This window comes from Henckelia pumila, chromosome 4 (assembly GCF_033568475.1).
Source record: "Henckelia pumila isolate YLH828 chromosome 4, ASM3356847v2, whole genome shotgun sequence".
NCBI lineage: Eukaryota > Viridiplantae > Streptophyta > Magnoliopsida > Lamiales > Gesneriaceae > Henckelia > Henckelia pumila.
In genome coordinates, this window is record NC_133123.1 from 272251 (window position 1) to 413232 (window position 140982).

At 34.8% G+C, this 140982-nt stretch overlaps 21 protein-coding genes and 1 non-coding gene across 36 annotated transcripts; 8 read left to right on the forward strand and 14 right to left on the reverse strand.

Moving 5' to 3' along the window:
- Nucleotides 1-3221: 3221 nt before the first annotated feature.
- Nucleotides 3222-4700, reverse strand: LOC140867498 (protein FAR1-RELATED SEQUENCE 5-like). The gene has a single exon (XM_073272568.1). The coding sequence runs from the start codon at nt 4698-4700 to the stop codon at nt 3222-3224; it is 1479 nt and encodes a 492-aa protein (XP_073128669.1).
- A 129-nt stretch (nt 4701-4829) lies between these two features.
- Nucleotides 4830-5294, reverse strand: LOC140867506 (protein FAR1-RELATED SEQUENCE 5-like). Its single transcript, XM_073272584.1, has one exon. It carries the CDS (start codon nt 5292-5294, stop codon nt 4830-4832), a length of 465 nt encoding a protein of 154 aa, XP_073128685.1.
- Nucleotides 5295-24741: 19447 nt separating this feature from the next.
- Nucleotides 24742-25296, reverse strand: LOC140867566 (uncharacterized). The gene has a single exon (XM_073272638.1). The coding sequence runs from the start codon at nt 25215-25217 to the stop codon at nt 24981-24983; it is 237 nt and encodes a 78-aa protein (XP_073128739.1). The 5' UTR covers nt 25218-25296; the 3' UTR covers nt 24742-24980.
- A 3740-nt stretch (nt 25297-29036) lies between these two features.
- Nucleotides 29037-34366, forward strand: LOC140864670 (tobamovirus multiplication protein 1-like). 2 transcript variants are annotated; one of them, XR_012144313.1, is made up of 13 exons: nt 29037-29486; nt 30624-30674; nt 31087-31120; nt 31552-31638; nt 31743-31794; nt 32118-32286; nt 32385-32480; nt 32602-32662; nt 33144-33208; nt 33406-33480; nt 33556-33612; nt 33827-33999; nt 34124-34366. XR_012144313.1 is itself a non-coding variant. In XM_073268964.1 (13 exons), the coding sequence occupies exons 1-13, from the start codon at nt 29382-29384 to the stop codon at nt 34145-34147; spliced, it is 1068 nt and encodes a 355-aa protein (XP_073125065.1). In that variant the 5' UTR covers nt 29042-29381; the 3' UTR covers nt 34148-34366. The 2 variants fall into 2 exon arrangements, 1 of the variants encoding a protein (XP_073125065.1); XM_073268964.1 differs by having other exon boundaries at nt 29042-29486; nt 33556-33631.
- A 1593-nt stretch (nt 34367-35959) lies between these two features.
- On the forward strand, nt 35960-39215 carry LOC140865711 (probable beta-D-xylosidase 5). Its single transcript, XM_073270437.1, has 6 exons — nt 35960-36457; nt 36667-36972; nt 37081-37250; nt 37342-37442; nt 37589-37930; nt 38032-39215. Exons 1-6 carry the CDS (start codon nt 35996-35998, stop codon nt 39072-39074), a joined length of 2424 nt encoding a protein of 807 aa, XP_073126538.1. The 5' UTR covers nt 35960-35995; the 3' UTR covers nt 39075-39215.
- A 654-nt stretch (nt 39216-39869) lies between these two features.
- TRNAL-UAG (transfer RNA leucine (anticodon UAG)) lies at nt 39870-39949 on the forward strand. Its single transcript has one exon. It is a non-coding gene; the product is annotated as a tRNA-Leu (tRNA).
- An 864-nt stretch (nt 39950-40813) lies between these two features.
- On the forward strand, nt 40814-52061 carry LOC140864981 (uncharacterized). Its single transcript, XM_073269445.1, is given in 5 exon segments — nt 40814-41219; nt 41222-43987; nt 44101-44533; nt 50899-50993; nt 51924-52061. Coding segments are annotated over 3 exon segments (3495 nt in total). The 5' UTR covers nt 40814-40831; the 3' UTR covers nt 44442-44533; nt 50899-50993; nt 51924-52061.
- On the forward strand, nt 50899-55219 carry LOC140864985 (UDP-N-acetylglucosamine transferase subunit ALG14-like). 4 transcript variants are annotated; one of them, XM_073269455.1, is made up of 7 exons: nt 50899-50993; nt 51529-51739; nt 51924-52063; nt 52345-52491; nt 52574-52633; nt 52717-52920; nt 54881-55219. In XM_073269455.1, exons 2-6 carry the CDS (start codon nt 51565-51567, stop codon nt 52891-52893), a joined length of 699 nt encoding a protein of 232 aa, XP_073125556.1. In that variant the 5' UTR covers nt 50899-50993; nt 51529-51564; the 3' UTR covers nt 52894-52920; nt 54881-55219. The 4 variants fall into 4 exon arrangements, with proteins under 4 accessions (XP_073125556.1, XP_073125558.1, XP_073125559.1 ...); XM_073269457.1 differs by lacking the exon at nt 54881-55219 and adding an exon at nt 53147-53272; XM_073269458.1 differs by lacking the exon at nt 54881-55219 and adding an exon at nt 53103-53240.
- Nucleotides 53535-55260, reverse strand: LOC140864983 (purine permease 21-like). Of its 7 annotated transcripts, none has more exons than XM_073269452.1 (4): nt 55176-55260; nt 54232-54646; nt 54003-54106; nt 53535-53920 (listed from the first exon to the last, which is right to left on the reverse strand). In XM_073269452.1, the coding sequence occupies exons 1-4, from the start codon at nt 55210-55212 to the stop codon at nt 53550-53552; spliced, it is 927 nt and encodes a 308-aa protein (XP_073125553.1). In that variant the 5' UTR covers nt 55213-55260; the 3' UTR covers nt 53535-53549. The 7 variants fall into 7 exon arrangements, with proteins under 7 accessions (XP_073125553.1, XP_073125552.1, XP_073125551.1 ...); XM_073269451.1 differs by having other exon boundaries at nt 53535-53923; XM_073269450.1 differs by having other exon boundaries at nt 53535-54283; nt 54470-54646.
- A 685-nt stretch (nt 55261-55945) lies between these two features.
- LOC140864982 (purine permease 21-like) lies at nt 55946-57602 on the reverse strand. Its single transcript, XM_073269446.1, has 2 exons — nt 57458-57602; nt 55946-57255 (listed from the first exon to the last, which is right to left on the reverse strand). Exons 1-2 carry the CDS (start codon nt 57498-57500, stop codon nt 56132-56134), a joined length of 1167 nt encoding a protein of 388 aa, XP_073125547.1. The 5' UTR covers nt 57501-57602; the 3' UTR covers nt 55946-56131.
- A 3165-nt stretch (nt 57603-60767) lies between these two features.
- On the reverse strand, nt 60768-62345 carry LOC140864984 (WRKY transcription factor 28-like). Its single transcript, XM_073269454.1, has 3 exons — nt 61793-62345; nt 61525-61671; nt 60768-61410 (listed from the first exon to the last, which is right to left on the reverse strand). Exons 1-3 carry the CDS (start codon nt 62329-62331, stop codon nt 61026-61028), a joined length of 1071 nt encoding a protein of 356 aa, XP_073125555.1. The 5' UTR covers nt 62332-62345; the 3' UTR covers nt 60768-61025.
- Nucleotides 62346-68023: 5678 nt separating this feature from the next.
- Nucleotides 68024-74047, reverse strand: LOC140864184 (uncharacterized). The gene is made up of 8 exons (XM_073268164.1): nt 73891-74047; nt 73669-73804; nt 72186-73447; nt 70526-71844; nt 70054-70184; nt 69165-69958; nt 68877-68989; nt 68024-68782 (listed from the first exon to the last, which is right to left on the reverse strand). The coding sequence occupies exons 1-8, from the start codon at nt 73924-73926 to the stop codon at nt 68479-68481; spliced, it is 4095 nt and encodes a 1364-aa protein (XP_073124265.1). The 5' UTR covers nt 73927-74047; the 3' UTR covers nt 68024-68478.
- Nucleotides 74048-75302: 1255 nt separating this feature from the next.
- On the reverse strand, nt 75303-78374 carry LOC140865348 (pterin-4-alpha-carbinolamine dehydratase 2, mitochondrial). Of its 2 annotated transcripts, XM_073269955.1 has the most exons (7): nt 78214-78374; nt 78064-78110; nt 77546-77643; nt 76990-77075; nt 76789-76912; nt 75802-75870; nt 75303-75683 (listed from the first exon to the last, which is right to left on the reverse strand). In XM_073269955.1, the coding sequence occupies exons 1-7, from the start codon at nt 78259-78261 to the stop codon at nt 75592-75594; spliced, it is 564 nt and encodes a 187-aa protein (XP_073126056.1). In that variant the 5' UTR covers nt 78262-78374; the 3' UTR covers nt 75303-75591. The 2 variants fall into 2 exon arrangements, with proteins under 2 accessions (XP_073126056.1, XP_073126057.1); XM_073269956.1 differs by lacking the exon at nt 77546-77643 and having other exon boundaries at nt 78214-78311.
- A 1651-nt stretch (nt 78375-80025) lies between these two features.
- Nucleotides 80026-86201, reverse strand: LOC140865540 (uncharacterized). Of its 3 annotated transcripts, none has more exons than XM_073270209.1 (8): nt 85983-86201; nt 84427-85278; nt 84045-84233; nt 83302-83393; nt 82005-82064; nt 81832-81901; nt 81202-81405; nt 80026-80484 (listed from the first exon to the last, which is right to left on the reverse strand). In XM_073270209.1, exons 2-8 carry the CDS (start codon nt 85111-85113, stop codon nt 80098-80100), a joined length of 1689 nt encoding a protein of 562 aa, XP_073126310.1. In that variant the 5' UTR covers nt 85114-85278; nt 85983-86201; the 3' UTR covers nt 80026-80097. The 3 variants fall into 3 exon arrangements, with proteins under 3 accessions (XP_073126310.1, XP_073126311.1, XP_073126312.1); XM_073270210.1 differs by having other exon boundaries at nt 85951-86201; XM_073270211.1 differs by having other exon boundaries at nt 84427-85306; nt 85951-86201.
- Nucleotides 86202-87187: 986 nt separating this feature from the next.
- LOC140866414 (carboxyl-terminal-processing peptidase 1, chloroplastic) lies at nt 87188-93789 on the forward strand. 2 transcript variants are annotated; one of them, XM_073271402.1, is made up of 13 exons: nt 87188-87659; nt 87735-87854; nt 88588-88725; nt 89355-89459; nt 89531-89699; nt 89997-90073; nt 90593-90637; nt 91898-91981; nt 92608-92646; nt 92732-92794; nt 93020-93149; nt 93237-93412; nt 93498-93789. In XM_073271402.1, exons 1-12 carry the CDS (start codon nt 87291-87293, stop codon nt 93290-93292), a joined length of 1395 nt encoding a protein of 464 aa, XP_073127503.1. In that variant the 5' UTR covers nt 87188-87290; the 3' UTR covers nt 93293-93412; nt 93498-93789. The 2 variants fall into 2 exon arrangements, with proteins under 2 accessions (XP_073127503.1, XP_073127504.1); XM_073271403.1 differs by lacking the exon at nt 87188-87659 and having other exon boundaries at nt 88544-88725.
- A 129-nt stretch (nt 93790-93918) lies between these two features.
- Nucleotides 93919-96047, forward strand: LOC140866415 (uncharacterized). Its single transcript, XM_073271404.1, has 4 exons — nt 93919-94559; nt 94959-95435; nt 95679-95781; nt 95858-96047. Exons 1-4 carry the CDS (start codon nt 94499-94501, stop codon nt 96045-96047), a joined length of 831 nt encoding a protein of 276 aa, XP_073127505.1. The 5' UTR covers nt 93919-94498.
- A 453-nt stretch (nt 96048-96500) lies between these two features.
- On the reverse strand, nt 96501-98366 carry LOC140866416 (cold-regulated 413 inner membrane protein 2, chloroplastic-like). Its single transcript, XM_073271405.1, has 6 exons — nt 98012-98366; nt 97793-97894; nt 97461-97556; nt 97258-97322; nt 96931-97003; nt 96501-96847 (listed from the first exon to the last, which is right to left on the reverse strand). The coding sequence occupies exons 1-6, from the start codon at nt 98170-98172 to the stop codon at nt 96682-96684; spliced, it is 663 nt and encodes a 220-aa protein (XP_073127506.1). The 5' UTR covers nt 98173-98366; the 3' UTR covers nt 96501-96681.
- Nucleotides 98367-99367: 1001 nt separating this feature from the next.
- Nucleotides 99368-101337, reverse strand: LOC140866214 (uncharacterized). Its single transcript, XM_073271140.1, has 3 exons — nt 101080-101337; nt 99830-100581; nt 99368-99705 (listed from the first exon to the last, which is right to left on the reverse strand). The coding sequence occupies exons 1-3, from the start codon at nt 101180-101182 to the stop codon at nt 99610-99612; spliced, it is 951 nt and encodes a 316-aa protein (XP_073127241.1). The 5' UTR covers nt 101183-101337; the 3' UTR covers nt 99368-99609.
- A 1416-nt stretch (nt 101338-102753) lies between these two features.
- LOC140864058 (SH3 domain-containing protein 3) lies at nt 102754-106279 on the forward strand. The gene is made up of 10 exons (XM_073267956.1): nt 102754-102962; nt 103078-103200; nt 103681-103750; nt 103863-104008; nt 104590-104691; nt 104808-105005; nt 105094-105156; nt 105230-105319; nt 105411-105485; nt 105988-106279. The coding sequence occupies exons 1-10, from the start codon at nt 102903-102905 to the stop codon at nt 106105-106107; spliced, it is 1047 nt and encodes a 348-aa protein (XP_073124057.1). The 5' UTR covers nt 102754-102902; the 3' UTR covers nt 106108-106279.
- An 835-nt stretch (nt 106280-107114) lies between these two features.
- On the reverse strand, nt 107115-112599 carry LOC140866175 (bidirectional sugar transporter SWEET2a-like). Its single transcript, XM_073271084.1, has 6 exons — nt 112378-112599; nt 108346-108382; nt 108055-108271; nt 107819-107977; nt 107594-107713; nt 107115-107408 (listed from the first exon to the last, which is right to left on the reverse strand). The coding sequence occupies exons 1-6, from the start codon at nt 112436-112438 to the stop codon at nt 107295-107297; spliced, it is 708 nt and encodes a 235-aa protein (XP_073127185.1). The 5' UTR covers nt 112439-112599; the 3' UTR covers nt 107115-107294.
- Nucleotides 112600-132126: 19527 nt separating this feature from the next.
- LOC140865811 (bidirectional sugar transporter SWEET2a-like) lies at nt 132127-134516 on the reverse strand. Its single transcript, XM_073270584.1, has 6 exons — nt 134130-134516; nt 133354-133390; nt 133063-133279; nt 132835-132993; nt 132617-132736; nt 132127-132431 (listed from the first exon to the last, which is right to left on the reverse strand). The coding sequence occupies exons 1-6, from the start codon at nt 134188-134190 to the stop codon at nt 132318-132320; spliced, it is 708 nt and encodes a 235-aa protein (XP_073126685.1). The 5' UTR covers nt 134191-134516; the 3' UTR covers nt 132127-132317.
- Nucleotides 134517-137986: 3470 nt separating this feature from the next.
- Nucleotides 137987-138373, reverse strand: LOC140867519 (protein S40-1-like). The gene has a single exon (XM_073272596.1). The coding sequence runs from the start codon at nt 138371-138373 to the stop codon at nt 137987-137989; it is 387 nt and encodes a 128-aa protein (XP_073128697.1).
- Nucleotides 138374-140982: the final 2609 nt, after the last annotated feature.

Below are 140982 nucleotides of genomic sequence, written 5' to 3' on the forward strand. Positions count from 1 at the left end.
TAATCGTTTGATCTGAGCAATCTGGCTTTGATACCACTGTTGGAAAAAACTGGCGTTCAGATCAATCACGATTGATACCCGGTGCAGCGGAAGTTTAAAATTTTATTATGGAACGATTCCATAGTGTGGGTATCAACCGTTCAATGATTAAATTATAAGTGTGTGTAAAATCAAATAACAATTATTAAATTTTACCTTCAATCTCGAAGCGAGATTATTGGACACCACACAGATTTCTCTGCGCTTCTTGTATCTCCCAGGAACTGATGAACTCCTTCAATCAGGTCCACGAATGAGGTTTTAATCCCTCTGATAGATTGCACTAGATAATCTATCAGAAGTTTTTCTGCGAAGAGATTAAACGAATCTGATTCGTTATTCCTGACTGCAATTAAAAATCACAGACCGGAAATTCTCTGACAGAGCAAGGAGGGGTCGGCCGAAATATAAGAGAGAGAGGCTAGGGTTTTTCGATTTCTGCTCTCAAAATTATGACCTGTTGTGTTTTATTTCTGTACTGCAATAACTTATTTATAATGCAGGCCACTAACAGCTTAGGGCCCATTAGTCATAAGTTGAGGCCCGACAAGCAAAGCCCGCACGTTCAGAAATTAATATAAAATTCATCGTGACTCCGATTGATGAACCGATTTTACCAATGTGCACAGAAACCATTTCTGCACATTTTAAAGTCAAAATAAATTTTCCTGAATCCGAATTCAGTGGTTTCCAAAAATGTCCATCCCTATGTCATTTTAGGAAATCCTACTCCCTTACTCTTATTTAAGAAGTCCAACTCCTTAGTTCATTAAATTTAACTCTTTAAATTTAACTATCTCAACGGGGATTAAAACTTCATTACACTGTGTGACCCTCAATGGTTCAGGGATACAGCTAGCCGTGGGCTCACAACTCCTTGTGACTCGGAACAACACTTTCCGACTTGCCCAACGAATCATGGTAAAGCGCCTAGCAACATCGCCCCATGATTTCCTAGGTATCACTGATAGTGCCTACAAGAACCAGTAGATTTTGGTTAGCGTACAGTACGGTCCCTTCATCCATATATCCCGATCGAATCAACAACCATTGGTATATCGAGAGTCGCTCAAGATTCGATAACTATGCAATACATCTTGAAGATCAAATTAGTGACATCGCATGTGCTACTAAGAAACCATTTCTTAAATCACATCAAGTACTCTGGCCAGAGATTCGTCACACTAATATCTCCTCAGATCGCATAGGATATCCACACTCGCAAGTATGTGGTGAATCCTTGACAACAATGCATCGACTCCTATATGTGTTGTAACTGTACCCAATCCCGACACCTGATGACCCCCATAGAGTCGGTAAACGAGTCAAAGCACAGTACTAGCATATAGAGTCTCCATGATGTTTCAAGTAGTAAGGACTAATGGTGTACAACCAAAACCGCGGACTTTATCCACTCGATAAGTGATAACCACTTGGAAAGTCCGGATAGGGTAGTTCGATTATTCATCCTATGAATATCCATTTGCATGCTTCGAACATCTCCATGTTCCCTACCAATGAAACGTGGTACTCCGCATCGCAAATGCTAGTCTCAAGCTCGAGCGATCCTTATCCTTATTATCGGACGGCTCAATCGACTAGGAACAGTTTAGAATATACAGTGACTATAAGATGTATTTCATGATAGACATCTCCATGTTCTACCACATCTTACATACACTATGGTATATTCAAGGTCTTTATCAAAACAACAATAGTATATCACAATATAACAATATGAAGTAATATAAAGTCATTGCCATTAATAAAAGTGTAAATTACATTAAACAAAAGATCGTTTATACAAAGAGTCATCAAAGCCCATAGCCACAAGTTGGCTCACTGGGCACCCACTCTTTCAGTATCGATCCCTCAGGGAGTAAAATTAAAATAATAGTACTTGTAATTAGAATAGTCCAAACTTTATCTAGAAAATCAATAATCAAGAGTTTTGCAATTAAAATAAATAATCAGATGATTTTAGATAGCACGCACACAACTTTCAGGAAAAATCAATCAGAGAAAATGGTCTAGAGGTATAGATTTCACCTGGTTTCAACAACAATAAATCCTAATTAATTAATCTTCATGAATTTCAAAGAATTAATAGCCAAGAACACTTACGTGTATTATTCCCTCTCCCGAGTGCCGAATAAAATATATCAACTACAACTCAATTCCAATATCCCTATTAAGAATCTACTTGCAATGATCAATTCAAAACTATGTTCTCTTTAAAAGCTCTGTTAAAATTATACACTCTCCCGAGCGATATAAACAATTAACAGTGTATTTTCCAATGGTCCTATTCAAAATCTCCTCTCCCGAGTGTCAGATTTCAAATAAATATTACAAATCAATTATTGATCAGATAATTGAAAAGACAATCAATTCTAAAAAAAACAATTAATCTAGAAGAAATTCAATCCAATAAAATCAAGAATTCAAGAAAGTGTCTACACCAGGTTCCATCCGACCTCTAGACTATAAAAAATTAGTTCATACTAAAATTCTGAAAACAATAATAATCCATAAATTCAAACATGTTCAGAATAAAATAAAATATAAAATAAACAAATCCGTCGTCGACGCCGTGTCCGGTCGATCAAACTCCGTCTTCGTTATTCACGATGAAGCTTCAGAAAATCCCAGAAAAATTGTCACGATCAACTCTCTGATTTTTCTTCTAATTGTTGCGGCCGCCCTTCCTCTAGTCTGATGAAAAATTGCCTTTTATATCGTCTCCCCAAAAGCCCACTCAAAAGCCCACAAAATATAAAAGTTTCCTTCCGATAAAATATTTCCAAACTCAAAATTCCCGACAAGCGCCCGCTTAAAAACCCAGGAGGGCGCGCATGAGGCTCTGGCTTCCAATCTTCTCGCTTTCCTTGACAAGCGCGATAGCGCTTCTCCTTCAAATCTTTAGCGCTAAGTTAGCGCTATCCTTAAGCCCAATAGAGGAAAGCCCATCACTATTCATTCTCTCTTGTCTGATCGTTTCTTTCTTTCTTTCTTCTTCTTTTTTTTCTCAATTCTTTTAATTCTTTTCTCTCAAATCTCATTTTTCTCATTTTTCCTCCTTTTCCACATAAATTCCATACTTTTCTACAAACACAAAAACAACAACATACCCACATAAATCTGCTCGAAACAAGCAATTAACAATTAAAAGCATATATAAATTAAGTGTATAAAATACACTTATCACCACACCCCTTTGTTCTTATTACACAAGGATCAATGATAGCAATGGCCCCATCCATGGATCTCCTGTTTTCACTTGCATTGCTTGATGGTATGCAAATATTCAACTCCTTCATTTTGCAATCAATATGATCAAATTGTTCGTGCAAGAATTTTGTTCCCTCTTCAGTCATAGATGCTGCATCTACTAAAACAGAAGATCTAAAAGATAAATTCCAATGCCTTGACATCAAACACCTCTCTGGATCGTCTATCACATTTTTCTCAGGCAGAGAAAATAATGCTCCTACTTTTGCGCCTTGGGTCCACCGTTTGAGAATATACTTATCAGGCAAGTGGAAAACTTGGTTGATACGAAAAAATGCTAGCATATGCCTGCATGGAATGCCGTCAAACTGAAATTTCATACAACTACAATATACATCATTTCTCTGCACGTCATGTGTAAGAACCCTTGGTTTCGATGAAGAAGAACCTTGAAAATTCATTACATGATAAACCCAAAACTCGATTCCAGTAGATAATTGTTCCACATAATAGTGATGACTCAAAACTACTTCCTTTTGAAACTCCAACCATTTTGTTTTTGTATAAACTTTCACCATTTGAGTTTCCATTGGCCAATTTGACATTACTTTTGGGCGCTCATTCATATCAATATGATCTGCGACTAACTCATTGTGTCTTTGGTTCCGGAGCGCCTTATTAAAACGAACAATAAAATCCATCAATGCATTCTTGTTAGAGATGTACCGTTTGAAAAAAGCATGGGAACTTTCTGATCTTTGACTGCTTGAAATCCCTGCAGAGAATACATTTAGGAAATAAGCTGGCACCCACCTATGTCGCAAATCATACATCAAATTCAGCCAATCATTTTGGACCAAGGCAGCAGACTCCATAACCCCTTTCCATGACTCCTCAAATTCATCACTTGTTGTTGAATGTACAATGACACTCCTAATGCTTTGGTAATGGTCACGGAAAATCACAGGACTCAATTTGTCTGAAAATTTGTTTAAAATGTGCCACAGACAATATCGATGCACTGTTTGGGGAAAAACTTGGGCTATAGCTTTGGTCATGGAAGGATCCTGGTCAGTGATGATCAATTTTGGTGCACCACTAGGCATTGCTTCTAGGAACTTATCTAGCAACCAAACAAAAGATTCTGTTCCTTCGTCACTCAGAAATCCACAACCAAAGAGGATGGTCTGACTGTGATGATTAACACCAACAAAAGGTGCAAAAATCAGCCCATATTTGTTGGTGTTATATGTTGTATCAAACACCACTACATCGCCAAAGACAATGTTTGCCCTCCTTGACACAGAATCTGCCCAAAAACACCTGCTAAATCTGTTCTCTGAGTCAATCTCATAATCAAAGAAAAAAGTAGAACACTTATCTTTCTCAGATTGCAAGAAATCAACAAATGTTTTAGCATCCATCCCCATGTGCTCCTCCCTTAAATTTCTCTGGTATTTTCTCAAATCTCTTTCTGTACAACCTACATTCTCTGGCCCTCCATGCTCTATCTCAAATAATCGTATTTGTTGACAAGTTGGGATATTGGCTTCTGCAAATTATTGACTTAGTGCTTTCTTTGATACAGAAACACTGCGATGTGAACGTAACAAATGGACTTTTGAAGGAGTAGCAAGTGGATGGTTATGGTTTTCTACTAAAGTACTAATCACCCATCCCGGACCAGTTTGTTCCTTCACAACTGAAATCATTGCCTTACATCCAGATCGAATGTCTCGACGAGCTCTAGTTTGTCTTGGTTTATCACTATTTGCCTCTTTACTCCATCGAACTTCATCTGTCTGCCCTTCTTTAAAGCATACAAATTTTTTCCAAATAATTTCATTCGTCTTCTTACTTCTCTGGCTATTGCTAATTCTCGCACTAAATCCAAATTCTCGTGCGTATTGGTTATAGTACGAATATGCATCCTCCATTGATTCGAATCTCATTCCAATATTTGGCTTTCGATCTTCTCCAACTTGAGGGATGTATGACTGATCATCCCCACTGTTTTCTTCCATCTCTGTAAATTATGACGATCATACATTTTAGTATAATAATTTTTAATAAATTCAGAAAACAAATAATTAACAATATTACTAATAATTGATAAATACCTGACATCCTTTGATGTAAGATGCCACAATTTCTGCAACGCAAACGACCCACTGCTTTTAATTATAGACTAATAGCTTTAATATAGACTAACGGATTTATAGACCGTACAAATAAAAAAAAATTATAGTTAGTCCATTGCCATCTTTAGTTGAGTACACGTGACTTATATATATATATATAACATGTCTCTCAAATTAAAAACAGATTAACAGACTTGTACACTGATATTTGATATGGATTTTATAACTCATTCTATATTAGGCACCCACTGACCGTAAATCTTCAAGACTTAAATTCAATTAGCAATAATATTTCAAGATAAATTCCAAGAAAGAAACACATTCTATATTATGCACCCGCTGATCGTAAATCTTCAAGACTTAAATTCAATTAGCAATAATATTTCAAGAAAAAGGACTGTAAATGCTTTTTGGTAATAATAACAACAAATTTCCAATATTCAACCGCAACAAATCCTTACAAAGCCGAGGCTGTCTTGGAGAGCAGCTTGTTACAATTATACAGGAAAATCAGGAAGAAGTGCTCAAGAAAAGAGAATCGAACCCGTTTTTCCACTTGTCCGGCACTATTACCTTCGAAAGCTTCTTCTCACCTGCACAAATATGGGCAAACACAATAAACTATCACAAATCCCCAACTTAAAATAAACAAAATTTATTAATCCACAAATCTTGAATATTTGTTCAAGAAAGATAATAAACAATCACATGCTTCGGGGCAGCTGAGTGAGAGGCGCGGCCGGAAGAAGAAGAAACGAAAGAAAAGAGCTAGAGGAGAATATTTCAGATGAACGGGGAAATATGAACTAATCTTAAAACCAAATACCCGATTTTTGTGAGATTCAATCGTCGGATCTGCGTTTGTTCCATTTGCAGACGTGAAGGAGGGGTAATAGGGTTTGCGTTGTATTTGGGGCTTTTGTCAGAAGATGAAGCCTGTGAAAGAGGAGAAATAAGACAGCCACGTGACAAATAAAAAAAAATTAATATGTACTTGGGCGCCACGTAGGCTGGCGCCCAAGTTTGCCTGCACCCTCTTCTTTGAGTGTGAGCGAACTGAGAAGATAAGAAGTTGAGAAAAAGCAAATGAGGAAAGATAAACAGATAAACATATAAAAATAGTAATTGCTTGTTCTTAGTACCAGGTGGTAAAAACTGTATCTATTTTGAGGGGAAAAAAATAAATATTGCAAACACTAATTCCTACTCTACTCAACCAAAACGGAAGTTCTTACAGAGTTACAGTTAAGTTGGCTTTTATAATAGCGATCATTTCATGATCATAAAAAAATAATCAAGGATCATGTTATAATTACAATCGGTAAGCCGTGAGTGTCAAATGAATAATATATATATATATATATATATATGGTTAAAAGGTCATACAACAATTAAAATTGGTAAGGAATATCAAGTGATAAATATCAAAACAAACTGGGGTAATTCTATGATTAAAAGAATAATATCAACATATATAACATTTTTGTTTTTATTCTTAATATATATTATAGATCTATCGACTATCACTTGAGTTTGTTTGATGTTAAAGATAAGATAACTTTCTAAAAAAAAAAGAAGATAAGATAACAATGTGGAGATAAGTAATCTAATATGATAAACAAATAAATAAAAAATAATAGTTTGTATAATATTTGGTTTGATTGATAAATAATAGTTTGTTTGGTTTGATTGATTAATTTTTAGATAAAATGATATATTATCATTTTGTTCTTTTAAAAATTAATAAAATTTGAATAATACTATTTATTAAGAGTAATACAGTAATTTAAAATGATTTGATTGATGTAAATAACAAAAATTAATGATTTGATTGATGTAAAATAAATATTTAGTAGATAGATAAATAATATGAAAAAAAAAATATGAGATTGAATTAGATTAGTTATACATAGATTAACAGTACGTCACTTCAAACAGACCCTTATATGTGATTTGAACCGAAAATCATACATATAAGACCTACTTGTTATGAGAAAATATGAAACGACCCTAACTCTCTAAATAATAAATAAATATGCGGAAATTTTTTTTTTTTTCTAAATAAAAAATATGTACATATATGCCCATACATACATGCACAAAATAAAAAAGATTTAAAATAAATAAATAAATAACTAAATACTTAAATAAAAATGCATTCTTTAAATAAAATAAATATCTGAGTCAAACATTTAATCAAAAATATTGCATAAATAAAATGATTAAAGTTTGCATGCACTGACAATATTCAATAAAATATTCAAAACTCACAACCACTGAAAAAATAATATAAAATGTGTAACGTGCTGACATAAACAAAAACATGCAATGTGACTCAGACATCTATCACGGTCACGGGATCACTGCATGTCCGCTCATATATCCTCGCCGCCGGTAGGAGCTACATCCTCCTCTACGAACTCACTTGCACCATACCAGTGTAGTGAGCCTAGAGGCCCAACATGCTAACATAACAAGGGTTTAAAATAATTTAAAACAATTAAATACTAATACATACATATACATGAATGAGCATGCTTGAAAATTTCATAACATAACATAACTTAACTTAACTTAAATAACATAATACATAAACATTGTTGAGCAATTAATTTTCTAACATCGCATGGTTGTATCCGTAGTGTAACCTTAAATCATACATTAAATACTGATCAGCGTGGAAACCAACGTACGTGGCGGTGACGAATCACCTCTTAAATTGGCAGTAAACTGCCCTTCAATAGTTCACATATGGGGACGAATCCCCCTTAAATTGTCGCACTACTTCAACTTCCAACATAAAATATTTTATTATTGCTCAACCTTAAACATTTAATTATGCATAAAATTATTTCATGAATGCATGTACTTAATTAAAATGTGTGTCCTTCATATATATTTAATTTAAATTTCTTACCAACATATAAATATTAAAATAACTTCAATGCATAAAAATAATTAAATATATAATCAGGACACATGCAATTTTCTCATGGATGGTCCTGGACTGCTGGCCCTAATACTCAAGCCCAATTACTTAAATTTGGCCCATTAACATACTTAAGCCCAATAAAATTGTTCTAAGCCCAATAAAATTGTTCTAAGCCCAATAAAATAATTTAAAGCCCATAAAACATTCTAGGCCCAATAACAACTTAAACTGGCCCAATGGGCCCAAAAGCCCAAAGACTGGCCCAATAACTTTTATGGGCTCAAAAGCCCATAAAATTAATGGACTAACTTAATTAAAATTTTAAAAACCCAAATAAAATTATTTGGAAGTCCAAATAATTTTATTTCTAATTAATTGACCCAAAAACCCATTAATTCATAAAATATTTTAAAAATAAAAAGACTCGAGCCCGGCCCACCGAACCCGGACCCGGACCAACTTAACCCGACCCACTACCCTACTGACCCGACCCGGACCACACCTAAAACCCTAAACCCGATCCCCCTTGCCTCTTCTCGGCTGCGGCCGTGAGCAGCAGCCACTCCGTGGCTGCTGCCGGCCTGCTCCGGCCGCCCCTGGCCGGAGCGCCGCCGCCCAGACATAGCCCACGTCTGGGCGGTCCTGACCTGACCCAGCCCCAGCCCCCATGCAGCCCCACGCACCGAGCCGTGGCCCTCTTCGTCGAAACCCTAGCTGCGTCTCCCCCTTGGCCGTGCTGCAGTAATGGCTTCCCTGGGCTCGTTTGGCTCGAGCCATTCGAGCCACTCGAGTCCAGTCACACCTAGGATACCCTAGGGACCCTAGCCAGCAGATAGAACGCACCCATGGCCTAAAAACGTGAACATGAATCATGAAAACAAGTAACCTTGGGAAAAATCCGAACACTCGAACCATTTTCTGAAAAAAATTGAAAGTTTTGATGCATACACAATCCACACAATATAATATTTGATAGGTACAAAAAAATTGGAAGAAGAAAATCATGTCTTTCACCGATGTTTGAGTTTAGAAGCGCGTAGAACGATTTCCGGGACGACGAACGACGAACAACCCTTCGAAACTTACAGAAAAATCGAGCTATGGAGTCACCTTGGCTTTGGTTCGAGGAAGAAGATGAAGATGGAGGAGAGGGAGGCGGCTAAGAGCTTTTGGTCGATGGGTTTGGGGTAGATTAGGTTAGAGTTTTTATTTTAATTAAAATAGGGTTTAGGATAATTAAAAGGTTTAAATATAAAACATAAAATTTTAAAACTCTAACTAAAAGTTAAAATCTGATAATTTAAGTTAAACATATGAAAATCTCGAAATTATAAATTTAGGGAATTTTAAAAATATTAAAAAGTCAATATTTTGGCTTATTTTGAATAAAAATGGACTCCTAAAATTATATAACATTAAATACTAAAAATTTTGAGATAATAAAACTTAAAATAATATTTTAGGGCTCTAAAAAGGCTCATGAAATTAATTGGCTAAAAAGTTATCATCTCGTTCGTCCACGGTCCCGTCTACGCGATAAAATAATTAAAATACTAAAAATCATAAAAATCACTAATTATGGGTTAAATGCTTAAAAATAAATTAAATCATGCACAAATAATTCACATAATTATTTAACCCATAAATCTAAAATTTAGATAATTAAATATCCTAATTATGTATGCGGATTTACGTATTTAAAATACCGGGTGTTACAATTCTCCCCCCTTAAATTGAATTTCGTCCTCGAAATTAAAGTACTTACCCGAACAACTCCGGGTAGCGAGTCCTCATGTCTGTCTCGGTCTCCCAAGTAGCTTCCTCCTCTGAGTGATTCAGCCACTGGACTCTGACCATCGGTATGACCCGCGTCCTAAGCCTCCGCTCCTCCCTTGCCAAGATCCGCACTAGCCTCTCCTCATACACTAGATCTGGTGGTAACTGTAAGGGCTCGAAATCCAACACATGCGACGGGTTGGAGACATATCTCCAAAGCATGGATACATGGAAAACGTTGTGCACTGGCGCTAGCCCCGGCGGTAGAGCTAAACGGTAGGCCAACGTGCCAACTCTCTCCAAGATCTCGAATGGCCCTATATACCTCGGATTAAGCTTGCCTCTCCGGCCAAAACGCACTACTCCCTTCATATGTGACACCTTCAGGAATACGTGATCACCTACAGCGAACTCCAAATCTCGTCGTCTGGCATCTGCATAACTCTTCTGCCGACTCTGAGCAGTCCTCATCCGATCTCGAATCTGAGTCACAATGTCAGCTGTCTGCTGCACAATCTCAGGACCCAGCAAAATCCGCTCACCAACCTCATCCCAATGCACAGGATATCTACATCTCCTCCCATACAATGCTGCATAAGGAGCCATACCTATAGACGACTGGAAACTGTTGTTATAGGTAAACTCCACTAATGGCAGCCTAGTCTCCCAAGAGCCCCGAAAATCAATGACACAAGCTCTCAGAAGATCCTCGAGAACCTGGATCACCCTCTCAGACTGACCATCTGTCTGGGGATGAAATGCTGTACTGAACAAAAGCCTCGTCCCCAAAGCCGTGTGCAGACTCTTCCAAAACGCAGATGTGAATCTTGGATCTCTGTCTGACACAATAGACACTGGTATGCCATGCAGTCTAACAATCTCTCTGATGTAAAGCTCTGCATACTGTGTCAAAGAATAAGTAGTCCTCACCGGCAAGAAATGAGCTGACTTGCTGAGTCTATCCATAATCACCCAAATCGCTGTGCAACCTCTGGCACTCCTCGGTAAGCCAACCACAAAGTCCATCGTAATATTCTCTCATTTCCATTCCGGAATAGGAAGAGGTCTAAAAAGTCCTGCTGGACGCTGATGCTCTGCCTTGACTTGCTGACAAGTCAAGCACTCTGACACCACTCTCCCGATGTCACTCTTCATCCCGGGCCACCAATACAATAGCTGCAAATCTTTGTACATCTTCGTACTTCCGGGGTGAATGGAGTACGGATATGTGTGAACCTCTGCTAAAATCTCAGCTCTCAACTGATCGACGTTCGGTACCCACATCCTACCACGGTACTGAACGATACCATCCTCCACTGTATACAAGAGGTTACCTCTAGCCTCATCTCTCTATCTCCATCGCTGCAACTCCTCATCAGTAGACTGTCCCTCCCTAATCCGATCTCGCAGAACTGGTTGCACCGTCAACACTGACAAGCTCGGTGCATGGCCACTCGGATAACACTCCAAGCCAAATCTCTGAATCTCGCTCTGTAGTGGTAACTGTACGGTCAAACATGATACCACTGACGACTTCCGACTCAAAGCATGGGCCACTACATTAGCTTTACCCGGATGGTAGCTAATGTCACAGTCATAGTCCTTCACCAACTCCAACCATCTGCGCTGTCTCATGTTCAACTCCTTCTGTGTGAAGAAGTACTTGAGACTCTTGTGGTCTGTAAAAATCTTGCACTTCTCGCCATACAGATAGTGCCTCCAGATTTTCAAAGCGAAAACCACTGCTGCCAACTCCAAGTCATGCGTCGGATAATTCTGCTCATGAATCTTCAGCTGCCTCGACGCATACGCAATAACCTTGCCACACTGCATAAGTACTGCGCCTAAACCCAGTTTAGACGCATCGGTGTACACCACTAACTCCTCGTGTGGTACTGTCATCGCTAACACTGGTGCAGTAGTGAGTGCTTCCTTCAGCTGATCGAAGCTCCTCTGACAGTCTGAACTCCAGATAAACTTCGCATTCTTCTTGGTCAAGGAAGTCAAGGGTACTGCAATAGAGGAAAAACCCTTGATGAACTTCCTATAATATCCTGCCAAACCCAAGAAACTGCGAATCTCTGAAGCATTCCTCGGAATACCCCAATTCTGCACTGCCTCAACCTTAGACTGATCAACTGCAATCCCATCTCTCAAAATAATGTAGCCAAGAAATGCCACCTGCTCAAGCCAAAACTCGTACTTGCTGAACTTGGCATACAACCGATGCTCCCTCAAAGTCTGCAAGGCTGTCTGAAGATGCTGTCTATGCTTCTCGATGCTCCTAGAATAGATCAAAATATCATCAATAAAGACTATGATGAACTGATCTAAATACGACTGAAAGACTCGGTTCATGAGATCCATGAAAACCGCTGGAGCATTGGTCATCCCAAATGGCATCACTAAGAACTCGTAATGCCCATATCGTGTCCTGAAAGCAGTCTTGGACACATCTGTATCTCTAACACGCAACTGATGATAACCAGATCGCAGATCGATCTTGGAGAACACTGAAGCTCCCTGCAACTGGTCAAATAAATCCTCTATCCTCGGCAGTAGATACTTGTTCTTCACTGTGACCCTGTTGAGCTCTCAGTAATCGATACACAGTCTCATACTGCCATCCTTCTTCTTCACAAATAACACCGGAGCTCCCCACGGAGAAAAGCTAGGACGAACAAAGCCTTTCTCTAACAACTCCTGAATCTGCTCCTTCAACTCTTTCATCTCGGTAGAAGCAAGTCTGTACGGTGCCTTAGATATAGGCACGGTGTCTGGCACTAAGTCGATGCTGAACTCCACCTCTCTCACTGGTGGAATTCCGGCAACATCCTCCGGAAAGACATCCGAAAAGTCATGAACCACCTCTATCTCTGATAATGATCTGCTAGATGGCTCTGAAGTCGTGACAATACTCGCTAGAAACCCCTGGCAACCCCGTCTCAACAACTTCCTCGCTTGAATAAGAGATATCACCTGAGGAATATCACTGCTCTGAGATACATGAAAAGTGAACGGGTCGCCTACTGTAGGTCTCACTGACACTGATCTCCAACGAAAATCAATCGAAGCTCCATTGACTGTCAACCAGTCCATACCCAAAATCAAATCGAATCCACTCAATGGCAAAACCACCACATCTGCTCGAATGGAGTGTCCCTGCAGCTCTAACTCCAATCCTCGAATAACCTTCGAGGTAGAAATAATCTGCCCTGACGGCATAGTAACATCATACCCACTGTCACTACTCTCAGGTGTGATGCCTACCCGCCTGATAAACTCCAGGGAGATAAACGAATGCGTAGCCCCTGAATCTAGCAACGCAAACGTGGAGTTGCCTCCAACTAGAATTCTCCCTGCACGCAGAAAATTCCCAACAGTTTCATACCACTACTAAATTTTCCCCAATGAGTCACTACAAATTCTTAATTCTAATCACAAGTAAAACATGCTTCATATTCTAACATGCAGTTAAATAACCCAAATAACAACAAATTCCAAATTAAAAACGAAATTTTAACCAAAGAAAAATTATTAAAATGTTAGGGGTAAGATATACCGGTGATCAAGGAGGTGTCTGGATCTACCTCCTCGACCTGCATCACAAACACCCTACCAGCAGTGTTCTTCTTCCTCGGGCAGTTAGCTATCTGATGCCCTGGCTCCCTACAGTGGTAGCAAACTCCTGCTCCCAATAGACAATGTCCCGAATGCATCTTCTGGCACTTCGGGCAAGTAGGATAAGCTATGGCATTAGGGGCCCCGCCACTCTACTGCTGTGGCCTCTGCTGTGGATTCGGGCCCTTAGCCGGCCCTGTAAACTGCTTCTTCGCAGGAGGCTGCGAAGATGGTCGCTGATACCCAGCCTGAAACTGCCTCTTCCCCTGCTGCTCTTTCTGAATCTCTCTCCGACCCTCCTCGGAATGCAAGGCTCTACTGACTGCAGACTCATAAGTAAGGACGTCTGCCATGCAAACATCATGCTTGATATCCGCCTTCAAACCCTCCACAAACTGCCTCAACTTCTCTGGTGGACTATCTGAAATCAGAGGCACAAAGTGACAGCCCCTCTCGAACTGTCTCACATACTCAACCACTGTCTTGTCCCCCTGACGGAGACTCATAAACTCACGGATCATGCGACTGCGCACATCCTCAGTGAATTACTTGGCGTAGAAGATACGCCTAAACTCTGCCCATGTCAGTGTAGGAAGGTGAACTCCTCTGGCTGCACCCTCCCACCAGAGTGCTGCATCACCCCTCAGCATGTACGTCGCACAGTTCACCCTGTCGGTGTCTGTGATCCCCATATAAGCAAAGATGGACTCCAGAGAGCGAATCCATCCCTCCGCCACCAAAGGATCGGTGGTACCAACAAACTCCTTGGGTCCCTTCTTCTGGAACCTCTCAGCAACGTCCTCCTCATGGGACAACCTGGGACGAGTAGCCTGCTGCTCTAACAGAGCAGTAATCCCTGCCATCATATTCGCATTGGCCTGCTCCAATGCTGCTAGAGGGTTCTGCGGAGGTGGAGGTGGAGGTGGAGGTGTAGGTGGAGATCCCCCACGTCTGTTCATCGGTCTGGGAAGCATTCTGCACCACCACATATTTCTTTACGTAAATCGCCATGCATAACTAAGTTGTTTAAAATTTAATGCTAATTTAATTCTAAAAATTAAATCATGCTATAAACACTTAAAACTTACAGACCGATAGCGTGGATTTCTGAGCTCGCATAGCAGTAATGACCCCTCCAAGAACCGTGCTTTGATACCAACTGAAACGACCCTAACTCTCTAAATAATAAATAAATATGCGGAAATTTTTTTTTTTCTAAATAAAAAATATGTAAATATAAGCCCATACATATATGCACAAAATAAAAAGATTTAAAATAAATAAATAAATAACTAAATACTTAAATAAAAATGCATTCTTTAAATAAAATAAATATCTGAGTCAAACATTTAATCAAAAATACTGCATAAATAAAATGATTAAAGTTTGCTTGCACTGACAATATTCAATAAATATTCAAAACTCACAACCACTGAAAAAATAATATAAAATGTGTAACGTGCTGACATAAACAAAAACATGCAATGTGACTCAGACATCTATCACGGTCACGGGGTCACTGCATGTCCGCTCATATATCCTCGCCGCCGGTAGGAGCTACATCCTCCTCTACGAACTCACCTGCACCATACTAGTGTAGTGAGCCTAGAGGCCCAACATGCTAACATAACAAGGGTTTAAAATAATTTAAAACAATTAAATACTAATACATACATATACATGAATGAGCATGCTTGAAAATTTCATAACATAACATAACTTAACTTAACTTAAATAACATAATACATAAACATTGTTGAGCAATTAATTTTCTAACATCGCATGGTTGTATCCGTAGTGTAACCTTAAATCATACATTAAATACTGATCAGCGTGGAAACCAACGTACGTGGCGGTGACGAATCACCTCTTAAATTGGCAGTAAACTGTCCTTCAATAGTTCACATATGGGGACGAATCCCCCTTAAATTGTCACACTACTTTAACTTCCAACATAAAATATTTTATTATTGCTCAACCTTAAACATTTAATTATGCATAAAATTATTTCATGAATGCATGTACTTAATTAAAATGTGTGTCCTTCATATATATTTAATTTAAATTTCTTACTAACATATAAATATTAAAATAACTTCAATGCATAAAAATAATTAAATATATAATCAGGACACATGCAATTTTCTCATGGATGGTCCTGGACTGCTGGCCCTAACACTCAAGCCCAATTACTTAAATCTGGCCCATTAACATACTTAAGCCCAATAAAATTGTTCTAAGCCCAATAAAATTGTTCTAAGCCCAATAAAATAATTTAAAGCCCATAAAACATTCTAGGCCCAATAACAACTTAAACTGGCCCAATGGGCCCAAAAGCCCAAAGACTGGCCCAATAACTTTTATGGGCTCAAAAGCCCATAAAATTAATGGACTAACTTAATTAAAATTTTAAAAACCCAAATAAAATTATTTGAAAGTCCAAATAATTTTATTTCTAATTAATTGACCCAAAAACCCATTAATTCATAAAATATTTTAAAAATAAAAAGACTCGAGCCCGGCCCACCGAACCCGAACCCGGACCAACTTAACCCGACCCACTACCCTACTGACCCGACCCGAACCACACCTAAAACCCTAAACCCGATCCCCCTTGCCTCTTCTCGGCTGCGGCCGTGAGCAGCAGCCACTCCGTGGCTGCTGCCGGCCTGCTCCGGCCGCCCCTGGCCGGAGCGCCGCCGCCCACACGTAGCCCACGTCTGGGCGGTCCTGACCTGACCCAGCCCCAGCCCCCATGCAGCCCCACGCACCGAGCCGTGGCCCTCTTCCTCGAAACCCTAGTTGCGTCTCCCCCTCGGCCGTGCTGCAGTAATGGCTTCCCTGGGCTCGTTTGGCTCGAGCCATTCGAGCCACTCGAGTCCAGTCACACCTAGGACACCCTAGGGACCCTAGCCAGCAGATAGAACGCACCCATGGCCTAAAAACGTGAACATGAATCATGAAAACAAGTAACCTTGGGAAAAATCCGAACACTCGAACCATTTTCTGAAAAAAATTGAAAGTTTTGATGCATACACAATCCACACAATATAATATCTGATAGGTACAAAAAAATTGGAAGAAGAAAATCATGCCTTTCACCGATGTTTGAGTTTAGAAGCGCGTAGAACAATTCCCGGGACGACGAACGACGAACAACCCTTCGAAACTTACAGAAAAATCGAGCTATGGAGTCACCTTGGCTTTGGTTCGAGGAAGAAGATGAAGATGGAGGAGAGGGAGGCGGCTAAGAGCTTTTGGTCGATGGGTTTGGGGTAGATTAGGTTAGAGTTTTTATTTTAATTAAAATAGGGTTTAGGATAATTAAAAGGTTTAAATATAAAACATAAAATTTTAAAACTCTAACTAAAATTAAAATCTGATAATTTAAGTTATATATGAAAATCTCGAAATTATAAATTTAGGAAATTTTAAAAATACTAAAAAGTCAATATTTTGGCTTATTTTGAATAAAAATGGACTCCTAAAATTATATAACATTAAATACTAAAAATTTTGAGATAATAAAACTCAAAATAATATTTTAGGGCTCTAAAAAGGCTCATGAAATTAATTGGCTAAAAAGTTATCATCTCGTCCGTCCACGGTCCCGTCTACGCGATAAAATAATTAAAATACTAAAAATCATAAAAATCACTAATTATGGGTTAAATACTTAAAAATAAATTAAATCATGCACAAATAATTCACATAATTATTTAACCCATAAATCTAAAATTTAGATAATTAAATATCCTAATTATGCATGCGGATTTACGTATTTAAAATACCGGGTGTTACAAAATATCTATGGTGGCATGACTGTTATTTTTCGATCAATGAGATGCTAACATAAAGATACTAACGTTACACTATTTTAAATTGTCAATTTTAATTCGGTTATGTTGATTGTCCCATTGTTTCATCTTAGATTAGGTTGATTGTCGGTTTGAAAAGTCATTGAGGTAGGTGGCAAAAAATTATGGCAGGAAGTAAGGATAGAATGCATTACACATGTACGTAAATTAAAGATAGAAAATTCTATTGAGAATTTTCATTCTCATGATTTGCTGCTATAAATACGTGCCTCTGATTCCCAATTCATTCATCCCATCTCGAGTTCAATCATCTAAGCTTGAGTTTCTTCATCTCCCTTATTTATTTCTATATATATTTGTGAGATAGGTTTTCTCCTCTATTAAGAGAGTGAGTGTCTCTTTGAAAACACAGAGAGAGGTTGTAATTCTCCAAATATTATAGTGGAATCTTTTGGTCTTGCCCGTGATTTTTACCCTAATAATTTTTGGGGGTTTTCCACGTAAATCTTGATGTCTATTTATTCTTCAATTTTCATAGTTTCTATCTCATAATGCTGCACTTGGACCAACAAGTGGTATCAAAGCCTTGGCATAAAATTTCTTAAAATTCTGAGTATGCTCTGTGGTTGCAGCTGTGACTGATCTTCCACATCAGAAAAGATTTTTGAAGATTTTATAAGTCAGGATTCTTGTAGTCAAGATGACGGCAAAATACGAGATAGAAAAGTTCAATGGGAGCAATTTTTTGCTGTGGAAATTGAAGGTGCAAGCAATTCTAACAAAGGGCGTTGCTTGGCAGCTATTGGAGATAGACCGGCGGATGTCACGGACGATCAAAAGTGGAACAAGATGAATCACAATGTTGTTGCCAATTTGCACTTGGCTACAACGGATGAAGTTTTGTCAAGTATCTCTGAAATAAAAAGCGCAAAAGTTATTTGGGATACTCTGACAAAATTGTAGGAGGTCAAATCACTGCACAACAAAATTTTTCTAAAGAGAAAGCTTTATACTCTTCGGATGGTGGAATCCTCATCGATGACCAAACATATCAACACACTGAATACTCTATTTTCCCGGCTCACGTCTATGGGGCATAAAATAGAGGAAAAAGAACGTGCGAAGCTTCTACTTCAGAGTCTACCAGATTCATACGATCAGCTCATCATCAATGTTACCAACAATGTTCTTTCGGATAATTTAAATTTTGAAGATGTCTTAACTGCGGTTCTTGGAGAAGAGAGTCGTCAAAGGAACAAGAAAGATAGGTTGGCAACGTCGAAGCAAGCAGAGGCTTTACCGATGACGAGAGGAAGATTAACGGAGCATGACTCCAGTGGGAGCCACAGATATGGTAGATCCAAGTCAAGAAGTAAGAAGAAGAATATTTACTGCTTTAAATGTGGCGGTAAAGGGCACTTTAAGAGAGAGTGTACGAAGAGCATCGATAAGGGATCTCAAGGAAATGTGACCAGTACTTCAGGCGGTGGTGAAATATTATTCAGCGAAGCAGCAACGGTTGCGGAAGGCAGACACAAATTTTGTGATGCATGGATTATGGATTCAGGAGCGACGTGGCATATGACGTCAAGGAGAGAATGGTTCGATCAGTATGAACCAGTCTCAGGAGGATCTGTATTCATGAGAAATGATCATGCCTTGGAAATCATTGGGATCGGTACCATCAAAATCAAAATGTTTGATGGCACTATTCGCACCATACAGGAGGTACGACATGTGAAGGGTCTGACAAAAAATCTTTTGTCTTTGGGGCAATTGGATGATATTGGGTGCAAAACCCGTATCGAGAAAGGGATCATGAAGATTGTGAAAGGCGCGCTTGCCGTTATGAAGGTGGAAAAGGTTGCTGCAAATCTGTATGTATTGTTGGGGGAAACACACAAAGAGGCGGAACTAGCTGTTGCATCAATTGGTTCGGGAGAAGAATCAACAGTGTTATGGCATAGAAAGCTTGGACATATTTCAGAACGAGGAATGAAGATTCTCTCTGAACGGAAGCTGTTGCTAGGGCTTACAAAAGTGACTCTACCCTTTTGTGAGCATTGTGTTACCAGTAAAAAACACAGATTGAAGTTTGGCACATCTACTGCCAAAAGCAAAGGCATATTAGAGCTGATTCATTCTGATGTTTGGCAAGCACCGGTGGTGTCCCTAGGAGGAGCGAGATAATTTGTCTCGTTTATTGATGATTTTTATAGGAGATGTTGGGTGTATCTAATCAAGAAGAAGTCAGATGTTTTCGAAGTCTTCAAAGTTTTCAAAGCGCGGGTTGAACTTGATTCTGATAAGAAAATCAAGTGTTTGAGGACTGACAATGGAGGAGAATATATCAGTGATGAATTTGATGCATTCTGTCAGCATGAGGGCATCAAAAGACAGTTCACGACGGCTTACACGCCTCAACAGAATGGAGTGGCAGAGCGGATGAACAGAACTTTGTTGGACAGAACAAGGGCCATGTTGAGTACTGCGGGTCTACCAAAGTTATTTTGGGCAGAAGCAGTCAAAACCGCTTCTTATATAATCAATCGTTCTCCTTCAGTGGCGATTGATTTGAAGACTCCAATGGAGGTGTGGACTGGCAAGCCAGCTGAATATTCTCGGTTACATACATTTGGAAGTTCGGTGTACGTTTTGTACAATGAACAAGAAAGATCGAAGTTGGATTCCAAATTCAGAAAGTGTATCTTCTTGGGCTATGCTGATGGAGTAAAGGGGTTTCGCTTGTGGGATCCTACTGTCCACAAGCTTATCATCAGCAGAGATGTTATCTTCAAGGAAGATAAAGTGAAGGGAGACAAATGCACACTGAATTCAGAAACTACTATCATTCAGGTGGAAAATAATACAGACAAAGATCAAGTTTCTTGTGAAGCAGTATCGAAGCACAAAGAACAAGAACCAGTTGAGTCAGAGGTTTCCAAAGTAAGGCAGTCAACTCGAGAGAGAAGACCACCAGGTTGGCTTTCAGATTATGTCACTGAAAGCAACATTGCATATTGTCTATTAACAGAGGATGGTGATCCATCGAGTTTCCATGAGGCTACTCAAAGCTCGGATGTATTCCTGTGGATGACAGCGATGCAGGAAGAATTGGAAGCATTGGACAGAAACAAAACTTGGGATCTTGTTACACTACCACGAGGAAGGAAAGCTATCGTTAACAGATGGGTCTTTAAGATCAAGCGTGATGGCAATAACCAAGTGGAGCGGTATCGTGCAAGACTGGTTGTCAAAGGGTACGCTCAGAAAGAAGGTATTGACTTCAATGAGATATTTTCTCCTGTGGTTTGACTTTCAACAGTCAAGGTAGTATTGGCATTGTGTGCGGTGTTTGACCTACATTTAGAACAGCTAGATGTGAAAACTGCATTTCTTCATGGTGATCTTGAAGAAGAAATTTATATGCTCTAGCCAGAAGGTTTTGCAGAAAAAGGCAAAGAGAACTTGATTTGCAGGTTGAACAAATCTCTGTACGGTCTCAAACAAGCGCCGAGGTATTGGTACAAGAGATTTGATTCCTATATCATGAGCCTTGGGTACAACAGACTCAGTGCAGACCCTTGTGCATATTTCAAGAGGTCTGGTGATGATGATTATATCATTTTGTTGTTGTACGTGGACGACATGTTGGTAGCAGGCCCCAACAAAGATCGAGTCCAAGAATTGAAGGCACAGTTGGCTAGGAAATTTGATATGAAGGACTTGGGACCAGCAAACAAGTCTAGGGATGCAAGTTCACCGAGACAGAAGCAACAGGAAGAGTTGGCTTTCCCAGAAAAATTATTTGAAGAAAGTCTTGCAGCGCTTCAACATGCAAGATAGTAAGCCAGTTTCAACCCCTCTTCCTATTAACTTCAAGTTATCTTCTAAGATGTGTCCTAGCAGTAAAGCAGAGAAGATGAAGATGTCTCGAGTACCGTATGCATCAGCAGTGGGAAGTTTAATGTTCGCCATGATTTGTATAAGACCAGATTTTGCACAAGCAGTGGGAGTAGTCAGTCGGTATATGGTGAATCTTGGACAAGAGCATTAGAGCACGGTTAAGAGGATCCTTAGATACATTAAGGGTACCTCTGATGCTGCATTATGTTTTGGAGGATCAGATTTTACACTCAGGGGCTATGTGGATTCAGACTATGCGGGTGATCCAGATAAAAGAAAATCTACTACTGGTTATGTATTTACAGTTGCAGGAGGTGCAGTCAGCTGAGTTTCAAAACTGCAAATAGTTGTGGCGTTATCTACAACGGAAGCAGAATACATGACATCTACTCAAGCTTGCAAGGAAGCAATATGGATTAAAAGGTTATTGGAGGAGCTTGGGCACAAACAAAAAAAGATTTCTTTGTTTTGTGACAGTCAGAGTGCCTTGCACATTGCAAGGAATCCAGCCTTTCATTCCAGGACTAAATACATTGGAGTTCAATTTCACTTTGTACGAGAGGTAGTAGAGGAAGAAAGTGTGGATATGCAGAAGATTCATACGAAGGATAACATAGCTGATGTTCTGATCAAGCCAGTGAACACGGAGAAGTTCGAGTGGTGTAGATCCTCATGTGGCCTAGCAGAAACGTAAGCAGCGGGAATGACAAGATTGAAAGGATGTGTGGAGACATGTTTGATCCTCAATCAAATCTTCAAGTGAGAGAAATGTCGGAAAATTCTATTGAGAATTTTCATTCTTATGATTTGCTGCTATAAATACGTGCCTCTGATTCCCAATTCATTCATTCCATCTCGAGTTCAATCATCTAAGCTTGAGTTTCTTCATCTCCCTTATTTATTTATATATATATTTGTGAGATAGGTTTTCTCCTGTATTAAGAGAGTGAGTGTCTCTTTGAAAACACAGAGAGATGTTGTAATTCTCCAAATATTATAGTGAAATCTTTTGGTCTTGCCCGTGGTTTTTACCCTAATAATTTTTGGGGGTTTTTCACGTAAATTTTGGTATTTATTTATTCTTTAATTTTCATAGTTTCTATCTCGTAATGTCGCACTTGGAACCAACATTGATGTCCATCTTTCTCCACCCATGTGAGCTCTTCTGTACCTTCAGAGCCATGTGATAATCTCTACGTTTGGCAAAAATCATATATCGAAACAAGTAATGCACGGAGATGAAAATCCGCGTGCATGAGTAATTTATGTCACATTTAAAATTAAATTAATATTTTTTTATACTTTTAGATCAATTGAAAAAATAAAGTTGAAATAAATACTTATAAATAAATAAAATAAATTTATTGAAATATAAAAGAATATGCATTTGTGTAACATTCAATATATAAAATGATCAAATTGATTAATTTAGGATGTTCATGCATTATTATATCGGTTTGAAAATCTCAAATACCAATATTATTGGCAATTTGATTATGAAGTTTCCATTGATAAGAATAAATCCAGTTAAGATTGCCACCACACATCACAAATTTTTTTGCAAGTTTTGCAAAAGCTTTATTCAGGATTTCGTAAACTCTAAATAGCTCCAAACAGCTAATCGTGATTTCAAAATCATGTTACTCCATTTCCAAATATTGAGTGTAATTTATATATTTAGCATTATCTATCTCATATATTTAGATTTATGTGTGTTTTTTCACGTGGATTAAAAAAAATTATTGAAAAAATAAATTTTACAAATAAACTCTCTTTGAACGAATGTTTGAATAAGATAATATTTTCATTAATTTTAGATTATATTGTTTTTAAAAATTGAGAAATTCGTGTTTTGAAAGTTGTTAATGTATTTAATGATGAGGGTATGCTGATAAAATAATGGAGAACAAATTTTTTTTATCTTATTAAAACATTCATTAGATAAGGATTTGTTTGTTAAAATTTATTTTAAAAAAAATGTATGCTTTGACATAGTAGAATTTCACAGTAATTTCCGATCGGAATTCTCCTTTGTTTGACTTGATTAATTCCTTAAGTTAGCATCGATATTATAAAATTTTGTACATATATATATACATATATACTAAGGTACTAAGGTATCGTTTGGTTTGAGTCATGAGATAAATAATATATAGATAATTAATATAATGCAATAAAAAATAAATAAGAAATTATAGTTAATATAATATTGGATTTGATTGAAAGATTATAATTTATTTGATTTGATTGATTAAATTTTATATAAAAATGATAAATTATCATTTTGTTATTTTAACAATAAATAAAATATAAATAATATTATTTATAAATGTAATATAATAATTTAAATTCAATGATTTGATTGATATAAAATAAATTATTAATGATTTGATTGATTAAAAAGTAATAATTAATAGATGAATAAATAATATGACGAGAAGAACGCGAGATTAGATGAGATAAGTGATACATAGATTAACAACATTGCCTACCAAACGGTACCTAATCAATCAAATCAAATATTATATTAACTATCATTTTTATTTATTTTTTTATTAAATTATATTACTTATGCTATCATACCTACCCACGATTAACAAGTCAACACATTCTTTAATGTAAATAATCAATTTCTATTCACAAACATATATATTGACATTGTGATAAATGGGACGCAATTTATATATATCTATTACTATTATTTATTACTATTATTATGTAAGAGATATTTAGTTGATCTCTTAGTATGTCCACAAAAATATAGAATAAATATATAAAAAAAAATACACACCATAAACCGTTTCCCTCCACTATCTCAATTTCTTCTCTTTTTTTTATTTAACTATTTCTCTCATTTTTCTTTTCAATTTTGTATTTAATATATATAGTACAATCATTTTATTTGATAATTTTAATTGAAATATAAGATGCGAGTATATATTTAAGACTAAATGGGACGCAAATTTAGGTTCAAGTAAAATAATGGATCCCACAATTAATTAAAAACTAATATACAAAGGTCCCTAGGCAATTAACAATCAATTAACCAATCGACCGTTGGGCTATACAACGGGATCCGCGAACAAAATTGATTGCTAGCATCACATTAATTAATAATTAATTACCCAATTAAGGACAGTATTCCTCCAGCGGTTCAATTTTATTCAAAGATCCTTGTGCATCTCACAACTTTAAAGTTTAAACAAGTTGCTCAATGCAACATATATCCTCACAAATATGATTGTCTCCGAATAAGTTTTTTTGCCATATATAATATAATATTTTCATCAATTAAAATCTCGTCCAATTAAAGAACATGTTTCTTTACCATACAACTCTACAACAAATATTAAAAATTTTAAAAAAGTATGGCACCAACAAAAAAATATTAGTACTCCAGCTGAATCTGATACCTTTTTAGCACTGGGAATCGTAATTTGCATCGAAATTTTACAAAATGAAAAAAAAAAAAGATTCAGTGTCTAAATCGGATTCTACGGAGGATCAACATCGAAATCAGAGGTGGCAGCCGCAGCATAGGAAGAAGAAACAGAGACCGGAGACCAACACGATGGCTTCCAGAACCGAAACAATCCTGAAAAGGAAACCATCTACGAACCACATATGCAAGTTGAACCTCCTCTTCCATCGGAATCCGGTCGAAGTCTTCCACCGCCACAAGCCGCCGCCGGCGACCTTCTTGTTCAACCTCTTGAAGATGAACGAAAAACTCGACGACGACTTCTTGTCCATGAGTCACTCAGCTTTCTCTCACTAAGAATAAAAGTCTTTGTTGCGAATGAAAATGTTGTGTGTTTGTGAACTCGAGTCATTTTGTATGAAGGTTTCTTGGAATTTAAGTTTGGAATCCTTGTTGCGTGGCAGGGGTAGTTTAGTAATATTAATATATATGGGCCAAGTGGGTTTTAAAAATCTTCGTGGGGCCTTTGGGGATTTCCGCGTTTTCGTGGAATTGTTGGGTAAAAAAAGAAAAGTGAAACAAATCTCCGGCACCTACGGGCCAATGCTTGGCCTGCTACTACTACTAATGACTAAACACTACCTTTGATTTATTTTTTGAACAATTAAATATACTTTATAAACTTAAAGTTTTCTATTATTTTTATGGATTTCGGGTTACATAATAATACTAATTACTTACCTAAAAAAATGTAACGATACACCATTTATTTCGTGTCAAAGTCATGATCGAAAGATGAAGAGGATGGAATAATGGAATCACTTTGCCAATAAAGATGAGGCCTTTAAACGGTCTGAAAATATTCATTTCCCATTGAAAACTTTTTGAAGGACTCCTAAGAGGCAAACGGATCGGAATCATGAAATGATTCATAAAAGATATATATGGAATTTTCATTCATGCTGTTGAACAGTCCACAATTCATATTAGGTTTATTATGCATGTTTCGAAAATCAAGTTAATTGATCATTTTTATGTATAAATATTGAAGGATCATATTTATCAACAATTCTTCACCTATACACACATAAAATAATGAGCTACGGGTACAACGAAATTTATACACCACAAAAAATTCAGTATAAATTAAAATTTTCATTTATCAAAATCTCATTATATATTGGATACAAAATATTGCGACATTTGTTGTTGTATCTTTAGCATATATTATTCTAAAATTATCTGAAAAAACATGAATTTTTTTTGTAGATCAACAAATTTGGAGGTATATAATAATGAAGACAGATTGCGTAAAGCTCATTCAAAACAATTGCAACGGTCCTTGCACGTTCTTTGTGTGGTCTACAATGTGTGTTACTTGGCTACATGCACCATCATTGCCAGCTGCCTTTAACCTAATTAATTAACTTTGCATGGTTGGAAAATATTCTTTCTTCCCATGGAATTGCATTGAGGAATCCTCGTATCCCCAGTCCACTTGTTGATAGATCTGTGTCATTAGATGTTCGATATATATACTACTCTGCCTTTTTGTTTAATATTTAATGTCCCAAATAGACATGTTATAATTAATATTGCGTATCTATGCATGGCCCCCATTTATAAATCTATATCTTATTGTTAATTGATTAGGACATAACATGCTTAGAAAAGGATCGGTTCAACTTGTAACCAAATGGCGTCCTTAATTTATAGACATAACAGGAATACAATTAAATCATAGGAAGACATAAACCTTAGGCCTAGTGCTGCATGTACTTCATGCATGATCAGTGCCCTCAACTTTACATAGATATTCAGATTAATTCAGAATCCTCCAAGAAAAGCTTCCACATCATTAAAAGTAGTAATGGAATTCCCATAGTTCAACTTGCAAAACAACTCATTATCGAAATCAAGGTTGTAAGTACTCGTATTCATCGAGCCGAGATTTGAATAACCCAATTCACCATCGTCTTCTAATTTCATCTGTGCATGATGATCATCAGCAGCGTCACCAATATTGACTTCCATGAGTTTCTGCAAAGAAACAAGAGATCAAAATAAATCCTTACGACAATTATATCAGAGTTAATTAACATCGATGGATACATAGTACTTAGGTAAGAAAAAATATTAATACTCACTTGTAATTCTTGATTATGATCAATATGATCAAAAGTATTCTGAACATATTGCAATCCAGTACCAAAAGCATCACTCTCCTCCATTGATCCCTGATTCGTGACGACCGATACAGACGACGGAGAAGAATAAGTTGGCGGTAATTGTTTCTCTTTGATCTCCATGATCTCTTCAATTCTGCACAAAACTTTGTTCCTCAAATCTTCTAAACTTCCCAGATATTCCTCAAGTTCCAGCACTTCCATGATCCCCTCAATGATCTGCTGATCCCACCAGAATCCATTCTCATCAATTTCATGACCCATCAATTCCCTGATCGTTTCCATCTTCTTTTCCTGCAATGTTCTAACAGCCTTCTCGTACTCACGTCTTTTGGCTGCATCGTCTCCCAGACCGGTACAGTGATGATCATCGGCAACAAAACTAGCCCCCATCTCGTATCTGTGGAGCACACGTTCCACCGAAGGGGTGCCGAATGCGTAAACCTTGTTTGCCGGAGATCGTACGATAATGGAGACATCCGAACCGCAGAGGACGCTTAATTCACCGGCTTTTTTGAATAGCCCGGTCCGTCTTTTGGTGAACGTGACTTGCAAGCTTGTCTTCTTCTGAATTTTTTTTATTTCGATTTTGCGACGACCCATTGTAAGCTTCTTGCTTTCATGCAGTACTCTCCCCATGTCTGAATTAAGACATATAAAACGAGACCTTTTTGTTGTATATTTGCACGTATTTATACATGTCCGAAACAGATGAATATTATTTTATGTGTAATTAATGCTGCTCAAACTAACCCCGCAATTTCATTGGCCAGTGCAGCGGCTACCTGCAGATTTAGGGAATATTACCGATTATTTTTACCAAATAACAATCCCATTTAAGGAAATAAAATAATCGAGTGTTGTCCATGGTGATTTTCTCAAATTAAAAACCGCGTGTTAGGATCTTACACTGATAAGTTAATCGAGGATGAGTTAAATTAAATAATTTTACTAGAGTAAAAGGAGGTCAATATATTTCAATTATTTATTAATAATTCTAATCAAATTTTATTCTACATATACTTATAATTAATGGTTTTAGGTTGTAATAACTAATAACCGTCTAAAATCATGAAATGAAATCAAGCAATTTCATTAGTTTGTCAATATATGCAAAATTTTATTTCAACCAAATTTTATAACATGAATTATATCGGTGTATCAATAATTCAATATGCAAGGGAAATATAATTAAATGAAAATGTTTGTGTTTAATTTATTTTTTTAATCTTTTAGTTTATTGGGATGCAATCGAGCCGAGCCGAACATTTTAATTTTTGAGTATTTGTAATTGAATCGAGCTCGAGTTTTATTTAAAAAATATATCAATGACTCATGAGTTTATTCGAGTTTTTATCAAATCTAAATGAGCTTAATAATATAAATTGTAAATTCAAATATTCAATAGATTAATTAAGAACTAAATTTTATATTTATAGAAAAATATAAAATTTTTATTAAAACTTATAATTTTATTCTAAATAAATAAATTTTAACGATTGCTATATTTATATTTTTTTTTGAGACAAGCGATTGCTATATATTTGTTACAAGTAAAAATGTCAAAGTTATAAATAAATATAAAAAAATGTTATATTTATTTAATATTTGACTCATGAGCTAATCATGAGTAGAATATTGTAAAACTCGAGTTTGATTTATTTATTTCGACGAACTTCATTTAACAAATTTCTATGAAATTGAGTTTCGGATAACTTACCTAAAACAGATAATAAATTTGTTTTCGTTTTTTGTTGAATTTTTTTTCATGGCTCGATGTTTGCACCAACTATTCGGTTCATTTGTATGGCAATAGGTATCACCAACTATTAGTTACATGGTTAGACAAATCGATCATTTTATAAATATAAATTTGTGATGTCGTTTCACTCGACTATATACAAATAATAACAATATATGATATGATGGGACGGATTCCCAATCCCAGCCACCCACCTGTATGGCCAATTACCCAAAGCTGACTCTTTGTTTGAAGTCAACAAATTTCACACAAAGAGAGAGCGAGAGGGATACAAAGGGGAAGAAAGGGTGGTGGTGATGGGGGAAGCAGATCTGTAGAATAGCCAACTCTCAAAACAATAAGGTATATCCTTCTTCATTCTTGCCATACTTTTCTTCTCGACATACATTTACTACAGAGGCGCCCGCCACTCCCTTTCACGTATATTTATTTTCCAGTCTGCAAAATCAAAATCTTGTCTCGTGAAAATCTCTCGGACACACGTAGGCCACTGTGTGTTAGCTTGTCTATCGTGTCAAGGGAAAAATATATAAGGAAAATAAAAGAAAATGCTGGAATTGAGAGATTGGGGCTGCTACCCGAAGGAGGTAGTGGGGGTGGATATCGGCTTGGCTTGTGTCGACGGCGTGATTGCAATTGTTGCCTTTTATCAGGTAATTCTTGTATTTTTCTGATTCTTTTGGTTTTATGTTGCTTTGTTTGTGTTTCATTAATGGCGAGACTTGATGGGCTTTTCTTGTAGTATTGCCAACCTTTCTTGTGGAAGAGAGCGTTGCCGGGACTGAAAGTGTCTCTGATATTTTCTTTTTTTTTTTTATCAAATTATCAAATGTACTTTCTTGAAATTGGGCTTAGTTTGGGTACAATGGTGGCAAGTTATTACATAATTGGAGAATCTCCAAGCTTCTGTTGAAGCAATCTTGTCACGTCAATCATATCTAGTCAGCAGTCTCTTTGTGATAAAGAAATGCTAATGTTAGCAGCTGAGGATCAACGTTGGGGTGCAGACTATGCTGCACCTGAAGTTTGTGAATTGGAATTATAATTCCCTTAGTTTAAATATGTACAGGATTTTTCTGTCAAATCCTATTACAACTTCAGTGTCAGCATCAGATGTTTTTAGCTTTCTTGGATACTGAGGTGTATGGAATGCTTCAAAACTTTACTGAGGTTGTGAACACTAAAATATTGAGGTGAAAGATTTATCTAGGTTTGTTTAGTTAGAGATCATTATTTGCTTGTTGGAATCGGGGGTAATGATTCTCCACAAAGCAAAATTTTTTGTATGAAAACCACTGATGCAATTCCATGGGATTGCTCATTCCAGTGCTGCCAAAATATGTGGCTGTTCTTATGAATGTTAATGACACACCAAAACTGAGTAACTGACAACTTTGTTATGCAGCGGTAGGTGATGAGTATGGATTTATTGCTTGCCAATATTCTCGCCATTTTTTGGTGCTATTATTGTCACATTGTAAAATATGCTCATCGATTATTAAGTGCACTGTGGGAACATTTAAATTAATTTCTCGTGTAATACATTTTTATTATCATCAGTATTTATTTGTATGTTGTCTGTAACATTTTAACAAAAATGTTTTTGGTTTTATGGCCGCAAGCTGTTCTGAAGATTTATAAGGCGTTGAATATTTTTTTGATATGATTACCACTGTTGTGGCCTTTTAAACTTCTCTGTTAATAATAATAATGATGTTTTTCAGCATTCAAATTAAAATGATAAACTTCAGTATTGATTCCTGATTAGTTATTCCTCTCCGTTGTTGCAGATGATGAGGATTCATTCAAGGAATTCCCATCTTGGGTGGACCCGCCAAAAGGTATGCAGTTACTTCACTTTTTTAAGCCCCGTGGTTGCTAATCCTTTTCGCAATAACGTGCAACTGTATACACTACCACAATATATAGTTTCTCTAAGTTATTGGGTGCCATGTGCTAAAAGGAAATTAGTAATCTCGTTTTACTTTGTTAGTGCTAAACTCAATTACTTCATTTCGATCACTATCAGCTCAGAGATGGTCTGCTCTTAGGTAAAAAATTTATCATTGTCGAGTGAGATATAAGCTCACCGATGCACTGTTTTTTTGATGTTGAAACGTTTTTTTTTTTGTTTTTGTTTTTTTGCGTTGTGGTTGAGTTATCGGGATATGATCGAAGGTTTCATGGTGTAAAATTAGCTGCTTTCTTGTTTTGTTTGAGTCTATCTGATGATTTTTCTCTGTCCAATTTCAGATCTTTCATCTACTGATTGGAACATCAAATTTTGGTGAGAATTACTGGCTTTTCATTGCTGTCATTTCAGAGGCCTTGGCTTTATGAGATTATATATCAGCTCTTTGATTGCGGTCGCCTTTTGCTATTTCAATAGTCCTTCATTGTAAATTACTGCAAGATATCTAGGTTCCCTTTTATTTTTGATGCAGTTGTATGCCGTTGGTGCGATTTTCCTCAAAATTTTATGACAACATCAAAAAAGAATTCTGTCAAATTTGTAACAGCAATCAGATCACTGCTTGCTTGTAGAGTCCTTGACGATAAAATTATTATGTTACCTGCCTGCAATTATCATGCTTTTCGTTGGATTCTAAACATGTTTTATGATATAATTGCTTCATTTTCTTCTGCATTGTTGTTGACTGCCAGTTTTTAAGTAGCCTGTTTGGCCTTTTATAAATTGAATTGGTGATTATTTGCCAGGTTATTTGCTTTATTTTGGATTAACTCCCATTGCTGCTTGTAAGGATTGGCTTTGCTGGTCACAGTCTTGTGGTTTCATTGTCATGGGTAAGCAAGTTACAATTTACAAGGCTGTTATTTGGATTCTAAAATTCTACAAGTCCATGGTTACCCTAAGTGAGTATTTACCTAGAGCTATTATTTGTTTGCAGCTTTGCCCAAAATTTTGTTTGTTGCAGCATTTCTTCTACTCTTGTCATTCTGGTAAGTTCTTTTTTGAGGGAATGTATTTAGTAGTGTCTGCTAAATTCATAATCTGGCGTTTTGCTCTTGCACTTGTGAAATAAGGCACTGTGTATGTAAAAAGATAAGTGCCATGTTAAATATGTTTTTCATGATTTCCCAAGTGCTCTGTTTCTAATAATATAGGCTGTACATAAGTTGACTTATGTTGAACTCAAGGGGTAATTTCACATTTGCACAAGTTAGAATTTTGAACGCACTGGCAAAAACTTATTTTCGTAGTATACCAAAAGTGCATTTTACTTTACTTTAGATCAGTCTTAATTGAAACTCATGACTTGTAGGATTGACCTTTGCCATCAGACAAATGATGATGAAGAAGATGAAGGATGTAGCCCCAGAGAAGCCCTACTGGAGAAGATCAGTAAAACTGACTTTAGTGCCAGTAGTTGCAGCAATTTTTGTACCTTTCGGTTGATTGCAGTAGGAAGTAGGCAAAAAGTTGTAATTTTGGTGCGAAAACAGTTGTTCACTTGTTTTAGCCTTCATTTTTGAAGAAAAAACTCTTTGGTATAAATATTTTATCTTATCCGATAACAAATTTCCACCAGGTTACCGTTTTAGTCACTGCAATTATGGTTGCATCTTCGTTGCTGATACTGATTGGGACGGGAAAAAATCCTATTGACTCCGTAGTTGTGGCTCAGGCATGTATGCCTTTTCATCTTTGTGCTAATTATCATGTTTGAGTGGAAATTTATCATGTCTCTATCTCTGTTTCTCTGGGAATCATGGATTGACAAATGGAGATTTGTAAACATCGTGCAGGTTTATGTAGATCTCATTGCTATATCAGTTCTTTTACTGGGAATGGCCTTGGCATGCTATGGTGAGCTCCCATACCACCAACCTTTAGCTTTCGAAACCCACTTTTTACAGGTTGGAAAATCGGGCGGGGTAAATGGCATCAGATTTGTGGATCATTATTTTGTACCATGATTTATGTATTTATTTTTTGAGTGGAATAAACCTGCCAAGAGGGAGGGATGGAGAAGACATTTCAAGTATCTGGTTAATAAAACTAGTGGCCAGGGGGTGGGAACTTGACTAATTTTCAAACACCCAAGAAACAAATGAACTAGAAGTATTTTTTTTTTAAAAATGTTCTTGAAAAAAATATATTATTTGGATACAAAAGTTATTTTAAAAAAGAACTTTAAAAAGTATTTTTTTAAGAGCTAGAATTTCAGGTTTTTTGGCTTGTGCTTCTATTTCTATTTAAAAATAAATGCAGAAGCACTTTTCAACATTTATCTAAACGTTGAAACTGTATTTGTGCACTTTTTTCATCAGCCGACTTTGGTATGCAGGGTTTGTGTTGTTCCTGAAAATGAGAAAAGTTAGATCTGAACGGTCTTCATCAGAAATGTGGAAGGTAGCTACTTATTCACTAACGAGCAATATTATTCTCCATGCAAATTAATAATCTTCGATGGATGTGTTGTATATTGAGAAAGTTGTGACATGAAATGTAGTTGGAGTGAGTTTTTTAAATGCAATTTTTCTTATTGTTTTGAATGACCCAATGATTTTTTGAAGGACCAACGGCTTGATTATATATACTGCATGCAGGTTGCTGGTTTGGCAATTGTATGTGTTGTCTGTTTTACATTGAGTGCTTCTGTCGCTCTTGCTACAAATATTCCTGTAAGTTCTTGATACTTCTTACATTCGTATTTCTAACTTAATTTCTGACTAAGTTGAACATTCTATGTACTGCAGCTGTTGTATCACTGGCATGGGCAACAGATGAATGGCGTCTATACAGCTATCCTACAGGTTTTGTATTATTTCATAGGTAAAGGTTCTTAATTTCTTCATTCGAAAAGTTATAAGACCAACTGGATCTTAGTAGTGCATAGGAAAAATTGTTGGAACATATCTTGGCATCTGTTTTATGTATAGTGAGTTTCAATCTGAGAACAAGAATGAAGTTAAAGATGATAATGTCTTAATTTCATTTCATGCTTTTCTAAAACATTTTGTATTCCAGGTTCATCAGTGCCCTCGGCCTTTGTCCTATTCGAGATGAGAGAGCTACCACCTCCGCTCACTACTAAAGAACAAGAGGAACAAGAGGAATCGAGTACATTGGCTTTTATTAGTGATGCTTCAGTGACCACCCATCCACAACGCTGGATCACTTCAACAATTGTGCAGAATCAGGTTTTGATAATGACTTAATTATTATGGTTTCTTTGGTGTTCTGTACACGTTGTGTTGCTTTGGATGGACCGTTGATATTTGGGCGAATTGTGCTCAAGGCCGTCGGAACTTTTTATGAATGCAGGTCTCAAGAGCAAGTCCCATATGACTCGCTATTGACTTCTCATCGTACAGTACAACGTGGAGACAAACAGTATGACTGGTTAACTTCACAAAGAAACAGGGTTGCACTGGACAGTACTACTATATACCTATCGCCTGTAGATTTGGCTATGATACTGTAACTAACTTAGTTAGAAGGTCAAATGCTCTGCACTGTTAATACATTTCATGAAAATATTTTTTATGATAAGTACATCTGAGAACCTGTAGGAGAAATAATTTTAGTGCAAGAGGGACTTGGTTTTTCTTTTTTGTTTTTGTTTTTTTTGTTTTTCCCAAGATTTGGATTTTTGAACGGACAACGACTCACTAATTTAATTTCTTGATCGATCTTATGGACTAAGATTATTGTTTGCACTTGTTTACCCGCAATGCACAAGATATATTTGAAATAAATTTTTTATTTTATTCTTAACAAAATATAAAATGAAAAAACTTGTCATTTTCATCCTATGTACTTCAATTTTTGAATGTCGTATGCTATGAAATGATAGCCACCAAAGGTCCAAAACATTTAAGGACTTGAATCAGAATAACTCTACTTCAAATTTAACCGATCACCCTTTGTTCAGAAGGTACGGATCATCGGTAGAGATGATACATTTTTTTGTTTCAAGCGAAATATTTGTCAAACATATTAATAAAAGGAATTTTAAAATTCTTTTGTTTTTTTAACAACACCAAATATTCATTACTCGAAACGAATCACGACTTACGTAACCCTCTTGTACCCAAAGAGGAAATCCAACAAAACACCATGAATAAGAAGTAGATCTAAAGAAAGCAAATTACCAATAAATTAAAAGTTAAAACTAATGTAAATTACATCAAGCCAAAATATCTCGATGATAAATAAAATAAAACAAATGAAATATGTAGATTGGATAATTGTTATTCAGTTAAGATTAATAAAGGTGACTAAGCTTTCAGAAAAAAAATGTTAAATTAATTTGTCGAATCGTAACAAACTTTCAGAAAAATCAGATAAAGTTTACTCATAATTATCCCTTCTCTTTTAAACAGTGAGTAAATGAAAACATAGCATCTATCATTTCTGGTGCAGTGGACCTCATTTATTACCAGTAATTACCGCACACGAATTAAATTAAATTTGTTAAAAATAAAAGAAGTATAGATAGTATATACGTTAAGGCTTATTATCTTTGGATAAAATGTGAAATCATAAAATAAATATTTAAAGGATCCAAATGAATTTTATTTAATATATATCCAATGATTCTATCATAAAGTTTATATACAACAACATGCCAAAAAATTTTCTATTGATATCAACCACCGCAAGAATTAATAGCTACAATTATAAATCTTAATTACAAAATCAAATCAATAAATGAAAAATCACGTACAATATTTTATCTACAAATCAGTTGTAATCTTCTATTCATGCCAAATCATCAATTCTGTGAATCTCAACATTTCAAAATATCGAACCAAGAACAAATAAAATAGTAACCTACCATATATTCTAAATTATAATTTCAACCATTATCTTTATTTGGAAATTCAAATTAATTGACATAAATGCAACAAATTGATTTCATCTTTTATTTTTATTTTTTTAAAAAAATGAAAAACGTGAGTATCTTTGAAGATATAGAGGTCAAAAGGATCTGCTAATTTCGAAATATATTTTAGGATAAATGTTTTAGATTTCACTGATAATATTAGATATCTAAACTATCATATCTGAACGAATCGAATTCCAAAAACAAGATAACGATCTCATTTTCTTAATATCTCTCTCTATATATATATATATATATATGTTAGCAAGGCATTTCTCTCTACTGATCCTCCAAAAAAAACCAAAAAAATGGCAGCCAAACCATTCATCATCCTCTCTTTACTTGCGGCCATGTTTCTGTTCACCTTCACTTGTGCACTACCAAGGATGAAGGATTCCATGTCCACTGTCAATGGAAACTACACCCACGTTTGCGATGCTATGCGGTTTTTCGAACTCGGTTTGAACGTTAAAGACTTCGCATACTGCGACACATCACTGCCGTACGAGGTACGCGTCAAAGATTTGATAGACAGAATGACATTGTCGGAGAAGGTGAATCAAATCGGAGACACTGCCTATGGGGTTACGAGAATCGGGCTCCCCGCGTACGAGTGGTGGTCCGAGGCTTTGCATGGTGTCTCCGACGTTGGCCAGTGGGGTCACAAAGCATCATACTTCGATGAAGAGGTCCCTGGTGCAACGAGTTTCCCGACTGTTATCACGACGGCAGCTAGTTTCAACAAATCTCTGTGGAAACATATTGGCCAGGTGTTACAAAATATGGATTGTTTGAATAGTTTCTGTTTGCTTTTCGCGTGTGTATATATATACTCTAGTGTAAACTATATATATATATATATATATTTTTTTGTGACGTAGAACCCGCAGCCGTTATGTGCACTGGTTAAACCCCGGACTAACCCTCCATCAACTTGGACACTCCCTTGGGGCTAAACTATATTTTTTTTGTATTGTAGGTGGTTTCGACGGAAGCAAGAGCCATGCACAATCTAGGACATGCGGGGCTGTCGTTTTGGAGTCCTAACATTAACGTTGTTAGGGATCCTAGGTGGGGAAGAGCCCTCGAAACACCCGGGGAAGACCCTTACGTTGTTGGTGAATATGCAGTGAATTACGTACGAGGTTTGCAAGATGTTGAGGGAACTGAGAATGCGACAGATCTCAACTCTCGGCCTCTTAAAGTTGCTGCATGTTGCAAGCATTATGCAGCTTACGACGTGGACAACTGGCTAGGAATCGAGCGTTACAACTTTGATGCGAGAGTAATATAATATATATGAGAAAAGTCATAATTCTAAATTTCGATTAATTGAAATGAAAATGAGAGAGATTTTGTTTTTTTTTTTTTGTCTCTTGAATTAATAATACAGGTGACGGAGCAAGACATGCAGGAGACTTTTCTGAAGCCATTCGAAATGTGCGTGAAAGATGGAGATGTGAGCAGCGTCATGTGTTCTTACAACAAGATTAATGGTATTCCTGCATGCGCAGATCCACGTCTTTTGAGGGGTAAAATAAGAGGGGAATGGGATCTTCACGGGTACGTAATTGATCGATTTTCCTTAAACTATAAGGTAACATCTGGTACTAATTAATTCATTTTTTTTTTTGATTTAATTTGTTGTTTGCAGATACATAGTTTCAGATTGTGATTCAATTGAAGTGATGATAAATCATCAAAAATGGCTAAAAGACGAGCCTGAAGATGCTGTTGCTCAAGCTCTAAAAGCTGGTCAGTTACTTATTTGACATGCATGTAACTCAAAATAATTGACTAATTGCATTATATGTCTCAAGATGTACGTTTGACGAGATTTTTTTATATATCCAGAGCATATTATATATATTTTTTGTGTTATTTACCGTACGTACGTCTAGGTTTGGACTTGGATTGCGGGAACTACTACACTAACTATGCCAGAAACTCAGTGAGCAAGGGGAAAGTTAGCGAAAAAGACATAGATGTTGCCCTCAAGTATCTCTACATAGTTCTGATGAGGCTTGGGTTTTTCGATGGAATCCCACAACTGGAAGACCTCAATATGACCAATGTTTGCACAAGTGAACACATTGAGCTAGCCACCGAAGCAGCACGTGAAGGAATTGTTCTTCTCAAGAATACCAATCAGACATTGCCTTTGAGCACTAAAAAAATCAAGACCATCGCAGTTGTCGGGCCACACGCGAATGCCACCAGCGCCATGATCGGAAACTATGCAGGTCTGACTCGATAATTCATTTACATGATGATAGGCATAAATCTCCAACACATGCAAAAACTTCATCAACTAATACATTTTTTCAAAAAATAAAATTTGTAGGTGTTCCATGTCAGTACACATCTCCAATCCAAGGCTTTTCCAAATACGGTAAAGTGATCTATGAAATGGGATGTGCCGACGTTGCATGCAAGAACGACAGCATGGTTTTCCAAGCAGTCAAAGCCTCGAAGAAAGCTGATGCAACCGTAGTAGTCGTGGGTATTGATCTAAGCGTCGAGGCAGAAAGCTTAGACAGGGAAGATTTACTCCTTCCAGGTTACCAAAGTCGTTTAATCAAACTTGTAGCAGCCCAATCCAAAGGCCCTGTGGTGGTAGTTGTCATGTCTGCCGGTGGCATCGATATTTCCTCCGCCAGGGATTCTTCCAAGGTTCATTCCATCCTCTGGGCTGGATATCCCGGAGAAGAAGGCGGCCAGGCTATAGCCGACGTCGTATTCGGCAAATACAACCCCGGAGGGAGATTACCCTTGACATGGCACGAAAATGCATACGTAGATATGCTACCAATGACATCCATGCAGCTGAGACCCATCGATCACCTTGGTTACCCTGGGAGAACATACAAGTTCTTCAACAGCTCCATAGTTTATCCCTTCGGATACGGCCTCAGCTACACCAACTTCTCTTACTCTCTAGTCTCGTCCACAAAACATCTTGAGGTCCAGTTGAACAAGTTCCAGCACTGTCGAGAGGTGAACTACACCGAGGGCTTGTATAAACCGGCCTGCCCCGCGGTTTTGATCGACGACTTGTTGTGCGACGAACATCATAACGTGGAGCTGACTTTGGAGGTGAAGAACATCGGTGAGATGGATGGGAGTGAAACTGTGATTGTGTATTGGGTTGCGCCGAGTGGGATCGTGGATGCTCCGATCAAACAAGTCGTGGCTTTCGAAAGGGTCTTTGTTGGTGCTGGAGCTAGTGAGAAAGTCAGCTTCGTGTTGAATGCTTGCAAGAGTTTGGGGCTGGTGGATTATAAGGGTTACAATTTGATGCCTTCTGGTGGGGGTCATTTCATTCTTGGAGATGGAGATGATCTGTTGAAAATACCAATCCATATAGAATTCAAACATTCAACATAAGTGAAACTAGTTAGGAGCTAGGAGCATGCATGTGGTTATAATTTTATAGTATTTAATTTGTTTTAGATGTTTTATGATTTTTTTTTTGCCTATTTGAATGCTGAATTTATGATAAACATTTATTATAATTCTATTATGTTATTGTTGATCAATAAAATATTGAATCCTAGTTTTAATTAGTTTTGATGTTATTTCATTGCCTGCTTTTTAAGAACACTCTTATCATTGCCTGATTTTTAAGAACACTCTTACAAATTAAAACAAACTAAATTTATAGAGGATGATATACAAGTTGAATGATTATTTTACGAGTTTTATTGCGACTTGGAGTAATTTTAAGTACTTGATATCATATTTATTTTATAACGGGAAATGCTGTGGTTCCCGAGCGACGTTAGAACTTCTAGGCTATATATCTATCTACAAATTTAGTACTAGAAGAAATCAATATTTTATTCAAACGTTACAAATAATTTTATTTGATGCATGATCGATGATCTCTCACAATTTGACCGTGACGCCTCTCTAGTCAACGGGCCGGGGCGGGGTTAGATACATCGTGAGGCATCTTATGATATAATAATAACATAAAAAGTAAATCCGTTCCAAAAAAAAAAATAAATATAAATATAATCTTCTTTTTTTTTTCATGTACTTTTTTAAAATTTATACATCTATATAAATTGAGCCTCGAAATAGTTAGCTATCGACAGTGTAATATAAAAATCTTATCATGATAAATAACATGACATATTGGTTATAAATAAAATTATAGGTGGCTTTGGTAGACATTGAGACAGTTTGGCCGAGTGGTCTAAGGCGCCAGATTTAGGCTCTGGTCCGAAAGGGCGTGGGTTCAAATCCCACAGCTGTCAGTTTTTTTCCTTTCTTTTTTGGGAAGTAATATTTTTATTGTTTATTTTTCTTTTTCCTCGTTTATTTTTTGAAAATTCGGTTCTAGAAACTGATATATTATCTATTTTTATTTTATAATAGTTGAAAGACACATATTAACTGTTAATATGATGATATCAACTTTTGTTTCCGGTTTTACTCTTATCTTATTTCTATCCACTATTTCACTAAACCAGCTCTCACTTACTCCATCCACAAAATTAAAAATACATATAAAATAACTTTTATTTTACACACGCATAAACGTGTGTCTTTTTTACTAGTAGAATATTAAATTTGTTCTTAGAAGTAATTTATGAACTAATACTAAACATTTTCCATATTATAGTTAATTGACTGAGAAAGGTTAACACCCAAAGTCCATTGAGAGTTGACTCAAGTGACATTCTCCACTAGTCAACTTCCTCCACCCACTCATGTTGGCCGACTTGCATTTACCATCAATTATCGTCTTCAAACATATGAAATCAAATCGTAAGAGTACAATTTATACATCTGATATTATTTTTTTTAAAAAAAATAGAATATCTATATCAATATATTGTTCTTACTGTGGCTTAGCCATGCATATAAAAATCATCAGTGAACACCCTTTACTATTATTTATTTATTTATTTATTTTTATTTCTTGTGTTAAATAGAATGGTAAACTTTCATATACGAGGTAGATGAATCCTTACCAAATTATTGGTCCCACAATTTGATCTAAGGTTGACTCCGTTGAATGAGACGGAAGTTTACAGCCGAAATGTCGGAATTCCTGACCCATTTTGAGCAATATAAATCCCTTGATCAAGGGATCCATGCATTGAATCAAATCATCAGAAAAATTAAAGAAGCATATGCATTTAAATTTCAAATTTCCCATAATGATACTCTACGGCCTCCTCATGCTTGTGAGTGGGGTTCTTTCAGAAAAGCCAAAAGGCCTGGAAACTGAAATCCAGGCCTTGAAAGAATTCAAAAAATCTATCACGGATGATCCATTTCATGTGCTCCTGGACTGGAATCATTCAAACCATCACTGTAATTGGTTTGGAATCGAATGTAATCCGAATTCGTCGCATGTTGTCTCCATCTCTCTTCCGGACAAGCAGCTCCAGGGCGAAATTTCTCCTTTTCTTGGAAACCTTTCCTATCTCCAGGTTCTTGACTTTTCCCTCAACTCCTTCACTGGAAATATTCCATCCCAGTTAGCATCTTGCTCCCAACTTACTCAACTCATCCTTTATCCTCCCTTTCTGGTTCTATTCCGGAAGAGCTTGGAAATCTGAAAAGCTTGCAAACGATAGATTTCGGGGAAAATTTTCTGAATGGAAGCATCCCGGATAGTTTATGTAACATCACTGGATTGCTACAACTTGGCCTCGTCTACAATAATCTCACTGGTGTAATTCCAGGAGATATTGGTAATTTAATAAATCTTCAGATTTTTGTAGCATTTGCTAATGGTTTAGAGGGCTCCATACCTGCTTCTGTCGGCAGGTTAAAAAAAATGCAGTCCTTTGATCTAAGCCAAAACCAGCTAACTGGAAATATCCCTCCAGAAATAGGCAACATGTCGAATCTTGAGGTTCTTCAGTTGTATGAGAACTTTCTTTCTGGTGCAATTCCAGCAGAAGTAGCTAATTCTAGGAATCTGGTTCACCTGAACTTATATGAAAACCACTTTTCTGGTAGCATCCCCCAAGAACTTGGAAATTTGATTAATTTACAAGCTTTAAGGTTGTACAAAAACAAGTTAAACTCCACAATCCCCGACACCTTGTTTCAACTGGAATCCTTGATCTATCTTGGCCTGTCTCAGAATCAGTTAGTGGGTACAATTTCATCAAAGATAGCTTCTTTAAAATCGCTGCAAGTGTTGACTCTTCATTCGAATAATTTCAGTGGGGAGATTCCTTCAAGTATAACACAGTTGAGTAACTTAGCATACTTGTCTTTAGGCTTCAATTCCTTGACAGGGCCTCTACCAACCGACTTAGGAATGCTGTATAATCTGAAGAATCTGACAGCAAACGACAATCTCTTTGAGGGATCCATTCCTTCTGGCATAAAAAATTGCACGCGTCTTCTAGTCATAACTCTGACTAATAACAGGATTACTGGAAAAATCCCAGAAGGATTGGATCGATTATCTAATCTTACGTACCTATCTTTAGGGAGAAACAACATTTTTGGCCAAATCCCTGATGACCTATTCAACTGTTCAGAGCTTGAAGTACTTGATTTGAGCCTTAACAATTTAAGTGGTACCATTAAACCATTCATTGGTAGACTGGTGAATATCCATACTCTAAAACTTGGACATAATGCATTTTATGGATCAATCCCAAGAGAGATTGGCAATTTAAGTGCATTACTGAATCTGGAGGTTCACGGAAATCGATTTTCAGGCAGGATTCCACAAGAACTTTCCAAACTGACACTTCTGCAAGGCCTTTCCCTGTCCGACAATAAGCTTGAAGGAGAGATTCCTCAAGGAATATCTAAGCTGAAACAACTGACTTATCTTCGTTTGCAGAATAATAAACTCGTGGGTTCAATACCTGATGCCGTATCCGAACTTGAATTCCTTTCTTATTTAAATCTCAGTGGTAACAAGTTTAATGGGACACTTCCAAAAAGCTTAGAACGCCTTCTCCACTTGGCAACTTTAGATCTTTCGCACAACCATTTTACTGGAGCTGTTCCAGCATCTATGATTGCTGGCATGAAGAATCTTCAGGTCTACCTTAATCTTTCACACAATACCTTGGATGGGACAATCCCAGAAGAGATCGGCATGTTAGCAATGGTTCAAGAGATTGACCTTTCGAACAATGATATGTCGGGAAGCATTCCTCCTGAACTTAAAAACTGCATGAATTTGATCTCTCTTGATCTCTCCGGCAACAAACTCTCTGGCGAACTTTCGGTTGATATCTTTCCTCGCCTGCATGAACTGGTAAGATTAAATCTTTCGAGGAATCAGATATATGGTCCGCTTCCTGGAACTTTGGCCAGTTTGAGACATCTCTCTGTAGTTGATTTATCCGAGAACAAGTTCAGCGGTGAGATTCCAGAGAACTTTTCCAAATTTTCAAGCTTGAAATTTTTAAACCTTTCTTTCAATCAGCTAGAAGGCTGTATTCCCCAGGGTGGTGTGTTCAGAAATACGCACTTAATTAGTTTACAGGGCAACCCATCTCTTAGTGGAGCAATCTGCTTGAAGCGGCCTAGCAATGAAAGAAATTCAACAAACTCCCACCGGCTCTCAAAGAAGGCAGTTCTTATTCTTTTTGCACTTGGATTTGCTATTGTACTAATAATTTCACTGTCAACCTTTTACGTGATTTGCCAAAAGAAGACCAAGGAGTGCAGCATTGAAGAACCTGAGAATTCACTACCCAATTACACCGCAAAATCCACCCTCAGAAGATTCGATGCAAAGGATTTAGAGATTGCCACCAGTTACTTCAGTCCGTATAACATCATTGGCAGGAGTAGTTTAAGCACTGTTTACAAGGGTACCTTGGAAGATGGACATCGAATTGCTGTGAAGAAACTGAATTTGCGCCAATTCTCAGCTGAGTCGGATAAATGCTTCAACAGGGAAGTCAAGACTTTAGGACAAGTGAAGCACAAGAATCTGGTCAAGGTTCTAGGTTACGCCTGGGAGAGTGGAAACCTGAAAGCATTAGTGTTAGAATTGATGGAGAAGGGAAATTTGGACAAGATTATACATGAATCAGAGGCACTTCTTTCCAGTTGGGCATTAACGAGGAGGATCGATGCTTTAGTTTCCATAGCTAACGGGTTGACATATTTGCACACAGGCTACGATTTCCCCATTGTGCACTGCGACTTGAAGCCATCTAACATTCTTTTAGATGGAAACTGGGAAGCTCGTGTGAGTGATTTTGGTACAGCACGGATTCTTGGAATTCAGCCAGAGGATGAAACTTGCATCTCCTCAGCATCAGCATTTGAAGGGACTATAGGCTACTTGGCTCCAGGTCAAATTTGCTTTGCTTCCATAAAATATTGTCCACGTTGATGCATATTCTGTGATTCTAATTTCCATCATCACACCTTTAAAAAAACAAGATTTTTTTTTTTTGGGTATCAGAATTTGCATACTTGAGGAAGGTAACTACTAAAGTAGACATCTTTAGCTTTGGAATCATAATTATGGAGTTGATCACAAAAAGGCGGCCAACAGAAGTCACAGGGGAAGATGGATCGCCCATCACTTTGCCGCAATTAGTCCAGCAAACACTTGATCTTGGAATCAACCACCTCCCTCAAGTATTGGATCCTCTTCTAGTACCATGTACGTCCCAAAACCATAAAGTTTTCGAAGTGCTTCTCCTTCTAGCGTTGTCCTGCACCAGCCCAGACCCTGAAAATAGGCCTGACATGGAACAAGTGTCCTCTTCTCTTTCAAAAATACGCAAAATGGCGTATTAAAGTTCGGTGGAGTGAGCCGGCCCGGTTCAGCCTCTCAATTGCCAGTCAATTTAACAAATACTCTCTTCTGTTTATATTTCATATAAAAATTTATTAGTGTTGTGAAAAAGTAAAAATTTACGGTAAAAAGTAAAAACTCAAAAACTCAAAATTTATCAAATTCTACACTTTATAAAATTTTTCTCTCTTCACAATTGTGTTTTTCTACACAAATGGAGAGACCTATTTATAGATCTCAATTGGAGATTAGTCAAAAATTAATACATCATTAATTACATCATCACACACTAATTTTCAATATTTTACAACTCAATTTTCAACTTTCAACCTTCAACATTCAACAATAAATAATAATATATATTTATATATATTTTCAACACTCCCCCTTGTGATGATGATCATGATAGAATGACTATCTCCATTACGTGTTGTATACTGCCTCGTTAAAAACCTTACTAGGAAAAACCCATTGGGACAAAAACCATAGTAAGGAAAAAAGAGTGCAGCCACGTAAACTCCCCCTGATGTCAACATGAATGATTCTTCACATATTTCGTAGATTGCGCATCCCAATATTATAAATGTGTTTTCTGAATATCGCCGTGGGAAGTGCCTTTGTGAAGAGATCGGATGAGTTCTCACTTGATTGAATGTAACAGATATCAATATCTTTATTCTTCTCCAGCTCTTGAGTGTATGCAAATAATTTAGGAGGAATATGTTTAGTTCTGTCACTTTTGATGTATCCTTCTTTCATTTGGGCAACACATGCGGCATTATCTTCATACAGTGTGATTGGATTCTTGTCCACTGATAATCCACAAGAAGTTTGGATATGCCGAGTCATTGATTTAAGCCAGACACATTCACGGCTTGCTTCATGTAGTGCAATAATCTCGGCATGATTTGATGAAGTTGTAACAAGTGTTTGTTTCTGTGATCGCCAAGAGATTGCAGTGCCTCCACGAGTAAATACATATCCGGTTTGGGAACGTGCCTTATGTGGATCAGATAAGTATCCAGCATCAGCATAACCAATTATTCTCTGATTTGTATCTTTTGGATACAAAAGTCCCAAATCCGTCGTTCCTCGTAAATAACGGAATATATGTTTAATTCCGTTCCAGTGCCTCTTCGTTGGACATGAACTGAATCTTGCCAATAAATTTACTGCAAAAGATATGTCTGGTCTAGTGCAATTTGCAAGATACATAAGGGCACCAATGGCACTTAGATATGGTACTTCAGGACCAAGAACAACTTCATCATCTTCACATGGACGAAATGGATCATTTTCTATATTCAATGATCTGACAACCATTGGAGTACTTAAAGGATTTGATTGATCCATATTGAAACGTTTAAGGACCTTCTCTGTATAATTAGACTGGTGAACAAAAATTCCACATTCTTTTTGTTCAATTTGTAAACCAAGACAATACTTGGTTTTTCCAAGGTCTTTCATTTCAAATTCTTCCTTCAAGTATAACATCACTTCTTGAATTTCTTTATTCGTTCCAATGATGTTTAAATCATCAACATATACAGCAATAATCACGCATCCCGATGTTGTTTTCTTGATGAAAACACAAGGGCATATTGGATCATTTACATATCCCTTTTTCATCAAGTGTTCACTTAGCCGATTATACCACATTCGGCCGGATTGCTTTAATCCATACAATGATCTTTGTAATTTCACAGAATAAAATTCTATGGGTTCTGAACTTTGTGCTTCTAGCATCTTAAATCCTTCAGGGATTTTCATGTATATATCACTATCAAGTGATCCGTATAAATAAGCTGTAACAACATCCATTAGACGCATGTCCAAGTTTTCAGACACTGCTAAACTGATCAAATACCGAAACGTAATTGCATCCATAACAGGAGAATATGTTTCTTCATAATCAATTCCAGGTCTTTGAGAAAAACCTTGTGCAACAAGTCGAGCTTTATATCTCACTATTTCATTTTTCTCATTTCTCTTTCGAATAAAAACCCATTTGTACCCAACAGGTTTAATACCTTTAGGTGTAAGGACTATAGGTCCAAAAACACTACGTTTATTTAGCGAATTTAATTCAACCTGGATGGCATCTTTCCATTTTGACCAATCCTTTCGAGTTTTGCATTCACCAAAAGATTTTGGTTCATTATCTTCATTTACGATGTCACATGCCACATTGTACGAAAATATCTCATCAATATCTTGTACATTCTTTCGGTTCCATATTTTTCCAGTATTAATATAATTGATAGAGATTTCATGATTCTCGTCAGTTTGTGGTTCTGACAAAATATTTTCATCATCGTGTGTTTCTTCTGGAACACCATTTTCTATTTTCTGATCATCATTTTTCTCTATGTATTTTCTTTTCCGAGGATTTTTATCCTTTGAACCGATTGGCCTTCCACGCTTCAGGCGTTTTATGACATCATGAATGTCTTCATTTTGTTTCTTTGGAATTTCAACTCGAGCAGGGGCATTTACAGCAGGTATATATGATTTTGTTACCCCTTTTGTGTCTGCAAATGCATCTGGCATTTGATTTGCTATTCTTTGCAAATGCACAATTTGCTGTACATCTTTATCACATTGTTTAGTTCTAGGATCCAAATGTAATAATGATGGTACATACCATGTGATTTCTTTTTCGATGTGTTTCTTTTCTCCCCCTAACATTGGGAAGTTATTTTCATCAAAATGACAATCAGCAAACCGTGCTGTAAACACATCGCCTGTCTGAGCCTCAAGATATCTAATGATTGATGGACTATCATAGCCGATATAAATACCATTCTTTCTTTGAGGTCCCATTTTTGTTCTTTGAGGTGGTGCAATAGGCACATACACCATACATCCAAAAATTCTCAAATGAGAAATATCTGGTTCTTTGCCAAATACAAGCTGCAATGGGGAGTGTTTATGATATGCACTTGACCTGATGCGAATCAATGCAGCAGCATGTAAAATTGCATGTCCCCATATAGAAATAGGGAGTTTCGTTCTCATAATCATTGGTCTAGCAATCAACTGCAGACGTTTAATCAATGATTCAGCTAATCCATTTTGTGTATGAACATGAGCTACAGGATGTTCAACAGTAATTCCCATCGACATACAATAGTCGTTAAAAGTCTGGGAAGTAAATTCTCCAGCATTATCAAGTCTTATTTTCTTGATCGTATATTCGGGAAATTGATTCCGCAATTTTATTATTTGAGCCATCAATTTTGCAAATGCCACATTCCGAGTGGACAATAAACATACATATGACCATCTGCTAGAGGCATCGATCAATACCATAAAGTATCGAAATGGTCCACATGGTGGATGAATTGGCCCACAAATATCACCTTGAATACGTTCAAGAAATATGGGTGATTCCTTTTGGATTTTAGCTGGTGATGGTCTTATAATAAGTTTCCCCAGAGAACATGCCTTACACTGAAACTTATTATTCTGAAAGATCTTCTGGTCTTTCAGTGGATGACCACTTGTATTTTCTATAATCCTTCGCATCATTATTGAACCAGGATGTCCCAATCGATCATGTCAATTTGTTAGTATTGAAGAATTTCCAATAACCATATTTGATTCGATTGGACTTATATGTGTATAATGCAATCCAGTAGGGAGCATTGATAATTTCTCAACTACATATTTCTTTCCTGATTTATATGTAGTAAGACACATATATTTCTCATTTCCTTCGGTTATTGTTTCCGTATCATAACCATGAGAATATATATCATTAAAACTCAACAAATTTCTTTGTGATCGTGGTGAATATAAAGCACTATTTATCAAAAATTTTGTACCATTAGGTAACAAAAATTGTGCTTTGCCACATCCTTCAATCAAGTCTACAGGACCTGATATTGTATTCACCATTGTTTTTGTTGGTTTTAATTCCAAGAAATATTTTTCATTTCTGAGGATAGTGTGCGTTGTACCACTATCTGGTATGCAAACTTCCAGTGCATTATTTCCATCTTTGATCATAGCATTTTCCATAATGATCTTCAAAAACAATATGCAATAAAATGAATTAAGAAAGATACATGCAAACAATACATGCAAAATATAATATGTTTTATAAAATAAAAATTACATTGTTACATTCTTTTCCCACCAGTACATTTAATCAATATCTTCGAAATCATTCAAAAAGTAGGCAGCATCTAAATTCATTGAACCACTTGCATGGTCAATGTTTTCAGTAAAATTGGTCTCTTTTTCTTTCCCCTTTATTGAATCTTTATAGAGCTTACACAGATGCTCAGGGGCTCGACAAGTTCTTGACCAATGTCCTGGAGTGCCACATCTATAACAAACACTCTTAGTTCTTTTTGGATGATTTTCATTTTCAGCCGTATTATCATGCTGCCTCTTTTGTGGGTGGTTCGTGACGTTCCTTTGAGATGAGTTATTGAAATAACTATCTCTTTTATTTTCAAATCCACGGCCTCGACCACGACCGCGATCATTTCTACGCCCACGTCCTCGTCCACGACCTCGACCAAAATCTTGTCTATATCTTTGATTTTGGTTTTCATTTTTACTTACGACATTTGCTTCAGGAAATGCCGTTGAACCAGTAGGTCTGGACTGATGATTTCTCATGAGCAATTCATTATTCTTTTCCGCCACGAGTAAACATGCGATGAGTTCTGAGTATCTTGAAAATCCACGCACTCTATATTGCTGTTGTAGAGTTATATTTGATGCGTGGAATGTGGAAAATGTCTTTTCAAGCATTTCCATCTCAGTAATATTATGCCCACAAAATTTCAGCTGTGAGACAATGCGATACATCGCAGAATTATAATCACTCATCTTTTTAAAATCTTGGAATCTTAAAGTATTCCATTCATCTCGTGCGGTCGGAAGTATAACTTCCCGTATATGCTCAAAACGTTCTTTTAACCCTTTCCACAAAATCATTGGGTCTTTTTCGGTCAAATATTCACATTTCAACCCCTCATCAAGATGTCTGCGTAAAAATATCATCGCTTTTGCTTTATCTTGTGAGGATGATATGTTATTTTCTTTGATAGTTTCGTTAAGACCCAATGACTCGAGATGCATTTCTACATCGAGGGTCCATGGCATATAATTCTTTCCGGTTATATCAAGTGCAATGAATTCGAGTTTCGCCAAGTTCGACATGGTGGTACTAGAAAATAACAATGCATTTTATTAGTTAATTTCCATAAATATGACAATACAAAATAATGGAAGAACGTAAATTACAAGTGCGTATACAAATAGAGAAAAAATATGTGTTGGAAAATCGCTGGTGAGTAAAAGACTCGTGAGCATGATGATCATAGTCGTTATGAAAAATATCCTTATAAATGTCATCATCTCCATCTTCGAAAAAACCGAGGATAAAATATTTTGAGAGAAAGAATGAATTTGGTGTGATTGAAAATGAGTTTGAGTGAACATATTTATAGGGCAAAAAATAGCCGTTTTGTTACCGTTTGTGACCGTTGGGGGTAAAGAAAAAATTGAGTATGTGTTGAATAAAAATTCGTGATAATCATGTAATGCATATAATGATAATCATAATTAAATAATTATGTATATCATATCACATTATTATAAGGTCAGTGTCGTAGACAGCCTTTTATATAATGTTGTGAAATTATACCAATATAGTTAGTATAAAGTCAGGTATAGTATATCATATCACATTATTATAAGATCGGTGTCGTAGACAACCTTTTATATAATAACATGAGATTATACAAATATGGTTAGTATATAAATACACAATAATATATATCATATCACGTTATTATAAGGTCAGTGTCATAGACAACCTTTTATATAATAACATGAAATTATATATTAATATAGTTAATATATATACATAATAAATATATATCACGTTATTGTTTAAAAACCTTAGAGGCTTTTATACTTGTCGTATCCCTTACCGGGAGTGTGGGATGTCGTCTTAACATCCTCCCAGGATTTATAACAAGTTTTGAAAAAAAACTTATTTTTTTTTTCATAACATGATATTATATATTAATATATACACAAAAAATATATAAACAGTAAAATAAAAATTCTTACTTGTTGAATATTTTTGACTTCTTCTTGTATTTTGGAGCGTCGGAAAATATAGAGAACCTTCGAGCGATCGTGCTGATAACGTGTTGTGAAAAAGTAAAAATTTACGGTAAAAAGTAAAAACTCAAAAACTCAAAATTTATCAAATTCTACACTTTATAAAATTTTTCTCTCTTCACAATTGTGTTTTTCTACACAAATGGAGAGACCTATTTATAGATCTCAATTGGAGATTAGTCAAAAATTAATACATCATTAATTACATCATCACACACTAATTTTCAATATTTTACAACTCAATTTTCAACTTTCAACCTTCAACATTCAACAATAAATAATAATATATATTTATATATATTTTCAACAATTAGATAAAAATAACTCCTCGTGGGTTCTTTTGGCATTCCTCCGACACCCACCATCTCCTCAACTCACCGATCTTCAGCTACCTTGCAGAAATGGTAATTGTAAAGATTGAATTTTATTTGTCGTGAAGCGTGAGTCCGAGATTTTTGGCCCTTTGTCCGGATAATTTAGTGCTGACTGATGCCAGTTTCCTTTTCCTTTTGCATTTTTAACACTATGCTTTGATGCGGCTCGTGATATTTCTTCTAATTGATAAAGTGGATTTATTTTTCTCATGTTCCCAAAGATTCCATTCCGTTTTATCTGATGTAAATGAACTTCGTTGATGATTCATCTATTTGTTGAGTATGTATATGTATTGTTACTTTGTTACTTTTTGTTACTTTTCAAGATAGAAGAATCATAGTGAAGGTCAATGCAGACGCTGCTGGGAAATCTTTCCCGCAAGTTTGTATTTTTTAATGCCATAATTATGTATGAGTGAGAGGCTAAAAGAAACTGATTGCTGGAAATATGTGAGCCAGAATTCGTACTGTCTCTAAGAAAGAAGAAAGGAAATGAGATGTTTTTTTCATTCCAGGAGTCCTTACAGAAAATCCTTTCGTCTTCTTCTTTTTTAATGTATGATAGGAAGTGGCTGGTTGCTGACAACTAGAAATATTGTGGATGGGTAGAGATAGTTGTTATTCTTCTGACATGGGATTCCTAAATTTTGCTATTTTGCTCATGGGGCTGTCTACCTTGATTGTGATCCGACTTTTGTACGTGATACACCGGAGCAACCATCCCCAGTATCGTAGACCACCAGGACCTCTCAGTGCCATGATAGTTCTGGGTTCAGGCATACAAGTTCTCCATCTTTGGGCTCTTATTTTTGTTTGATGTTATCGAATTGCAGAGCTCTCATTAAGTTCAGTCACAGTTTTCCCTAATTTTGAATTTCTATTTGAATGTGGAAACAGATGTATTCTTCAAGTTATTTTATTAATTTTTCCTGTTTCCTCTATTTTATTCTGGTGGTATAGGTGGTCACACTGCAGAGATGCTGAACCTATTAGCCCCTCTTCGTATTGACAGGTTTAAATATAGATACTATATTGCTGCTGCTACTGATAATATGAGTCTTGAAAAGGCGAAAGTGCTGGAGAATTCATTGCTGGTAAAGGTAATGCATTTGGCCACAGTATCTATCCAAGACTTCATGTGTATTGAATTACGGAGCCTTTTGTGGGTTTAATTCAGGCACATCAATTTTCCATTGAAACACAAGTCAGATTGTTGGAATTTAAATTTTAAAAAATACTCCAGGTTTTTTTTAAAAAAAATTAAAAAGTCATCTCGCGCCAAATCTGATATTTCCTTTTGCTGTGGACTTGAAAATGGATGCATTTCCATCCTTCTCTGATGTCCTGAAAGACATGCTCTCTGGAATGTTCATTGTATTAGGTGGAGGTTGAGGTGGGGGGCACTTCTCATTTTTTGCAAATTTATCGAAGTCGTGAAGTTGGCCAATCATATATAACTTCGGTTGGCACAACCTTGATTGCTTTAACTCATGCTTTGTGGCTAATGATGAAGATCAGACCTCAAGTGGTATCATGATTTTTTTTCTTCATCCAGCTATTATAGTTTCAATTCTACAATTCTATTTGTTGAGATATCGTTTATTGTGCAGATTCTATGCAATGGGCCTGGAACTTGTTTACCACTTTGTGTAATTGCATTCCTTTTCAAGGTTTGGATAACTTGACAAGGCAGTTTTTATTATTTTTCTTGGGAAATCAGGATACTCGATGGAGTTCAAACTGTAATTTTCAGGTTTTTGGGATCCGATGGTCGTCCGTTTTCTATGTTGAAAGCATAGCACGTGTTAGGAGGCTATCCTTGAGTGGATTACTTCTTTACAAACTACGGATGGCTGATCAATTATTTGTGCAATGGCCCCAATTGAAGAGCAAATACCCTCGAACAAATTATGTCGGTCGCCTTATGTAATGGCTTCATTCCCAAGACCTCCACGAGGTACGTTCATGTTGCTAGATTATTCTGTCTATTTTCATTTTTTTTGACTCTGCTTAGCCAACATCACCATTTTTAGTAGTGCTTGGGCGGAGTACCTTTTATTATCGATGGATTACAGCATTGTTTCTAATCAGCGATGAAATGGCAACTGATTGTTGAAAATGACTTGATTTCAAGTATAGAAGTCCAATCAAATTATTGGAGATATTAAACTTTGTGCATGCAGTTCTGGTGTTACTATCACTTATGAGCTCAACAAAAGTGTTTTCTGCATAAAAATTGGTCAAGGGGTGGCTAGTGGAAGGTGGCAAGAGTGGAAGAAGATAAAAGTTTTTGGACAACAACGCGTATGGGTTTATAACATAAAAGTGTCGTGTAAAACTAAAAATTGTAGATGGCACGAATGGAAATTTGAAAATATCTTGAAAACAAATAACATCAAATAATTGTCCTTTTAAGACAGAAAATGCTGATCATTATAGATGGCATGTAGTAGGTGTGTGAGAAAATAATAGCTTTTTATTGGATTTTAAGGATTTCTCTGCTTTCCCCATCTTTCTCGTTACAAATTATCTGGCCTTTTATGTTTGAAGCAAGGATAAGTATAATAAACTCTATGATATACTTCTTTAAGCTGTGAAGGTCTCATTCTCTTGGTGGGGTATTTTATTTTCTTCCTTGGACTTAGCATCATCGAGATATTGTTGATATACGTATGATATAGAACCCCAGATAGCCAAGATCATGGCCACGACTTTAATCCCTGTCATCTTCTCTTGGAAAACCACGACCGCTAATATTGGAATAGCCGGCACATTCACAGTACTGACAACATTAGCAAACAGAGATGAGACCTTCAGAATTAGAGCCACCAAACCAATTGAAAAAACCTGCCAAGCTAATGCTGTCCATACCAAAATCATCACATAGGATTTCTTGCCTAGTTGAAACTCATGCATCTCTGCCTTCAATGTCTTCCATTCTCCACTAACAAAAAGGCCTACTAAAAGAGTGCAAGTTGTCACCAGTGATTCGTAGAATATAACATTCAAGATTTCTTTGATGGTTTGCCTTTTTAGCACCTTTCCATAAGCCCTCTGGGCTAGTGATAGCTGTAACGCATATCCAGCAGCACCGCTGAGGGTGCAGATAAACCCCAACACATACTTTCCTTCTGTAGAAGGACCTGTAGAGTCAGATTGTAGCACAAGAAGTATGGAAGACGTTGTGAGAAGTAAAATTGAATTCAATATGTAGGGAGTGAGTTTCTGAGAATTGAGGAAGTAGGAAGAAAAAGCGTTGATACCCAACTGGCTTGCACAGATCAGGGAAAATGTGGAGGCAGGTAGGTTTTTAAGCCCAACTGCATATAACAAGCAAATTAGTGCAAGAAAAGTTCCGAAAATAATGTAAAGAGCTGCCAAGGATAATTTCATGGACAAGTTTGTATCTGTCATGGGATTTTTCCTTGATGTAACACAGAGTAAAGGAAGGAGGATAGGAAATCCAGCACACTGAACAAGCGCTGCCATGTACTTGCTTTTGCCACCTTTTTCATAGTACAGTCTTCCGAGAAGTGTTGCTGTTAATTGCCCACAGAGCACAAGAATTGAAAAAATGGCCAGATGGAACCACCTCTTGCGTTGTTTAAGCTTGGAGGACGTCTTGTTAGAGTTGATATTTCCATCTCCATGGAACTCTAGACTTGTTTGTTTAGTTTCTTGAACTGGTTAAACATCAACAAGAAAACAACTCTTGATACAGAAAATTTTAAAAATAAAACTGTGGCATAAAACAAAGAGGATCGCAGACAATTTCTGCGGAGAAAAGCCTTGGCACTCTCTTCTACCTTAGTAAAGGCACTTTTTCCAGTCTGTAAATTGAAGGCATTTAAACTCCAAAAAGTTTGCAAAATCCCAACTTTTTCTTGATCAGGCTACATTTTTCCAATGTTCAACAGGTCATATGGGAGTAATCAGTAAAGTTGATTTTATTCTACTCCAGGGTACTGCTTCCAAAGGCGAGCAGATCAGGTGCAGTCTCCTAATGATCAAATATCGATCAAAAAGTTATCCTTCTAAATGCATCACCCTCATCAGTCACCCATAGAAATACTTGCACCACCAAATTTGGTTTAATTCCTTACAAACAACAGAAATAGTTGGAGAAAACACCTTTTTTTCCTGATATTTGTCATTGTTTTTAGTCATGAAATATAGATAATAGAAAAGGTTTTGGGGATAAAGAGAACTCACTTTGGATGTTCAGCTGATTTTCTTGAGCTTCCTCCATGAAAAATATGCTACTGGACTGTATGGATGAAGATTTATATAAGATAAGACAGGTGTTTTACATAGAAAAAAAAGGTCTATGTTTGTAAATGGTTGTTAGAATGAAAACAGCATCACTTCTTGATTTCTCAACTGCCAGTCTTTGTCCAACCTCCGTGATTGGATGCTTGGTAATTGGTATCTTGTATATATACTCTTTCTGCCTATGTATGAAAATAAAGTCTACAGGGGGAAAAACATCATAAATTTGTGTTCGTGCTTGATTTCAAAACGAAAAAAACATGCCGTAGTTTCTGTCGCGTAACATATTGTAATGTTATTTTTTTGCATAAACTTTAATATGTTATAAGAAATATCAAATGGGGAATTTGGATGAGGAGGTGCGTCCCACCTAATTCTTCCTCGAATCAAAACATATTTGGCTTTTCCAATTCGAACCGCATTCAAGTGGGTCCTTTTATTGTACAGATGTCATTGGCTTGGAAGCTCCACATGCAGAGTGCTGGGGAACTGATTCTTCCATGCACCAAGTGTGAGTCTTGTATATGTATACTTAACGTGATATCGAACAATTTAACATTCCACACTGTCCAAAATCCAAGGACTTTAGCATATTACTCTAGTTTGTTTAGACGGGCGAATCTCGTGACAACACTAATATAATCAAATATTTCATAACTTATGTGGCTGCCAAAAAAAGGAAAGAAAAAAAGTGCCAAGAAGTTGCCAGTAGATGACCTTTTCGACAATAATTAAGTTGATTAAACAGACGGTAAATATTGGTCTTAACTCTTACAGATGGATGGCAACTATATGCAAAATATTCAAGATTTGGATAGACATATGCCCTTGTGTTTTGTTGTCTCAATTTTGAGAGACAGGTGTTGATAAAAACTTGAATCAAGTGATTCGTGAACGTACTATCCAACTCTTTGAGTAAGAGAAACTTCTTCAATATCATTAGTTTCCTTTTTCTGCTTCATCTTCATCTCCTCAAGATAATGGTGGTACATATAGGACACAAAACCCCATATTGCCAATATCATCGATATGGCCTTCAATCCAGTGAGTTTATCCTGCAGAAAAATCACGGCCAATATAGGGGCTATCGGCAGCCCAAGAATGCTGATGACATTGGAAAACAACGATGAGATCTTAAAAATCAGGCCGACACATCCTACAAGAAACATCTGCCAAGAAACGGCTGTCCAAAACAAGTTCATCACATAAGAAACCTTTCCGGATTCAAATCCGTCCATTTCTCTGCTTAGTGTATTCCACTCCCCACTCGCAAAAAGCCCGATTATGACCACGAATGTCGCGACCACGCATTGGTAGATTGACATATCAACGACTGCATCAATGGTTTCTTTCTTGATCACCTTCTGGAATGCGAGCTGCATGAGGGACAGCATTAGCCCGTATCCAGCTGACGCACCGAGGGTGCATAAAAACCCGATTATGTACTTCTTTTTCGATGTTTTATTCGAGTCTCCAGGGTCCGATTGGAACACCAGCAGCACGGAGGATATGGTTAGAATAACTAATGAGTTGACTATGTATGGGGTGAACTTTTGTTTGTTCAAGAAAAAAGAGAAGATGGCATTGAATCCTAACTGGCTTGCACAAATCAAAGTGTAAGTAGTGACAGGCAAATATTGGAGCCCAATCGTGTACAACATGGCATCTCCTGCTAAAAATATGCCAAGGCAGAGGTACACTGAGGCAAGAATCAAGGGGGAAGCTGGCTTTCTTGTTGCAGTTCCCGAGTCGTTTTTGTCGGTTTTCATGAACCACTGGAAAGGGAAGAGGATCGGGAATCCTACAACTTGTACCAATGTACCCATCCACTTGCTGTTTCCTCCTTTGGTGAAGTAGACCCGGCCCAATAGCACACCCAAATTCTGACCCGCCAAGACGAAGAACGAGTATATGGCCATTTGAACCCACCATTTGTACTGTTTAAGAAATGGGAATCTGGAAGTTTGGTTGTTGGTCTCCGCAGTTCTTGCTGAATTCGAACTTTCCCCTCCATCTTTTGAACCTAGTACCGAACACATCAGCAAATCATACATAAGAACTTTATAATCAGGAAAAAAGAGATCATCGCCACAGGAAAACATTAAATTATGATATATTCATGTCACAGAGGATGGACTGTGGAGATATTAATTCAAGAAACAGTTCAAAAGAAGGAAGCAAAATATATATATTCGTCACATAACTAAAGAAAAAGCATATCTCACCATTATTGATGTCTGATTGCAGCTCTTGAGCTGTAATTCCCATGTCCAGTCCAAGAAATATGAGGAAATGATGATTAATTGAAGGTACTAAGAGTTGACAGACAATGCATACTGGTAGGTGGCCTTTGGTTAAGCTTTTATAACGGCATTAACTTCATATTCAGTCAAATATATATATTTCTTTTTGAGTAAGAGTCAAATATATATAACTTTGGAGTTTAGGTAAAATTAGAACATAATGGCAATTGCGTTTCAGAATTGTTCTCTTTCTTGTTGAAGATTTCAAGCTAAGGTGTATGCCCTATCGATCGATCAATCAATCAAATCGACGCATTAATTAACAGTTCGGATTCTTTGTGGTGCTAAATAAATATTATATTGTTTGGGCAAATTAGATATATATATATATATATAAGTAAGCAGTCAAAAGACTCAAAACCATTGCCCCCACATGACTTGGACGTGGATTTTGTCTCCACGCGATGTGAATTTAATGTCTCGTTCGATGACTCGATATCTTAGACTTTAACAATCCCATACGATTAGTACAATTTGTTTTTCAAATTATAATTAAACCTCTTCTATTATTAATAGTTACCTAGCTAGTTGATAAAATGATCATGACTTGGTAGTGTGACTAATGAGCACAACCCATTAATCCTACTACCTTGATCGTACGATTAATCGCTAATTATTTATCACAAGTGTCAAATATGAATATGGTGGCCGCTTTTAGAGTTGAAAGAGCTCAAGCATATTAGAATAGTTAGAGGTTTCAAAATGTCAGCAATTTGGCAAACTTTTGAATGAAGACCAAAAGTGATTGCGATGGGATCCCTCATCTGAAATTAAATGTTATATCCTGACAAAGTTTTAAATCTATTGAAAACTGTGCCAATATATCCTTTTCTTGGGGCGGGTTCATGTGAAAATCTCACGTAAATACAAACAAATGTGATGTTCGTCACTGTTTTTTTTTTTAATTTTAATTTTAGATGTTTATGTGAATATTTTGTGTAAAATATCGAAAATGTTGGCCTAGATGTAAGGTAAGCAAAGCCCACGAGGATGTTAATATATAATATATTATGTGGACGAATCAATTAAGTCGTTCATTTCAGGGTCAACCTTCCAAGTTCCAACTTTCAAGGGAATTGGTTGTCTTCGACTAATGATGATGATTACAATATTATTATATTATAGTAATATAAATACAACTGCAGTGGAGAAAAATGACTACTTAGTTTTCAACCATCCTGACTTTTTTCACGATAATCAATTACCGTAATATAACCAATAAACGAAAAAAGTATATTATTATAATATATACATATACATATATATCGAATAATAAATAAATAACAACATCTCCAAGGGTTGTCCAAGTTGATGGAGTAGGTGAACTCTGGCCAATAGTTCAATTTCCTTGCCAATACTTTCTTAGACTAGCCTGTGACACTGAATTTGCTCAGTGTGGTTTACCTGACTAGCGTAGTTTGCAGGCTATTGCGTTAGTCTGGGTTTGCTCAGTGTGGTTTACGTGACTAACGTAGTTTGCAGACTATTGCGTTAATCCGAAGGTTTACCCAGAGCACATCAAAAGGTAGCGACTGCGGGTTTCCACGTCACAAAAAAATAATAATAACAACATAACACGAGGTGATATAATATTCACTAATCCTTGGTTAAGTATGTGAGTCTCATATTTAATAGATGATTAAAGTAGAAAAAACCACCTCGTGAAAAATTCACTTGATGAATCATAGTATTTCTTGTAAAACGACATCCAAGTAGCTATACCATGAATAGATCCCGGGCATGTTTCGCTCAAATGGTTAAAAAAAACACATGTTCGGTGTAAAATATTGTTTTTTTAAGTCGAGAATCATATATATGTTATAATTGATTTTTTTTAAAAATTAAATCTTACAGTTGGAATTAGATGGGAAATGATGAAGTAATTTTACAACACACCTTAAAAAAAACTTTTATTTTATTTTATTTTTTAAAAAAAATTAACAAAAATTGCTTAAATATATCTCAGATACATATGTATGATGTATCTCTTTTTCTCTGATAATATTAAAAAATTATTCGAATTATGCTAATCATATATATATGTACGCATAAAATATATGTCAATCAGCTAGTTAACGAAAAATGAGAGAAGTCATGAATCATGATCCCCAAATATACATACTTAAAATAGAATAATTGAAGAAGTATATACACACAAGTCTAGGCCAGGGCAAATCAAATGTATCCAGTTACGTTCACATTCTACAGGAAGTGAATGAATACAGATTCTTGCAATTGTTTGGGCTTCCACTGTCAATCACAAAACCATAATTGTCTCAACATTTTATTCAAGAGGCCCATAGAATATGTGTGTGTGTGTATGTGTGTGTAGGTATGTATGATAGTATGTCTCAACTATGAATTATTTATTTAATTTTTTTAAAAGATGAATTATTTAGTTAAGAATAAACAAATACATAAATATATTACACGTGCCCATATCTAAATGATTATCGTGGCATTCTTAAGAATCATTCAATAATCATTTAATTAACATCCAGTCTAGTTTCTCGGAACTTACATAAATGTAACCATTAAATTAATTAATTAGAGGAGGCAATTTTTTTTTGTTTTTTGTTTTAAAAAAACATGTATATTTTAAGTGATAGTCATGATGATATATTTATTTTTTCTATATAAGAAGGAATAAAAAAATAAAATGTAACCGAATTCAATGGTACTTTTGCCATTAATCATACAAAATATAAGTCTGACTGTTTTCCATAATTTTTTTTTACCAAACCAAACTTAACAAATATATAGTATACACTTAATTATTTTATATACATGCAAGATATGAATTGTGCATACTCAAAATATTTATTTATATATATGAAATTTGAAAATTGTAAAAATTTAGCAATTCATGTCTGTTGTGCGTATGCACCGATTAACGAAATAGATGCAGAAAGAATTAATTATTGATTATTAAACAACAAACTCCATGTATATATATATCATATACTTTGGAATTCAATTAATTACGTTGCATCTTATACATGCTTATGCATGTAAAAAATATGACCCCGCGAGATTAAAAGATCAATATTTAATTTTATTTTGAAATGATAATCAACATCAATATAGTTAATTTGTACAAAATTAATTATTATATTATACATATATTTTAAATTATTAAACAAATTAGATGATAATTCAAATATTTCCAAAAACAAATCTTGTAAAATAACCGCGGCTGTTTCAGAGACTATACTTCCTCTTTAGCATAACTTGAAAGAAGCTAAAACTCATAAATAACATGAATTCAATCAAGATACATATATGCGCTGGATGCTGTACGTGCTATATACAACAGAAGCATAGATAAGCCAAGCGCGAATCGGATCGGAGATACATATATATAGTCAGGAAACTAATTAATTAAAGAAAAACATATATAGTTAATTTATAATTATAAATAAAGCAACGTAATTAACGTCGTGGATGGCATGAAGCTGAGAGTGCAGTAGTACGTACGTAATAGTACTTGTCAGAATTCTTGTTTGGGAAAGGTGGGAGGAATTATATCTTGCAACAATCCATGCCCAGAATTAACATGCAAATCATGATGTATTTGCTGCTGCTCCTGATGCTGATCATACACAAGGACGTTTCCGCCGCCAAAATTGCTCATGTAAACTTGGTAAGGCATTTGAAGTAACACTTGTTGTTGTTCTTGCAAGAATGGCGGCGGACTTATGAGCATTGAGCCAGCTGGGGAAAACATTCCGGCGGCCACGTTCCCTCGGAGGGTGGCGGGGACGTGGTGGTTGTGTTGCCCTTCGTACGTTGTCACCACCGTTGAAGGGTCTTGGAAGGATCTCTCCACGCGTTTCTTCACCGGACATTTCGGGGTCGTGCATCTATAATAGCTTCTGATAATTCAATGGTTATTATTATTATTATTATTATTATTTTAAACTAAACGATATGACGAACAACTATATATCGTTAGCACTCATGTGAACATTTGTTGACGTGTTACTCACCTTGGATAAGGACTGTTCTTGACGGCTTTTTGTCCGTATTTTCTCCATCTGTATCCATCTTCCAATTGATCGATCTCACTCTTGGTCACGAAAGCAAATCGAGGCTCCCTCTGCTTCTTCTCTCCTTTCTTCTTTGATTTGTTATCCCTTAATTTTATGGATCAAATAATTTCACATCATTAAGCTTGTATATATGTAGTATATATATATCACAGTCAAGAAATTAATTAATTAAATGAACTAATATATATAGTTACTAGCTAATTACTCTTTCTTGGAGCTCATCATGTCTTCTCCATCTTCGGCAGTTTCTTTGATTGCTTGAGTATCAAGTTTTTGACTCTTGTTGGAATCTAGTTCCTCGCCTGGCGCCGCCGCCTCGGTGGAGGAGGCGGAAATCGACGAATTGGGTGTGACCGGGGTTTCGCCGCCTCCCAAGTACCCTTGATTATTAATATTATCCACTCCCGGCGCTCTCAGCTCTTCTTTCGCGGAAGAAGACAGCGGCGACGACATGCCAAAGAAGGCGGCGGCAGAAAGCGAGTGGTTGTGATCGGAAGATCCATGCAGAAAGCCGGTGAAACTAGTTAAATACAAAGAAGAATCGAGCATATCTGTCTGATGATGAACCGATGGATCTGCCGGAAATGAATTAGAAGCTTTGGTGGCTCCGCCGCGGTTACGGCGGAGATCATCGTGATATGTTTGGTGATAGTAAAATCCATCTCTTAATTGATCTTCAGACATGAAAAATTTTGCTGAGAGGAGGAAATGATCATGAGAGGTGGTTAATTTTGACAGCTTCATGAATTCTTGCACTGTCTTTATTTATGCTTTGACGATAATAAGATTTTTATTCAGGTCACTAGTAATAATTATTCCACTAATCCTATCTACATTAAAATATCATTAATTATAAATTTTCATTTCTTTTTTTTTATTTACATTTTTTATTTTCGTTTCGATTAACATTCAGTATATCAGTATCATTAATATCCTTACGATTGTGTTGGGGTGAAAAGATTTCATGATCGAAGTTCACTTAATAATGACATTAATTATTTCAAAAAACCATAAACTATGAACGCAACCTAGCTAAAATATTTGATCATGATCAATCTCAACTTCTTCGATAAAAACCCATGGACGCAAAATATGAGAGAAAATCTTCTGTTCTAAATGGGTGTAATATTATTGTTTGTTATAGTATCAATCAGTTCTTGACATGTGTTTTTTATCTCATTACATTAAAACTCAATTTTTTTTTCTTCATCACAAATAGAAAGAAATGATTGGTGTAACAATCTGCAAAATATAACATGTGATGTCTCATTCATATTGATTTTAACTATTTTAATTATTCTAATGTACATAAGTAAAAATTAATGAGCACTTATGTATGTTTAATTTGCAACTGTGACTGATAGATATGGTACAATAATAATTAATAGGTGGATTTAAAAATGAGGCACAAGTCAACAAAGAATAGTTTGTGCAATAACACGTGGAAGGTTTTTGTTAGATCATATTGGTGTATTACATCTCCCATGATTTCATCATGATTCTCACATATAACTTAGTTTCTACCCTTTCTGAATTTCAGATAACACAACAATAAATATATATTAATATAGTAAATAATTTTATTTATTCATCCCAATTTTAAATTATGAAAAAACATCTTTATCATAATTCATAATGGTGAAATAGTTTCGTGTTTATTCGATCGGTACTGAAATTCATCGATCATTCTTTCTTTTCTTTTCATTTTTTTAACCCAAAAAAGAACGTGAATTTTTCGACTTATTTCGTAAAAAAATAAATAAATTTTCTCGACTTACGCAATCTTTGACTATTGTAATTAATATGTATGCAGACAAACATGCAGCTAAAGTTCGGCAAGGTCTTTGGTCAAACATTAAAGCTATGGACTAAAGGGTGACCGAGACGATAAATTTTTAAATAAATATTTATGTATATATATATATATATTGTTATATAAATTAAATTAGTATTTGTAACTTCAAAATATAATTGATTATGAATGTTTTTTATTACAAATTTATAAAAAAATAATTTATAATCACTTATTTTTAGAAGTTGCAAATACTACGTAACCATAAATTTATACTTTAACTTAAATCAGTGCATTATATGGCATTGGCATTCTTTTTGTAATCGCATTTTTGCCTGCAGGTTCATTACTGTAAATGTCGTTAATTAATGTTTGCTTAGTGATTTCTTTGGAAATTTTTAAATTGAGATCATCTGTTGATAACGGGATCTATGCTTAGTCTAATTTAGAGCAGACAAGATTTTTCTGGTAAACGAAAAGTCTAAAATAAAATAAGAATATAAAATGTATATTTTTAAAGTTCTGATTAGCCATTAATAACTTTTAATTAAATTAATTCAGTCCTTTATCCTTCTAACGAGTGGACAACAATAATTAATCAGCTGTCACTTCATGATACGGTGACGGTCTGGACTTTCTTTCTTCGATCTATTAATTAAATAGTAATTAGGCATCAATCTTATCACCAACCAGCATCTGATTCTTGCAATGATTTTAATTTACCCGTAAATCCATAAAATTTAATCATGTGTCAATTGATCAAAAATAATTTCAATTAATCATAAACACGAATGCACGATATATTAAATTTATTTATAAACTAACTACGTACGTGCATACAATTAATTATAACCTTAATGCACGTTTCTTTTATTATTTATAGAGTAAAATCAATCGAATTAATCAGATGTTTGAATCTAATATATTATTGTACAATATCGACTATCGTCACCGTATTCCTGAAAATGTATTTTTGTACTAAAGTACTTACTATTTTCGAAAAGAATATTACCTCAAAATCGAAAAGAAATGAAGATTTAGTAGCCATATTATAATGTACGTGTGAAAAGATTGATGATCATATCGTCTTAATTGCAATTAATTAAGAGAGAAAATTGTGGAATGATTGGTGGTTTACGAAGATTTGGGAGATCGCTAGAGAAATAATAATATTTTGTTATGGGAAAATATATAATTAAAAAATAGCACGAAATAATTGACTTTAAGTTGGCGCCAATTATACGTGACAGTATATGCATGTACTGCTAAATGGAAGTCATTATCAACTCAGAAGAGGGCAGGTTTGTTAGGTGTGTAGACTAAAAAAATCACTTTCATTTCATATATATGTTAATTACATAGTTTTTTTTTGATTTTATATTCAAACCATAAATACTTTATGATCAGGAGGATTTATATTTATATTTTTTAAAAATAATGAGCTGCGTTAATTCCATAAATATACCTTTTGCAGCATTTCATGGGCAAAACCTGAATAAAATCTTGTCTAAAGTATGATTAATGGACAAAAGGTGCTTTATTATTAGACTTATAAGATTTAATAACTTTGGGTAAACTAAAGAAGATTAATTAGTCAGCTCAAGACTTAGTCAAATATACATCAACTTGCAGCCCATAACAATTTATTATAGTGAAACCTGTCACCATACTCCAACACGGCAACTCCACTTTTCGTGTCCATACTTCCAATTGGATCATTATGTCAAAATTATTTAATTTCTCAAATTAATTGAGAGCAGCTTGTTTTCATAACGTTTTTGGAGATTTATTATAATTGGATCTTAAATATAAAATCTAGTTTCAAATTTAACGATAATGTGGGGATATAAGTTTAGAACAATATAATCTATACTACACATGAACAAAAACTTCAATATATATGTTAGGTAATTAAGTTTTACTAATCGAGTTTAGTCTCAAGTAATATCCTTTCCCATTTCTAAAGTTCCGTGCATAACACGTTCGAATTATTAATTATTATATCAAACATCGCACCCTGATTTCAAGTTATTATGTTGAAATAAATGAATAAGAGACGCTTTATGTTATATTTGTATGTCAATATTGTGTGCAAGTGTAAAATTTCAATACAAATATAATTTTATATATAGTATTATATAATTATGTTGGAATGGTGGGACAACTTTTTCCATCATTGTCATGTAGTTCTTGCAACTTAGAACTCCTTCCAAAGTATTGGCCGCTTGCAGAGCATCTACACTAATATCTTAAATTTAATTAAGTTTTATTTTTCTTGCAATTAAAAACTCATTTCAAAGTGCCGATGATTTATAGTTTATCTGACACTAATATCTCAATTTTATTATAAAAAAAAAACTCAAATTTTAGACCTAATTATAACAACCCTCGACTAAAAAAACTCATCCCGAAGTCAATGGTCCCAATGATTTATGTGACATCCACTCCACTTCGGATACTTGGAATTAGTCAATGCTGCCATATTTATTCCATTATTATACATTAACATAGAAAAAAAAATGGACAAATGTGCATAGGATCTCTTTCAACTTTTGATTTGAAGCGCCGAAGCTAGGCTTCAAATGTGAAAGGTCTTTGTTGGATTATTGACCTTAGGTGTTCTCCGTATTGACTAAATACTCTCTACTTTATAAGGTTAAAAAAAATTCTACTTCTATTTTATATTATGATTATTGGATGTTAATCAACCAAAAATAACATTTAATATATTCATCATCTCACCCATGACATCTAAATTCTAAACAACTCCATTTTAAAACTTTCTCGATATTGCATAATCTATTTCAAGTCCCAACAAAAATTTTGCAACCTATATTACTCCTTGTTTTGATACACTCAATAATGTTCCACTCTTTGTATGATATCACTTCGCACAATGTCATATCCATTCTATTTAGTTAAAAGAAAATGTTATACGTATAATAAAATTAGTTATACACATTATCTCTAAAATTACAAAACTATCTCAAATATATTTTTAAAATATTTGTTTCAACTAAAATTCTCTTATTAAAAGTGTGTAACTTTCATTGTACATATAACATTTCTACAATTAAAATTACAATATAAATTGATCCAAAAAATGCTACGATAATTACTAAGTTTATTCAGCAAATGGCTGTCACAAATTTTAAATAATAAATAGTCTAATGTATTTTTAGAATAAATTATATTTTTTCCTTTTGAAATATAAAGATTTAACATCAATTTGATGATGACTAATCCTAGCATGAACATCAAATATCAAGAAAAAAAGTATGTAATGTTGCGTTTGTTCAGCAGTCAAGTTCATTGAAAGACCACCCATCACTTCATCAAATGGTGGGTTTAGTTGAGTTATTAACTATATTATCATAATTAATGTGCAACAAATAAAGAGAGCGAATAATAATTGTTGGGATCACGAATTACGTCTACCACTAGAGCAATTTGAAATATCATGTCTAAACTATATGGTTTTAAAATTGCGTGTTATATTATCTTATTAGATATCAACCTTTTAAAATAACTAATTTGATTATTTTAATATATAAACAAAAATATTTATATTTCAATAAATTAATTTATTATTTATATATTTTTAAATCATTTATGACCATCATTTTATCATTTATTATTTATGATTATTTATCATTTATAACCATCCTTTTTACATTTATTTTTTTCAATGAAAAATAATTAAAATATTAATTTATCTTTGAATTTAAAATAAATTATTTATGCACACGAATTTTCGCATATGTAATTTACAAGTTATCATAAAATATAACATTTTAAAACCACGAACTATTTCATCTTATTGTTACCGTTACAGTTAAAATGCCATGTTTGCTTCCTAATGATGCATTTGAGGAGATAGATTTGAAATCCATGAATTTCGATTATAGTTTTAAAACAATAGATCAATATGGTGATCGAAACATAATGTCTAAACTACTATATAATTTTTTTAAAAAAAGATTAAATTGCATCATCGTCACAAATTATAATTTTTTTTTGTGATAAAACGGCTACCTTACAATAATAATATTTATAAATAAAACATGATTGTACAAATAAGTAACATATACTCTGAAACGCTAGTTTATATACAAGGAGAATGAATCTTTCTGGTGCACAACGAGAACGGGTTCATCAGTAAAATTTACTGCAGCGCCTTCTGAAGACGAGAATCCGTTCGATTTGCATGAAAAGTAGAACACCACAAGACTCCATTCCAATTTCCAATTTTGATAATCGATTCTTGGGATCCACAAAAAATGATTTTATGACCACGTTTAATATGTATTTAATTATGTATCATACTGAAGTTCAATTTTGTTTAATTTAAATTGTTATGTAAGGATAACATATTTTACAAAATAAATGGTCAAGATTTGTTAATACATCTCCTTTAGTGAAGGATAACTGCGTATAGCATCCTTGTACTATCTTATCACAGGAGTTGACAAAGGACATCTGTCCTAAATCACATCTCATAAGCTACTCGTCCTTTTGTTTTACGCTTATTTAAGCTAAACTTGAAGAGCCATCAATTTCATTGTCAATATGCAGAGGTCCATTCAGTGTGCCTTTCATATATTTTTCGAGTCCACTAATTAGAATTGATGAATAATAAGAAAATAAAATGATGCCAGAAGATTTATATTGTTTCTTGAATTTCTCAATTTCTCCAGATTAAGGCCGACGCAACAAAATTAGCAGAGCCCCAATCTGAAAATATATTCGAATTTTCTAATGTGATTTATTTCTCAAAACAAAAGTATAGACAAATACAAAAAACTTCTCACCCACTGGATGAGTCCTGACACTTGATAATCGCTGGAGATCCGGATACGTATGGTTCTTCAAACACGGTAATAACATCAACAGTCTAGCTCAAAGGATGAACTTAACGAGTTCAAGCCCTCCCCAACTTGTATCCACCTTTCGAAAACGAAATCTTCATCGATAAAGGTACACGCCCAAAAACGAATGAACCAATTTTTTTAATACCAAGACAAGTTCCCAATCACGTACCAAAAATTTCCTCGACTCAGCGGTGTCAAATGAAACCACAATTGGGTGGAAGCTCAATTCTAGGATTTGGTCTTGCCATTAGTATGGTGGATCCTAAAAGACAATTGTTGCTCTTTACTGAGGAGGGAAAACCATTTCCTTATAAAATCAGTAGGAATGGACTCTTGACTCAAAATTGATTGAGATCCAATGGCAAATAGTTCTTCAAATGAAACAGGTACAAGGCCAAGCAAAGCAGTTACAGCAGCAAACTGAACCGGAACACTTAGATTTCTTGAAGTGCTTTGACAGAAAAATGTAAATAGGCAATCTCTTAGTTTCTTAATTCCAGCATCCTCATATCCATTAGAGTCGACTCCAAGCCTGCGTCAGAGATAATAATCAGGTTTGAAGTATTGGATTGTGTGAGAATCTGTGCGCGCGCACGTTTGTACAAGTTGCAAGTGACAAGATATACCTTCCCAGTCGATTCAGAAGGACGATAGTTGCAGCACAGAAACTCTCCATGGCACATGATTCCAAAATCTCAAGAAGACCACCTATAATGTTGTCAAATGTCCATTCCCATCTCTGCATATATAATGACATACATTAACAAGATATAGTGTGCCATTGCAAAGCAGAAAGAAAACAACGAGAAAACTAGAATAAAAGATCCACCCGAGGAAAAATGTATTTTCCTTCAAGATTGGAATAGGAGAAAACCATATTCACAACAAAACAAGTGAGAGGATGATGTCCTTACCATGAAATGAGCTACAATCTCAACCAATGAAAGAATATCGACAAAGTTGCACAAGTTTTCATTGGAGATGGCAGTCAAGGATACTGTCTGCCTCGAACCTAAAATTTCTTTAGCTACCTCCTTGTTTGATAACACCATAGGAACAAACGAATTCATTAATTCAAGTGAATCCTGTGGCAAAGAACAGGATTTACTATACTTCTGAAGATTCTCCAACAGGAGTGATGCGAGAACTTCCATGGAAACCACACCCTCTGAGAACAGGCAGTTAGCACAACATGACCAAGTTTTAGTAGGCATTTCAACCACGGATGAAAAACTGGAAGCATAATCAGAAGATGAAGCCAGCTTCTCAAGAACCATAACTAGAGATTTTACAACAGTCATTGCTAAGGAGTACGGCTGAAGGGTAATGTATTGAGAGCCGCAAAAATGAGCAAAAGAATGAAGAATAGCCAGCACCACTGCAGGGTCATATTTAGGCATTGCAAATAGATCACATGATGTCTCACAAACAAAACCAATATGGCCCACTGCCAAGCATAATGACGCTAACAGACAACCTCCAGCAACCAACTGGTAAACCAAGGCCACCTGCTCGGACAGTATCACAGTACTACCGATTACATTTACAACAAGTTTTATTTTGGAAATACCAGTAACTGGTGCCTCAGAAGATAAGTCACCACACACTAATACTTTTCTCTGCAGAAGGAAATCTTCAATGAGTGCAAGCAAATCAAACAGATCACATGACTCCATAAATATCCCTCTCACAACCAGATCAGAAAGTGCTGCACGGAAGGAAAAGAATCCTCAACTTAAAGTTAAAAGGTGAAAATTCACAACAAACTGAAGATGATAGCAGCTCAATATTTGTCATTCATACCTGAGCAAATATGCAGGGTGGCAGAATCAAGAGACTCTACTAAATCACATTTAAAGAAATTTGCCTTGTTTGTCATTTCGATCTCCGATATTCCAAGCATTATTATAGAGAATAATACAGAGACCTTCTCCCTGGAAAAAAAATCCAAAGAAAGAAAAAAATAATTAGCTTCGATCTGAGTTTCTGAATATAAAGATTAAATAAAAGAATGAAGTGTCATTTCGGTTGTGTGGCAAGCACGACATAAGGAATGACCAAAGGGTAGACAAGGCGTAGAACCCTATTGATCCATCTTCTAAGAACTTAACACATTGTTTCCTAAATACCTATGTATATGTCAAGAGACCACATAGCCAATTAGCAGATCTGATCATTAGAAAAAAAAATTAAATGCTAGCATACTATCAATTGATTCAATTCCAACCGTGCTACATGACCAAGTGGAACAGGAACCAACCAAAAATTCACTCACTTTGATGAAAGATCTTCAGCTTTTTCAAGAGAAAGCAGAATTCTTTGAAGAAAAACATCTGCCGGGTGAAGAGGTGTGCATTGAGGCTTACACCTGCTGATGGCCTGGAGGATCCTTGAGATGCTACTACTATCTTTGTTTTCTAAAGAAAAAACAAAACAATTTGGAATAGCACCTGGGATTGAAGCAATACTGCTTACACAGGATAAGTGTGTTTTCTCATTTTTAGATCCATTTACATTTGGTGTCGGCAACTTTCCTCCTAGAACCTGGTCATGGTAACAACAAGCATCACTCGCATGCTCCACACCTAGATTCTCTGAATGCATGCAATTCTTCTCCATATGAAAGGTATTAAAGACAGAAGTTGGTGCCAGGTTATCCTTAACTGGCATGCCTGCGTCATCTGGGTCAATTGCCTCATCCCCTAGAAATGTAATCTCAGGCAGAGTAGGAGATATAGGCGTAGCAACAGCTATGCAATAAGATCTTTCATCAGCTGGATTGTCCAGTTCAAGCAACTTCATGTAATCATGAATTGGTGTTTCATCAAACTCTAGATGAGAACACTTGGTGCTTTCCGAATGATAACCAATTCCATCTTTCAGACACTGATCACATTTTCTAACATTCAAGCCGGGTAAAGAAGCTTTCCTGCCAGCATTGGAGTTGTTAATATCTGAATTAAGTATGCCTTTTTTCTGATTGGAATTCTGCAAAGAATGGATGATTTTAGTTCCCCCGCAAGAGGTCTTTCTCCTCTTAGTCGGTCTAGCTAGCTCTGAGCAAAAGTTCTCGGGATGATTCTGCAGGGCAGAATCATCTTTGTGATCACTAAGTATGTCATGCAATACAGATAGCTGCTTGGACATCTGTTCATGCAGCTTCTGACCGTCAGAATACAATTTGTCCATGGACTCCACAGCACCGAGAATCTTCCTCTTGTCCCAGTGCCTAATTTTGCCGTTGTCAGCATTACCCTTAATAGGACTTCTTGTGCTTTTCTCAGCATTTGCTGCCACCTTCTCCCCGTATCTTACTGTTCCCTCACAAGACAATTTGGACAAAGACCCTTTGAGATTTGATACATCTCCTCCTGGTTTAGCTGATGTTGTGACAGAAAAAGCACCTTTTTCCTGTGAGCCCATCAATGGCAGATAAGAAAAAGATGGCGTACCGGAATTTAAGGCAGAACTCTTTGACATTTTTCGGTAGCAACCCCTATACAGAGGATTCAATCTAGAATCAATACCTGATACAAGTTGCTTGAGATACCCATCTGTGTAAAATTTCTCTTTTGTGAAGGTCTCATTGTCTGCCTGCGAGAAGTAGCAATTCAAGACAATTGTAGAATGTTATATTAGATTGACAATTCTGCTAATATGGACCAGGACACGAGTACTCAACAGGTCATCAAGTCTTACAAGCATGTATATTACTTAAACAAGAATAATATCTGTAGTTTAACACTAAATCTTATATGGTAGTCCATATCCTTAATGTACAGTTTCGACACTGAGCAGCAATGTAGGTTTCAACAATATCAGTTTGTGAAATGCAATTGAAGGACCTAAAGTTAATAGATATAGCACTGCACATAAAATAAGTTCATTTGACATATATATACCAGTTTAAATAGAAATGAGTAGAGGAAACAAACCTTTTCCAAATCATGTATAACGTCACTGCCATGCACAAAATAAAAATCAATCATATCCAATCGCTGTTGGAACTGATGAAATCTCTTCTTTACGTGAAATAGTTCTTGATGCAGCAAATTGTTACGAACATCTACCTTTGTCACCTCTTTGGCATGCTTCACAAGCATCTTTTCTAGCTTCTTTTGTTTCTTATGCAGTTTCACTGTAGCTCTGTCAGAACTGTTGTTCTCTCTTATTGCTGGATTGTCAGCATGTGTCCCCCCGGATATCTGCTGCCTTTTCTGTAATTCTTCTAATCTCTGCTTACAATACTCCAGCTCTTGAGATAGGTGCTCAACATGACATTGCTCTTCCACAGCCTTCCTTTGTTGAGCTTCTGCAACTTTCTTATGTTTCACAACTTTCTTCACCTCTGAATCAGCACGTCTTTTCTCCCTGAAACTAAATTGATCTTTCTCCTTGACCATCTCTGTCCCTTGGAACATTAGGGCTTCTTTCTTCGCTGTTCTGGTACCAACATCATTTTTCAACACTGTCACTATTCTTGCATTTGAAGGGCCAATGCGAGTCTCAGCCAATTTCCTAGAGCATAAACATTCGCGCAGCTCCTCCTCTAATTTTTCAGTCCTTCTAATTTCCTCTTTCAACTTTTGATCCAGATCATCAGCCCGAGCTTTCTCAACTATGGCTTTCTTCAAATTTGTTTCTGCGAGTTTCCGTTGCTCTTCAGCTTTGAACACAGCTGAGTCTGCCATTTTCCTTTCTTTAATGATGTTCTGTTTCTCATCCTCAACTTTCTTGCTCGCCGCTTCAGATTTAGATCGCTCCAAAGACAACTTTGACTTTACCGCATCAGTTTCCAATCTTAATCTCTCGTACAAAATCTTATTCTCCTCAGCCTTTTTCCTTTCAATGTCGACAGCCTTCTGAGCTTCATTAACCTTATTTTTCCCTGCCTCCAGCTTTTTCAGAGCCTCATTGGCTTTCTTTCTTTCCACATCAAGATTCTTTTTTTCCAAGTTTGCTCGACATCTCTCTTTCTCCAGAAGCTCTCTTAGCTTATTTATCTCCATCTCAGCCACATCCAGACGTTCTTGAAGCTGTCTACCAGATTCATTGGAGGCAGCTTTACCATTCTGCTGCAGCAATTGAATCTCCTCCTTCAGGGCAGAGACTTCACTCTCTAAGTCAACCCGCATAGAATATTCTTGTTCTTTTTCATCTTTCCATCTATCAGCTTGCGCTTTAAGATTCCCCAATTCTGAAAGCAAGATAAAAGATAAATTACCAGCATGGCAGAAAACAAAAGAAAGATTAAAATTTTTCTCCTCAGAACCAGAATGAATTTGTATACTACAAGTTTTGAAAATTCGAGTATCTCATCTTCAAAGTTCAAATGTCTCGCTCTTACCCTCTTCAATTGTCAAAAAAATCAAAATCATGGAAAGTGCTGATGCTAAGGAATAAGAAAGGCCAGCTTACCTTGTTTGAGGCTTCCATTTTCTTTCTCAATGACATCATATTGTTGACTCACTAAGGACGTGCAATTACGAAACTTGTTTTTCAGCTCTTCGAGCTTAGAATACTTCGCCAAAAGCTTTGAATGCTTCTCCTTCCACTGTCAATAACAATATCAATAAAAAGGAATCGTCAATGATCCCGAATTGCGTCACCACAAACTGAAAAGGAAATGAAACAACTTACCGACGCACAGCAGGCGTTCTTCCCATCCTCCGCCATTTTTTCCGAAAAAGCACAAAATTCTTCCTCTATTTCATCATGGAAAATTGAATTTTGATGGGCGAGGCGACGCGTGAGGTTTTTCTTCTGCTACATTTTACTTGAGAGATTTGGGCGACAGGGTTTTGATTCCTTCCACCGCTGCCAACAATACCAAGGGTTTTACGCTATGGACTTGGGTCATTGTGTGATTTGTGGGCCTAATTTATGTTTAATTGGATATTACTCTAATAAAAAATCAAATGGCCCCATTTTTCTAGCCCTTTTTAAATTTTATTTATATATAAATTTTTTGAAAATGTATGTTTATATTTATATTTCTGTACACATATAAAATCTCCATTTATTAAAATCTTTTCATACATTTTATCCAACAAAATAATAACAAAATTTCATCATATAATTTATATAAAAATAGTTATACTTTTACATTATTCAAATAATTTGTACTAATCAAAGTGAACACTAGCCAGCCATTCACGCATAGGAACATTGGTTGCATATATTCTTCAATTGGATTAATTACTTTTATTACTCATTAATCATTATTAAAATCAAGTATATCCTATTATTTTTCAGATTTAAAATAGTAAATAATGAGAAATAATATTTAATTCTTCAAAGTTTTTTTTTTACAAAAATAGTTCCTATATTTTTCTATACATTAAACCATAAATAACAATAAATAAGTATTAAGATTTTAAAACGAAAGAAATGTTTAATTTTTTTTATTAAGTTTTTAAAAACGTTGTACTGGAATTATTTTGGTAAAATCCAATTAGTGTAACAATACCATACCATCGACACTCATTGATAACATACTAGTGGTAACGGTTAAATATCGCCACGTGATTTTCACGTATTTACATAATTTAATTATTTAAATAAATAAATATTTTTTTAAAAAAATACTATATAGGTGGAAGAAAAAAAAAAGAATTTGAGATACAATAAAAAGAAGTTGGAGGAATAATAATAATATTTGGTTTCACGTTGACCCGTCTACGAGATATTCTATACAACAGCATAAAGATATAGTCATATAAAATAGAAAGAAAAAACAAGCAGTCTTTCTTTTTTTTTTTGAGAAAAAATCGAGCAGTCTTTAGCATGAATGAATACTTAGATTACGAAGTACTATGGATTTCTGAAATTCGAGCTCTTATGAAAAATGAATCATTGGAAGATCTATATCATGTAAAGATATCAACTAAAGTAATTGCTAAAGCCATTGATTATTTTGCTTCTTCTTCTCCTACACTATTTAGTCGGGTGAATGGAGAATTTTCTATTTGGTTATTGAGGCTTGTAAACTGTTCTCTGTTTGATTGCAATAAATTACAAGCTTTTGTTTCAAAAAAAAATAAAATAAAATAAAAGAAAAGAAAGTTAAAATAAAACCATTAAATAGTGGTCTGGAACCATTTACCACAAAAAAAGTAATAAATATCAAAGATACAAGCATGCGCAAGAATAATCCATTCAAGGCAAGCCTATTTCTAATAGCTAAGGAACTTGAACAACGAAAAAGTCCTTCCCACCAGAAGGTATAAATCCACAAATGAGAAAGTAAAGGGCAAAAATTCTCCAAGGTAACATATTATTATGCCAACATAATTATCAACAGTCTCATTCTCAGCGCAGCCAGTGCATACGAAAGCGCTGTCACTTGTTAGTAGGTGTTATTCGCAGAAGGTGATGAAGATTAAGTCCGCTGATCTTTGCAGCAAGTATAAAATCATTCTCTGTCAGTCCACCTATACAACAAGCACACGAATTCACACGTTAAAGCATACGAATCACTCATCCTTTAGAACAATAAAAATGGTAAAGACGCGACTTTGACAAGAAGGCGATATATCGATTGAATCTTACCTACTGCATGGGTCCATATGTCAATCTCTATATTGTTCCACCCAATAAGATGGAGATCCGGGTGATGACCTGTAAAACAGTGAGTTTAAAAATGCAGAAAATTCAAGAATCATCAACCCCAGCCTAAATTAGGCTGTAGTACGACCAAGCCAGGGGTTAGCCTTGAATTAGTAATAACGTTGGAGCAGCATCATAATTAAAAATACCTTGGGAGACCCAGTAATCAACTGATTTAAAATCTAGTTGTAGAAGTTTTTGCTAACAAGTGAAGAAACTTGGAAGAAGTTAATTCAGACGAAAAATCATTTCTCTGTTTTATATATTTGAAAATGAATACTCTCATTCTATGGATTCTGAAACAAAAAGGTGAAGGTCAAAGACGATTGGTTTCCAATACATTTATTCGAATACTTTGTAATTTCTGAGCAAGGCAGGCATATCCCAAGGATAGTTTCCAAGTTGTCTTATCAATTCTGAATCTAGATTCTAATCATAAAATAAGCTCGCCGAATATAAATGGAGAAGCAACAAAGCCTATAGCAGGAAATTTTTGTGTCTAGTTATACCACTGCAATTGATAGTCATGTTACTTCTTGGCGTCTCATCTCACTCACTGTTGGACATGTCATTTAGTACATGTGATAGGCCACAATTGCATGAAACATTCAGGTGTGAAATTCATAAATTTATCATTGTCACTCACTCCATAATCATTTCAAGTTTTATTTCTCCAATAACAAATGAACCAAGAGCACATTGAGAAGATCATAAAAAAGAATGGTATAGTACTCCAAGACACTAAGATACCTATTACAATTACAAAACCATGATATGACAGATTCTCCACCGGCCAAAGAACAGAACACATTACTTGCATGTGGACGTAAAAGGCAAAGAGCCTTGTGCCCACAAAATTTCAAGGACAGATAGAGAGACATAAATTAGGCCAAGCAATTCGGGCAGACAAGGTAATCCGGCATATGTTACCTTCAGCTTCTGCAACATCAGCCACAAGCCGAAGAAACTCCATTCCTTTCACAAAAGTCTTGACCTTCCATGACTGATGCAGCTTCCATGTATCACCTTCATGAACCAAATTCCATCCTGGAACCTGAAAGTAAGATAACAAGTATGAACTCCAATTCAGAAACAGCAAGTAGACAAATATCAAAAGCATGTATTCATTACCTGTAGAATCAAAACATTGGCTGCGTCCTCAGTCATAGGCCTTAGCTCTTTCAAACTGCATGGCACACACTTTTTCATTGACAAATCTAGCAAAAAGGTAACAGTAAAAAATAAGAGACAATTAATTTGCACAAAGAATACAATTATTAGCGATAGATACCATGGATTTGCATAAATATCAAATTATCAACGGAAACAATAAATTTACAAACAAAAGCCTCGAAAAATAAGGCATGTCTATGTTACTCTCTAAAAATCAAGGGTAGGGCCGTTCTCAAAGGCTCCGGGAACTCTGGAACACATTTTCACTCCAGCAACGACATAATTAGACAAATCTAGACAAGAAAAGAGCAGATAACATTTTCTATAGAATAGTTTTGAGTGAAAAAAAGAGTAAAGGTGAAAATGGATTGTCAAACACTCGAGCAAAGACCAATAAGAGTACCTACTAATAACATCCCTATGATGAAACTAAGACGAGGCCCTGCTATGTTTGAATCCCGAACAAAAGGTTCTAGCAATAATATAACAATTTTTATGAGAGATCTAAACGCACCTTGACCAGTACAAAAAGCCCTAACTCCATTTAGACTTCTTACATTTGATGAGAGTACATCATGCCTTCGAACTATATCAGCTACAAATATACTCGAGCTGTATGCAATTACAAAATTATTCGCTTCAACCCAACATAATGTCACGGAGAAGGAACAGGGAAAAAAAATCAGAAACAAACTACTCATAAGGCTAGTCAGGAGTCAAGACAGCAGTAAATGGCTCACAATTTCAAGGAACTCGAGCATCCGGGCATGGTTGTTAAAACATTTCAGAAAAACCACCAGTAAATATAAAAAAAAAAAGATTGTTCAAGTTTGCAATTATTTGTAATTTGTACACAATTTCAAGAAACTAGGACATCATGCCAGAATATTTCAAGAAACTCACAAATTATCAATCAAGTATTTAAAGGAAGCTACCCCGACATCTTAACAATCAAACTGCATAAAAAGGATGGCTTGTGATTCAATGGTCGTTAAAATTTCAAGAAACTAGAGAGATGACGATCAAGAATACCGTCCATGGGTCCTGCAAAGCCTTGGTGGAATCGAAGCCAAAGAAACCTAAGCGAACAGTCAAAGAAAACTCAGTAATCTCGGAGATAAAAACACTAAACGTCAAGTTGCATTTTTGCGAAAGCGGCGAAAGGAGAGAGATTTCTAGTACGTGGACGCTGGAGAGAGAGGTGAGGCATGATTGAAGCGCTCGAATCATCGATTTGGGAGAGAGTCAGCTCTTGTGAAATCTAACGTCATCAATCGCACTTGATCTGAATTTGTGCATCAGCTGAGCTGATACCACACCTCATGGAGCAGAGCTAGCTTGGTTTTTATCTGAATTAATTTAGAAGTTTATCTAATATATAATATTGAAAAATAATTGTAGTTATAGGGGTAGGGGTAGTTTTTTTTCTTTTTAGTTTTGTCAACATAAAAAAGTTACCTTCTAATTTTATTTTTTAATTTTTTTTAAAAAAAATATATAATTCTCACGTACCACGAACTGCTTAGTTCTCTAATTAAGTGGGACCCTTGAATTAATTTGTGATCAAATATCTGGGGCGAATTAATGTAAATAAAAGAAATAGAAAAAATGATCACGATTATAACTACCCCTCTACTGTATAACTACTCTACTGTTTACTTCGTAACATTAGAAATATAATAAATTGCATTCATGTCAAGACGAAGGTTAATGCAACAGAAGGAATAAACTTCCGTTAAAGTAAGTTAGTGTTTGAGAGATTTCTAAAAATTATTTCTCAATTTTTTATTCACAAAAATTTCAAATTTTGTGAATTATGCAACATATACTATGGTACGGGTGATGATAGGGGTGAAATAAGATCGGGACCCGTCCCGTAAACCCCATACCCAACTCCCGTCCCGAAAAGAATCGAAAAACTTTTTTTTCTCCCGATCCCGTACCTGAAAATTTCGGGACCCGATTATTCGGGACCCCGAATGTTCGGGATTCCGTCGGGTAGGGAGAATAAATCCCGAATTTTTTTTCATATTCAAGATTTCGTTCAAAAATAAAAAAAAATTGTGATAATTTTATTAAATATATTATTTAAAAATTTATATTTATAAATAAAAATAAATATTCAACTTAAAACATATAATATTAAAATATTTTGGATAATGTTTCAAAGTTTTGTTAAGAAAAAAAATGTATCGGATAATTATTAATAAAATGTTCGGATATAATTACTAAATATATTTTGATAAATAGATTGTCAAATTAATCTTTGGAGTCTTGTTCTACATATTTGTTCTAATTAGATAATTATAAATATGAATTAATTAAATTATTAATTTAATTTTTAAAAAAATTACACAAAAATAAAATGGCATTTCGTGATTTTATAATTTGATGGTTCAAACAATAAAAATTATGTGAATTAAGTTCACAATTAAGTGTTATATGAGTTAAAACATAATAATATTTAGCTTATTATATTAATAATATTAATAAAATATATTGTTATATTATTTCGGGACGGGACCCGATCCCGCTCCCGATATTAATCGGGATGGGAAAAATTCCGAAAGTTCGGGTCGAAAAAATTTCGGGTTGAGATTTTTTCTGGACGGGAATGAGATGAGATTCGGGAAGAGTCGGGATTTCGGAAATTTTTGCCACCCCTAGGTGATGAGATAAATAATATATAGATAAGTAATGTAATATAATAAAAAAATAAATAAAAAAGGATAGTGAATATTTCATTTGATTTGATTGATAGATTATAGTTTATTTGATTTGATTGATTAAATTTTATATAAAAATAGTAAATTACCATATTATTTTTTTAATAATAAATAAAAAAATATGAATAATATTATTTATAAGGAGTAATATAGTAATTTCAATTCAACGATTTGATTGATGTAAGATAAATAATTAATGATTTGATTGATGTAAAATTATAATTAATAGATGGATAAATAATATGATAAGAAAAACGTGTGATTAGACATAGATTATTAAAAATGGTACCAAATGGAAAGAATAAAACAAGAGGTGCTTTCACTTGATATACGTCATGTCTTAACTTATAAGAACGTAGTCCGCATCATCTGAGAACCTATCTCCGGCAGTTGGCGGCAAATTATGACGAGAGACAGGCTTATGGACCTGGGCATGAGTCTCTGCCTCGTGCTGGAACATCTTCACTAACTCGTCCAACTCCATTTTCATAACTTTAACCTGGTCATCCTTCACTGGTTTTTTCAACCCGAGGTAGATCAACCCGACCGCAATTAGAATTATGCCTATGAAGAATAGAAGTGCAGAAAATAAACCAAATGCATAGGGTGTGTTTACTGCGCCAGGCATCCCATCAACGTTGATTCCAAATAGCCCAGTGATGATGGAAAGAACAAGCCCACAGCCTCCGAAGACAGCTAAATTATGAGTGACAGTAAGGCTTCTATCCTGAAATTTATGGACGATTTTCACCGTAAGATGATTTGCACCATTTTTCCATAAAGAATCGATAAAAGGACAAAAATAGGCATGCCCTTTGACGTAGCAAAGTTACTGCAGAATGACAAAGAACATTTTGTGATATAACAGTTAAAATGTTCACTGCTCCTGGATGCTATCACCATCCTGTGGCTTGGTTTGCATTGCAAAACACAAACAATAGGAACTCAATAAATAAGGGTGTAAACGAATCGAGCCGGTTCGCGAACTTTTCGAGCCGGCTCCATAAATATGTGATTCGTATTCGAATTTATCAAACTCGAGTGAACCCGAACATGTTCGAACTTTTTTTCAAACCGAGCTCGAACTAAAATTATTTTTTTCGATAGTTCGCGAGCCTTAATATTTTATTAATATAATATAATTATATAATAAATATATATACATTTCAAACCTTTCCGGACATTTCGAGCTTTTCGAACAAATAGTTCACAAATAGGTTCGAATATTTAAAGTTGAACTCGAACTTCATTTCGAGCCGAGCCGAGCTCGAGCCAAAATATTTGAAATTTTCGAGCTTCGAATCGAGCTCGAACTCGAATATACTTAATTCGAGCCGAATTTGAGCCTTGATTTTTTACTATTATTCGGCTCGATTCGGTTCGTTTGCACCCCTATCAATAAGCACTTAGAAGCCTCGTCATATAGAGCTGATGTAAGACAAACCTGCAACCATGCACGAACAGTGCTCTGCATGACATCTTGAATGGTAAACAAACGGCCACGGACTGCTTCTTGCTCTTCAATCATTTCCCTAGTACTCTTTCTCGTTCCTTCCAGCAGACTTTTCGTTAGATGTCCTCTCAAATGTTGTAGAAGTTCAAATACAATTTCTTCCCTTGCATGGAGCGACCATTTTACTCTGATAACCTGCAATGTGTTGACAGAGTTTCAAACTTAAGAAATCCATGAGAAGAGAATCATAAACCTGAAGCATACTCAATGCAAGCACCACTGGCCAAAATTTTAGGCACGACTTAAATAATTATGACGTGATTTCAATAACTATTTGGAATTGGTATATCAGAACTCATCCCTGAACGAGTTTTCTATAAAAGATCCCATGGGAGGCACATCTTTCAGTGAAATAAAGTAATTTGCTGTCCGTACTTTAAAAATAAGAATAATCGTGTCAGTTGCTCAGAGCTAGTGAAGTTCAAATGTTCATGTTCTAAAAACTTCAGGTCCATGAAGCAGTTGAAAAATTCCATGTAATCTGAAAATGGGGAGTTCTATGAATTATCTATAATCAATTATGCATTTAAAAAGAACTGAACCTTCATGTCACATAGATACCTGTCTTGATAACCTTCTTATTTCTTGATTGAGGATTACACCAAAAAGATTTAAATCTTCATGATTTCGCCTATTCAAAAAGTTTCACAAGTATGGAGGGAGAGAGAGAGAGAGGGTGAGTGAGTGAATGCAATATCACAGAACCGAAAGTAGGTCAATGCTGATAGAGGTACCTGTTCATGAACTTCAATTCCATTTCATCCGCTGCACCAAAAATGGATTTCCGAAATAACCTTAAAGTAAGAAAAAACATTAACTCATTCATCATGACTCTGATTGATTTTAAACAATCTGGGTAATGGCTGTGACAGCTAGTTAAGCTATCAATATTATGAATGACAACCTCTACACGTGTATTTAGTATTTACTATTCAAACCAAAAACGACGAAGAACAAAGTAAACCAATTCAAGTGTCTGCATGATCATTCTCATATTTTGTGTATATTTACATCAATATCCTGAATTTAATGCTGTTGTCATTGGATTAATACATAAATTTTAAGGCAATCTAACCACATAAAGTGTCTGCTTATTCCTCATGGCTCACAATTATTTAATTTGCTTCACTAACTAGTTGGTTCTGGTGAAATCAGATAGCTTCAGGCTAACTAATACATTTTAGTCACACAAAAAAATCACATTTATTGGCTCCAAGCAATCATAGATGGTCCCATAGGGCATATTGAGGGAGGTAGGAGACGCAATGATAAGACAATAAATTGAAGAGGGTAAAAATGATTTAATTACTTCAAGTCCATTAATCGAGGAAAGAAAGAATTGCTGGTTTCATGGCTAAAAAGCACAGAATAAAACCAAATAAAGGGAAGTCATGGTTGCTCTAAATCTGTGCATTAATCGATATGAATTTTCTGAGGCACCCAAGCAACCGTTCATTGAATAATTCATATAGGTGTGGCCACAGTTAAGGCAAAACCATGATGTTTTGCAGAGGACTTGAGCTAGTCACTCATTTTTTCAATCAGGTCCTTCTTTGAGAATTGGCATCAATAGCACGCCTTTATTTCGTATTACAGTTTCTTTTAAAGCCCTAAAAGAGTAAGAAACAGCCAAAATATTGAAAAAAACAAAAACAAACAAATCAATTTGTGGTGTATACCCTGGGAAGTTTTAAACAATATTGATACTTATTTTAAGAAAAGTGATGAATACTTCCAGCCCAACATCAATGGAAATTTAGAGTGGCTGAAAGAGAATATATGAAAATAAACGTGACATATTCACTATTACCGAATGACATATTTCTTGGATCAAGGAAATAATCAGCTATATGATAATCAATCATCCTTAGGTGGTGGCGCCAAGCAGATAATATATGGTTTAACTTACAAGAACCCATACCAAGTTTATAGCAAGGTGACTTTGCTAAACAGTAATATTAACAATTAGACATATTTATCAATGATAACCAATTTGGTTGCAATGTTACAATATCAATCCCAAGGCCTCACCTATCATCCCACCGTGCCAACCGGCTAGCTAATTGTGCTATGATTTCATGTACAGTTCTTGGGGCACTGTAACCACCACCAAGAAGAAGCTCCTAGAATGGAGAGAATGCAACTGATGTTAACAAAATTCATGCAAAATGAAGCACAACAAATGACTACCAGATACATCAGTTCTAAATCAGGAGGAAAATGAACATCGGAAGTTAAAATTGAAGTCTGAAAATCCATGGTTCATTGTTCCCGCCAGAAAAAAATTAGGTAAGATTCAATTATTTTCTCAGTATTAAAATTTTCTGGAAATGTATTCTTAAAAGTTGAATTGCTAAATGTAATACATGTTTGATTATATTCTTGGAATGGATATATTTATTACTAAGTGGGTCTTTTAAACCGTACAAATCTAGCATTTGAAAATTTGAAGAAAAAAAAATTTGGAGTGATGAAAAGATAAAATTAAAACAATAATTGTATAGGGGATGGGAAAGTGTGTTGAAAATAAAATGAATTGAATGAGTTAAACGATAGAGTGTATGTTTGTTTGTGATTCCCAAAAATAAAAACATTTTGCAAATACACCAATAAACATAGCTATTTTTCAGCATTGGCTGTGCTACAGAATATAACTGCATGTGCACCCATAAAAAAACTACTGAACCAAAATAATTATCCTAAACAAACAGTTGAAGAAGAATAAAAATAAATGTCAGATAACAAAAAAGAGATAAATTACAAATGAACTGAACCTGGACTTCCACAACGCCTAAAACATTAATTCTTGAAGCAGATCCCTTCACATGCAGAACAGTTAAAAGAAAATTTTGAGCTTGCCATGAACGGATAACAACAGGGATATCATCTTCTTCAACGTAAGGATCACCAGCAGATTGCCCAAGAAGCTCAAACAGTAAACCTCCAGCAACCCTTACTGGGACCTGCCAGCAAAAATGAGAACGATTACAACATTTGACAGATTCTAATCATAGATCATTCTGTTCTAATTAATCGGCCATGCAATAACTGAAAGTTCAGATTAAGAAAGAGTTTGGTAGTGACCACATTGAACCTCATAAAATGATTGCAAGTCACTTGGACATGAAAATTGGATAGAGTAGACAAGGAATCTACCTCATACAAGAGGTGTTTCATCCGTTCGCTGATCAATTTACTCTCATCTCTCAGAGCAGTACTAATGGCAGGATGCAGCCAATGAGAATTGTTGAGCCATGCATCCACATAAGGATGACCTGCAGCAAGATGACACCACCATCTAGGCCCAGCAGGGATTTCCCAGTAAGGAGCAACTAAGTCAGCAACGGTTAGATCATCCTCATCGTCCATAATATCAAACTCCTGAGCTGACCAGTCTGCATCAACTTTCACAGTTTGGACAAGTTCGGAAATTCTAGCCCACCCTATCGGAGCCCAATGATTCCCTACACATTTTTCAGTAGAACGGAAGCATTCTAACTGAGAGTTCTTGCTATCCATGTTCAGAGATTCAGCTGCATGATCACCCAATTTCATAAAGGGGTCAGATTTCAGCAAATTGTCCCCACTCTGTTTTTGAGACATTGGCATGGAACCTCCATCAGAGGGAGCTCGGTTCTTGACACTAACACCATTCATTTGATAAGAAGGCTGGGTTTTTGAAACTGATTTTTTATTCCCTCGGATGAATTCAAAGGCACAAATAAGTCCATCCGTCCAAAGTTGACTCCCTGGAATGCCGTCCTTATTGCAGCGGCCTCTATGGATTTCAGGCTTCATCGTTCCATTATTATGGAGTGAGAAATCTTCAGCTTTCCCACTCATGCTCTTCAATATATAAACCACAATGGACAACTGCTTTACAGGTAACCAAATGTTTCAGGCCAATGATGTCTCATGTCACGGTGCAATTAATAAGAGAACAGAGGTTGGTGCTCATCCATTTCTTAAACCTCTGTAAATGGGAAATACGTGCTGAATAGTGAATCCCTGGAGCATCGAGAGGAGAAAAAACCAGCTGTTTTTTAGTGAGTTGAGCAGTTGAATACGACACAAAATCGAATCAGACCCATAAATAAGTGAGGCAGAACGACAAAGCATTTTAACGTTGCTAGCAGATACTAGATCATTCGGTAAAAGCCGACCTCAAGAGCTTTACAGTATATTTATCCTTAATGTAGCCAACAGAGGTCCAGGAATTTCGAATATCCTGATGTCAGCTATTGATTTCTTCTGGTTCCTATTAGAGTGCTCAAAAAACTCATAACTAGTCAAACAGTTCCTCGATACCAAATTGTTATACACTGTTAACTTGAAAATGCACGAGTCAATGATTGTGTAAGACGGTATGAAAACCCGTTGGAGAAAAAAACATGTTCAATGTCCCAGATTATGTCAAAATGAGTCAAAAATAAAATCCCTTTTTCAAATCCCTCCTTTGAAGCCTGACCTAGTCTTACTAGCTCAAGAATCATATTTTGTTAACTTGCAACAGTGTCAACTGGATATAAACTGAAATTCACGGACCGCCACTGTCAAATAGAGAAAATCGCCATAAAAAGCTGTAAATGGCTAAAATGACGCAGTGGGGGGCGTGTTTGATCAGTTCTCGCCAAATTTCACGAAATTCAAATGGTGAAAGAAGAGATTAATGGAAATTACCAAAAGCACTTAAAAAGAGAGATGTAATCCACCTCGCGTAAAATTTCAGCCTCGACACGAAATCCGCCGTAAATGTAATTATCTTTTTTCTCGTGCTTCCAAAACAAATCTGTAATAATCCCTCAGAAAAAGAGGGGGGACAACCAATCTGTAGCGTGGGTCATGCGCAAATCCTATGTTATGTTAAATGAATAAACGGAGACAGAACGATCTAGGAGAGTTTACGACAAGATGACACGTTTGATTCCTTTCAAAACTGCATGACACCCTCTGTAACAAATTCTTTTTTTGAGAAAATGAAAACACCTGTACATGTTATAATAATAATAATAAAAATAAATAATAATTGCATTCAAAAATCAAAATCATGTGATATTGAAAATCCCTAGTAAAATCTTACCTCTTACGAATAGAATAAAGTAGTGTTTGAGAGAACTTTTTAAAAGCACTTTTCAGCTTTTCCGTTAACAAAAATTTGAAATTTTGTAAAATTTTATTAACGAGAAGCTGAGAAGTGCTTCCTAGAAGCTCTCTCAAACACTACCTAAATGTGCTTGAGTTTTTTTTAACTCAGGTGGATTAGATATTCCACATAACCATATCATTGATTCAACCCCAAAATTAATGGGGGAGCCACGCCATTAAAATGCTTCGATAAGCTATTTCCTTCTTTCTCCCATTTTTATTTTTTCATTTTACCGGTCTCTTTTCGGGATACACTCTTTCCACAAAAAAAACAATAATATCATGATTAACTTGTTTTGATTTTTTTTTTTTTTGAGTTAAACTTGTTTTGATATTTTTCAAAAGTGTTTTTTTAAGCACTTAAATGATCATCCAAACAATTTATAAACTAAAAAAATATTTTTTTTAAAAAAAATGTTTTTTTGGTCTGGCTTTTGATACCAAACAAGACCATAATATATTACATACTGTCTTCTTATGATATTACTTTTATATTAATTAATATAAAACAAATTAATTAATTTTATTTATTTTAAAAATATATAAAAACATGATATGTGCACCAGGACACTACTGGACACTAGATACAAATAATTTCATATTTTTGTCTTCTTTTACGCATTGCTATAATTTTTCGTCGATGTTTTTATATTATTTTAAAATCGACAGCTTAATGTTATTTAATAATAATCCACTAAATATTATTTATTTATTTACATTCCATATTTAATCTAAGCCACGCCTTACAAGACCCAAGGCCACTCAACACGACTTTGATTCAAATTGCAGGAAACTTTAGGCTTATGTAAATAGACAGAGAACCTGATTTTACAACGGTAATCAGTCACTCGTATCGGAGAAGACCACAGAGAAAGATGAGGCTTCTTCTCTGCAACTCTTCACCGCATTTAGCCCCGATTATTCGCCCCGTCAAAACCCTACACATCTGTCCAATTTCAAATTTTCATCTGAAAGTTCCATCAATTACTCAGGCTTTGAGTACAACTTTAATCTCAGTTGCGCTCTCCGTGGGTATTTTATACGCTTATCCTCCTGATGTGTTTTCGATTGATTTTAGTATTCCGACGGAGGAATCGATCTGCCGTGGAGAAGAAAAGTACGCGGATCCTAAATTGACCGGAGACACGGTGACGAACGAGGGGATTGTGGAAGAGGCTTGGGAGATTGTGAATGATAGTTTTCTCGATACCGGTCGCCACCGTTGGTCGCCTGATTCTTGGCTTGTATGTATCACTCTACTTAAAGATTGTTTTTTTTATGCTGCATCTGCAATTCTGATATTTTTGTTGGGGTTTCAGGAGAAGAAGAAAGATATATCAGGCACATCGATTCAGACAAAATCAAGAGCTCATGAGATCATCCGTCGTATGCTGGCGAGTTTGGGCGACCGTTACACACGTTTTCTCTCTCCTTCTGACGTAATCTTTCTCAGCTGTCGCAATTGTCCTCCAATATACATGTTTCTTGAAATATATATTTTTTGCTCTACGCATAGCCCGAATTCTTGGATTTCTTTTGTGCATCTTCTCCCCTTTACTTGATTTATATCCTTTGATGCTCCTCTCTTATTTCTCGATATTTTTGTCATTTATTATCCTCTTCTTATTATCCACTCCATATCAATTTTGTGCCATGTTATGGAGCTATTGTGATAGAAAAAGAACTGTGCCTGATCATACTGGGTGATGTTTAAGGCAACATCTTTTGACTGATTTGTTGGCTTCTCAAAGTTGATTACGAGTGCATTCATGACTTTTTTCATGTGATTACGAGAGTCAAGTTTTAGTTTTCCAAGTTTTTCTTTCCTACTTGTTCTGACCCAAAGAAAAATGTCCATGCGTGAGGTTATCAGAGTTGTTTGTGTTTAGTTTTGTATTTGTGGTAAATTATTCAGAGTTCTTCGTTTTTTGGTTTTGTCTTTGCGGTTCATTATCCATGTTTCATCATTTCTTGGTTCTGTTATTGGATTTATTTTGCTATTCCCTTGGCCATTAGTCATGGTTGTTGTGTTGTTCATTACTTACCACTTGTTCTGTTTATAATAAGTTTGATAAATTAAACATGCAATCACATGTATCGATGCTGTTTTTACTTACAAAATTTTCAGTTTTCTTATCCAATGATGTATCTTGCCTTCATCGTCATCGAAAGTTCTCCAAGATGGCGAGGTATGACATGACTGGTATTGGGATAAACCTTAGAGAAATTCCTGACAGTAATGGAGTAGTGAAGTTAAAGGTTTTAGGTCTTATTTTGGATGGCCCTGCCCATTCTGCTGGTGTTAGACAGGTATAAGTTCATGTCCTGCCATGCCTATTTATTTGTCCTTATTTACTTTTTTTTCTTTAAAAAAAATAATGAATTTTATGTTTTCGCCCATTTTAAGCTCACTAGTAGCCTAAAAGCATATTTCTAGTGGAGTGGCAAGTTCAATGTTGGTCTCACAGAAAGCTGTCACCTTTTCCGTGAAGGCCAACTGATCCATGCTTCTGTGGAATTACGTTTTAATTTTCTTTTGATTTTTGAATGCATGAGCGGTTAATATATTAAACTTGAATCATGGTGGAGTTAACTGACATGGAAAATATTTGTGGCATGTTGGCAAAATGAGTTTAAAGAAGAAAATATCAGCGCATTTTGAAGCCGGTTCCCATGCTAACGTTCTTTTGTTCCCGGAAGCATTATTTATTGAACATAATATAAAGAGGGTGCAGTTATTAAATTACCCCTTTACACAGTGCAGATAAGTATTGTATCGTCTACGCATATGGTCTGATCTGAGACATTTTAAACTCCAATCTGTCCCACAAACTTGGCTTGTTTTTTAATTTGGATTTATAAACCTTGTGCACATTCTTTCAGTTATCTGGTTCTAATATAATCTTTATATTTTTATTTGACTCGCAATTTTGTGGTAGGGTGATGAACTATTGTCTATTGATGGGGTGGATGTGTTAGGAAGATCTGCATTTGAAGCATCGTCGCTATTACAAGGCCCTAATGAAACATTTGTCAACATAATGGTTAGTAACAGCAGAACACCAATTTTGCTTGTTATTTATTTGATTGATTGTTCCTACTCATCACTGTTTAGGTAAAGCATGGAAACTGTGGGCCCGTGGAATCCATTAGGGTCCAGAGGCAATCTATTGCGAAGTCCCCTATTTTTTACCGATTAGAGCAAGTTAAGAGCGATTCAGGATCTGTAGGTTATGTCCGCCTTAGAGAATTCAACGCATTGGCCAGGAAGGATTTTGTAACAGGTAAATGCTGCACCAACTATCCATGGGTAGATCATGTACTTTACCTTGTTACTTGTTACAGGTTCTTATTGACTTCCAACAGTGTTCCTATCTTCAACTTATAGGAATATAAGAGTGTCAATATTATGACATTTTTTCCATGCTTCATGAGTTTCAATTGATCACATTTCACTTCATTCCTTCTGAGTCCTCTAATTAGAAAGAAGAATGAGTTACAATCTTCGTAACTTTCAGCTGTCAAATGGAACTCCTCCGTTTTGAAATCTGTTGGTTTGACTTGATTTGCTTAATATGCAGCAATGAGAAGACTAGAAGACATGGGTGCCTCATATTTTGTCATTGATCTTAGGGATAATCTTGGGGGACTAGTGCAGGTAATGAGTTGGTTTTGATAACTTTGTGTTAATTTTTTCTCCTCACTCAGTAAATTGAGAAGTTTACATCTTTGTTCCCTTCTGAACTTTTGGATTTTGATTAAATGTATTGATGCAGGTAGAAGCAAGCATGAGATGGATAAATATAGAATATTCATAAAACCTTGGGTATTTTCAAATTGGCTGGTTAATTAGAGCTCTATGATCATGCTAATCCTAGAAGTTTCTAAATAAACTTGAAAACCAGCAATTGTGCATAACTTAAAAATTTAGTGATTTTTAGAGGCTCAAGTATCGATTCCTTGCCTTTTGTTGCATCTATCCAGGTTGGAAAAACTCTACAGGTTGGACTTGAGAAAGTTAATGTGATGACAAAAACAAATAAATTTCACTTGTCAACTTTGCAGTTTACGAAGCTACAGACCTAGGAAACTAACCAAGTGCTACTCAATTCAATATATTGTTGAAAATGATTTGCTCGATTTTGTTATTGAAGGTGTAATATGCTGCCTATTGCAGGCTGGAATTGAGATTGCTAAACTCTTCCTGAATGAAGGGGAAACGGTACGTGATTTGCTGCAACTTTGATTGTTGCGCACGTAAAATACTACATAAACTAACCTATAGATAGACAGACATATCTAATGGTTTGAGAAATAGTTCGATATGCCGAAATGTATCATTAAGTCGCAAAGACCAGTCAGTCTTTTCAATTTGAGTTTTTTTTTTCTCCATATGACCTATTTCAAATGATTTTCTAAGAATTTTTGTCATAAACTTTAGTTTTTTCCTTGTAGATCTTCAAATTCTCATAAGCACCATTTTCATCAGAATGCAATTTGCACTATATATTGGCATCGTCCAGTTTGAAGTTAAAGCTTTTATTATCCAATAGCGTCATTCGCAAATTCTAGATGCAGTGACAATGTGTTCTATAAACTAACCGATAAAAGAGATATATCTATTGATGTTTTTAAAACCGTTTGATATGGCCGATATGTATCATTATGTCACAAAGACCAATTTTTTCAGATGAAAAGCTTTAGTTTTTGCTTTATAAATCTTTGAATTCTCGTATACACCATTTTTTAGTTCAATAACTTGCGATCTGTGCTATTTTTGAGTTAGTTGCAATTTGCGCTATTTATTGGCATCATCCATGTTTGAATTGAAAGTTTGTGTATTGTCGAATAAGCTTTATTTTCCAATTTCACATGCGAATGACATACTTTCCATAAACCAACTGATAGGGAGAGACATACCAATGATGTTTTAAAAGCAGCCAACTGATAGGGAGAGACATACCAATGATGTTTTAAAAGCAGTTCGGTATACCCAACGTGCATCATTTTGAATTAATAGTTTATCTCTTGACCAATATCATATGATATTCTAAAAATTATTTTCTCTTGAAAAGATTTAGTTTTCATTGTATAAATATTCGAATTCTCATATGCACCATTTTTGTGTTTATTAAGTTGCTATTTTGCAAAGTTTATAGGCATCATCCAGTTTGAATTTAAAGTTTTTATAGCTAAATAAGTTTTATGTTCCAATTCATAGGCAAATGACAATGCTTTCGATAAACTAACCGATAGGGAGATATACCCAGTGATATTTTAAAAGTAGTTCGACATGCCCAAAGTGCATCAGTAAGTCCTAGAGAAACTGATGCTCATAAAGACAATCAAATGCTGCTGCACTCACTTTTTTTTAGTGTTGGTACCAAGTTTGAGAACTGATGTGCATGTTTGAAAAAGTCACATCATTATCGGTCACATATTTGCGTGCTTCATTCTTTTACTTTTCTCATTTTTGTGACAGGTGACTTACACTGTTGGTAGGGATCCATTGTCCGTGAAAAATATTGTAGCTGAAACTTCTCCTTTATTTACTGCTCCAATGATTGTAAGAACACCTTTATTATGACTACCTAGACTTTGATTACTTTGTAATGATGATAAGATTGTGGAATGTATCTCCCTGACCTCACTCCCTTTCCCTTGGTCACATTGCAAATTTTTTGAAACCATCACGATTGATTCTCTTGTCATTAATGGAACTCAATGATCTCAATGTCAGATTTCTTTCATCTGGAACTGTTCGTGCTATTAAATGGTTCTCAATTTCGATTTATCAGCAATCTGAGTACTGTTATGATAATATAATGTATATCAGCTGGGTTGCTAATTTTAGATTTGTGAATATCCAATCATGTAATTTTTTGAGTATCTCATTGAAAATTTGTGGGTTGGGAAGTATGTACTAATTTATGTCAACAAATCCTAACTCATGCTAAAATATAAGTTTGAATTGACAAGATTTGTATAAAGGCATGGTTTCTACATTGTATATGCTCCAGGGATATAAGATTTGAAACTTTAACAACCTACGTTTATTGTTTGAATTGTGGATCGCATATTATGATCATTTTGAGATTTAAAATAACAAATGGCAATTGAAACATCTCTTGTTTCTTGGTCGGCATTTTTGAGATGATATTTACTACCGTTTTCCATCCACTTCCAATGCAGGTTTTGGTGAACAAAAATACTGCTAGTGCAAGTGAAATCGTTAGTACTCGAGAAGACAATGCAGTTTTCGATTCAGTTTCCTTTAAGTACCGTTTTATTAAAAAAAAATGGTTATTTCTTGTAGGTTGCTACTGCACTTCATGATAACTGTAGAGCTGTTCTTGTTGGGGAAAGGACTTACGGAAAGGTGTTAATTGCTTATGTTTTGGACGACGTTATTGTTTTAATGCTACTCGTATTTCAACTGGTTTTCCCCAAAATCTTGCAAATGGAAGTTATTTTCTAGTAACGTTGATTGAGGAACTCTAGGATTAAGACCACTGTTTAAGATTCAAATTTCAGATTAGCGCAGAGCGTTATAGGGTCAGGCTTATGACATTATCATAACATTTTGCCCAGTACCTTCTTGCAGGGTTTGATTCAATCTGTATTTGAGCTCAGTGATGGGTCTGGCATTGTGGTCACCATGGGGAAGTATGTTACCCCAAATCATATGGACATAAACGGGAATGGGATTGACCCAGATTTTCGTACTTTACCTGGTAAGATATCCTAATTTCTTCTATTGATATTTAATTAATTAAAACTACTAGTATAGCTACATATCAGAATTCATGTGTTAACTACAGCCTGGAATGAAGTCTCTGGATATCTATCCAAGTGCCACAAGCCACGTGAAGGATAATGTGAAATCATAGGAGTTTCAACTCCAGCTTATATGGCTAAAAGGTGGCATCTGAAATACATGACGATGACGCAGCTCTTGTGCTTGCTTCTCAAGGTCTCCTACTTCGCCTGAGCATGAGTAAGTAGTTGGTTTATATCTTTGCAGCGTTTTTGTTCCTTTTAACTGCTAAGATCCACAGTTGTTAAAGTTATAATATTTTCAGAGGCTGAAGATCCGAAGAATCATATGCGCCATAGGAAGCTAGCTGGTTGTGCTGATAACCAGAGGGGGTCATTCTTTATATAGTAAAATTTGCTCTTGGGTGCCAGATTTCATTTTATGTTGAATTTGTTAATCCCCCCCCCCTCTTCTCCTAGCCACGTACCCCATATAATTTAGCGCTTCCCGTCACATGCACTTGGTTTCATAAACCTTTTGATAGTGAAAAATTTTGAATGATAATTTTTAGGCTGCTTACGAGTGAATGCAAATTGATGCACTGATGAATTAAATCAGTCAAGTAGTTAGTTACCAAAGGTCTCTCCTTGATATAATGAATAGGTATAAATATACTTCGAGATCAAGAATTCCAATAGCAAAAAGACGATGAAACCTTTTATAGACCATGGTATGTGTAAATAGAATAAAATCTCTCTTGTTTGTTCCTTTCACCTTTTGCTTGAGTTTGTACCATGATACAGTGGAAAGACGGTCAGAAAAGAAAAAACGAGCATACCACAAACCACCGGATTAGGTTACCATTTTATCAATAATAAATGAATTATTTATATTATTTTCTACTTCAAAAGAGTCTCATGTCTCGTGCCTATGTGAATTGAACTACTTTAAAGTTTATTTTAATAATTTGCGACCTAACTATTTATGTGGAACAAGAGATTGAAACCAACTCTGAAGATCCAAGTTGAAAATGAGACAACCTTGTGCCTTTTACTTTCACCGTACCTTTTATACCTATTTGAGCACCTCTTCTTGCTTGTAGTATCCAACAAACCAATTCCTCCTTCCTCAAGTTTTCTTATATTCCCCAACACAAACCTCTCTTTCATTCTCTTCATTGCAAGGAAGCTACGATTCTTAGCACTTTATATATAAACTGAATATGGCAAATGGAGATAGCTTCTGCATAGAGATACGGGTCATCATTCCCTTGTTTGACAAAAACCCAAATTTATCCAAGCGTTGGCCCGGGTGAAGAAGGCAGTAATGGATACCAGAGTACTCTGTCGTGCTACGTTGTTTCTGGTCTGCATGTTCCTAATCTTGGGTAAGTTTGCACTTTCCTGAGCTTTGTTCTGGCGCGCGCTGCTCAAAATATATCATGTTACCTATTTTCTATAACCATATCATTGTTCTAGTGTCCGATAATCTTATCGAAAGAAAAGAAAGAAAAGCAACTGTGTCGTAATTGGTATGCCTTATCATTTTGCGTCTTAGACCATATCATTATTGGCCTATGAAGTTTCTATGTTCTATGATCCTTGTGTTTTGCATGATTTAATCCCTCCGAGTGGAGGTATTCGGTTGACATATCCGTATAGGCCGAGACAATGACAACAAAAAATAAACAAACTTTCAAAGATTGATATTTTCTCAAAATCAAATAAAACAATTAAAGACAACTTTCATTTTCCTTAAGACTAAAGATTACCTTTTCCACCTTCAGATACAAATATATCAGCAAAACCACCCTCGAAAGCCATCAAAGAAAGTAAAAAACTTGACTATCAAGAAATGGACACGGTGCTTTCACCTTCCACGGTGAGCATCCAGAGAGATACAGCACCAGGTTACGTTCCCATTGTCAATCCTACAACACCAGGTACAACTCCTATAATAAATCCAATCGGCCCAGCTCCGCCAACCAACTCCGGGCCAATTACAACAACACCTACATCATCAAGCGGGGCTTGGTGCATCGCCAATCCCACTGCCTCGCAGACTGCTTTACAGGTAGCTTTGGACTATGCATGTGGCTATGGAGGAGCAGACTGTTCAGCGATTCAACCAGGTGCACTTTGCTTTGATCCCAATACGCTGCGTGACCATGCTTCTTATGCTTTTAACGACTACTACCAGAAGAATCCAGTTTCCACTAGCTGTGCTTTTGGAGGAACGGCACAACTGTCTTACACCGACCCAAGTAAGATTTTGCACTCTATTAAATTATTTGCTAACAGTTAAAGATTTCAGTCCTTGATAACAAGACTCGGCATATTCTCAAAAACTTGAGAATATGTTGGGGAGAGAAGCACGATTGAAATGTCAAATATTCCATTTGATACAACTCCTCTCCTCAAGAGTTGTGATATATTCGTCATAGATGTCTACCCAAATTGCTGCAACTGTTGAGTAAAACACTTAAAGTTCCAATCATATTGATCAGGTCGTGGGAGCTGTCATTATGCGTTATCCACCAGCACCCCCACAACAACACCCACAACACCACCTGCAATTCCAACGCCCGCAATTCCAATGACGCCGCCCAGGTAAAGTTACGGAGTAAAAGTTTTAAACTGAGATATTTACAGACTGAAGTGAAAATTTCGGAAACTTCCATTGCAGCATAACTACACCTATCAATCCTTACACACCGGGAGTCGGAAATGGCTTTGGTTCTGAACCAACGGGCTATGATTATGGTACCGAACCAACAGGCACCCCAAGTTCAGCAGAGACCATATCACACAGCCTACTGCTACGCGTCATCATGACCTGTCTCGTGTTGACGGTTTCTGTTGCCAGTTGTCTCTAGACAAGGATCAAATTTGGTTATGACCTCCCGAAGGAGAGAACAGTTAACTTGGTTGTTTCCAAGCTTCACAAAATTTTGAGGCAGAGAGATATGGCGTGATATAAATCTCGATGTCTTAACCATACAGCTATCGTTGGAAGTTATTAGATCAAGTAGAGAGCAAGGGAGGAATATCAGAAATCAGAATATCCTAGTTAATTAATAATAGCTAATTTCTTAAGTCGACAAGCAGTCAAGCACTTTTAGACAAGAATGCCTGGTTTGGGGCAATTATAGTGAACAGATATGTAAAATACTCGGCAATAATTAGTAACCAAATGATTATAATATTACATTTATCATCAATATAACTGTGCTGATTCCATGATTCTGTGATTCACAATCTCACCTCCATTGAGTTTCAGCTTCAAATTTTTTGCAAGTTCTCAGAGTATTCACCCAAAGATGATCAGATAGATGAAGAAACACATGTATTTCACATAAAAAGAAACTTCTATAAAGTCGGACCAAAAATAGAGTACAATTTTTTATCCTAAAACATGTACAAAAGTTTAATTTAAAAAAACATGTACAAAAGTCTGATCTTGAACTGTTAAGTAACAACTTTATAAGTGAAGCTTCTCTAACTTAAAAGTTAGATCAAAAGCAAGCAAGACACAACAACAGTACAGATGATAGCTAATGTGGCAAAAATTGAACCTTGATCAAAGGCTCTTGCCAAGCTGCCAGTTCTAGAGAAATGCTGGTAAGCCAGATAAGCCGCAATTATCAATGTAAGAATGACACCTTCCTGTGTTCCCCTGCCATGAATATTGTTGTGAGACTCAATCAGCTCAAATGTCATAAAGAGCACGGGCTGATTAGTTATAATTTGTTTACTAACCTCAACCGACTCATAGCTTGATTGGGAGCCAAGATCACCAAGAGTAATGCTATGAAAGGCAACTCCAGTTCCGCTGTAAATTAGTAAGAAACCATTATCATGCAAGATTTATTATATGGTCTGAATATTGTGTAAGCAACTGCAGGGTAGCAGAGCATCAAACACCACCTTCACCAAACAGTCTTGTAATTTGATAACACACCATAAATATCTCAAGAGCTTTAATTTAGAATAGCAGCAGTCCAATTTCTTCGTTTGCTCTCAAGAAATTCAGTGACTCCAAAATCATGTGTGTTAAACATATGGAGGAAAGGGGAAAAGACCTACCAGGGATGAAGAAGAAAAGGCGAACAAGAAGTGCTAAGAATGCAGTCCAAATGCCATATTCACCTCTGCAAACCAGTTTTGAGTATACCAGCAAGGAAAAGAAACATGTCAAACAGTAAATTCATTGTGATCTAGTTATATCCACAATTAAAATAACCATCTCTATTATCAAAACTAGATCGAACGTTGTTAAAAACGCTTACTTAATCCATGAGACCATGCTTGCAGGTGCTTGTAGAGCAAACAAAGGAGCAAGAAAGGATCTATGAATACTTGTGCCCCTTGTTAACATTAGAACCCTGGAAAAAGAAAGTTAATAACTTTTTGTAACAAAATCTCGAAATAAAATGGAACGCTATGCTGCACATTTACTAGAAGACTTTCAAATCAGATCCAGGAAGAATCTCGATCAAGATTTAGTTGGGAAATTTAAAAAGAAATGAAATAACCACTAAATCGAATCATCAGCTATCAATCATGAAAATAGTAGCTTCCACAGCAATTAGCAATCACAGAAACAAAATAGCAAACATACCCGATAGAAATAGTGGAGACCCACTGCAGATTACTCGGTGTCAACGGCCCCGCATGACAAACAGCACCAAATCCACATCCTTTCTTATTCATCACAAACTCTCTGCGTCACAAACGTGTGTTAAATAAGATCAAGAATCAAGAAAGCTATCAGAAAAATCAAAAGCATAAGCTTTGTTTCTCAGGTAAGCCCTTAATTACAAAACTATTAAACAATTACCCGAGCGGGTTGTAACTGAGGGAGCTAAGATTGTGCCCCTGTACTTGAATAGAGTTACGACAAACAATTCTGGTCTGATGCAAGGGGTATTTTTTCTGGGACAAAACTCGTTGCTTGTTGCACGGAGAGGGAGAGGGAGTACACAATGCGAGTGACATCATTTTTTTCACGCCTTTGTAATAATCTCCGGTTCGCTTAGTTTTTGGCCGGCGAATTTGAGAACACGAAGTAGTCTTCAGAATATATAAATGTATAAAGAAAATGAAAATGGTGGTCTTTTATAGTATTTTTTTCGTTTTTTTCCCTTCCTTATTATTATTTTTTCTGCACTCTCTCCCAATATGATTTATAGAAAAAATAAAATACAGATGGAGCTGATCGAAGTGATGCATGTGTTCCAGAATACGAAAGGTGTCAGCAAATTGGTGACTGCTCTCATACGTAATTATTGATTGATTGGCCCCCTCCCTCTTCATCTTTATCTAACTGGGAAATGACGTGTGTTTGGGATATTCCTTTTTCTTTTTATTTTTTTTAAAAAAAAAACTTTTTGAAATATACTATAGCACCGAATTTTTCAGCCTCAATAAATATATATATATATATATATATATATATATATTTTGAGAATACACGAATTTATCATTAATTAAATCAGTTTTTGCTACATCAAAACCAAATAAAACACGATCCTTCAATTCACATCATAATGAAAGAATAGATAAAGCAAATTGTGCAAGATAATGCGCTACTTTGTTCGCATTTCTACCACTCAAGCAACCAAATCTGTCTTGATCTAACGAGGTTACTACATCAGAAACGATGCTGACTTCATCCCAATCCTTCTTTTTTAAAAAAAAAAATTCAATTTTTCTTTATTTTTTTAAATAAAAGGGCCAGGAATTTGGCCCTTTGATTTTCAACGGCTAAAAAAAATCTGACCATTCATTTTAAAAAAAAATATTTTTTATTAAATTGATGGACTTCATCGTGCGGAACCCACCAATTTCACTGTGCGGTGGGCGAGTGATGAAGTGGGCCGGTCAAGTTGGGCCATCGCTCAACTTGACCGGCCCTTTGACATACTCGAAGGAAAAATCCGAGAAAGCTTCGTCCAAACTAAACTCACCTTGAATAGCCAACACCAAACCAAAATAAATTGCACTGAGTTCAGCAGCCAAAACTGATCCAGGGTGACGAATGCCTCTGGCCGAAGCTGCACGAATCGATCCAAGATGATCTCTAATCAAAACATCCATTGAGTTCGTCATACCCGACATCCACATCAAGTCTAAAGACTCCCACACACGGCCCCTATATTTATATAAGTTAACAAAGTATATGCTCTTGAAATAATGATTGGAATTACTCTTAGTCATTGTGTTTGTAAATTGTACAAGTGAAAATCCTGAGCAAAAACAACAACGGTTCATGATTTATGATTACAAGACATACACTCGCAACTTGGACGCCACAAACACCTATCATATATTGTGTGGAGTATTCCACTTACAGAATACGAAGACATTTATACTTCAACAATTTCATGATGAGCAAAGATGAATGTAATTGAAACCTCATGGAATCCTAAACCAATATTATCTATCAGACTTCGCAAACACTTCAAATACTCCACAACAACTCTTCCACGATGTTTTCTCTGGAGGTGAAGTAGCTGTAGGAGCCAGCAACGGCTGCAAAAAGTATTTGAAAGAACAGAAAAGGACTAAGATCAGCTTATTATTTTTTGAAAATCAACTATGATAATAGTATTGGCAGGTATCAGCAATCACACTAAAAAACACATGGACACAGCACCTCAGACACTGCCGAGTCTTCAGCTCCAGCTGGATCATATGATCGAGTCATTCTAAGACCACTTTCTTGTTTTTCAAATGCCTTTGGATCTGAAGTTGTTGCGATATCCTCGATAGGCCGAATCGTTGTTTCCTCCTCTGCATCTGTAAAAGCATTAGAGTTGTAAACTTTGTGTTCAAAAGAGCTCATCTTTTCTTCCTCGTTTTCATCAACTACAGATTCAACTGGACAACGATCCTCTGATTTCTCGATAGGACAACTCGAATCCCCTGCCTCTCCAGTTGTATCACCATGCAAAGTCTTAGATGATGTTTCAGGCACCGCAGCTGCCTTCACAGAATCATGAACTGGAGAAACATCAACATTTCTTGTATTCTCGACATCATTAGACTCGTCGCAGGAACTGCTGCCGCCGCCTGAGCTATGGGATGAACCAGCTTCTTTCGACTTTTTCGATGGTTCATAGCACTCAATCCTTTCATCTTTTTTATCTGATTCGTCAGGAATCTCGATTTCCCTTTTAACTTCACCAGCATTTTCATCCTCTATCATCACTATGTTTGGCTCCTCGCCGACATCAATTTTCAATGCTTCCACTGAAGGAACAGCTGAACAGCTCTCATGTTTCTCAATTTCATCTTCTTCCCCGTCTGTTAGAAGGTTTTGGTGGCTATGGGGGTCCTGAGATGCAGGAGAACTAAGCTCCCCGGTATCACTTTCTCGATCATCTTGATGCTTCCCATCATCAACCTCTACCATTTATGCAAATCAGAATTCACCACTTATAACAATTCTATACCACAAAATTACAAATCTAGGAACATAAGCTACAAATTTTTTGAATCCATTTTACATATACATAATACATGGCATTCTATAATAATCACGGTAAACAATATTTTCTTTCAGAAAAACCGAGCAATTCCTTGAACCAACTTTCAGAAAACGTACACACATGTAAATAGATATATGCACCAAATATAAGCAAAAAGATTGATACTTGATGCGTAATAATACAGCACCACTGCGCCAAAGCAGATGGCAAGTGAAAATGATGTTAAACCAATAAAAGAAACACAATTTATGGCCCAAAAAACACAACCACGGAACAATATTGATGGAAACACGAACTGTAAAGCGCAAAAATGATGGAATCCAAGCTGGCTTTTTGTGGTATAAAGGCAAGAACCATTCTTTTCAATTTAAAGAAAGTGTTTCAGGACCCCAAAAAAAAATGGAAGTATTTGTACCACGAGAGTGAGCAGAAGGAGATGATGGGTCAGAGTAATTGTCATGATACTCCTTTCCCTTCTTTTTCCTGGCAGCTTTTCGCTTCTTTGGACCCGAAGGCATGATGTTTGATTATAATGAAGTATATTGGTATGGGGCAAGGGATCGTGAATTGTCAAAAATCTTGATTTTCTTCACACTCTCTTATTTGTACAAGTATTTCTTTTTTTCTGTAGCTTCGCTGTTTTTGTATGCCACCCCATCTAATGGATGCCTCAAAACGACGGTGAATAATACAATCATACAGAGTGTCGGGGGAAGTGGTGGGGCTGTCAGCTGGGGCCTCATTGCCATTGGATGCTTTTTTCAGGGGCCCCTTAGATTTATTATAATTTTTTTTTGGGGTGGGGTTTTTTTTTAGATCAATACTTTTTTTATGATTTAAGGAATAAACCTCTAAATTATTTCGAAAATAAATAATAATAAATCATTTCAAATTAATCCTAAAAGTGTTAAAATTAAAATATTAACAACAACGAACCCAACCGAAAAAAACCGAATCGAACCGAACCGAAATGATGAATTAAAATTGATTTAATTCAAATGGAGCAAACCAATTTTATCGTTTTCTATTTTTTTTTGGAAAAAAAAACAAATTTCTGAAACTTGTCATACCGTTGAATTTAATCGGATGGTTAAATGGCTAAAGAAAACCCTATTTCACATGAGTAAGAAGCTCATTGGCTCATGCGAAGGTTAAATCGAGGGATTTGCGCCAGCGGCAGAGACCTGGAGGAGGGAGCTACATGGCCAATCCCCAGAGCATACCTCACAATATTTCAGCAGGAAATATGCTTCAGACGATGATCGAACTCGCAATATCTTCCTTCGTCACCTCAGGCCTTACTAACTCGCTTATGCCCCTATGAACATGGCTAATATTATCAGTTTGGACCGGGCTCTGTTAGATAAATGAATCCATCTATATATCGAGTAAAATGTAATATTTTTAATACAAGAAATAATATTTTTTATGAATCAAAATCAAATAAACATTATTTATTTGTGTATATATATATATATATTAAATAAATTTAAAATATCATTTCAATAATACTTATATTATCTCTTTAAAACTAAGATTTAAAATTTTAAGAAAAAATTATTTTAAAAACAGAACACAAAAAATGTCTACAACTAAAATGAATCAGATGATAAAATAAAAGTATAGTTGTAAATTTAAATAAGATTTGAGTTCTATTATTTTCAAAAAAAAAAAAAGATTTGGGTTCTATTTAATTATGGGTTAGTCTATGCTACACCGGGAGTGTTTTTCCCCCTATTTCAATATTATTAGATCACGTGAAACCCATATATTTTTATGAAAATTGACATATGTCTTGATGGGTTAAGTCGATGTCACCCACAGGGTAGTGCCCTGTGAGTGCCTTGACGGATTTTGATTGGTTAAAATTAGTGGATCCTACATGGACCCATTGATTTTAACCAATCATGCCAGCAGGATAGTATCCTGCGGGCGATATGAACAAAACATCTTAATGATCCAATAATTGATGTTTGACCATATAATGTGGGGGAGAAATACTCTCGATCTCGACGTAGTATAGAATAATCCTTACGCAATAAAATGAATTTTATCATTTATAAATATTTTTGTCGTCAATTTAAAAGAATTTTGGAGAGTTGCACCAGAGACAGACAACTCTTCGGCGTCGAAGTGAGATCTGACAAATGACAAGAGGACTTGATTTCGATAAGAAATAGGTTTGTTGTTTCAAGAATTCGAGAAATTTTAAACGCGCAGCACAAAAAGAGGGCGGGGATGGATGCTTTAAGGAAGCAAGCAAGCAAACTCAGAGATCAAGTCGCAAAACAGCAACAGGTGCTTGTTTTTTATTTATTTTTTTTCAATTCGTGGTTAGATTTTAGTTTATGAAAGCAATGATAATCATTCATGAACTCCACGGTGTATTTTTTATCTTCTGTTCGGATTGTAGGCTGTGATAAAGCAATTTGGTGGGAGCGGCTATGAGAGCTCGGAAATTATGGTTATCGATGAGATTGAGTTGCAAATGCATCATCAGCTGGAAAAGCTTTATAGGTCCACTCGAGGTGGAAGGGTAATTGACTTTATTCTTTTTCACGTTTATGCTATTTATTTTGTTTTCCCAGTATATGATTCCCTCTTCCAGGCCCTTATGATTTTCTGTACATTATATGCTGGGAAATCTTAAAAATAACAATCTTGGGATATCGAGTGTGATAATGTGGTTCTTCTTGGAACCTTTTGTATTAGGTTTCAATTTTTAATGTGAATGAGATTTGAGAAACTAAGCTTAATTATAAGTTCCGAACAAATACTTATTATCTCTAATCATCTGTAAGGTTTCTTCAAACTATGATGTGTCCAAGTGATGGAGAATACGTACATTCTCATACTGATTTGATATGTCTGGATTCTGGATGTGGTGCCACTGGTCTGCAGTGGATTTAATCTGGCAAATTTTCAAAGTTTAACAATGGCACCCCTAAATTTCTTTGTTGACCACCTTTCCTGTCATTTCTATAGTGAACTCTGAAATGCATAATTTTTTTTTCAGGATTTTCAGAAAGATATTGTCAAAGCGGCAGAAGCTTTCACGGCCATAGGGTATAAGCATATAGAAGCTGGTGAGTTTGCACGAAACCTGCTAACCATGAAGTAAAGTGTATCAGTATATGGCTTATCCATTCCAACCATACACTATACTTGGATTAATGCTATTTCACTTATGGTAGTCAGGAACCAAGTTGTCCGAAGATTGTTCCAGGTATGGGATTGAGAATTCTAATGACGAGATTCTAGCCAAGACTGCATCCATTTATGGGGATGCACGTAAACATGTGGAAAAGGAGCAAGAAGACTTGAATAAATTGTTGTTTACTCAGGTTAGTTTGAGAGATTAAACTTCAGCTGTGACATGGTGATCATCTATTAATCTTGGTGGTTGAGTGCAAGTACTTTGTAAGTTACGCGATGGCAATTTGTTTTGTTATTATTTTTTTTTTTTATGTTTTGGCCATTCATCACATCCATTTGGGAGCACTTTCAAATTATTGTTTCCATTTCCAATTGCTGTTTCAAGAAAGGTTGACGGTAAAGGGAGCTGTAGAGGGTGGGGATCATGGTCATGTTGAGGGACATATCTATGTTTCTATTTATATCAGTGCTACAAATTTCTGAAATCAGGGACAGAGCAGACAACTTGAAGTAGATTGAATTCAAATCTCAGCGAGTTGGCATGATACTGCCATGCGAGTTACTCGTTTTGCACTGAGATGGTATTCTTGTTTATATTATTATGTGTGTTTAGATCTGGAATGTTAAATTACCATCTGAGGTACAACACATTTTTGGGGCAAAATTATCTTTACCCCTTCAATCATGCTGGATTTTAAATACGCATCAATTGAATCAGAGCGCTGTCAAGGTTTGCATTGAGGATCATATGTGCTATCTCTTTTCTTAGGTTTTAGAACCATTACGAGCTCTGATAACCGGTTCTCCTTTGGAAGATGCACGTCACCTTGCTCAACGATACAGTAGAATGAGACAAGAAGCAGAAGCACAGGTAATCGGAAGATGTTCGCATTTTGTTTATCCAATGTCCGATTGATTTATTTGAAAAGCATCAATCATATGGTGAGTATGATTCATGTTTCATTTCACAAAAGCAACTGAATGCAGGCTGCTGAAGTTTCTAGAAGACAAGCACGCGTGAGGGAATCCCCTATTCCTGAAAATGTGGCCAAGCTGCATGCAGCAGAATCTAAAATGCAGGAACATAAAGCAAACATGGCTATACTTGGTAAAGAAGCAGCAACAGCATTGGCTGCTGTAGAATCACAGCAGCAGAGGCTTACATTTCAGAGATTTGTTGCAATGGTATTATCTCGAAAGTAGAATCTCCTTGTGGTAATGCATCAGATTTCTTGACCAAGATCATACATTTAAGTGAGTTTTTCCTTTGTAGGTTGAAGGTGAAAGGATTTATCATGAAAGAGTTGCCACGATTCTTGGTAATATTGAAACCGAGGTGTGTATTTTCCTCCTATTCTGTAGATTATGTATTATGGTACTGCTGATGTGATTATATCTGTTTTTTATAGATGGTCTCAGAGAAACAAAGAAAGGAGGCTGCTCCACCTGTCGCTCCTCTCAATCACACTTCAGAGAGAACTAAGTATTTCTTGGCTGAGGCATGTTAAAATGTGATTTATAGATGGAATGGAGATCTTATAACACACTACAGTTTATCTTATTGGTAGGTCCTTGCTCTTGTTTTTGCAGGCAATACATGCTTTTGATGCCACATCAGAGAAGGAACTGAGCTTGGAAATTGGGGATTATGTTGTTGTTAGAAAGGTTTTTGCCTTCTGTTTTAATATCTTTTGGTGTTTATATGTCTATGGGTGCCACTGGACATACGTATGCTATATATGAGGAAACACGAGTTAATGGGTACTTCTTTGACTACATTTAGTTCCTTCGCGACTCAAACTGAGTTTTTCAATGCATGAAATTCCCACTTTTCTGAAATACTTCAAAGTGATGTCTGTTGAACTTTTGTCCAATCTCCCTTGTAAACTTGCTACATTCAAAATCTTGCTTCACACTAAGCATGTTCCACCAAATCATCTTGAGTTCTTGACCATTATTTTCATGAACATAAACATAGGTACACCAGTAACGTCGTATGCATTTTTAGAACAAAGCATTCACTTAGTGACACTGACAGATACTTATGTTACTTGTCAATGAATTTCTAATGAAACTTCAGCTTGAAACCTAATCCCTGATTGGTCCATTAATGTTCTTGCCAATTATGTGGGATTTAAGCCGCACCTTAATTACCTCGTATTCTCAGGTGACCCCTTCTGGATGGTCGGAAGGAGAATGTCAGGGTCGAGCCGGATGGTTCCCAACTTCATATGTGGAGAAACGCCAGAGAATTCCCACGAATTATACCGCATCAGAAGTTTACTAAAGAATGGATTCTTGCTCGTTACCATAAGTTCAAATTTGTTTTCATACGTATATCCCTATGTCATAATCTCTGCAAGTATGTTTTATTCGAAGGGATATTTTTTTGTTTTATTGTTTGGTTTATGGTACCTAAGAGTGTTTCTGATAGCATTACGTGTGCTGTACATTTTCAAGATTTGAAGGAGAGTTCGCCTTCTTGCTATTTATATTGTGCTGATTAATTCATCATCATTTTCCTATTGACAGGGCTGAGTTTCTCTTGGACGGTGAGAAAGTAGAGTGAATTCAGGGAAAAAAAAAATTTGTTTTGACAAAATTGCCACAATAAAAAGTATTGAAAATTTGAATATTATTACGTAAATTATATAAAAATTATCACAAATTTTATCAAACGTTTTTGAATTATAAATAAGTTTGGCGTTTAGAATATATCTTAATCTTAATATATTATTAAAGAATAGCATCATTTACTGATCGGATTAAATATAATTTAACAAAATATTTAAAATATTCTTAAAAAAACAAAATTTTTATCTCAATCTTTATCTACATTTTGGTTCATTTCAACCTATTTATACAAGCATTATCCCCATGATAGATCTAAAGATTCTCATTTATCAATACACGCGGGATCCACTAAAAAATAATGGATCCCACATTTATTGATAAATTTTCACCATTAGATCTACCTTAAGGCAATGCCTGTATAGGTAGGATCTAACTTACCCTACATTTTGGTGAGTTCTATGCTACCCCAAGGGCACTGCCCTTGGGATGGCGTGGCAACCCGTGATTGGTTAAAATCAGTGGGCCCAATCATACTCTGTCATGCCACCCCAAGGGTCGCATAGAACTTTCCCTAAATTTTAAACTTCATTTCTTCATGATTTTCTCTATTTATTTGCCTTGATTTTATTTTTAAATTTAAATTGATTTGAAACAAAAATACAATATATATATATATATATACAATAAATAATATTTATACTTTAATCACACACGCACATATAGACGCGACTAGTTAATTATAAAATTCACGGCAAGAGAATACACACACAAGACCTTTTTCCCTTTGGCAAAACATTGAATTGTACGAACTGTACAACTACAACACAATCTGTCGGAGAGAAAAACCAACCATCGCAAACTCAGCTCACAAGTGCATTTCAAAGGTTTCTGCACACAGACTCACGCATACGACTCCAGCAATGGCCGTCTCGATGTTTCCTCTGAAATTTTTTTGTAATGGGAGTACAGAACTAACTGGACGACCCCAAGAATCGCTCCTATCCCATTTGGAACCTGATTTAGATAACCAACCAAAGAAGCAAGAAAATGAAATCAAGAATTAAATGTAGTTTTGATGATGTTAAGTTAAGAATCTTAGGACTGTCGAATTTTGTTACTTGGCAGTACGACAAAGTAGCCGACGAATTCATTTTAAAAAAAATGGTGGTGAGAAAAGAAGTATATAGTACACAACTTACAGAGACAAACGCGTCGTGCTTCAGCAATCCGTAGGCAAAGAAAGCATCACTCATCAAGAAAGTAGCGAGTGAAAGATAGAACGGCATGTATTCCACGCTCTTCGTCCTAACCACCAGATTCTGCAGTAATATTTTAAATTAACAAGTAAGTTACTGCATGGAAAAGAAACACAATACAACCAAATACTTGATAAATTTGGGTGTTTGGTAATTTGGTGAACTCACGATCACAAATAGAGGAGAGGCAAACACGGAAATGAGAGAGAAAACAGAGAGATATCCAACAAAGAGTTGTCGGTTAGGCGGTTGAAAAACTTGTATGCTCAGGAAAACAATGATCCCAAAGGCAGAAAAAACTGCCAGCAATAATCCCAGCATCTTTATCTGCATATCACAGTCCACTTAGGTTGCAATAAGAGTTCCGAAATCCGAATATGCATGTTCAGATATAAAGATTTGACCTTTCTGCCTTTGTCTGCATATCGAATGAAGATGGCAATGTAAACCAACTGAAAAACAGCTCCGACCGAGTTGACAGTGGCGATCAATATTATCCCCGAAGAGACGATGGGCACGCCGTACCAAAAGCGTATTAAGCAGTTTAAGAGGCCATATACGTAAGGCAACCCAGAAAACTGTTCTGTCGATTGATTTCTGATAATTCTTCCAAATGTTGGACTGGAAAAGGAGAAAAACACCTTTATCAATCAAAAAATCAAACAGCACACTAAAAGTATGATGCCCATACTTACATTGGTGACAGAAAGAGCACAAAAGCTAGGAGGTTCCCTGCAAAGGAAAAAGCTCATTGTTTTGGTAACTAAGTAAAAAGCACGTGCTCCGTGATTTTTACACATAGGCGTAATTAATTATATATTGTTGAAATGAAAAATCATGAGACAATAGATCTATTATTTAGGTATTACCCATATGCTAGGTTGAAATCTATCCATATGCTAGGTATTAATTTAACATAGATATACAACAATTAAAATAAAATTTCACAAAATAAGTAAAAAAATTATAATAATAACTTAAAGTACTGTGATTTTAAACTTATTATATATTATCACATTTGTTGTCTTCTATAAGAATTACTTGAAGTGTTAAAGTACATATATAATTAATTTAACATAAAAATATAACAACTAAAATAAACTTTCATAAAAAATTAAAAAAAAATTATAATAATAACTTAAAATACTGTGATTTTAAACTTATTATATAGTATCACTTCGTTGTTTTTATAAAAATTACTTAGAGCGTTAAAGTACTTAAATAATATTTAATATTTAATATGTTGATATATTAATTGATAACTCCATTTATTTGCATTAAAAACCTTCAAAATTATATCAAATTGAATTTTGATAATAAATGTTGTAATTTTTTTTTATAATTAAACAAAATACATGTAAACAAAAAAACGTGAGAAAATATTTTAAAAAATAGTTTTTATATTAGATATAATATAAAATTAAAATAATTTTAAATTTACTCATATTATAATAGAAATAAATAAGTAATAATGAAATCATCTATTTGTTTGATATGTATTATTTTTATAATAGTAGTTAAAAATTTTATGTTTGGATCTTAAGGTTTTTTTTATAGATATTGTGAGTTTAACTTTTCAATAATTATATTCGTACTGTTAAATTTAATGTTTTATATTGATTTTATTATATACCAATTTATTTCAATATTTTTGGCACTTAATATCATGCCACTTTACGTCACTACTTTTTTTTCATTCTTTAAACTATAATTTATTTTTAAATTTAAATAACTTAACATAATTTTTATAATAGATAATTTCAAGAGTGCAATATATTAATTATTATGTCATTACAATCAAATGCATCAATCTATTTCTTATTTTCATATCACTTACATGTAGTATATGTAGATATAGTTGGAAGAAATATAAAAAAAAATATATTTCATCAAAATTTTTTGGAACAGTTCAACCTATCTTATTAGGTTTATCATAATAATAGATCTAATGTATTATGATTTGTCACGTGAACAATATATCAATAATTACAACTATATGCAGAGATATGAACCATTGGATTCATAAATTGTCTATGACTAAGCCTTAGTGTAGAATCTCATTAATCAAATTTTTCTCAGTTATTTAGTTTATTATATTTTAAAAATAATATTTTATATTAATTAATAGTTATATCATCTTATTATCTAACATAAAAATTTTCTTAATCATTATTATATATAAATAATAGTTTCATTGTGTATTATTACTTTATAGTTTTAATTATTATTTTAATATTTTTCTAAACTTATCATATATATTAATTAACATTTTATTTTATTTTCTTTAACCAACTAAAAATTAAACATAATAATTATAATAAAGATAATTTTATAATAACTTTTTAATTATACACATTCATTAACAAACAGTATGATTTATTATATTTTTTAATTCATTTTATAAAAAGATTTGATTATTATCATATGACTCAACTCTATCCATATATTTAAAAAATACATGTAAACATAAAAATGAGGAAATATTTTAACAAAATAGTTTTTATACAAAAATATAAAATATAATAAATTAATCTTTTGCCATAATAATTTACATATTCAAAGTATAATTTTTAAATAAGTGATTTTTGCTCAACCTTTTTACTAAGTATTATTTAATGATAATTGATAGTTTTATTTTCAATCATTTGAATTTTTTATACCGAAAAGATAAATTAATTTTATCTAACCATTTAATTTAATTCTATTAAAAGTAATGTTTGTTTATAATTTACTATGTTTTTATTAATATATTAATTTTTATATCAATTCATATATATATATATATATATATATATATATATATATATATAAAATCTTGTTTCCCTGCACACCAGTGTGCAGGGATTTTGTGTGTACCCTGTGATGTTCGCGCGAACATCTGATTTTTTTTTAGATGTTCGCGCAAACATCCCGCAGTGCACACAAAATTCCTGCACACTGATGTGCAGTGGATCATGACTATATATATATATATATATATATATATATATATATATATATATATATATGAACATGCATATGCATAACATTTCATTTATTAAAGTGATAATCTAAATGGATGATATTTTTATTTTTATATTAGAATGTATCTTTCGTAAAGAAATATTAATAATTATTTGTTTATAAGTTACACAATAATAAATTTATATGACCAATATTTTTCTTTGAAATAATGTAACGATTTTTAAATCAACCAAACTAATACCATAATCATGAAAAAAATATATACGTATAGAATATATTATTAAGTACATAAAACTTTGAAATAAATCATCATAATAAATAATTGAAACGAAAAAAAATCATATAATAACATATAAAAATTGAAACGAAAAAAAATCATATAATAACATATAAAATTTGTGCATGATAATTTTTTAGACAATTTGACATAATCAATAGTAAAATAAAAGTTATAGAATTAATAACTTCGATTAAAATTGAAGTTAAATGTGAAAAATTATTACACTCAATCAATGCACTCATGAATCAATTGTCTTGTGTATTTTCTCATCTTTGTCCCTATCTTTTTTTGTAATTTTACTTATATAACTTTCATTAGCTTCTCATTCATATAGAACAAAGAATAAATATGTATATACACAATGCAAAAATTTTGTTCCTACATTCATACTTTTATGGTAGGTATAGATATAGATTTGAAGCAGTGAATGACCAATCAATCTTTATGAGTAACTGCTTTTAATATTGCATTACTGCTCGATATGTGTTTTCTCATGGCATCGAAAATTTTTGCAAAGCTTCCAGAAGTTAAATAGTTCCGAATGGCAAATAAATCTTGAAACTTTTTAATCAAATGAAGTAAATTAATTATTAAAACCTTTCCCCACTTTCTATTCATGAGACTGAAAGAACTTTGAAACAGCACGGGTTCGAATCAAAGAACCGAGCTTTGCAAATCTTGAATAACAAAAAGCAAAATCCCAATCCAATTTCCGACATTTCCTCAAGTTTTTTAAACACATATAACCATACACAAGCTAAAAACCACCACACCACCATTTTCGTTCATATTATTGGAATATTCTATATCTTGCTATATCTTGGAATATATTATATATTATCATTCGTATATTTTGTAATTATATTTTTTCTATTTTTTTTTATCTCTTAAACTTTCTAATCGCATATAAACATTTTTATATATGTTTTTAAAAATATATCAAAAAAATATTATTTCATCAATTTTTACCCATATATGATATAAGGCGTCAAAATAAACATCTGAAATGGCAAATAGTCGATGCTAAAAAAACAGATATCTTGGTCTTCGATAGGGTGGAGTTCATGCTATCCTTAAGATAGCTAGCCTCAGCGGTGATTTAATGCTATCCTTAAGATAGCTAGCCTCAGCGGTGATTTAATGGATCAGATCACATTTGCACCCCAAATTATTTGATTTCAGTCCATTACCTTGGGGTAGCTACCCCCATCGACACTACCCTTGGATAGAGTTTCCTATTGATTCTCAGAGACTAACATTAAAAAACAAGGAAAATCAAACAAAAATCTTCCTCGGAACTGAGGGATTAACACAAGAATCAACCCTTCGAGTGAAAATTCGAATTGCAACCAACGAAAATCATAGCTAACGCCAGGAGCAGAAAACCAGGTACTACTCGCAACTACCCGCAAACAAGAAAACCCACAAACGAAAACACCCGTACACGCACACACTTGGGAGAATTGGGATTGAACATAGTCACCTGCAACTCCAGCTGCTTCACAGAAAACTGCGTGACTAGAGAACACTTCGTATTCAGGCATGAGTCAAATCTACCAAGAACCTGCTGATCAATTGGAACCCAGATATAAGAATCCTACAAATTTAAAATGGAGCTGTATTTTTGTGTTTGTTGTTCGCTTTTGGCACGAGTGTTCTCCATTTTGGATTCAATCACACAGCCGTATTTGTAGTTGAAAAATAATAAAATAATAATAAGGGAAGGGCATTCACGGTGAAATTAAGAAAAATTTAATTTTATAGTTGAGCAAAGATATTTTGAGATTCCTGAACATTCATGAGAAATCTTAACAAGTTTGTTAGTGATGTGAACATCATAAAATGGGTTTTCGGGTACTGCGTGGATGAGATATCGGGTGATTCGAAAGAAGGAGTTCCTCGCCTTTGCAAATGGTGTCTACACTCAAGAAACAAGGAAACTCGTAAGTGAGGAGCCGAAAGGATTTTCGGGGTCGCCACTCTGATGCTTAAGTCATATTAAGATGTATGGAATGACCTTAAGAATTTTGAGAGAATGAGTATGTGCGAGATAATTGTGATAAGTGATATTGGACGTACCTTACCAAAGCCCGGGGGCTTGATATTTATACCCGACTGGCGGGATTCTTAATGATTACATAGTATGGGTTAACTGACCACTATAGGAGCGATGAGACAGCATCACATGTGATTAGACTTCCCCGGAGCAGAATTTTGATATGAATTCATTGATGTATTTCAGATTTAAAGCACTTTCAGAATCAAGATTAAAGGTATAAAATGACAGCAAATTTAGATGGGATAGAACGCTCGAGACATATATGATTCTCGAGTTTTCCCTTTTGAAATCACATACTTGTTTGTTAATTGTTATGTGTTATTATTTGAGTTAGATGATTATTATTGCTTTGATTGATTATGTGATTATTTGTTTAAGATGTTTTACAGAATTGTATGTTATAATGCGTAAAGATTATAATTGCATTCATCTTGAACTCTACCTTGAAAAGCATAGAGGGCTGAAAGACCTAGATTGCGAAAAGACGTTTGGAGGGCTAGCAAGATGATTCACTATAGTTGCACCAAAGTCAGGCGATTGAAATACTTGACGCCACCTCGATTGGGATAATCGGTGGTTGGTTTGAGATTTTATTTTTCGGGATACCAAGAACCAAGATTCTATTGATATCAGACTTGATAGCCTATTTTTTAACATGCATTGCATTCATGTTTATTATCTTGCAAGTTTTGTTATTTATACTGAAAATTATATTCTCACCGGAGTTATCAGGCATTGTTGTGTTTTGTATGTGTGCATGAAAATAGGTGGGGCAGGATCGAGTCAAAGACGACCGGGATAGATCGAGATCGAGATTAGCATTTGGTGACTCGGGTTATAATAGATGATGTATTATATGGTTTGAACAAACATGTTAAAAAAACAAGAAATCTTCTATATATGTAGTAGTTTATGTTGTGTCATTAGCCAAGCCATGTAGTGATATAAGTTTTACTCATTTAGCACTTGGTTATGCTAAAGATTTCATGTGTTCTAGAACATAAATCGATTTATGAATACTTATGTTTTGAATAGAAAGCTTGATGAGTTTATAGATATAAATTGATCTCATTGTCCAGATTTGAAGTCCTTAAAATGCGGATTTTTATGGCAAGGCATGGGCCCCGTGCATGCCCTGTGCATGGGTTCGTATAGCCCACTGTTTTTATAGATGTGCAGAAAATGAAGGGCACGAACCCCGTGCCGACCTCCGTGCAGGGGTCCGTGTGGTTGAGATAAAAAACAATAGCTTCAGAAACTTTGAAACTTGGGCATGGACCCGGGCACGGATGGGGGCACGAGGTCCGTGTACCTTGCATCTTTTAATTGTGCGTACAGAATAATGCACGGACCCGAGCACGGACCTGTGCACGGAGTCCGTGTATTTTAAAAAAAAATTTGATCTTGATTTAATTATTTTACATTAATGATATTTAATGTATGATTTGTTCTAAAATAAGATTAGCAACCCGAGGTCCCCACAACGGGTGATATCAAAGCATAAGTTTCATGATTAAAATAGAAGTTAATGAGCGGGGTAGATTGAGTCTATTTGATTTACTTATATTGCCTGAGATTGAATGTTATATGTGATTATGTGCATTACATGTGAGCATGTTTTATTATTGCAAGATTTATACGATGGCATGATTATGTGCTTTTATTGTCAATACATGCTCCATGTGCAATATTATTCCAGAATGTATTCTTGATCAGAACCTGAATTCTCATGAGAACGCACGAGAATGCTAATCAGAGAAGGATGAGAATAAAATGTTGAATATGATATTTTGTTATGCACTAATCTGTTTGAAAATCAAGATATGCCTCCCCGTCGAGTACCGATCCCTAGACAGACAGTTGTCGTCCCACAAGAAGAACCAGTACCACAGATAGTGGCAGAACCTCAGAATGCACAGGGTAGTACATCTGCAGATCCGATGGATGTGACTGCTACTCCGATGAACTTTGTTGAAAAGATTTCAATCATTTAAACCGCCAACACTGAAAGAAACAGAGAATTCAGTTGACTGTGAGAACTTTAGAGGATATTGAACAGTTTTTTGACTCGCTCAATTATTCTGATGATCGTCGTATCAGACTGGTAGTACATCAACTTCATGAAATTGCCAAATGTTGGTGGATCACTACGAAAAAGGCTTTGAAACATCGAGGTACGACTATCACTTTGTTTGTATTTAAACTGAATTCTATTAACGTTTCTTTCCAGTATCATACAGAAAAGACAAAGGAGCAGAATTTGAGAGTTTGAAACAGGGTCAGTTGAATATCGAAGAATATGTGGCAAAATTTTCTAGCCTTTTGAAGTTCGCTCCACATATAGCTGCAAATGATGAAGCCATGGCGGACCAGTTTATCAATGGATTAAATCCAAATATTTTTACTTTGGTGAATAGTGGACGACTCAATACCCTTGCTGATGCACTAAAGAGAGCTAAGGGAGCAGAGGCATGATTGTTGAGGCAAAGAGGAGCACCTTTTATTCCACAGCCACCTTAACAACCAGTACCATTGTCATTACCACAGAATCCGCCATAGTTTCAGCAACCGTCTGTCAGATTTGAGAAAGGAAGCAGTAACAGTGGCAGAAAGGATTCACGATTTCGGCCAAAAGGTAAACAATTCAAGAAAGCAAGCATTAGTTCTTCCAGTTCCAGTGGTTTGAGGCAGTTTGATTCTGATCAGAGTTCTCCCTACTCAAGGTTTTATTGCAATAAGTGTGGGGGTAGACATGCCACTGATCAATGTAGAGGAGTTTCTTGCAGTTGCAACATATGTCACCAAGCTGGTCATTATGCTAAGGTATTCCCTCAACGTGCAACAGAAAGAACAACAAGTGCAGGTTCATCTAGACCAGTCCCTTAGGCTGACGGGCAATCATCTACAGTGCATTCATCCCAGCCACAGCCATTGACCAAACCAGGAGGATCACACACTGTGAATCAACCTCCTAGGCAAAAGGCTCGAGTATTTGCACTTACTGAGAAGCAGGATCAGGCAGCACCTGATGATGTTATAGCAGGTAACTGTTCTATTTTTGGTTATCCTATCTATGTATTGATAGATACAGGTGCATCACATACATTCATATTTAAAAAATTTGTTATGATGCATTCTTTATCATCCGAGCCATTGCCTGTTGTTGTTGTTATTTCTTCACCTTTGGGTGAAGGAATTGTATCTGTCAAATTAATAAGAAACTGTGCACTACAATATGACGGAAATATGATAGATTTGGATTGTATAGTACTTGGATTATCAGATTTCGATTGTACTATTGGTATAGACATGTTAACCAAGTACGTGGCGGCTGTGGACTGTTTTCATAAAGTGGTCAGATTTAGACCTGAAATGGCAGATGAATGGAAATTTTACGGTAAGGGTTCTAGAGCCAAGATCTCTTTAATATTTGTGTTATCTATGACCCGTTTATTGCAGAGAGGTGCAAAATGATTTTTGGTTTATGCAGTGGATGTCTTGAAATCTAGTACAACATTGACATATATTCCAGTGGTGCGAGATTTTGTTGATGTATTCCCAGATAAAATTCCTGGTTTGCCTCAAGTTCGGGAGATAGACTTCAGTATTGAATTAATGCCAGATATGCAACCGATATCTAAAGCTCCTTACAAAATGACACCGATTGAATTGAAGGAGTTGAAATATCAGTTGGAAGATTTGCTTGCTAAAGGGTACATTAGACCAAGAATTTTACCTTGGGGGCGCTCCGATAATTTTTGTACGAAATAAAGATGATTCGATGTGGTTGTGTATTGATTATCGGCAACTGAACAAGATAACAGTAAAGAACAAATACCCATTTCCCAAAATAGATGATTTGTTTGATCAGTTGCAGGGTTCGGCTATCTATTCCAAGATCGATCTGAGATCTTTATATCATCAGCTGAGGTTCGAGATGAAGATATCCCTAAAAATGCATTCAGAACAAGGTATGAACATTATGAATTTATTGTCATGCCTTTTGGTTTAACTAATGCTCCAGCACTGTTTATGAAATTGATGAATAGGGTGTTTCAGAAATATTTGGATAACTTTGTCATTATATTTATCGATTATATTTTGATATATTCCAAGAATCGAGATGATCATATAGAACATTTGAGAATCATTTTGCAAACTCTAAGAACAGAAATGTTGTATGCTAAATTGTCTAAGTGTGACTTCTGGCTAGATCGAGTCATTTTTCTTTAACATATCATTTCAGATGATGGAATTTCAGTGGATCCAAGCAAGGTAGAGGCTGTGATCAATTGGCCTAGACCGACATCAGTGCCAGAGATACGAAGTTTTATGGGCTTAGCAGGCTCCTATCGCCAATTTATCATAGATTTTTCCAGTATTTCCAAGTCTATTACTCCGTTGACTTAGAAAAATATGCCGTATGTCTGGACAGAAGCATGTGAAGCTAGTTTTCTTGAGTTTAAGAAGATACTTACCAGTGCACCTGTATTGACAATTCATTCAGGTACTGGTGATTTTGTTGTATATTGTGATGCTTCTCACAGAGGTTTGAGATGTGCGTTAATGCAGAAAGGTCATGTCATTGTTTATGCCTCAAGACAGCTGAAGCCACATGAAACCAGATGTCCAATTCATGATATTGAATTGGCAGCCATTGTGTTTGCATTAAAGATATGACGACATTATCTATACGGTGAGAAGTTTGAAATTTATTCTGATCATAAAAGCTTGAAATATCTATTTTCGCAGTCAGAATTGAATATGAGGCAACGAAGATAACTAGATTTACTGAAAGACTTTGATTGGAAAATCAAATACTATCCAGAAAAATTCAATCCAGCTGCAGATGCCTTGAGTAGAAATGTATATTCTTTATCCTTGTCTACGATAGGTGTAACCAGATTGGTAGAGGATTGCTGTATTTCTGGATTAGTATTTGAAACAGATATTGTAATAGACTGGGTTCGCACCCTCTGCATTAATTCAGCTCTACAAGTTTTTATCATCCCTGGTACCATTTGAGCTACTTAAGAACTTGTACATGAACCTGGAGGTACAAGGTTCTATCCCTGAGGAGGGCATGAAACTCCCTTTTCGGGGGAGAAGATCATGAGTATGGCTGGGCCGGCCTAAAGCAGAATGATTGCAGAGGGTGCGGGCCCAGTCCATTACAAACCTTTTTTTGTAATGGACTGAGCCCCAAAACCATATTTGAACTTAGCTCAAGTGGTACAAGGGATGATAAGAACTTGTACTTGAACCTAGAGGTACAAGGTTCTATCATTGGGGAGGGCATGAAACTCCTTTTCCAGGGGGAGAAGATAATGAGTATGGCTGGGCCGGCCCAGAGCTAAATGATTGCAGAGGGTGCGGGCCTAGTCCATTACATAAAAGGGTGCCCTTTTTTGTAATAGACTGGGCCCTAACCCATCTTCGGCCATCATCGAGCTCGGGGCGGCCAGCCCAGCCATATTCAACTCATGGGCCTTCTCCCACCTGGAAATGAAGTTTCATGCCCTCACCAGGGATAGAACTTGCACCATCGGGCTCAAGTGAAAATTCTTATCAATCCTTATATCACTTGAGCTAGCAATAAGTTCTTGGATTTGATTTAGAATCGAGCAGGGCCCCTTGCTTAAAAAATTTATTGATTATTCTTTTGGCTTTCTCTCGTTGATTGTTTGATTTAATCACAAATTTTTTTTGACAAAATTGCCACAATAAAAGGTATTGAAAATTTGAATATTATTACGTAAATTATATAAAAACTATCACAAATTTATCAAACGCTTTTGAATTATAAATAAGTTTGGCCTTTAGAATATATCTATTATTTATTAATTTTATAATTATATTTATATATATATAAATATGTCACTTTGATTTGTAAAAAGACTCACTTGTCCCTATTGAATTAATGTATTAATTATATGGTCTTATTATTAATATCTATTATACTATATTATATTATATTATATTATATTATATTATATTATATTATATATAAATATGGAGCTTTCATTGTAAATTTATTTTGATACCTATATTAATTAATTTTCTTATTAATTTTTTTTGTTATTATTTTAATCTATTATTTTATATATTTTATATGTCACTTTGATTTGTGAAAATAATCGCTTGTCCCTATTGAATTAATGTAGTAATGATGTGGTCTTATTATTAATATCTATTATACTATATTATATTATATTATATTATATATATATATTATCTATTATTTTATATATAAATATGAAGCTTTTATTGTGAATTTATTTTGGTACATTTATTAATTAACTTTCTTATTAATTATTTTTTGTTATTATTTTAAAAATAAAGGTACAAATTATGTGCTAAAATAAATATTTTTTGCCATCAATATTTTTTATGATTTAAATTTATAATTTACTTGAATTAAAAAATAACATATCATTGCGATATGATTTTTTTAAAATATTATAATTATATAATCCTTTTATTCTAATTTCAAAAATTAATAAAAAATTATATGTTTAAATAAAATTTATATTTCTATTTTTAGAATCAACGTGATTATCACATATTCTTATGTACATAACATGACATGATAAAATACATCATATGATAGATAATAAAACAACACATAAATATGCACACTCAACTGGATACCTATGTCAATATCCTAACAAAAAATTTCAAATATTATCTATGCACAATAAAAATATTGTGACTTTACTTTGGTACCGTTATTAATTATTTTTTTATTAGTTATTAATTTTTATTTTTTCATTAATTGTTGTGCATTATTTGTAAACATTACAAATATTAATGCACAACAATTAATGAAAAAAATAAAAAAATAATTAATAAGAAATGTAATTAATTAATGTACCAAAATAAATTCATAATGAAAGCTCTATATTTATATATAATGATAGATAATATAGGTATCGTGATACCTACGTCCTGATAACTAATTAGAAAATGTGTATGTGTGTTGCACTTGGAGAACATACAATGAAGTAATTATAATTCAAAATGAAACTAAAACAAAAATTACAGTAAAACAATCTCACGATTTAACTTTGAAATATTGATTTCTTATTTAAGTCACCTGTGAAGAATTATTGATTTTTATGTCAAAAATATTATTTTTATTCGTAAATATGAGCATGGTCTCAAGAATATGTGAGAACGTCTCATAGAAAATCTAAGTTAAAATTAATTGACTCAACAAAAGATAACAACAATAGTATTGAATTTCAACAATTCATGTTAATTACTCATATTAAACAAAAATAGTCTTTTTATAATTTTTTTAAAGATTTAACTAAATTCTTTCAAATATATATTTTTATCTTATTATTTTCTTTTATCATATTCTTATCGTAATAATATTTTATCATATTTTACTAAAATAATTTATAAATATAAATCACAAGGAAAAATATATTGGTTGGAAAAATTTATTATAAATTAGAAATTTAGAAATTCTAAAAAACCGTATTAAATCGATATTTACATAATTTATGAAAATCACAATAAAATGTGGTTGTAAAAAATTTTAATTTAAACACATAAGTTAAAATAGACGTGAGGTTCTTGTGTCTAAATACATACAATAGAGTTTCCTGAGTTATCTAGTCTATATTTGAGTGTTTCTAGCCATAGCAGTGTGCTAATGTCGTATTGAAACTGTGCTCAGTTGCAAAGCTCTCGACTCTGAGCCGGCCCTAGGGGGAGGCCATCTAGGCAGGCTGCCTAGGGCCTCTCTTTGGTGGGGCCTCAAAATTTTTTAAAAATATATTATATTATATATAGTGTATATATATATATATATATTAATCTTCTATTAAAAGCTCTGTATATGTCATGAGACTCTAATTATTTGTTAAAAAAATATTAATCATTGTCATTTTTTGTGTTGTTGCTTCTCACCTTTCTTTGCATACAAAATAAAAAAAAATTGGATTTGGATGATGTAGTGGATATTGATCCAATCTTTATTGACAGTGTCAATTGTCAAATTTTGATCATGAAAATGTAGTAACAGATCAAATTTTAATTGAGAATATAGTTATGAATGATGAGCTTCAATTAAATAATAGTCGTGAAATGACTGAAATTGAACAAAATAATAATAATCGAATGGAGGATGTAAATGATATTAGAAGTTTGAATGAAAATAAAGATACGAATGGTGAAGAATTATATGATCTGTTCCATCGGGAAATTGGGAGAATAATATACCTCAAAGAAAAATATATTTAATTTGTTAATAGAGAAATACCCAAAATGTGTTATGAAATATCGTTTATCCGGTTAACGACCAAGGTAGAAGATTCAATGATAAAATTTGTATATATTAAATTATATGTTGGTGATCATTATATTCATTTTATTATCAGTTCGTACGTAATATTTTTATATTTTACAAAAAAAAAATTATATTGACGTTAACTTAGCCTAGGGCCTTCAATTTTCTGGAGACGGTCTTGTCTCGACTTCTATGGACTGGCCACAAATGAAAAATAATTCCGAATACTTAATCTTTATTGGGAGTATCTATTGAATTAATAGAGACTTTTAAATTTTTTAAAAAAATAGTGATATAATTTTCACTTATCTTTAGGCTGAGATTTTATAGACTGTGTGCTAATAAACCATTTTTTTAGAGATGCTAAAGTATTGACTGAGATATCCAGCTGAGTATGTATTTTTATATTTTGTAGTATTATCTGTCATATGATGCATGCTTATCATGTAATGTATGTATGAACATTTACTAATCACGTTGAGTCTGATATCTTTTGAGATAGTCATTTGAGTAGGGTGATTCAGCTTTTATTTCTTGTAACCATGTGACACCCACTGGATCCATATAACAGTATGTGCGGTTATCCAGGACACTGTATGTCCAAGATCACGGTCAGTATTTGTGGCATCCAATGATATTTTATTTTTTTTATTTAAGTAATTTATAAATAAAAATCACAAAAAAATTTAGTTGCAAAAAACTTTTATTTTAAACAAATAAGTTCAAATAGAAGTGATATTCTCACTCCAAGTACAACAGAGTTTCCTAAGTAATTCAGTTTAAATTAAAGCATTTTCAACCATATTACCGATGGATAGCAAGGAGCAGTGTGCTACCGAGGTCATAGCGAAATTGTGATCATGACTTGAGGTGCTCTCGACTTTTACGGACTAACGATACATGTTGTAAATATGAGTTTTATATGTTTCATTAAAATAATAAAAATCCTTAACTTATACATAAGTAATTGAGCACAACTACAAGAGCACATAATCATAAGAAAGTGGGTGTCACGCGGTTACAAAAACAAGAGCTGAGCAACCCTACTTAACTGACTATCTCAAGAGATATCATGCTCAACGTGATTAGCACATGTTCAGACACGCATTACATGATAATCATGTATCATATGATAGATAATACCACAACATATTATTTTGATCTCTACACAAAATATATGACAGATAATACTGCATCATCATACTACAACATATTTTATTATAACATTTATATTTTATTATTCTCTACAACACATAATCATAAGCCAATGGGTGTTACACGATTCCAAAAAGAAGAGCTGAGCGACCCTGACTATCTCAAGAGATATCAGGTTCAACGTGATTAGCACTTGCTCATACGTACATACATTATAGGATAATCGTGCATCATATGACAGATAATACTGCAACATATAAAAATGCATGCTCAACTGAATTTCTAAGTAAATATTTACATATCTCCAAAAAACCGATTTAGTAAAATATAATCTATAAAGTCCCAACCTAAAGATAAATGAATATCAAAGCACAATTTTTTTAACATTTATCTAAATGTTTTTAGTAATTTATTAAATACTACCGATAACTATTACGTAGCACGCTGCTCTTTAATGCTAGCCCTCAATAATATAGTTAGAAACACTCAGTAGATTGAATAAATCATGAAATTCTCTTAGCAACAAACATTTTCTGTGATTTTTATTTATAAATAAATTACGTAAAAAAAACATAATGAAAGATCATTTTGATATATTTTTTTTGCAGTTTATAATTTTATAATTTGTAATCATTTTTTTCAATCAATATTTTTTGTAGTTAAATTTATAAATTACTTTAATAAAATATGGTAAAAGATCTTTATGATATGAATATGACAAAAAAAATGCGATAAAAAAATATATTTGAAATAATTTAGTACTCCAAATCTTTAAAAAAATTAAAAAAACATATTATTTATAAATTGGTTAATATGATTAATTAACTTGAATTATACGCAAGCGGAAGACTTAAGCAATCAAATAATAAGTGCGGTAAATAAATGCGTAATGTAAATAAAGCAGAAAAAGGGATAAGAGATGTTTATGGAAGTTCGACGATAAATCGTCTACGTCTCCCCTTCTTGGTTAAGTCGATTAACCAAGGATCCACTAGCACTTCGAACGTCTTGGCCTTGATGGCTCCAAGGATAGCCTTACAACTTGACACGATCACCGCGCCGATACAACTCAACACTCTTGGCCTTAAGGGCTCCAAGGATAGCCTCAACACAACACTTGGCTTCACACTCAAGTGCTTACAACGATAGCACAACACACTTGGCTTCACACTCAAGTGTTTACAATAATAGCACAACCAACTCACAAACTATTTTTACAAACACTCTCAAATATATCACACAAACACTTTGATAGTGAGAAATTGCTTGCAAAGGAGAGAAGAGATGAGTTGGGATGTCTCCAAATGAACTTGGATGACCTCTATTTATAGTTGGCAAAGTTTTGAATCTGATTTGAGTGCTTGGAGCGTGTGGTAAGAAGTCAAGGAGTGACAAAAAGTGTTCGGCGCCGCTGCCTATATTTTCCCAGCACTGAGCGGATTTTGTGGAAAAATCATATCTTCCAATCTAACCGTTGGATTGATCTGAAATTTGAACTAAAGCTTTAAAACATCTGGATCTTCAATCTGAACGGTGGAGATTTGATTCTAACAGTAAAACATTTCCAGTAATTTTTGGAAGTCACTTTATCAAGTTTTCGAACTTGTTCTGTGCAACAAATTTGAAAATTTCATATCTCCATATCCATCCGTTGGATTGATTTGAAATTTGGACAGAGGTTGTAAAACATCCTGAATTTGAATCTGATCGGTGGAGATGTGATTTGGATGTCTCAAACAATCCCAGTTAATTTCTGAAGTTGAATCTTCATAATTTTCTTCATGTTCTGCAGAAATAAGTACTGTGCAATCTTTGTAGAAAAATCATAACTTCATATCTAGCCGTTGGATTGATATGAAATTTTGATATAAGTTTGAAAACATCCTGATATTGATTTTTATCGGTGGAGATTTGATTTGGATGTCTCAAACATGTCCAGTAATTTTCAGAAGTTGATTTTTCATTCTTCACTACAAGTTCTGCAGAAATAGGTACTCCACAATTTTTGTGGAAAAATCATAACTCCATATATAGCTGTTGGATTGCTCTCAAATTTGGACAACACATGTAAAACTTCTTCATCACGATTATGACCGGTGGAGATCGGATTTAAATGCCTAGAAAATGCCCAGTAATTTTCGGAAGTTGCTGCTCCATACTTTGGCTTCTTCTTGTCTTTTTCTTCATATCTCTTAACAATGTTTCATCCATTCAATGAGCAATACAAGACTTTATAAATACATGTATAGCTTCAAAATAACTTCCAATAATTTATTTTTCAATAAATCTAATCTGCAAAATCTCACTTTAAATGGTTAGTAACAATTAACCGAGTTTTGTAATCATCAAAACATAATATTATGAGACTTGTTAATGCATTAAAAACATTAATCTCATAACACGAGATTTGTATGCGTTTAAGGCGTAACAATCTCCCCCTTTTTGATGATCACAAAACTTGGTTAAATAGGATAAATAAATGTACAATATTAAGTAAATAATTTAAATTTGCACAATATAATTGCATGAATAAAAATCCCCCTAAATTAAACAATTAGTGAAGAAGAGTTTGTTTATCAAATAACCGATTTTATTCTTCATGCATTTAACCATACTAACTCTCCCCTTTAGTTAAAGTATTTAACCAAACTAATTCTCCCCCTTTTTGTGATAATCAAAAAGACTGGAAAAGTATGCAAAAACATGAGAATTGAAATATGATTTCTAAAATGCAACACATAAATTTCACATAAATAACAAAATATGAGCGTATAATATTTAATAAATACAATTAATTTGTATTATCCAAAATTAAGTTGCTAGAATTTTATATTAAGCTCCCCCTTAATATGTCATTATCTTTAGAATATGTCAACAAGTGATTACAACTCAATCATGCCAAGTTCACCACGCAAACGAATAAAAGTATTTTCATCTAGTGGTTTTTTAAAAATATCAGCAATTTGATTAGTTGTGTCAACATATTGAAGTTCAACTTCATTTCGTTCGATGTGGTCACGAATAAAATGATGACGAATGTCAATATGTTTGGTGCGCGAATGTTGAATCGGATTCTTTGTAAGACATATGGCGCTAGTGTTGTCACAGAAAATAGGGATTTTTGAAAAAGAGACGCCATAGTCGAGAAATTGATGCTTCATCCAAAGAATTTACGCACAACAACTACCGGCAGCCATATATTCGGCTTCGGTCGTTGATAACGCAACACAATTTTGTTTCTTTGAAAACAAAGAAACTAAACAGTTTCCTAAAAAGAAACAAGTTCCACTAGTGCTTTTTCGGTCCACCTTATATCCACCAAAGTCGGCATCACAATAAGCTTTTAAATCAAAGAAAGAATTTTTCGAATACCACAAGCCGAGATTTGGAGTATTTGAAAGATATTTAAAAATGCGTTTTAAGGCGAACAAATGTGATTCCTTTGGACATGATTGAAATCGTGCACACAAGCAAACACTAAACATAATGTCCGGTCTACTAGCAGTAGCATATAATAAGGAGTCAATCATACTACGAAAGGAAGATTGATCTACAATTTTACCATTTTCATCCTTGTCGAGTCTGATTGCTGTGCTCATCGGTGTGGATGATGATTTGGTGTTCTCCATCCCAAACTTCTTTAGAATCTCCTTGATGTATTTGCTTTGGTTCACAAAGAACCCATCCTTGCACTGTTTGATTTGTAATCCGAGGAAATAGTTAAGTTCCCCCATCATACTCATCTCGAAGTGTTCCTGCATCAACTTAGAGAATTCTTGACAAAGAGTTTCATTAGTAGAACCAAAAATTATGTCATCAACATAAATTTGCACAATTAATAAATCATCTTTGTCATGTTTGGTAAACAAAGTAATATCAATCTTTCCTCTTGAAAAATCATTTGAAATAAGGAAAGTTGATAGTTTTTCATACCAAGCTCGAGGAGCTTGTTTCAAACCATACAAAGCTTTGTTTAGTCTATACACATGATCAGGTAATAATGCATCAACAAAGCCATCAGGTTGCTCAATATAAACCTCTTCTTTCAATTCACCATTAAGAAAGGCACTTTTGATATCCATTTGAAATAACTTAAAATTTCTAGAGCAAGCAAAAGCAAGTAGCATGCGAATAGATTCTAGTCTAGCAACAGGCGCATAAGTTTCATCATAATCTATGCCTTCTTCTTGACTATATCCTTTCGCTACAAGCCTAGCTTTATTTCTAGTAATAGTGCCATGCTCATCAAGTTTATTCCTAAACACCCATTTAATACCAATGATAGATCTATCATGCGGCCTAGGAACAAGAATCCAAACATCATTGCGTTTAAACTCATTCAACTCATCTTGCATCGCAATTATCCATGCATCATCTAACAAAGCATCATCTATGCATTTAGGTTCAACATGCGAAACAAAGGCAAGATGATTACAAATATTATTAAGAGAAGAACGAGTGGCTACTCCCTTTGAAGGACTTCCGATGATAAGATCCATTGGGTGATCTTTGTGAAGCGTCCATTCTTTCGGAAGTGGTGTTTCCTCAACGGAAACATCTATATTATTTAGGCTTGAGGAAGCCAACTCTTCTTCGAGTAATTATACATCATCAATGTTAGTGCGAACAATAGTAGACATAGATTCATCAAAAATAACATGCATAGATTCTTCAACAAGTAAAGTGCGTTTATTAAAAACTCTAAAGGCCTTACTTGAGGTAGAATATCCGAGAAAGATACCTTTGTCGGATTTGGCATCAAATTTGCCAAGGTTGTCCTTACCATTGTTATGTATGTAGCATTTGGAACCGAAAGCTCGAAAGTAAGAAATGTTAGGCTTTCTCCCTCTCCATAATTCATATGGAGTTTTCTTGAGAATTGGCCTTATTGATACGCGATTGATAATGTAACAGGCAGTGTTCATTGCTTCAGCCCAAAAATATTTTGGTAGAGAATGCTCACATATCATGGTCCTCGCAATCTCCACAAGTGTCCTATTTTTCCTCTCAACGACCCCGTTTTGTTGAGGAGTCCTAGGACAAGAAAAATTATGACCGATGCCTTTCTCTTCACAAAAGTTTGAAAAACTCTCATTTTGAAATTCAGTTCCGTGGTCACTACGGATCTGATTTATTGAAAGATTTTTCTCATTCTCAACACGTTTCACAAAAGTTTTAAAATAATCAAAGGCATCATTTTTGTGAGATAAAAACAATGTCCACGTGAATCGTGAAAAATCATCCACAATGACAAATGCATAAAGCTTCCCTCCTAGGCTAGCGTTCCTCGAGGGACCACATAGATCTAGGTGAAGAAGTTCAAGGGGCATAGAAGTAGATATAAAATTTTTGCTTTTAAAAGATTCCCTTGTATGTTTGCCAAGTTGACATGCATCACAAATAGAATCTAATTTTAAATTGAGTTTTGGCATACCAACAACTAAATCAAGTTTAAAAAGTTTTTCTATGGTACTAGGACCAACATGACCTAGTCGTCTATGCCAAAGAATGTTGTCATCAACATTCAAGGATACAAGGCTTTTAATATTTGATAAAGATAAATTGTTTAAAGAAACCTTGTAAACATTTTCAATTCTATATCCTTTGAAATTTATGGATTTGTCACTAATAAATGATACAGTGCAGTGTTGGGGAGTGAATTTGACTTCATAACCTCTATCGCACAATTGACTTATGCTTAGTAGATTATGCATAAGCCCTTTCACTAGGAGTACATCATCAATTAGGCAAGAATTAGATATACCTATTGAGCCGATGCCTTCAATGACTCCTTTGCTGTTGTCTCCAAAGGTGACTGTTCCCTTCTCCTTAGGTTTGACTGATTGAAGTAGCTCTTTGTTCCCCGTCATATGTCTAGAACATCCACTATCTAGATACCATATGCTAGGGAGAACAGTTTTCCTAGTTCCCTGAAAAGAATTGTTTTGGTACCCTTTAGTTCTTTTGGGTCCACAATGTTAGAAAAGAGAGATACAAAATAGACTTCTAAGAGTTCAGTCTCTCATAGCAACATCATCGCCACTTTCTAAGAGTGCTCCCAGTAGTAGGTAGGGCATATGGCCACTTTAAAAACCTATTTCCTTGGACAGAGCAACGTTCAACAGGGAGACCAGCCGCAAGTCAAGGCATTTTTAAGCCGATCTATATTAAACTCCCTTAGATTGTGATCTCATAATGCCGACTAATGAGTTGTTAAGTACTCTTAGGCCTCCATTTCATATAGCTCTTTTGAACATATTGATATTTCAATGATCTGCATTTATGTCTAACATGACCAGATTTGCAACAATAAGAACAAGTAGGGGGTGATCTCATCTTAGGCTTAGCTATTAGACTAGCAAAGTCTATAGACTTCTTACCATAGCCTATTCCTCCCTTATCAAAGCTACATTTCTGCATTCTAAGTAGGTTGTTCAATTTATTGCTACTCACATTGAATTTATCGAATGATTTTTCTAGGTGATCTAGGTCATCCTTAAGTCTAAGGTTATCATGCTCCTTAGTTTCTAATTCCTTTTTAAGATTTCTATTCTCTTTTCTAAGAACCTTAGCCATATCAAACATATCTTTATAAGCATGTAAGAGTTCATCGTAAGTAGGTATCTCGTCATCGTCGTCAGAGACGATGTCATCACTCTTAGCCATGAAGCAGATGTTTGCTTCCTCGTCGTCATCGTCGCTATCACTCCAGGTAGCTAGTAGGGCTTTCTTCTTTCCTTTGTCCACTTTCTTCTTGAGTGGACATTCATTGGCGTAGTGACCTTGTTGTTGACAGTTGTAGCAGGTCACTTCTCTTTCAGGTTTCTTGTCTTTCTTGAATTTGTTTTCTCGCATGAATTTCTTGAATTTTCTTGCGAGGAGAGCCATGTCATCATCGTCATCTTCTTTGACTTGTGTAGTCAAAGCTATCCCTTTGTGCTTGACATCTTCTTTCTTTGATTCTTTTCTCGTGGACACTTCTAACTCATGGGTTTTTAGGGTCCCATGTAGTTGATCAAGATCATAGGCGGCAGTGTCCCCTTTGTTGGATTCGATGATGGCGGTTCTCTTTGCATCCCATTCTTTTGGTAGAGCACGAAGAGCTCTCCTCCAAACTTGCTTGGTAGGATATTGTTCTCCCAATTGTGCTAACTCATTGATGATTTGAGTAAGCCTTCGGAACATGGTGTCAACATCTTCATTGGATTCCATCTCAAATGTTTCGTATTTGAGTTGGAGTAAGTCGATCTTTGTCTCTTTCACTTGGTTGGTGCCTTCGTGACATATCTCTAGCTTGTCCCATATCTCTTTAGCGGATGAGCACATCGATATCCGGTTGTACTCGTTCATATCTAAGGAACAATGCAAGATATTCATAGCTTTAGCATTTTGCGAAATTAATTTCATGTCCTCTTTTGAAAAGTCATCCATTCCCTTAGGAATTTCAACCCCATCAACTATTTTCATAGGTGTATAGGGACCTTTCACCGTCACTTTCCATAGGTCATAGTCTCCGGATTGGATATATAGGGACATACGATTTTTCCAATACCCGTAGTTTATGCCATTAAAAAGAGGATGACGATTAGTAGATTGCCCTTGAGCATAATCACTCGCTAGGTTTGCCATAAAAAAGATTTGAAAAGTATTTTCAAATGGCTCTGATACCACTTGTTAGAACCTAATAGGGGGGGGGGGAGGGGATTTAGGTTATATTGGCAACTTTAGCAATTTAAAGCGATTATGCAAGTACGCAAGCGGAAGACTTAAGCAATCAAATAATAAGTGCGGTAAATAAATGCGTAATGTAAATAAAGCAGAAAAAGGGATAAGAGATGTTTATGGAAGTTCGACGATAAATCGTCTACGTCTCCCCTTCTTGGTTAAGTCGATTAATCAAGGATCCACTAGCACTTCGAACGTCTTGGCCTTGATGGCTCCAAGGATAGCCTTACAACTTGACACGATCACCGCGCCGATACAACTCAACACTCTTGGCCTTAAGGGCTCCAAGGATAGCCTCAACACAACACTTGGCTTCACACTCAAGTGCTTACAACGATAGCGCAACACACTTGGCTTCACACTCAAGTGTTTACAATAATAGCACAACCAACTCACAAACTATTTTTACAAACACTCTCAAATATATCACACAAACACTTTGATAGTGAGAAATTGCTTGCAAAGGAGAGAAGAGATGAGTTGGGATGTCTCCAAATGAACTTGGATGGCCTCTATTTATAGTTGGCAAAGTTTTGAATCTGATTTGAGTGCTTGGAGCGTGTGGTAAGAAGTCAAGGAGTGACAAAAAGTGTTCGGCGCCGCTGCCTATATTTTCCCAGCACTGAGCGGATTTTGTGGAAAAATCATATCTTCCAATCTAACCGTTGGATTGATCTGAAATTTGAACTGAAGCTTTAAAACATCTGGATCTTCAATCTGAACGGTGGAGATTTGATTCTAACAATCAAACATTTCCAGTAATTTTTGGAAGTCACTTTATCAAGTTTTCGAACTTGTTCTGTGCAACAAATTTGAAAATTTCATATCTCCATATCCATCAGTTGGATTGATTTGAAATTTGGACAGAGGTTGTAAAACATCCTGAATTTGAATCTGATCGGTGGAGATGTGATTTGGATGTCTCAAACAATCCCAGTTAATTTCTGAAGTTGAATCTTCATAATTTGCTTCATGTTCTGCAGAAATAAGTACTGTGCAATCTTTGTAGAAAAATCATAACTTCATATCTAGCCGTTGGATTGATATGAAATTTTGATATAAGTTTGAAAACATCCTGATATTGATTTTGATCGGTGGAGATTTGATTTGGATGTCTCAAGCACGTCCAGTAATTTTTAGAAGTTGATTCTTCATTCTTCACTACAAGTTCTGCAGAAATAGGTACTCCACAATTTTTGTGGAAAAATCATAACTCCATATATAGCCGTTGGATTGCTCTCAAATTTGGACAACACATGTAAAACTTCTTCATCACGATTATGACCGATGGAGATCGGATTTAAATGCCTAGAAAATGCCCAGTAATTTTCGGAAGTTGCTGCTCCATACTTTGGCTTCTTCTTGTCTTTTTCTTCATATCTCTTAACAATGTTTCATCCATTCAATGAGCAATACAAGACTTTATAAATACATGTATAGCTTCAAAATAACTTTCAATAATTTATTTTTCAATAAATCTAATCTGCAAAATCTCACTTTAAATGGTTAGTAACAATTAACCGAGTTTTGTAATCATCAAAACATAATATTATGAGACTTGTTAATGCATTAAAAACATTAATCTCATAACACGAGATTTGTATGCGTTTAAGGCGTAACAAATACTATTGTTATTACCTTTTATTGAGTTGATTAATTTTAGGTCTCTTGTGAGAGTGTCTCATTGATCTTTATTCTTGATACCCCTCAATCTTGCTCATATTTATAAAGAAAAATAATAATATTTTTGACATAAAAATTAATAATTTTTCATAGGTGACCTAATTATGAAATCAATGCCACAAAGTTGACTCGTGAGATTATATTACTGAAATTTTTATTTTAGTTTTGTCTCGAATTTTAATTACTCTGTCGTATGTTCTCCACGTGCAACCCACGTGCAAGTTATTTAGTTAATTATAAAACTCACAGCAGGCATTAGTTATGCAACATTCTAAAGTTTGGGGACATAATAGGGACTAAACCAACCGAAAACAAAGGCATACCTCAACTCATTTACGAATTTTGAATTATTTAGAACACGAGAATACACACAAGACCTTTTCCCTTTGGTAAAACATTGAATTGTACGAACTGTACAACTACAACGCAATCTGTCGGAGAGAAAAACTAACCAACGCAAACTCAGCTCACAAGTGCATTTCAAAGTTTTTTGCACACAGACTCATGCATACGACTCCAGCAATGGCCGTCTCGATGCTTCCTCTGAAATTTTATTGTAATGGGAGTACAGAACTAACTGGACGATCCCAAGAATCGCTCCTATTCCATTTGGAACCTGATTTAGATAACCAACCAAAGAAGCAAGAAAATGAAATCGAGAATTAAAGGTAGTTTTGATGATGTTAAGTTAAGAATCTTAGTACTGTCGAATTTTGTTACTTGGCAGTACGACAAAGTAGCCGAGGAATTCATTTTAAAAAAAATGGTGGTGAGAAAAGAATTATGTAGTACACAACTTACAGAGACAAACGCATCGTGCTTCAGCAATCCGTAGGCAAAGAAAGCAGCACTCATCAAGAAAGTTGCGAGTGAAAGATAGAACGGCATGTATTCCACGCTCTTCGTCCTAACCACCAGATTCTGCAGTAATATTTTAAATTAACAAGTTACTGCATGGAAAAGAAACACAATACAACCAAATACTTGATAAATTTGGGTGTTTTGTTTGGTGAACTCACGATCACAAATAGAGGAGAGGCAAACATGGAAATGAGAGAGAAAACAGAGAGATATCCAACAAAGAGTTGTCGGTTAGGCGGTTGAAAAACTTGTATGCTCAGGAAAACAATGATCCCAAAGGCAGAAAAAACTGCCAGCAATAATCCCAGCATCTTTATCTGCATATCACAGTCTACTTAGTTGCAATAAGAGTTCCGAATATGCATGTTCAGATATTAAGATTTGACCTTTCTGCCTTTGTCTGCATATCGAATGAAGATGGCAATGTAAACCAACTGAAAAACAGCTCCGACCGAGTTGACAGTGGCAATCAATATTATTCCCGAAGAGACGATGGGCACACCGTACCAAAAGCATATCAAGCAGTTTAAGAAGGCATATACGTAAGGCAACCCAGAAAACTGTTCTGTCGATTGGTTTCTGATAATTCTTCTGAATGTTGGACTGGAAAAGGAGAAAAACACGTTTATCAATCAAAAAATCAAATAGCACACTAAAAGTATGATGCCCTTACTTACATTGGTGACACAAAGAGCACAAAAGCTAGGAGGTTCCCTGCAAAGGAAAAAGCACATTTTTTGGTAATTTGAAGCAGTGAATGACCAATCAATCTTTATAAGTAACTGCTATTTATATTGCATTACTGCTCGATATGTGTTTTCTCATGGCATCAAAATTTTTTGCAAAGCTTCCAGAAGTTAAATAGTTCCGAATGGCAAATAAATTTTGAAATTTCTTCATTTACTAAAATTTTAATCAAATGAAGTATATTAATTATCAAAACCTTGCCCCCCTTTCTATCCATGAGACTGAAAGAACTTTGAAACAGCACTGGTTTGAATCAAAGAACCGAGCTTTGCAAATTGAAACTTCTTGAATAACAAAAAGCAAAATCCCAATCCAATTTCCGACATTTCCTCAAGTTTTTTAAACACTTGTAACCATACACAAGCTAAAAACCACCACACCACCATCTTCGTTCATATGAGACGTCAAAATAAACATCTGAAATGGCAAATAGTCAATGCTAAAAAAAACAGATATCTTGGATAGAGTTTCCCATTGATTCTCAGAGACTAACATTAAAAAACAAGAAAAATCAAACAAAATCCCTCCTCGGAACTGAAAGATTAACACAAGAATCAACCCTTCAAGTGAAAATTCGAATGCCAATCAATTAAAATCAGAGCTAAAAGCCAGGTACTACTCGCAACTACCCGTAAACAAGAAAACCCACAAACAAAAACACTCGTACACGCACACACTTGGGAGAATTGGGATTGAACATAGTCACCTGCAACTCCAGCTGCTTCACAGAAAACTGCGTGAATAGAGAACACTCCGTACTCAGGCATGAGTCAAATCTACCAAGAACCTGCTGATCAATTGGAACCCAGATATAAGAATCCTACAAATTTAAAAAGGAGCTGTATTTTTCTGTGATTGTTGTTCGCTTTTGGCACGAGTCTTCTCCATTTTGGATTCAATCACACAGCCGTATTTCTAGTTGAAAAATAATAAAATAATAATAAGGGAAGGGCATTCACGGTGATACAGGTTGGATCCATGGGACACTTTTAAGTGTTTGCTGAATTTTCTGGTTTTGTATATTCAAATCTTTTATTTATCGTGACCCTCGTTGTCTGGTTAGTGGCAACAACAAGTGACGATTGTAATTTTCTTTAAAAGATCATGTGAAATTAAGAAAAAAAATTTATTTTATAGTTGAGCAAATATATTTTGAGATTCTTGATTCCTTGAACATCCGTCATGAGAAATTGTAACAAGTTTAATAGCTAATCCAGTGACCCATGTGTTAGCTACTAACTAGAAGTTTGTTTCGAAGTTTGTTTCGCGTACGCTCGTTTATGTTTATGAATGTTGTTCCAAATTTCATTAGCATTATTGTACAAAAAGACTTGTCAACTCCTTATTAAAGGATATGTCTTATGCTTAAAAAAACACACACGCGATTTTAGAACCCGAATGTAGCAGATAATTTCATGTCTCATCCAACAATTGAATTATATATAGTTGTCCCCTTGTCACAAGTCACGAGGGTTGGCGCGTTATATAAAAACTTAATGGGCCAAGATAAGCCCAAACATTCGGTTTTCTTTTTAAAGCAGACGTGTCACTCCGAAGGCCCATAACGACTTACGAACTCCCCTTGGCCCCTGGCCCCCTACATCTATGATCTACTCCCCCCAAGTCCTAATTGCATGCCCAGTGGGGTTTTATTATTATTTCTTTTAATAACCTTTTTCTTAATGAATATTTCATGTTTATGTTAGAACTTGTTACAATTTCTCAGCCAAGTGTGTGTGACAGTATTTGTATGTCATATCAATGGCTTATATTGTGACTCGACGCACTTTCATTCAATTATTCAAGGTCGAATTGTTAGACTCGATATTCTTCATGTTCAAATTTTTGATCAAGTACTACTGGAAACTCTTCGACATTTAGATTAGATTTCACATGATGAATAAATGATTGGATACTGCGAAAATTCCGATTGAATATGCACAGACAGAAACCTCGTGGAGTTGTCTAAATTAACTACCAAATTTGAACACTGGGCTAGCTAGCTTCGGTATATAATTTTTCCTGTTTGGTGTTGAATTCTCATCCAATTCACTTTCCTCTTCATGGAAGTTGAGTTTGCGCATAATTTAACTTGCTTGGAGTTATTTTATAGTAATATTGCCTATTATATATATTCATTTACTGCATATAACAAGTCAAACTTTTTTCTTAAAATTTTCTATATTATACTGGTTGACCAAAGTGCACATACACACACATATGATTTAATTAGGCCAACTCCAACCCTGAGCACCATTTTAGCGCAGAGAAAATCCTCCAACGGGGCGCCAAATTCTAAGCCATTTTGGCGCCCCCAACTGGTTTGCACCAAATTTGGCGCAGGCGTGCATTCATTTTATTTTTTTTTATTTTTTTAATTACCTTTTATTTGTTTTTTAAATATTTAAATATTAATTAAATATTTTTTGTATTATTTTAATAACTAAATATTAGGGAAAAATATATATATAATTATTTAATATAATAAATAGTTAAATCAATTTTTATATATTAATTTGTATTAATAATAGTTAATTTGTATTATCAATAAATTAATTCGTACCCATATTTATCAATTTTAATCATTTTCATAAATTAATTTATAGTTTGTATTATCTATAAATTAATTTATATAATAATATTTAAATCATAAAATTAAAATTAATATATATATGTATTAACAATAAAATAAATTTTAATTAATAAAAATATTAATTATATAATTTGTCAAAATATTTATTAACGTTAAAATATTATTTTTTAAAAAAATATTAATTATATAATTTGTAAAAATATGTTGAATAAAAGTAATTAATATATATATGTGAAATAAAAGGAATATTTCGAGAATATTCTTTTTGGTGTAAGATTTGATGTAAATGAGTTAGAGATGGATGTTGTGTTTGGTGCAGAAATTGCACTATTTTAGTGCAAAACTTGCACCAAAATGGTGTTTGGGGTTGGAGATTACCTTAGGGCCTTCAATGCATGGGGTCTTAAATTAAATCAAGTTTTTTTTTTTATTTAAACCCCTAAGACCATTCGAGTGTGTTGGAGTCTCACTCTTATAACTGGACCAAGAGATGTTTGTCACTTAATTAAATCAAGTTTCTATTGTCGTGGTGTTGTAGTGATAAAAGTGTCATAATCGTGTTCCTAACAAAAAGTAAATCGCATTTCATTCCTATAATATCATCCAATTGGATAAACCATATTTTTAATTAAAAAAATTGATATATTTTAAAATTTTAATATAATATACATAATTAAATATAATTACTATAACTATTAGATAAGCGTCCACTATTTATTATCCTTTGAAGTGTGTTTTTAGATTAATATATTGATGAAACATTATTATAATTTAGATTTGCATTTAAAAAGATATAGAAGATGGTGATAATTTTATATGCTAGAATTCAATGCATGCAATCATTCGCGTACACATATTCTTAACATACTTAAATGTTTGTTTTAAATCTTTTATATTTTTATTTTGAAATAAAATATTTAATTAAGTTATTGATTATGATTAATTAACAACTTTTTATTAATGAAAGAAGATGTATTTTTGTTCATCCATTAAATTATCAGGTGTTACTATTATTTTAAGAGATTTGTGTATTATTATGTAATTATTCATGTTATATATTCTAGCTATTATTATATACATATATTGCATATCTTGAAACTAGCTTGTTGAAAGTACATATAACTTACTTTTATGTACAAGAAAAAAAATGTATACTTTACCTATATATATAACAAAAATGAAATATCATTTTAAAAAATAAATTAAATTAATTAAATATAAGTCGATAAAGAAATCCAGCTATAGCACGTGGCTTGTGGGTCTTGGGCTATATATGTATACAGACCGAACAATTCATAAGAAAAATTATCAAAGCTTTTGCATGTATTGTGGGAATGGATATTCTTCTTTTTAAGCTACAACGTGACATGTTGTACACGAAAATTGTTACCAAACAAATTAAACAAAGGAAAACTTTGTTAAAGTATATTTTTAACTATATATATATATATATCGGATTAGCCTCAAACAATATTTTAAAGGAACTAATTACCTCCGTCTCATAAAACTAGAATCAATTAATATAATTATATTGCCTCGCCAAAATTCCAATTGACTAGGATTTATTAATTAACTTCAACCAAATTAAGATTAGCAATAAGAACATTGTACGTAACACATGTTCAAATTTTTAAATGTAAAACTATTGATTTATAAGATAATAGAGAACTATTGAAAAAAAGATTGCACGAAGAAAAAATATTGTGCTAATTTTTAAGTAATGTACGTAAAACGTTAAATGAAGAGAAATTTCGAAAAAAACAAACGTCGGAGCTTTTAGAATTGCTTGCTCGATCGTTCATTAATATGATCAGTTAATAGTTTTGCGAGGATATAATCTTAATTTACAATTTATGAAAATCTTATAATATTGAAGAAAAGGAAAAAGAAAATGAAAAAATTGTATGAAATATATATATATATATATAATTACTTCCCCAAATGAATATATATAAAAAGGAAAATCAAAGTCATGTTTCAAGAAATCCAGTCTTCCTCAGAATCGAATTCCGAACCTCACTCAAATCCCTTCCCTTGAGAGTCCTCCCGTTTCCAGTACAGACGGAAAACGCCATCATCTTCCCGGCCACGCGCCGCCCTATGATGATGTGCGGCGGCACCATTTCGCCGTCGTCGCCGTCGTCCACGGCGTAACCGAACCAAGCATTCCTTGGAATGTTAACCGGGACCGAGCAATTCTTCTCCCTCATCAGCTTCATCTTTTTCCTCATCCCTTTGCTACAATCGACAGAATTATTCAAATATGCCGCAGATGCAGGATTAATATTATTACATTCTTCATGTACGCCAAGATTTTCTTGAAACATAACTTCAGATTCCTGAAACTCTTCTGCCATGGAAACAGACACAAATTAAGGTACGTTGTATCAATATAAGCAATGGAAAAGTTATATATATATATATGGAGAAGGAAGGAAGGAAGGAAGGAAGGAAAGAATGAATGAATGTAAAATCGTAGAGAGTACACTTCGAGCTTAACTATTTCGGGGAATTAATATATAGAGTCACTGTATTAAGTATAAGCGTTTGAGTGCGGCCCCCTCTAACTATACAATTTTTTTTAAAAAATAATTTTATTACAATAATAATATTTGTATTATCTATTACTATTTATGATTCCTAATAATCAGTCGTGAAACCAAACAAAAAGCTGTTACTTGCAATTCACGGCTTCTGTTGACATCTTCTTCCTTCTTTTTCTTTTTCTTTTTTTTTTTTCGTTTGACAATTGTGTGTTTATACAAATGGCAGGTTTAGAAAATTATGATGTCGTCACCTTAATTTTAGGTCTTAGGGTTACTTTTTTTTAATAGTATATTATTATTATTACTCTATACTTTATAACTTCATCAATATATATTCAATCTAAACAATATTCAATGTATATATTGATTAATCTCTTTAAATTATTGAATTTAATGTAAATCGGTTTGAACATATCACAAAATTATACATTGAAGTATATAGGTATTTGAAATTAATGTATGGTAGGTTAATTGAACATTAATTAACATCTCAACATAATTTATTTGTATTTACACAATTTCAAACCCCACAAGTACATTTTTAATTTAAGTTTCTTACATATTATATTTATATACGCGTATTTTTTCAATATATATACATATATATTTGCATAAGACAATTTAAAAATTGATAGTCTTTCTTAAACACCTTCAAATATTTCGACAGTTTTCATTCATCCGTTTCCTAGCGAGTAATTGTGTTCAACACAAAAAATTTTATGAGACGATCTCATATAATTATTTTGTGATATATATACATCTTCTATATGCGTATCTGAATCTCCTGTAATTTTTTGAAACCTCTCAACTTTTTATAGTCATGACTTCATGAGCTGTAATTAATTTAATTTGTCGTCATATATATTTCCATTAATTCGTATTTTACACTCAAAACACTAGTCGATGATTAATACACTTACGTGCCTATAAAAGCTTGCATTAATTACCTGCCTGTGTTTGCGTACAAGTCTCATTTTTTTAAAAAAAAAAAAAAATTTTATAGCTACGGATAAAGAAAATTTGAATACATTTACTTGTGGTTGATTCAATCTAGATTATGATTTATCTCACGTAATGATTCACGGCATACATATCTTTAAATTCTCAACATATTGATAACGAAATAAATAAATGTAACCTCAACTTGATAAGTTACTGTCGACGAATTAAATCGCGAGTTAGTTTTATTTATTTTGTCAATTAATGAATTTACAAGCGGAATAGTCGTCTAAAGCTACAAGTGCCTATATATATGCGTGGGATCATCTAATGAGTTGAAAACGAACAAAACCATATAGTTCTTAATTATTGGTGTGTGGGGACCTAATAAATTTGAAAATTGGGTTTAAATAAATTCATGTGGACTTGATTTGAGGATGCGGCATTTTCTACGATTTGGTGTTTATTTAATTAGGTGGGGGTGGTGGATAGATATCATATGCTTGTATTTATAATGGTTTATTTATCCACGACTACATATTCCTACAAATACGCAAAAATACAACTTTTTCCTGTTACGTGTATTGTTTGTAGAAATTTAATAATTATAAAAGTATTATATAGTGGTCGGAGTTAAATTACCTCATAAATAACACACATAATATTATAAATAATTAAGGAGTTATAACATTATATTTTAGTTATTTATTTTTGGGAACAATGATATATTTTGGTATTTCAAAATCTGAATGGTATGTAATATTTACTTTTCATCTCATTAACTTTATATAAATTTCTTTTAAGCAATCATAATTGTTTGTATTCTCTTATCCTATGATAAGTGACAAGCCTGTATAGGGACCGAAGAAAACGGTGTCAACTTCGTTAGCAAATACGTGTCTCGTGTGCAAGAAACGTGCGGCGCTAGACACTGTTATAAATAATTAACGTAATACAAGAAACAAAAAATTCCAATACAAATTGCGATTATAATAATAATATTGTATATAAAATATTATTATTAATTGTGTAAAAAAATGGAAGTAGGATATTGGGTAAGAGAATCGATTAATGATTAAAATTTAAAAATATTTTGAATGAAATTATTGCAATTATAAAAATAAAATAATATGATTAGGGTAATCGCAACCGGCCGGGGCGATGCGAAGCTGTCATCTGGCTGATGATTAGATACCAGCCGTAGATTTGAAGGGATCGGCAGCCGTAATCTTCTTATCCGGGCTTTCAGACAACGTTTCTGTCGCCGTTTGTTTTCTTGTGGTAAGCAACTTTTTCCTTTTTTATAAATATCAAGGGATTACGTACACTTCATAATTTATGTAGATACTATTGATTGAATCTTTTTTTTTTTTTAGATACATTTTACACACGAATAATTTATATAATTGGCAATTTAATTCAGTCATAACTCTTCAAAATTACTTTAATATATGTGTGTGTGTGTGTGTGTGTGTGTGTGT

Bases quoted from the DNA above. Each gene is read 5' to 3' on its own strand.
- LOC140866214 (XM_073271140.1), bottom strand. From the start codon at position 101,182: ATGCCTTCGGGTCCAAAGAAGCGAAAAGCTGCCAGGAAAAAGAAGGGA. The intron at 100,582-101,079 runs GTACAAATACTT...CATAAATGGTAG, and splicing joins TCCTTCTGCTCACTCTCGTG to AGGTTGATGATGGGAAGCAT. The intron at 99,706-99,829 runs GTGCTGTGTCCA...TACTTTTTGCAG, and splicing joins AAGACTCGGCAGTGTCTGAG to CCGTTGCTGGCTCCTACAGC.
- LOC140864670 (XM_073268964.1), top strand. From the start codon at position 29,382: ATGCTGGAATTGAGAGATTGGGGCTGCTACCCGAAGGAGGTAGTGGGG. The intron at 32,287-32,384 runs GTGCGAAAACAG...AATTTCCACCAG, and splicing joins GGCAAAAAGTTGTAATTTTG to GTTACCGTTTTAGTCACTGC. The intron at 33,209-33,405 runs GTAGCTACTTAT...TACTGCATGCAG, and splicing joins CTTCATCAGAAATGTGGAAG to GTTGCTGGTTTGGCAATTGT.
- LOC140864184 (XM_073268164.1), bottom strand. From the start codon at position 73,926: ATGGCGGAGGATGGGAAGAACGCCTGCTGTGCGTCG. The intron at 70,185-70,525 runs GTGAGTGAATTT...TTTTTTTTCCAG, and splicing joins GCTGAAGATCTTTCATCAAA to GGAGAAGGTCTCTGTATTAT. The intron at 69,959-70,053 runs GTATGAATGACA...CCTTCCGTGCAG, and splicing joins CACCCTGCATATTTGCTCAG to CACTTTCTGATCTGGTTGTG.
- LOC140866415 (XM_073271404.1), top strand. From the start codon at position 94,499: ATGGATACCAGAGTACTCTGTCGTGCTACGTTGTTTCTGGTCTGCATG. The intron at 94,560-94,958 runs GTAAGTTTGCAC...TTCCACCTTCAG, and splicing joins CTGCATGTTCCTAATCTTGG to ATACAAATATATCAGCAAAA. The intron at 95,436-95,678 runs GTAAGATTTTGC...CATATTGATCAG, and splicing joins ACTGTCTTACACCGACCCAA to GTCGTGGGAGCTGTCATTAT.
- LOC140865711 (XM_073270437.1), top strand. From the start codon at position 35,996: ATGGCAGCCAAACCATTCATCATCCTCTCTTTACTTGCGGCCATGTTT. The intron at 37,251-37,341 runs GTACGTAATTGA...TGTTGTTTGCAG, and splicing joins GGGGAATGGGATCTTCACGG to ATACATAGTTTCAGATTGTG. The intron at 37,443-37,588 runs GTCAGTTACTTA...ACGTACGTCTAG, and splicing joins TGCTCAAGCTCTAAAAGCTG to GTTTGGACTTGGATTGCGGG.
- LOC140867498 (XM_073272568.1), bottom strand. From the start codon at position 4,700: ATGGGGATGGATGCTAAAACATTTGTTGATTTCTTGCAATCTGAGAAA.
- LOC140864983 (XM_073269447.1), bottom strand. From the start codon at position 55,212: ATGGAGGAAGCTCAAGAAAATCAGCTGAACATCCAAA. The intron at 54,647-55,175 runs GTGAGTTCTCTT...ATGTTTAACCAG, and splicing joins AAATCAGCTGAACATCCAAA to TTCAAGAAACTAAACAAACA.
- LOC140867566 (XM_073272638.1), bottom strand. From the start codon at position 25,217: ATGGACAAGAAGTCGTCGTCGAGTTTTTCGTTCATCTTCAAGAGGTTG.
- LOC140866416 (XM_073271405.1), bottom strand. From the start codon at position 98,172: ATGATGTCACTCGCATTGTGTACTCCCTCTCCCTCTCCGTGCAACAAG. The intron at 97,557-97,792 runs GTATGTTTGCTA...TTCTTTTTCCAG, and splicing joins GTCTCCACTATTTCTATCGG to GGTTCTAATGTTAACAAGGG. The intron at 96,848-96,930 runs GTTAGTAAACAA...TATTCATGGCAG, and splicing joins CAAGCTATGAGTCGGTTGAG to GGGAACACAGGAAGGTGTCA.
- LOC140864982 (XM_073269446.1), bottom strand. From the start codon at position 57,500: ATGGGAATTACAGCTCAAGAGCTGCAATCAGACATCAATAATG. The intron at 57,256-57,457 runs GTGAGATATGCT...GTTCGGTACTAG, and splicing joins GCAATCAGACATCAATAATG to GTTCAAAAGATGGAGGGGAA.
- LOC140865811 (XM_073270584.1), bottom strand. From the start codon at position 134,190: ATGCCTGAGTACGGAGTGTTCTCTATTCACGCAGTTTTCTGTGAAGCA. The intron at 133,280-133,353 runs GTAAGTAAGGGC...CTCCTTTTCCAG, and splicing joins GTGCTCTTTGTGTCACCAAT to TCCAACATTCAGAAGAATTA. The intron at 132,994-133,062 runs GTCAAATCTTAA...TGTGATATGCAG, and splicing joins ATGCAGACAAAGGCAGAAAG to ATAAAGATGCTGGGATTATT.
- LOC140864984 (XM_073269454.1), bottom strand. From the start codon at position 62,331: ATGAAGCTGTCAAAATTAACCACCTCTCATGATCATTTCCTCCTCTCA. The intron at 61,672-61,792 runs GTAATTAGCTAG...CATAAAATTAAG, and splicing joins ATGATGAGCTCCAAGAAAGA to GGATAACAAATCAAAGAAGA. The intron at 61,411-61,524 runs GTGAGTAACACG...TTGAATTATCAG, and splicing joins AAGAACAGTCCTTATCCAAG to AAGCTATTATAGATGCACGA.
- LOC140865540 (XM_073270209.1), bottom strand. From the start codon at position 85,113: ATGAGTGGGAAAGCTGAAGATTTCTCACTCCATAATAATGGAACGATG. The intron at 81,902-82,004 runs GTACCTCTATCA...CTTTTTGAATAG, and splicing joins GAATTGAAGTTCATGAACAG to GCGAAATCATGAAGATTTAA. The intron at 80,485-81,201 runs GTTTGTCTTACA...CATAAATTTCAG, and splicing joins CTGTTCGTGCATGGTTGCAG to GATAGAAGCCTTACTGTCAC.
- LOC140864985 (XM_073269455.1), top strand. From the start codon at position 51,565: ATGGGTAGAGATAGTTGTTATTCTTCTGACATGGGATTCCTAAATTTT. The intron at 52,064-52,344 runs GTAATGCATTTG...TCATTGTATTAG, and splicing joins AGAATTCATTGCTGGTAAAG to GTGGAGGTTGAGGTGGGGGG. The intron at 52,634-52,716 runs GTTTGGATAACT...TGTAATTTTCAG, and splicing joins TAATTGCATTCCTTTTCAAG to GTTTTTGGGATCCGATGGTC.
- LOC140864058 (XM_073267956.1), top strand. From the start codon at position 102,903: ATGGATGCTTTAAGGAAGCAAGCAAGCAAACTCAGAGATCAAGTCGCA. The intron at 105,006-105,093 runs GTATTATCTCGA...TTTCCTTTGTAG, and splicing joins TTCAGAGATTTGTTGCAATG to GTTGAAGGTGAAAGGATTTA. The intron at 105,486-105,987 runs GTTTTTGCCTTC...TCGTATTCTCAG, and splicing joins ATTATGTTGTTGTTAGAAAG to GTGACCCCTTCTGGATGGTC.
- LOC140867506 (XM_073272584.1), bottom strand. From the start codon at position 5,294: ATGGAAGAAAACAGTGGGGATGATCAGTCATACATCCCTCAAGTTGGA.
- LOC140867519 (XM_073272596.1), bottom strand. From the start codon at position 138,373: ATGGCAGAAGAGTTTCAGGAATCTGAAGTTATGTTTCAAGAAAATCTT.
- LOC140866414 (XM_073271402.1), top strand. From the start codon at position 87,291: ATGAGGCTTCTTCTCTGCAACTCTTCACCGCATTTAGCCCCGATTATT. The intron at 90,638-91,897 runs GTACGTGATTTG...TTTTTGTGACAG, and splicing joins TCCTGAATGAAGGGGAAACG to GTGACTTACACTGTTGGTAG. The intron at 92,647-92,731 runs GTTAGTACTCGA...TATTTCTTGTAG, and splicing joins CTGCTAGTGCAAGTGAAATC to GTTGCTACTGCACTTCATGA.
- LOC140866175 (XM_073271084.1), bottom strand. From the start codon at position 112,438: ATGCCTGAATACGAAGTGTTCTCTAGTCACGCAGTTTTCTGTGAAGCA. The intron at 107,714-107,818 runs GTGAGTTCACCA...ATATTACTGCAG, and splicing joins CCTCTCCTCTATTTGTGATC to AATCTGGTGGTTAGGACGAA. The intron at 107,409-107,593 runs GTAAGTTGTGTA...TATCTAAATCAG, and splicing joins AGCACGACGCGTTTGTCTCT to GTTCCAAATGGGATAGGAGC.
- LOC140865348 (XM_073269955.1), bottom strand. From the start codon at position 78,261: ATGATTCGAGCGCTTCAATCATGCCTCACCTCTCTCTCCAGCGTCCAC. The intron at 76,913-76,989 runs GTAATGAATACA...TCTTACTTTCAG, and splicing joins CCAATGTTTTGATTCTACAG to GTTCCAGGATGGAATTTGGT. The intron at 75,871-76,788 runs GTAACATATGCC...ACTGTTTTACAG, and splicing joins TGATGTTGCAGAAGCTGAAG to GTCATCACCCGGATCTCCAT.